The sequence below is a fragment of the Puntigrus tetrazona genome, chromosome 2 (assembly GCF_018831695.1).
Source record: "Puntigrus tetrazona isolate hp1 chromosome 2, ASM1883169v1, whole genome shotgun sequence".
Taxonomy (NCBI): Eukaryota; Metazoa; Chordata; class Actinopteri; order Cypriniformes; family Cyprinidae; genus Puntigrus; species Puntigrus tetrazona.
This window is the reverse complement of record NC_056700.1, coordinates 7351956-7496134: the sequence shown is the minus strand read 5'-3', so window position 1 is coordinate 7496134 and position 144179 is coordinate 7351956. Positions and strand designations below refer to the sequence as shown.

The following is a 144179-nucleotide window of genomic DNA, read 5'->3' as shown; positions in this document are numbered from 1 at the left end:
TTTCAGGACATTAACCCATGTCTCAAATTTTCCAAACGCTTATAAATCAGAATTGACTGTATTTAAAAAAGTTATAACAACCAAAAATATTGTTTACCTCTGCTCTGTGGTTATTGAAAGGCAGGGGTGACCAGTTTGGTCCTGGAGGGCGTGAATTAGGGGCTGTTGTGGCAGAATAAAACACAAATGGCCTTCTCACTCAACTGAACAGAATAATCAGCAAAGTACTTCAAATCCCGCTTTTGTGCATCTAGTGCCTAACCATTAAGAGACATTAAAACTTCACATTTTAAGCGTAATATAAAAATATGTGCTTTGTGCATAAGCAGTGCTCCAAATAAAGTTAAATTGTTATATCAGTAAGTCTCAAGCAATATGTCACACTTAGTATGAAATAAAAGTATTTTACATATATATCTTTTTATCAATAATAGTAGTCAGGTGGCTACACAGCATTCGACCACATTTATTATTTTCACAATGAAGTTTCAAATTGACAGTGGCTGTGATCACGTGACATAAAGGTAAACAAATGGATAATTTATTTTAAGTGTTTTATTTTGATTCATTTTATAAATGTTGATTGACTCTGCTATAAACCTCTCTGCATTTCCTTCACAAACCCATTTTGGGAAACCTTGATGTAATATGATGATTAATATGGTAACAACAACATTTTGTTTTATAGCAACATGTTACAGTATTATCTCATTAAAAATGTATCTAAAAAACAAGATAAAATGAGTCTAAAAGTAGTGTTTTTAAATGACTAATCCGTTGGATTATGTAAAAAATTTTGTCATGCAATTTAAAATCATTAATAGATTACAATTTGTAGACAATATACCCAGCTGTCACAAATAAGGCCCTGATTACCCGAATAGCAACTTTCCCTTGTGGACTTAATTTTCCATCACCCTGTACCTGAGCTGATTACAAGCACACCTGATGCTCATCCCAACGTTTAATCCACATAGGCTACACACGCATTCACATCACGAATCTTGTTTTGCTGGTTCGCTATCCTGGCTGACATTTCTCAGTGGTCCCCTGTATTTCTGGATTCCCGTATTTGACCCTGGACTGTTTCTCTCAATTCTAGATTGTTTTCTGTCTGCCCCATTGCTTTGCTGTTTGTACTCTTTTTTGTCTTATTTGCTTTCTGCCATGACCCTCAGCCTGTGATTTGAGTCTGGCTTTGCATCGACTCTGATGACCCTGTCTGCTGGTGATTTACCCGGCCTGGATTGCTTTGAAACCTTTTAATAAAACTGCATATGGATCCTTATTCTGTTGACCCTTCATTACAGTGTGTGTGTGTGTGTGTCCATAACCTTTACAGCCTCTACTTTACTATATCTACTGATTTAAAAAAAATAACACTTAAATAGAGGTATGATAGAATTACTTATTGCACAACTAAAGATTTTTAAAATGAAAATAAACGTTACATTTATTATAAAGTTTAACAGATTTGCAAAATAGCAATGCTTACCTATGTTATTAACATAGTTCCAAAAAAGTTATAATAGCACTAACTAAAGCAGAGGTGGTCAAAGTTTAAAGCAACAGCTTAACTCAGCACTCTGACTCCAGACCTGTTATTCTAAACAGGAGGGCCTCAAGATTAAATTATTTCAAATTATTTCCATTTAGTTAGTTTAGTATTTAGTAGTTAGTTTAGTTAAATAATTTATAACAATAAAAATGCTAAAATAGAGTAGTAGAGTAGTAGTACTGTTGCACACTTACAACAACCTATGCACCTCTCACCTCTCTTATCTAAACGATAACACCTTAAAGGAATAATCTTAAAATAAATAAAATTAATCTGAATAAATGTATTCAAATTTATTAAAAAAAAAAAAAAAAAAAAAATATATATATATATATATATATATATATATATATATATATATATATATATATATATATATATATATATATATATACTATAGAGAAGGTTAATTTAAGATAATTTAAACTAAGACAAACGTAAGGTTTTTTAGTTCCCGCTTTATTTCAGGTTTTCGGGGATTATAATGAATTGGTCACGGTATTGCGATTAAACGAAGAATATTTGTAAATGCCAAACTCGTATGTCTTAAAAAGGCAGCATTTAAACTAAAAATGAAAGTTTGCATTGATCGTATTGCTGTTATTAACCGAACAACATAAGATAATAAACTGTATGGCAGATGGCAGACAGGCTACTGTAAACGTGACAGTGTTTTGATTGGTTATGGTGACTCTGGCGTGGGTGGACCAATAATAGTAAACAAATCCTGTGCGCGCATGCGTGGTGCGCGATAGCTGATGGAGGTTTGTCAGGAGAAGCATCTGCTGTTAGCTAAACATCTCTTCTAAGGTTGAGGGCAGTTACTGGGGTTTTGTTCGACAGGGTCAGTAAGTATTTATATATTACTTTCTTGTTGTTTTCTACATTTATGCAATTTCTATTATTTACGGTTTAAAATCATTGATAATAGTGGTAAAGTTGCTAGCTACGAAGAGCTAACGGTTACACTTTCACTACTGCAACCAACAGCTAGTTTCCTCAATTGTGCACGTTTTAAATGATATTTGTCATTTGTACTTAATACATTTTGTATACCATATCGTGCACTTTGTATTGTTTGAAACTTTTAACTTATCTGATGTTTTTATACATGATAGTGTTTACGTTTGGCCTAACTCGTTAGCTTAGCCACACGACTTTTAAAGAGACGCAGGTTTTAGCCAATCAGCATCAAACCTCTGAATACGAGGCGGGGCGTTCAAGTGGGCGTGGCGTGCATTGTGTACACGCTGTACAGGCTGCACTTGTCGAAAATAAGGTTTTATCTCACTGTCACAGCGAAACGGAAATACTTGTCAGCTACACGTGGTTTGATGTTTTTCACAGAGTTATGTGAAATAGTCTAAAGCGTCTGCAGTTTACCAATACCAGAAGTTAATGAAATGTAGCAACCCAGCATGTAAAAAAAAAAAAAGTGATGTCTGTGGTTTAAATTATATCACAGTGACTTTTCATCTGGGTGTTTATATAATATTGTTCTTAAGTCATGCCACATATTATATAGCAAGGGCTTTCAAACTGAGATCCTGGGCCTGCTAAGTTAATAGAAGGTGCTTGTAAAAATTAAGAGTTGTTATTAAAGATGTGAAAGATAATATATATGTGCAAATAAAAATGCAAGCAGTGCATTAATGAGTAGGAAAAATAATTCTAAAATATTTTATATTTGTATTTTTTATTATAATTGAGTATAATTAATTTCTTTTATGCAAGATACCATGTAGATGCTTTTTAAATTTATGATTTGTTGTTTCTTGCACTAGAATACCTCAAGTGGCATCTAAAAGATTGCAAACTCATCTGAATTAAAATTTCTATTTTTAAATGTCAAATAAGATATTTATATTCAAGAAATTTAATTATTTGCTAATTTAGTCAGTTTTATATTAGATGCACATTGAGATATTACAGTCCAGTCAATTTGTCACACAGGTGCTGAGGATTCGGACAGCCAAAATGGCGTCTGACACGCCGGTTTGTAGGGGTATAATGACCTTTTACCCCTCGATTGAAGAGTTCCAGAACTTCAGCTGCTACATTGCGTACATGGAGTCCCAAGGTGCACACAAGGCAGGCTTGGCCAAGGTTAGAGAAAAACGCTTCTCTTTACCCTTTAGGTTTATCTACTGCTGTAAAAAAAAAATGCATAAAATGCTTTTGCTTTACTGCAGATCGTTCCGCCCAAAAACTGGAAGCCTCGACGTTCATACGATGACATTGATGACCTGCTAATACCTGCACCGATTCAGCAGGTTGTGACTGGTCAGTCAGGGCTGTTCACCCAGTACAACATCCAGAAAAAAGCCATGACTGTAAAAGAGTTCCGTGAAAGCGGCCAACAGTGACAAGTAAGTCTTATTAACCTTGTTGCTCATTTTCAGTGTAAAAATGATTATACGATTATAATCTCATCTGCCCTCCTTGTAAGGTTTGCAGCCCTCGCTATGATGATTTTTGAAGAGCTTGAAAGGAAATACTGGAAAAATTTAACCTTTAACCCTCCTATCTACGGAGCTGATGTGAATGGGACCCTTTATGACCCAGTGAGTAAAAGCTTCTGAATGAGTTGTGTATGGTTTTACGTTTGGTTTGAGTACTCTCTGTTGTGAATGGAGTCATTGTTTTCCTTTTTTTCCCCATGTCTTACACAGGACATCAAAGAGTGGAATGTAGGGCACTTGAATACCATCCTTGACACTGTGGAACACGACAGTGGAATAACTATAGAGGGAGTTAACACACCCTACCTCTACTTTGGAATGTGGAAAACCACTTTTGCTTGGCACACCGAGGATATGGATCTCTATAGCATTAATTACTTACATTTCGGGGAACCAAAGTCTTGGTAAGTTTGCTTGTCAGACTTTCACTAGAATGCAGGTTAACTTTATTTTGCTAGAAAAAATCATTTGTAGATACCTGGGTATAAAACAGGTTGCTGTAATTGGCTGTCCGTATGCCAAGTGCTAAATATGTCTGGAATGATCTTGCAGGTACTGCGTGCCTCCCGAACATGGAAAAAGACTAGAGCGCTTAGCCAAAGGTGAGCAGTCTTTTGTCTTCTCAATTGTGTACAAGAAAATATTTAGCTCATTTACATGTGCTCATATATATATTGTGTCCGATTGTTTTCCTAAGGCTTTTTCCCTGGAAGTTCACAAAACTGTGAAGCGTTTCTGAGGCACAAGATGACTCTGATCTCACCCTCAATTCTAAAGAAGTATGGCATTCCTTTTGAAAAGGTATGCTGTGAGTGCATTTTGCCACACTGATGACTTGATGTTTGTCTTTAGTACTTGTCTTTCACACTAGACGAGTAATCAGACACAGACACTGTGAAAGCAGCATAGTATATGCATATTATGTGTGGATCGGAGTATGCTACCTAACACAAATCAAAGCACGTGGCATACAGTTGTCAGAAGAGAACACCTAGAAAAGGTGGCACAATAGAAAATTCTTATCTGTATTTGCAGTACATAAGTCGAGTGTCGTCTGCACTCACGAACACTGCCATTGTAAAAGTACAAAAGCTCTTTGCTGCTTCCATTCTGCTTATGCATCCATTATAAAGCTTCCTAAAGTTTCCTAAATGTACATTTGTTTGTAACTCAATGTAAGAAAGTTGTGCGACATTGATGTCGGTTCATGCTTTGCAGATCACTCAGGAGGCTGGAGAGTTCATGATAACATTTCCATACGGCTATCATGCTGGATTTAACCATGGTTTCAACTGTGCTGAATCTACCAACTTTGCCACAAGAAGATGGATTGATTATGGAAAGCAAGCCATACTGGTAAAAATAAATAATTAACCATTCAAAACGTAGGGTCACGCAGTCATTCAGAAATCTTTCTAATATGTTGACTAAAAGCTAACGGGGATCAGGAAAAATGTAATTAAAACTTTTCACAATATGTATTATCTTTGTCAATGGCATGAAATGCCTATACACTACACAGTGCGTCAATGGTGTTTTTCTTCCCCTTAGTGTTCTTGTAGAAAAGACATGGTGAAGATATCCATGGACGTGTTTGTAAGGAAATTTCAGCCTGAACGGTACGAGCTGTGGTTGGCGGGGAAGGACAATGCTCCCATTGACCACTCCAAGCCTACGCCTGAAGCAGCTGAGTTTTTAGGTGGAGAGGCTGGGAAAAGTGGTGCTCAAGAACTCTGCTTCGAGAACCAAAGTATTGAAGGACAAAAAAAGAGGTGATTAACACTCACTAAATGAACTACTTGTATGTGAATATAAATCATTTTCTATTTTCTAATTTAAATGTTGCTCTTTCCAATTAAATTAGCTTGGCTAAGCAAAGGATAGGAACCAAAAGGCACAGAGTATGTCTGGATTTACCAGAGGAAGTTCTTCCAAAGAGTGAAACAAACGATGGGGAGGCTGAATATGGGAAGAAGAGCCGCTTGACTGCATACACAGAACAATGCAGAGAGTATCCAGGTGCGTCATGTCGTAATGGCATAAATCAAGAAAAAAAGGTTTTCAGTGACAGTCGCAAGAAGATTTTTTTTTTTTTTTTCAGAAGTGACAAATTAAGTCAGCTTTAAGTGATAGCATATTTATATGAAATTTAATGAAAGCCAAATCTATTTTTTAGAACTGAAAGATGAAGATGACCTGCTGATGGGTTCAACCAGTGTAAAGATGCTTCCAGGTTCCAGAAGCACTGCATCCGGGGAGCATATTAGAGACACAGGTTTAAGTGCCGCAAGCCCGTCTTCAGATTGTACACAGTCCTTCCCAAAGCGTCACCTCTCTATAGCATCTGTCCCTACTGTTCCTCACTGCCTGTCAGCTGTGCCACGGATTTCCACCAAACCAGGGGTGGCAAGCCTTCTCTTTCATCGTACCCTGAGCCCTTCAGATGCCCTGCAGGTCCACAGCTATGCAGCCAGATCAGTGATCCATAAACCTCAACAACTCAGTCCAGAGAATCCCAGAGAAGACCTCAGTGAGCCAGACATCAGTCCAGATGTGAGGCCAAATATGCCACAGCCAGACACAGAGGTTTGCACATATGTTGACTCGTGCGTTGATATTACATAGGGTCAATTAAAATGATTTTATAGTACTACAACATATAAAAAATCAAGGACAACTAAATACTGTGCAATTAAAATGGCAGTTTATTGGAATTATATAACATTAAAATAGAATTCTGAACATGAAAATCAACCGCTATAAATTAAGTGAATTTAGTCATCACAACATTATAATCTACAGTATGAAAATAGTTATATTTGCTAAAGACATTTAACAGTGTTGTTGAATTTAATCTAAACAATAAACTATTGTTTTAAAGTTTTTTGTAAGTTTGATGCCATCAAGTGTTGTTGTTTTGTTTTTTTACATTTAAAAAAATGTTAAAATTAATTATAAATGCTGTTTTGAACTCTCTCTTCTTCTTTTAAACACCCCAGCAACATGAATTGAAGTGAAATTAACTCCTCTCTTGCTTTTTTCAGCTTGAAATCGAGGGAGAGAAAGAGAATAAGAGCATGAAGAGGAAACTGCAGCCACTCAGTAAATTGCCGCGCTTGCATCCCCTGCTCAGAGAGAGCTCCAGTGATGACGGTTAGGATCTGCTTCACATCGTTCTTTGATTGTCACATCACTGTTTGTTCTCTTTCTAATTAGCTCCTTCATTCCGCAGAGATTCAAGAGCCAGCAGCTGAGCCAGAGGAGACAGATCCCTGGGCCAGGCTCCTGGCTCCCATGTGGCAAAGCAAGCCACGCGACTTCAGAGTTGAGAAGGATTTTAACTTCCGCATGGGCCAGCAACCTCCATACTGTGCAGTGTGTTCTCTCTTTCACATGTACACAGAGGTAACGCATGCTATGACTGTCACAAAAATCTCTTATTGCTTTTTTTTGTTTGAGTCAGCAAATGCAGCAACTTTAACATTAACTGTTGATACTGCAGGTGGCTCAGATATTACTACCTGAAGTATGACTAGATATGAAAACAAGTGGTAGTAGTATACTGGATACAGTCAGAAGTAATTATCCTTGTGTTTCTGAGCTGATCATTGGAAAATGATTTATGGAACCACTCTGTTTCTCTCATACAGAGTGATGTAATCAGCCTGAGCCAGAGCAGTTCTGCAGCTGAAAGAGACAAACGGAGGACCAAGCCCTGATTCCAGAGATGTGCTTCACCAGCAGCTCTGAAGGACACCTGTCCACCCCGAACGTGGAGGAAGATGGCACTAGCCAACTCGTCAGCTGCTCTGTGTGTAGCGTGCGCGTACATGCAAGTAAGCCGTTTTCACTCTCTGTCGTCACTGAAATATCTGCACTATATTTGTCAACTTTTTATTATTATTATTATTATTCTATTGAAAAAATTAAAAATCCCCATATTTTAACCATACATAATAAGTAGAGTTTGTGCACTATAGTTGTTTAAGACTTTGAAATGAACGTGGTAAGAATGTAGAAAAAAGGTAACATTTATGTGAAGTCTCAAAAAATAAAAATTTGGGGTACTATTTAAAGTTAAAAAACATAACTGAATCTGTTTACTTTCTCAATACATGTTCTTTGGTTGTTCGCTATTATATTTCCCCCCTCATTTATTTGAAAGCATTAAACGTTTATGTCTAATGTCATCATTAAACAGTGTATGAAGATAAATCACGGTAACCAGTTAGATCATATAAAAATATTCACTCCCCTTATAGATTGGTATAAATGATATGCTAGTTTTAATGTTCCAGAAGAAATATTCATGTAATTTGTCTGCTTTCCATATCGTTTTGAAAATGTAATAATGTAAATTTGATGAATTGTGAATGTTTTGTGTACAGGTTGTTACGGTGTGTCTCAGGATGCTAATCTGGATGAGTGGAGATGTTCCCGCTGTGAAGATAACGCCATTACTCAGGTCAGTTGGATCAGATGGGGTTTTTTTTTTTATTTTTTTACCAAAACCACTGCTATGCATTTTTCTAGCTGCTAGGGGGCACTATTATGTCTGACCGTCATGCACGACAAGGTTTTTTTTCCAGTTGAACCTACTTTCACTCATGTTTATTATTCCCATCGGTGTTACGTGTTTGTGTCTTTCCCTCAGGACTGCTGTTTATGCTCTCTGAGAGGAGGAGCTCTGCAGAAAGCCAACAATGACAAGTAGGTTACCAAGGGCCTCTCGGTGGAGCCCCTTACAGTGAACAGCTATTTTAAATTATACACACATTCCTTTGAGCTTAATGAGTTTTGTTAGTCTCTCTCAGCTGCTGACAGCTCTTCATGTTAAGGGTTATACCTGAGGCTCCGATGAAACCTGTTTAGGCTGAAAACGTGGTTTTGTTGCAGGTGGGTTCATGTATTGTGTGCCGTAGCAGTGCTGGAGGCCCGCTTCTTGAACATTGCGGAGCGCAGTCCCGTCGATCTCAGTAGTATCCCGCTTCAGAGATTTAAGTTGGTAAGTTAATGCTTTGCACAGAAGAGTGAAATGCCAATCTAAATGTAGCGCTGACTGAAATACAGAGGAAAGTAAATTTATAATTGGCCAGAGCAGTGAGGTTCTTCATTTAGAGTATCTGCATCAGTTGTGAACTTACAACTTCACACCAAATATTATTAATAAGATTTTATAAATATAATTTTATTCAGCAAAGAGACATTTGCATATTTCCATATTAATGTTACAAAAATATTTAGAAATAAATGCTTTTCTGTTGAACTTTCCATTCATTAAAGAATCTTCAAGAAAAGTAAGTTTCAGAAATTATTAAGCAGCACAGCATGTGCAAGAAGACAGACAGACGGCTATTTGTTACTGTAAAAAAAAATCACAATATATTTTTTACTGCATTTTTTAACTAATTATTAAGTTATGCTTGGTGAGCATGATGTACTTTTTTTCTGAAAAAAAAAAGATTTTAATATAACCTCAAACATTTGAGTAACGGATGTGCATTCAATACCGCAAAAGATGGCAGTGCTGCATTTTATCAGGTTATTTTTTGGAAAACTACCTCATTGTAAAAGTTTTGCTATTCTGAGAATAGACATTTTCATATTACTGAAAAAGTACAATAGGTTGGTTTTTGGTCATGTCATTTTTTCATTAAACCTTTAAAGAATCTTTTAGACATTACTAACAAAGTGTTTCTTTTTAGAAATGCCAGTTTTGCCGTAAGTGGGTGAAGAAGAGCACGGGTTGCTGCGTGCAGTGCTCACATGGCCGCTGTTCCACTTCCTTTCATCCGACCTGTGCACAGGCAGCTGGAGTTCAAATGCATCCGGACGATTGGCCATTTGTGGTCTACTTTACCTGCTGGAGACATAAGGGTGGCATCCAAATAGAGGTATAGACAAAACACAGGATTAAGTCTAGATATGGAAGCTAAACAATGGAAATGCTAATAGAAGCAAATTCATTGTTTTTGTTAAATACAATAAGTGCATGAGAACAGGTTATCCTTCCTTTCCTGGTATTCAACCTCTGCTCTGCACTGGTGGGGGGGGGCGTGCTAATGGCAAATACTAAAATGCAACTGTAATTTTTTTTTTTTTTTTTTTAAGGAAAAGAAATGTGTTGTTGACATTAAACATCTCATGTTTTAATGAAAACTGTGCCTGCCAAAATACAAAGGACATGCTATAATTTACTGCAGACCCTCAGATTTCACACAAAGGCCGAAATGTCTGAACCAAAAGTTCTGTCATAATTTACAACCAGGCTATTTTGGGTCACCATTGACATCCACAGTATTTTTTTTTGCCAGTGGTGATAGCTGGGTTACAAACTTTCAAAATATCTTCTTGTGTGTTCGGTAGAACAAAGAAATTCATACAGATTTGGAACTACTCGACGGTGAATGACAGTATTTTCATTTTTGGGTGAATGATTCATTTACGTGTGATCCAATATTGAGTCAGAAGCGTGCAGTTGAGTCTGGAGATAGTTTGGTCCTTGAAGGGACCTTTTGTTGCACCCTTCATAGCCAGGGAAATGAAGGATGCTTTGAAAGGAATGGCCTTCAACGCCTTACTGTAACACATTTGGCCTTCGAAGGATACACCTTTTGAATTAGGACACAGCTTGTGTGTCAAGATCAGTAAATCAAATATCGGAGAGTTTGTCCTTTTTATAACAAGACAAAGTTAGTTCAAGTTGTAAAATGACTTACTCCTCAAGAACATAATAATATATAAAAAAATGAATTGTGTGTTTATGTAAATTGACATATAGTCTTTTATTGTTTTTTTTTTCAAAAAGCTTATGAAACGGTCTGACACAAGTAGTGGAACCACTTTTAAAAAAAAAAGAAAGAAAAGTAAATTACTGTAACTCTGTCTGGGTGGGTTATCGGGTTGTAATTCTGTTCTTTAAACCAGTATGTATTTACTGTCTGCTTCCACCAACACCTGTTATTATTATTTTGTTGTGCAAGTTGGAGACTACTGTATGTAATGTCATAAACATAAGCCTACCTTGGTTGTTAACAATGCAGAAGATGCGTGTTGTCTGAAAAGTCTAATATCTGATGTTATCTTTAGCAACGCAACAAGGCATCTATGCGGGAGTTGGAGAATGGACAGAGAGTAATCTGCAAGCACAGAAATGGCAGATACTACCATTGTGAGGTGGTTGAGCTGACAAAGGCCACCTTTTATGAAGTTATCTTTGATGATGGCTCATTCAGTGACAACTTGTTCCCTGAGGATATAGTGGTACGTAAGGAGTTACACAGCTCAAAACTATGTTCGATGGTTAAAAGCAGTGTACTAAAGCCCTGCTGGTGTTTATCTTTTAGAACAGAGATTGCAGAAGCTCGGTCCACCGTCAGAGGAGATGTAGTTCAAGTGCGCTGGACGGATGGCCTGATCTATGGAGCCAAATTTGTGTCTGACCATATCATCCCAATGTACCAGGTCAGAGGATAGCAAACACACTTGTGTACACTATTTGGGTTAGAGATCAGATTGAGACACTGTAATGTAGATGCGTCACAGTATGATGACCGTTTGCGGTGGATTCTGAGAATCATTGTCATTTAGGATAGACGCGACAGACAACTAATCATTACTGTGTCATGTTAAGGTTTAATGTAACATTCAATACCATACATATTCACATAATAAAGTACAGTCGTGATGGTCTTTTACGTGACATTGCAGGCCTTCATTGTTGCTGCTTTTGTTGCTCTTTTTTTGCTGTGAGGTCACACAATAAGCTTAAATTTCAGCAGTAGGCCCCATCGCTGTAACCCACAGGCTTTTACAAAACGGCAACATGATATACACCAGAGAGCAAATAATAATATATTTTTGCTACATTTAATAATAATAATTATAATGGTTCATACTCTACTGTATGAATAAATTATATACTGACAAATGTAAAATATTTGTCTGTAAGATTTTATTGGAAAGAAATTAATGCTTGACAGTGACACGAAATATTTTTATATATTATATATTGGAAAGAAATTAATGCTTGACAGTGACACAAAATAATATATATATATATATATATATATATATATATATATATATATATATATATATATATATATATATTATATATATATATTATATATATGTATATTTTTTAAAAACTTCAATCAAAGATTCTTTTAAAAAGTAGAAAATAATAATAAAAATAAAGAAATGTTTCTTTAGCAAAAAATAATCATATTATAATTATTTCTGAAGGATCATGTGACATTAAAGACTAGTGTAACGGTTGCTGAAGATTCAGCTTTGCACCACAGGAATATTAAATATTTTCTCTGAATGTGATTACTTTTTTTTTTTGTAAATGTACAGACATTTCAAATATTCAGTTTGAACTTTTCATGAGGTACAGAGTTTAAATTTAATAGGAAAAAATATATAGTTATATTATCAAACTACAACATAATATAACAAAACTGAAGAAAGGGAAAAAAAAGGGTCTGAATACATTCTGAATGCACTGTATCTCTTCACATTTTAGCATTGTGTCTGTTACTTACTGTTACGTAATTACCCAACTAAGTGAGATTTTCTGGCAGACATTATGACTGTGCATTGTTGATGAAAGACAAAGTGAATACAAATTAGTTTTACAGTCACACTCGAAAATAAAAGTGTTCTTGAAGGTACCTGAAGGCCAAACTGAACTGTAGACCAAAGCCATTTATATACCTTTTCACTGTGTCTTTATTTTTCAGCCTGCCTGAGCAGAGATAATACATTAAATACATGTAATTCCATTTTAATATTAAAATGACCCTGAATTATTTTCCAGGTGGAATTTGAAGATGACTCTCAGCTTACTGTAAAGAGGGAAGACGTGTACAGTTTGGACGAAGAGCTGCCCAAACGTGTCAAAGCCCGTTTGGTGAGTGATTTCCTGCCAGTGCTGCTTCGTTAAATGATAACATGAAGAAACTTTATCAAAGCTACTTTCCTTCATCTGTCTTACCACTTGTCCCACTGAACAGCAAGTGGCTTAACAGACATTAAATGCCCTAAATCTATTTCTATCCCTAGTCTGTGGCGTCGGATATGCGCTTCAAAGGAGTGTTTGTGGAGAAGGAGGTGAAAGAAGACTCGAAAAGGCAGCGTGTGATCAACTCCGCTATAGAGAGGACTACATCGAACCCGTCATATACAGAGCCATCATGGAGTAACTTACTCCACACAGACTTGGTCTTCAACAAACAGATCAATTCGCCAGCTCTGACAACAACATAAACAGCCTGGACTAGATGGTCTCTATGTTTAAAGTGGACAAACGTCATCACTTGATCAGACAACCGCAAATACAGTACAGAGCCTTTTCTGGGGGTTTTTTTCAGGTTTTTTTTATACCCAAGATAAAATTTAGACCTTCAGGCTAAGTGTGAATTCTCATTGAAGTTATTTTACTGTGAATGGCCTTCAGCCGGCACAGATAAGAGTCTCAGAGATTGAATACTAGGAATGTCTTGTGTAAGAGTGTTTGTTTGTTCGGACAGCACACACCGGCTCAGGCTCAGCGGGGGCGTTGAACTGCTCTCGGACTCCTACTGTCTTCAATCAGGTGACGGTAATGTTTCAACTGTTATTTTTAATCACCTCCCTGCAGACCCACCGGCTGATCGCCCATGAACAGACCTTTATCCCGTCAGACAAATCTTTAGTCAGCGTGGATGCGTTATCCCGCTGACCTTTTTTTATTGGTCTTAAAGTGCTTGGCAATATTTGAATCTCATGGATGAACCTAGTCTTTATTAGTACGAGCAGCTCTCATGTGTGATCTACTGTAAACATGGGACATTATAGAAGAACTAGCTTTATACTCTTACATTTAGGTGGATACAGCAGCTTTGGATTTTGTTTTATTTAAATTATTTTTTTTGTTGACGTGAAAGGAATGCCAGTTTCTTTATTGCATATTAGTTCCGGGTTAACTTTGTTTGTAAAAAGATGTATTTATATGTGTTAAAGCCAGATTTTTCTCTACTTTTTCTACTCTTAGTTGCATTACTATGCCAACACAGGTAAGAGTGACTTGTCATGGTCGAACTGGTGCACTTATCCACATTTTTTCCCCCCTCTTCAGTTGTGAGTTTCATAGTACTTAAGGCAGGGAAGGCAACATTTTGAAGCACTCCATTTAGAGAGTGCCAAAGAAATGCCTCATTTAAATAACCTACATTATTTAAAAAAAAATTGTTTTGTGGAGATTTCCTTTAGCTGTATAGCATTACAGATGTTTGTCTTCAGTTGTTTTGTGCGGTAGACATTACACTCCTTTGAATTGGAATAGAGATCCATTGTTAATTTAAGGCTAAACACTTTATTTTTAAATTAAAAGCTATGTCTCCTACCCCCCTTGAACATTTGTCGTTTGTTTCATTTTAAACTGCATACACAGCCAAAGTCAAAATGAATAGTGCTGCAAGAATTATTTTTGTCAGGGGAAAACCCAGAAATAAGCTGGCATTTTAACACTTACTCATCTAGATATCTATCTATCTGTATAGATATATCCACAACCACTGTGGTTAAATTTAACCATTTAAATAGTGATGCATGGTTATATATACATACAGTCATGTGAAAAATTAGGACACCCTTTGAAAGCATGTGGTTTTATTGTAACATTTTTAATAAATGGTTATTTCATCTCAGTTTCAACAATACAGAGAGATTAAAGTAATCAAACTAAATAAACTGAAGAAAAGTCTTTTCAAGATCTTCTGTACATGTCATTCTACAAAAATGCCTATTCTAACTGAGGAAAAGATAGGACACCCTTGCCCCTAATAGCGAGAGTGTTACCTCCTTTGGCTGAAATAACGGCAGTGAGACGGTTCTTGTAGCCATCTACCAGTCTCCGACATCGGTCTGAGGAAATTTTACCCCACTCCTCAATGCAGAACTTTTTCAGCTGTGAGATGTTTGAGGGTTTCTTGCACAGACAGCCCTTTTCAAGTCACCCCACAGCATCTCAATGGGATTCAAATCTGGACTTTGACTTGGCCATTCCAGGACTCTCCATTTCTTCTTTTTCAGCCAATCTTTGGTTGATTTACTAGTATGTTTTGGGTCATTGTCATGTTGCATGGTCCAGTTCCGCTTCAGCTTTAATTTTCTAACTGATGGTCTCACATGTTCTTCAAGCACCTTCTGATACACAGTAGAATTCATGGGGGATTCTATGATGGTGAGCTGACCAGGTCCTGCTGCAGCAAAGCAGCCCCAAACCATGACACTTCCACCTCCATGCTTCACAGTTGGTATGAGGTTCTTTTCTTGGAATGCTGTGTTTGGTTTACGCCAAACATGTCCTCTGCTCTTGTGTCCAAATAATTCAATTTTGGACTCATCTGTCCAAAGAACATTATTCCAGAAGTCCTGGTCTTTGTCAACTTTATCTCTGGCAAATGTCAGTCTGGCCTTGATGTTTCTGTTGGAAAGCAAAGGTTTCCTCCTTGCACACCTCCCATGCAAGTTAAACTTGTACAGTCTCTTTCTGATTGTAGAGGCATGTACTTCTACATCAACAGTAACCAGAGCCTGCTGTAGTTCTCGAGATGACACTTTAGGGTTTTGGAGACCTCTTTTAGCATCTTGCGGTCTGCTCTTGGGGTGAACTTGCTGGGGCGACCAGTCCTGGGCATGTTGGCAGTTGTTTTGAAAGCCCTCCACTTGTAGACTATCTTCCGGACAGTGGAATGGCTGATTTCAAAATCTTTTGAGATCTTTTTAAATCCCTTCCCAGACTCATAGGCTGCTACAATCTTTTTTCTGAAGTCCTCTGACAACTCTTTTGCTCTCACCATGGTGCTCACTCTTACTTCAACAGTCAGGAGCACACCAAACTAAATGTCTGAGGTTTAAATAGGGCAAGCCTCATTCAACATGCAGAGTAACGATCTACTAATTATGTGCACCTGGTGTGATGTACCTGTGTGAGATCTGAGCCAATTTAAGAGGGAATACATGTGAGGGTGTCCTATCTTTTTCCTCAGTTAGAATAGGCATTTTTGTAGAATGACATGTACAGAAGATCTTGAAAAGACTTTTCTTCAGTTTTCATTGTTTAGTTTGATTACTTTAATCTCTCTGTATTGTTGAAACTGAGATGAAATAACCATTTATTCAAAATGTTACAATAAAACCACATGCTTTCAAAGGGTGTCCTAATTTTTTCACATGATATATATATATATATATATATATATATATATATATATATATAACCATGCATCACTGTGGTTAAATGGTTAAAACAAAAAAATCTAAGAACTTGAAGTAAAATGGGGTTCTTGATGGGTAGGATTAGGGATGTGGCGTATCGTATGTTTTAGTTTATGCATTTGCACTCATAACGTTAAAATGTTTTGAAATATTAACTCAAAATACACTTAGAATCTGCCACCTGCTGTCAACCAGTTCTTTTTATTTATTTATATAGCGTGAAATCCGCAAGGAAATCATCCTTCACCAAGTGTTTTTGTGTTACCAGGCTCCGAGAACAAGAAAAGCTGTTCCCAGGAAGCTTGTGAGAGTGTGAAGGAGCTAATGAGGTGAATGTGTTATTCCGGGGCAGCTCTTCTACTTGACTAGTCTTGGAATATTCTTGGGAGTGATTCCTGAGGGACGGGTGACAGTTACCAGGTTATGCCAATTATGTTGGATAATTATGCAAAGTAATAATAGAATTCGTGACTGGGTCAAGTTCACATGCTCGTAGTCCTGTCAAGAAGCTGACTTTTATTCTCTTGTTTCTCTGCATTATTTACATTTGTGTGAATAATCCAACTACAGCGCAAGCGGAGATTTTTACATCTGAAGGGTGTTAAAGCCACATCCTGCTTATGGTGATTATCTTGTGGTGCACACGGTTATTTATTTTTTTCTATTTCAAGTAGTAAAATTACAATATAAATTTTACTAACATCTATCACTATCATCCATGTCTTCAGCTCTTCACACTGTAGCTTTGATTAGCTTTTTAAAGCAGAATGGATTCTGATTGGCTCATCAGCTGGAGAGGGAAAAAAAAAAAGTTCTGCGGTATCTTTTCTATTTGCCTTTATTGTTGGGTTTGTGAGGCGTATGTAGATTTATTTAAAATGATCTTTATCGCTGTACTTGCTGTGCTTGGGCCTAGCACCATAAAACTGAAATAATAAGTCTCAGAAGAATTTATTTTCCAGCTGATGAGCAAAAGAAACATTGACTGCCAGTCTATCCTGCTTTAAAGAGCTCAATCATTTAAAACATCAGACAATAAACAGAATGTTATCATACGTTGGTTGTGGAATGTCGCTCATTTCATATTTGATGCTTGACACGAGGGCAACAAAGAGCAATATTGTATCATATTTACCCTGATTCTTACGTAAGCATTACTTAAGCATTTGCTTTTCTTTTGTAAAGGTCAGGAAGAGAATACTGAGGCGGTGTCATCTACTCAAGTAGTAATCAGACGCTTTGCATTAAGAGACGGACTAGAGCGGGGAAGAGCTGTAATGAAATAGAGGTATGTGGTTAGAACACGTATATAGGAAAATATAATCAGTTTTGCACGATAGACAGATGCTTTGATGTCCATCGGATGCAATGCAATAAACTATGGTATTGACATGCAGTATTTTATAACTCGCACAAAGCACTCTGGAACTACACTACCTTAAATGACCAAAGGTTTTGAGCCAGTTGGACCTAAAAATGGTCACGCTAGTCCATGAAGAGAGGAGTTGTATGCTAAATAAAGCACGTTATGATCTATAACCAGAATGTTCGCCTGCTGAGTGAGCGGTGGGTGAATGCTGACTGCAGAAATATTTCTGGCACACACTCTTTTTTTTTTTTGAGCGTTACATACACGCTGTGAATTGTCAGCACCGTAAAATTAAAGGAGAATGTTAAATTACATTGATAGGATTCTAAGATCTACAATATATTTTACAAATACAGACATGCATCATGATAAATGAGGTTAAAGGCTTTAGTCAGAGTAAATTACATTTAAAGCACTCTGATCAAGGAACTTTTCTTTTTGGATTTGTGACATTGATCGCGAACATTTTGTTTGCTCAGATGCTTTCATTGTAGCGCAATGTTTAGCAGCAGGTGTTAACACACTGCTTTTAAAAAGAGCAAAAGGTAAAACACGTGTTATTTATTTTTATTAAATGACAATGACATACAATTATTTTCTATTAAAGCTACAGTATAACTGAGGTTTTTTTTCCTCAGAACTGTGAGATATAAACTCACATGATTTTTTTTTTTTTTTTTTTACCCTGTGGCAGAAACAAGCTTCCACAGAAAATTCTACTTGGTCATAATTATACATTTTTAAAAATTCAGCGGTGCGTCTAGTAACGTGGCCAGGCAAGTAACTTATTTGTTTAAGCTTTCCACACCAGTGATAGGGTAAGCATTATTCAAAAGAACTTATCTTTTATTGATTTCAACATTTGACTGTCCCGACTAGATTTTATTGCCTCAACATAAAAGCATAAAGAACGCTGGCATATCATAATATACTGAATATACAGTTTGAAGTGGATCAAGTTCATCCGAGTTGTCCTAAGACAAGAACGGGTATTGTTTTGGTTTTACAACGACTTTGATGAACTTTTCTGATCCACTTGGACTGAGAAGAAAGCAGGTCTTTGTATTTGATCTGTTTGTATTACATGCTAAGTCTGGAAACTTAGTTTATGAGGTAATGTTACGTTTTAACCCTCATGTGAAAAGTAAAACATCGAATGGCATTTGGCTCAAACTATTTAAACTATGCATTTCTTGACAGGCCCCTTTTTTTTACGATACAACCAATCTGCTCCCATTGTTAATCTGCAGGGACATAAGTAGCTCAAAAGCCTTGTGGCGATCACATGGGGGTCAGATGGTTGACTTTGAAGACTTAAACTGCTCTCTTGGTATGCCCCAGTAAGTGCGCGTCCAAGATTCAACACAAAAGTAAATCAAACCAGTATAAGAATAATCCCTAGGGTATAAGTCACACGCAGAAACTATTTAGGCAAACTTTTTTTTTTTTTTTACATTTGAAATGTACATTCATTTCTTCATCGTGTCAATTAAAATGTGTGTGATCATAGTTAAAAAGTGGGTAGCTGTGGAAAAAGCATTTTTATTTAGCGAAAATGTAGCGAAATGAAATTAGGAACACGGAGTGATTAAAGATGAATCTGTTTCATAAAAGAGACATGGATTAAAGTCCAAAATCAAGACTAATCTCACTAATTTGAACCAGGTTCAATGATCAAAAACAGCTCAAATATTTGTGGTGTTGATGTATGTGACATACATTTGTGTGTGTATTTTCCTCGAGGAATAACCGACATGTCACAGGTATGTTTACTGTAAATGTACTTGGTTTCCTTTTTATAGAAAAGGAAATTAAAGTGTAATTAATGTCATTTGTTTTGAAATTTAGGTTCATTCAGAAGGTAAACCTTATCAGTGGAAAGAAATATTACCCCAACAAGCCAATGTAAAAAGCATGTCTCAAAAGCATAGTCTGTGAATTTGCAGCAAACAAATGTACTCAGGTACTTTTTAGCAGCGGCCAATAGAACAACTTAAGAGCACTGTTAAAAGTGCTTATTTGAGAAAAAAAAAAAAAAAAAAAAAGTTATTCCAAAGTACAATATACCTAGTACTTGTAACAATTTTAGAGACCCAAATTTCTAATTTAGACTTTTTTTTTTTTTTTTTTTACCATTTAAAAATTTGAATGTAAATTTAACTGAAGACGGTTTTAAGGACAGGCGCAGACCACTTCGTTCAATTCGAACATGTGTGTCACGCGTTTGTCAAATTTATTCCTGATTTCAGAGCTGAAGTTTCAGCTTCTTTACTCCAGTCTTCAGTGTCACACGATCAGAAATCATTCTAATATAAATATTAAAAACAGTTGTTTTAAGATGCATTGATAAATAGAACGATCCAAAGATCAACATCTATCTGAAATAAAACGCTTTTGTAACATTATACGCTACACCATTTAAAGTTATTATAGTATTTTGGGGGAAATAAATTATAGAAATTACTTTTATTTAGCAAGGATGTAAAATCAGCATGTTAGAATGATTTGTAAGGACACTGAAGACTGGAGCAACGGTGCTTAAGATTTTAGCTTTGATCACAAGAATAAATGGCACTATATTCAAATACAAAACTGCTTGCATTGTAAAATTGTATTTTGTGATGCACTTTGGATCAAATAATGTTCCATAACTTCTGACAGGCAGGGTTTATAAAATCCATTAAATATGAACTTGTGGTTTGGTTACATTTCAGTAATTTTGACAGTCAAAGTTGACAAGCTTTCTATATAAATAGTTTATTACAGAAATCTTACCCGTTTCATTTCTATGCGAGTAACAAACAATCCGGTTTCCCTGGCTAGGGATTAGATTAAGCCTAGGCCTCTGTTAAATAAGGACAGTTAAATAGTTTTTACAAACATGCCTTACGAAAAAAAAAAAAAAAAAAAAAGCATTACTTGTGTGCATTTTAGGACCAAACAATGGCACTAATGTATTTTAAGAGGTCAGCGCAAACATCTCTGTTTTTTTCAGATTACAGCACCAGCATTTATTTTAATCTAGGGCTAGTCTTAAACTCTGTTCAAGAAACCGCCCCTAAAATATATCCAATCGTTTTAAAACTGTGAGATGCGATTCAAATTCAAACATTTTATATTAAGCCTAATTATTTTGAGTGCCTGTTTCTCAGACAAGCGTATCATTTTAAGTAATTGTTCAATTTCTTTTTCAGCTGTTTAAATGATTTATAAAAGATACTTCTAAAACTGTTCTAATTATGTAATTGGTGTAATCTGTACCATATGTAGACTGATCTTATATGCATCTCATCACGCATCTTATATTTAGCTTGATAGCATGTGATTAAGTTTTCTGTTAACTGGTGGACAGAGTTATAATCTAAATGCATGCTTGAGCCGTCTCAACTGAAAATCTCCATCTTAAAATATGTTAGTTTCAAGGTGCACACCTGTAATGTTTTCTTTTAAGGCATTTTCGTAAAAGTTGCTTAAATATCTTAATTTATCTAATGTCAAGTCCTGGCTTAAGCTAAACCCCGTTTGTGAACCCGGGCCTGTGTGTTTATTAAATACACTCAAAAATAACTCTATGGCTGAACATGAATCTTTAACTTCTATTCAAATGAGTCACGTAGCATTTAAGAGAACCGAGAAAATCAATCAAAACGTATTTAAAATGGAGTCCCCTCTGTCCATGATTGAATCATGTTCAGCTAAAGTAAGGGTTTTTTCCAAGTCATGTGAGTGTTGCCGAAATTCTTTATCAATGAGCTCTAGAGATTTCTAATGATATATTGTGATTGTGGTAGAAAAGTTGAAAGTTTGTCCTGAAGTGGTTATCTGTATTTGCTCATTATTGTGAAATCACGAATGCCGTTTCTGCGCCCAGGACTTTACTCCATTTCAAGAGAGAATACATGGCTCACGGCAGGACGCCAATTTTTGGTTACACTTTAAGGTGTCCCTTTTACGGTGTAATTATACATTTAAAATAGCGAGTAATATTACATAACTAAAGTAAATGGTTAGGATCAAGTTACGTGCATGTACTTGTAACACATTTAACAAGATGACTAGCTGTCCGGCCAACTTAGATTTCAACTACTCAGTCTGCTCACCCTGTAGGTCATTCAAGATTTAAAAGGAGTTTTGTTTCTTCATCAGAAAAGCATTACATCACTTACCAATAGAGTGAATGGGTGCCATCGAATGAGAGTCCAACAGCTGATAAAACTCACAAGCAGTCCACACTGAGCCTAGGCCATCAAATGCCTTCTTGAAGTGCATGTTAGTAATTAACTAAATCCATCATTTGGACATCGGTGAATAAATGAGTCGGCTACCAATAATATAGCTTTCTCTGGTAAAAAAGTCATCTCAGGAGAGAGAGAAAGACACACAGTCTGAATTTATTACAAACATGCAGCCTTCAAAATTGATGTACTGGAATTTAAAAAGGATTATTTTTGGATGTTTTCTATCAGCTGTTTGATGGCACCCATTCACTGCAGAGGATCCTTACGCTCACTTAAGTCACGTAGTGCAATATTACATTTCACCAAAAATTTGCTGCATATAAAATGTGAATCTCGTCACAACATACACTCACCAGACACTTTATTAGGTACTCCTTACTAGTACTTCGTGGCATAGAGTCAACAAGGTACTGGAAACATTCCTCAGATTTTGGTCCATATTGACATGCACATCCATGATATGAATCGCTCGTTCCACCACATCCCAAAGATGCTCTATTGGATTGAGATCTTGTGACTGTGGAGGCCCTTTGAGTACAGTGAACTCATTGTCATGTTCAAGAAACCAGTCTTAGATGATTCACGCTTTATGACATGGCACGTTATCCTGCTGGAAGTAGCCATCAGAAGACGGGTACACTGTGGTCATAAAGGGAAGGACACGATCAGCAACAATACAATTGGTACTACTGGACCCAAAGTGTGCCAAGAAAATATCCCCCACACCATTACACCACCACCAGCCTGAACCGTTGATGCAAGACTGGATGGAACCATACTTTCATGTTGTTGGCGCCAAATTCTGACCCTGCCATACAAACGTCGCAGCAGAAAAAGACTTCAGATCAGGCAACATTTTTTCAATCTTCTATTGTCCAATTTTGGTGAGCCTGTGCAAACTGTAGCCTCAGTTTCCTGTTCCAGGATTGGCACCCCGTGTGGTCTTCTGCTCAAGGTTTGGCGTGTTGTGCATTCAGAGATGTTCTTCTGCATACCTCGGTTGTAACGGGTGGTTATTTGAGTTACTGTTGCCTTTCTATCAGTTCGAACCAATCTGGCAATTCTCCTGTAACTTCTGGCATCAACAAGGCATTTGCGCCCACAGAACTGCCGCTCACTGGATAGTTTCTCTTTTTCGGACCATTCTCTGTAAACCCTAGAGATGGTTGTGCATAAAAATCCCTGTAGATCAGCAGTTTCTGAAACACGCAGACCAGCCTGTCTGGCACCAACAACCATACCACATTCAAAATCACTTAAATCACTGTTCTTCCCCATTCTGATGCTCGGTTTGAACTGCAGCAGGTCATCTTGACCATGTCTACAGGCCTAAATGCATTGAGTTGCTGCCATGTGATTGGCTGATTAGAAATTTGCGTTAACGAGCAGTTGGACAGGTGTACCTAATAAAGTGGCCGGTGAGTGTATAACAAAAGGTAAAATAAGTATACTTTAAAAAAAGAAAAGAAAAGAGAGGGTTCATTGTCTTGTCAAATATCAAAAGATAACGTTAACGTGATGAACTTGAGTGGAACTGACTAAATTGCATTGGCATCATTTAGTTTTACGATTTAAGTAGTTTTATGAGAAGCTCTAGCTACATTTGCTTGCAGATGCCGCTTTGTCTGATGCTCTGTAGAAATCTATACAAGCAGTGAAATATGCATAGTTTAAGGTTTTCTAAAGGCTTGCCAGTGCTGGTATGCCAAGGTAGCTTTTTTAACACCTTCACGTCACGTATACCAGTCCCTAACAAAACTTTAAATGAAGATCATATTTAGATGTTTCAAGAGATCCGCATCTTTAGTGCTTTCTACTGTGTTTTATAACTGTGATATTCGAAGCACTGTCACCGTGTTTATACATACACACACACACACAGACATCTACATGATAGATGAGATGAAAATAAGGGACTGCTGCAGGGAAGGGTGGCTCATATTCCATATATGGCTGAAAACGTACTCTGAACTATGAAGCATTAGTCCAAGACAGAAAATATATCACTGTAACCAACCCCTACCCACCCTACATTTACATTTTGAATTCATAATAGTATTTAAAAAAAATATTAAAAGCAGCAAACTAGACCGTACTTCGTAGGCTGGCATTGGCAGGGCCTGCAGAACATTCTTAAGATCAGTCCAAGAGTGAAGGAGTTATTTCCTGGCAGTGTGGAAACTATGTGCTTCTCAAAACTCATTCAGCAAAGCTGGACTGACCATGTTCCTGCGTATTTCATGTGAATTTCATAATTGTAGGGTCTGCAAGAATGATAATTCAATAAAATCCCTTTGAAATTACCTTCAAGAAGTTCTCACACGAAATCACCACATTACGTAATAACTTGACAGGAGTTTAGTCACATTGTTTGCTATGCTAATTTAAGTTTGTTTATCTGTGTGATTTGGAGGCATTTTATTTATTATTTTGCATTCTTTTTACTCTTTGTCACAAACTCGCATTAATATGCAAATTATAAAACGTAAACGGGTCTAAGAATAACATTAGCTGCTGACTTTGTGTGAACATGAATGCTCAAAAATCCAGTTTGCGTTTTCGTTTGTCCATTATATACTGTAAAAAACAATAGTTTATTTATTTTAAACTTAAAATAACTTAAGATATTTTAGTCGTCATTAACATTAAGTAACATGTTACCCAATTCTGAATTTAAATTACTATTTCAGTTGAGTCTACAACAACAACAAAAAAGTGATCTTTTCACAATATGGTTTTGTACAATAAATAGAAATTTGATATCGTGTGTCATATGAAGTTGTAAGTAAAAATAGATTATTGGAATATTTCAGTATTTTTATTTCAGTTTTACAGCATCCAATGTGTTGCTTGCTTTTCTTCATAACAGTGTGAAATCTAGTAGCAATTTCTGAGTGAAGATTGTTTTAAAGTAAATCATACCAAAACAGGCGATGGAGACGAAAATAATCCAATAACTAAATATGTTTATTGCCAATAAGGTGTTAACACATGTACATTCGATATTGGAAAAAAGAAGACCTGAACGGGCTGCAACTTCAGTAAAGCAGATAATGAGGGACTGACAGGTGCTGGGGTTTACCTCATGATAGACTAATGAGAGCAGGAACAAAACCAAATATGGGCAAACAGGAACTAAACTAAGGCGGATGACAGAAACTGAATAAAATATAGCCGAATAGTTTAGGGGTGTGACACATAAAAAAATATTGTTTTAATTAATCAAAATGTAGTAGTTGTTTTTTTACTTCATGGTTATTGAATTGTAACTTTTAGATCAAATTTGGGCAGTCAGTTTGTATATTTCTTCTGTGGCAACTTAATTCTATGAAGGAACGAATCTGCAGTTTATTCTCCTTTGCACAAAATGGATAAAATGGTAATTTTAGATTCTAGAAACTCTACTCCAATCATTTCTGAATTGATAAAAAAAACATTACGTGACTCTTTTTTTGTACTTCTTTTAAACAAGGGCTGATTTCAAGAAATGTTCATTAAGTGAAAACAAGCACTTGTTTTGCCAGATATATTTACATGAGGGAAAACTCATATAAATGTGTACAGTTTATGGACAGAGGAAATTCAAGAAGTCTTTCTAAAATGACAATACAAGCAAGAGATATCATATTCAGGAGGTCAGAACCATCGGCCTTTGTTAAGACTCTACTGACACATCCTTTATCGTGACTAGAGTCAGTCAGCGTAGCCTAAACTCACTAAACACGCTTCGGTGAGGGACAATACTTTCTGTATTCTAATAATACATTTGACAAGAGTGTAATATGACTTTCGTGTCTAAAATCATACGTTTATAAACACGTACACCCACAGAATCTACAATACATTTATATTAAGCATGCCCAATATTAGTTAGAGCGCTGGATGACTGCTCTACCGGGACGTGAAGTATTAAGTCACTGCTGCTTTGTTGTAGAAGGTAAAGTTCTACATTTAAAGTCCGACACATTTAGGGTTACCAGTAACATAAATGTTCTTATTGTCATTTCCATGAATAGCATATATCAAATGTCCTTGTTATTCATACTTCCGTTTAAACAAAATGGTAACAGATTGCATCTCGCCCCAACGCAACAAGTCAAAAGGCCTCAAGGGAATCCTCCCACCCCCCAGGTCTCTTGTGAACCTCGCGTACGTGCTATCAGGCACAAATGCACAAATCACTTAACAGCTCTGGGTTGACATACAGGTCTGGGGCCAGGGCCGGTGCTTTAACTACTTTCAAATATTTTAATGGCGTTAAAAAATGTTTTAACACCAATGTTTTAACTTAAATTGAAAGCTCTAATGCATATAACCCTAATACTAACCTGACTAATTAATTAACCTGACTAGGGCTGTCAGTTTAAAGCGTTAACGTAATTAATTGGTTAAGTTAGGGTTAGGGTTAAAACTCAATTAACTGTCATGGGACTCCGTCACCAACCAATCACAACGGACGCCGTCTCCTGAGTTCTGAGCACCTGCACCTGTCACTCATCCAATCACGCGATCAAGCCCAAGTATAAAAGCACACACCTCACCCTCAGCACTTTTCTGATCTAGTTCCAATGAGTTGGACTTGCTGTCATTGCTCTGCTTGTGCTAATGTTGTTTATCTGTGTTCCTTCAAGTGAGGCGTGTGCTAGCTGGTTTACCCAGTGCAAGGTCTCCTCCTGTGTGTTATTGAACTCTAAACTTCGAACTCGAAACACCGCTGGCTTGATTCGCATCTGCTCGTGCTGTAAACAAGTGTATTTTCTTACCTGTTGTCTGAGCCCCTTCTGTTACATTAACTGTCTAAACAAAATTAAAGTCCATGAATCGATATGGAGTTTTTGATTTTTTTGTTTTTTTTTAACCAGCACTGAGCATGTTCGAAGCAGTCTTGCTCTCAGAATGTAAAAGGAACATCATAAATGTTACCTGCTGCACAACTGATCACACAGAATCCTGCAGGAAAAACTGCTGTTATAGTATGCCATGTATAAAAATCCGTTTCATCCAGTTACATTTTGTATTTTTAAGGTTTTGGGTTTTTTTTCCCAGTTTGAAATGAAGAGCTAGCCAAATCTATGCTACCTGGTCTCATGGCACAACTGTACCTTTGTGCACTTTTTAGCGAGACATGAAATCTGTAACAACAATTACATATCACTGGAGTATCCAAAAGAAATGAACGCTAGAGGCCGTAGAACACCTTTTACCGCTTTTCACACTAATTTGCAGATTAATAAAGCATGGTTTTTGCACAATTACAATATCATTTTATGACTCGAAGCTATATTAATATGCTGGGATATTTGAAAACTGGTTTTCGTAGATGGGAGGTTTGTTCGGTACCTGATGGAGTATAGAGACGTACTTGAAAGTTGAGGAGCACAAGTTGGAATCCTGTGTAACTACGGTTTGACAAAACGTAAAAGGAAGTTCAAATGACACTGTAAAGCTCCATATTTTTATTAGTCCAGGTTGCATGTATTGGTTAATTTCCATGAAAACTGTCAACACTGACACACTATTTAAACTGTATTATGTTTGTTTGAGCATCCTGGCAAGCCTAACAAAAACAATATGGACTCAGTCAATTAAGTAAATCTAGATGTAGTTTCTGTTTGTATAAGCTTGTATAAGGTGCAACACTGATAAACCGCAGATGCATTATGCAAAATTATTAACAGGCTGATTTGGAAAATCGACCATTTTTGTGTCTCTGGCCTTGGCGGTCCAATTCACTGCACTTAACACACTGTGGCTGGTCCATGTAATGTTTATACTCTAAACCTGTATTTAATGCAGTCTATGTCATGTTTACACAGTTTTGTTTCTTTGTTCAGTTCGACAGCAATGGGAATGTTCTCCTCTCTTTTAAAAAGCGGATGCACTCGTATTGTTTGGATTTTTGTGTCGTTTTCCGAGCATAATAATTTTTAAAAATATAAATGGTTGTACATTTGCTGTCTCTGTTAAACACACAAAATGTTTGGTGTTAAACATGCTATAGAGGAATTCAGGTGTGACACCTCCTTTTTCTAAATGCCACCCCTCCCTTAATGCAAGTTCTTTGGCTCACTCCCACAAAGCTAATATCCAGCAAGACATGATTCATGGCTAGGTTTCTGATCATTGTGGTAATTGCTATTCTCATGCTATGAGACAGAGGTTGGATTATTAGTGGTCCCTTACTAGCAAGTATAGATAATGCATTTATGCTAACTAAAAAGCCATTAATCATAAAGCAATACCTGGCATTTACAACAGCCTACGACAAAGTATCACATGTGGTTACAAACCATGTTTATACTCACAACAATAAACCAATATTCAGTTTAGCCTAGGTTTTATTTTTCTTACCTCGTAATGTTTTTCCTCATCATTTTAGAAGATGAGGGCATGTCACATAACATGTCCATGCTGGCATCTGACTATCTTCTTATTAACTTCTTAATATTCAGATGTGATGTTTTTAAGGCTGGCATACACTACATTACTAAAATATTCATTGTAAACTGATTTAAAAACAGCAATCATACACTTTATATAACTTTATATATGTCTGCTGTGCTAAAACTGGGCAATGTACATGCACCCTGTGTTTAGAAGTATGACAAATAAAAAGAATATTCTAAAAGACGAACAACTCTGAAACTGGCTCAAAATATGCTACATTTAATATCCTTCCAATTAAAAAGAAAACACTGTCTAAAGATAAGAAAGTAAAGTCTGTGCTGATCATAGATAACAATATTTATTGTGAAGTCTGTCAACTCCTACTGGCAATTCCTGCAGACAGTCCATGATAATCAGCATGATAATCAGTGTTGTCTCTTCCAGACTGCTAACGTTGTGTGTATTCCAGTCTGTAAATTTGTTTCAAAGCCCTTTAGATCTCATAGATCCTTTAGAGTGACAAAAAATGAATTACTAATTACTGAATCTTCAACATATAGCATGGGTTGTGTGTACATAATGCAATATGATTAGACTAAGCACATTGGCAGAACCTGATTTTACCAAGTACAATATTAAGTAGAAAAATATCAGCATATCAGATATTGTTAAAAATCCAATATTGTGCATCCTTAAATCTGGTTGTAATGACTGCAGCAATTGATACCTAAATGCAACTCCACAAATAATTTATTGAAATAAATATAATCTGGAAGATGATTGCATCTTTCACAATACATACCGCCAAAAATCAGTTTCAAAGTGAAATTAAGAATTTGATTTATGAGAATCATGTGCACAGTACATTAGGTTATTGGTTTGATCGGATTGCTTAATTTACGATGTTGTTGCAGGGTCAACAAAGATGGGTCAGTCTTCCGATTTAAAAAACAGTTTATATGGTTTATATGTTATTTTTGTGAAGTTTTGGCTTACGGTCAGTGTTTGGCGCTCGTACATCAGTGTCATTCATCTATCATTTCCTCTGATTTTAGGAATTATTCATAGGTAAAGGTTGGTTTAGCTGTAGATATATGATTAAGGCTAAATTTTTGGATTAAAATATTGTTCCAGAATTGAGGTAGGAACACATCTAACTCAGCAGTGTGCAACGTACATTGACCTAAAACACAAAATATCGCATTACATTTGTTTGTTTATTCTTGTAAGTAGTCATTTAGCAGACAGTTTTATCTAGAGGGACATGTAGTATATCCTTTCCAGGGGATAATTCCCCTGGGGCCAGTCTGGTGTCATGTGGCATCATCAAGGCCACAGTGGTGATATTCCATGCCTCACCTGGGGATCAAACCTACAACCTAATTGCTGCAGTCATTACAACCAAATTTAGGGATGCGCAATATTGGATTTTTAACAATATCTGATATGCTGATATTTTGCTACTTTTTTAATTTTGGCCGATAGCCAGTGCAGATACTGACATTTCCTTCCAAGTCTCTTCTGTCCAGAAATTATAAGATAATATATATTTTTTATTTTTTAACAATAAAGTATTTGTTACAGTTAATTAAACAACGATAATAATAATTATTTTATAGTGAGAGTACATTGAAAATTCAAATTAAAAAATTTAACTGTAAAGAAACTTTATTCAATCGCTGCATTGTTAAAACATTTTATATATTACGCATTAATGAATAAATAAGTAAATATACTATGTTATGTATTATTTTATTTAATTGTCATGTTTGTGATTTTTTTCATGTAAGTTATAGCTTCTACTAACCTTTAAATCAAAACCCATGATTTTATGCCATCGACTTAAATGCCCAAACTTAAAAACGCTCTGGATTTGTTTGCCCAGGTCACATGAATTAAATTTAAAGTATAGTTAAGTGGATAGCAGCCTCACCAGCTAAAGTGCCCATGAACTCCTCCAGTGAGTACTCCATCCTGTTCCTTAGCCATCCACTCTGGACTCCATTTCCCAAAATAATATTCCTGGACTCACCAGAGCTCATCATCAGTTCACGGCTATCATACTAGGAGGACTATAAGGTTGCATTCACACTCACACACACTGCTGATTATTGTTAGCATGTTTGTTTAATCACTTTCCTGTTTCCTGTGTTTCTAGTTTTCCTGTCTTTTTCCTTGCCTTGCCTGTAGTTTTGATCCCTGGACTGTTTTTATTGTAGACTGTTTGATCATTTGCTGCCTGCCCTAACCTTAATCCTGTTTATGGATTATGCCTTGCCTCTTTTGTTGCGCTTGCTGATGATTAATCCTGCCTGTACAACCAATATCTTAATAATTCCTGCAAGTGGAACCTACTCCTAACCGAGATAATCTCAAAAGGGGACAGTCGACAGATCGTTCACGCCACTCTTTTCCATATACAATGTAAGTGGATGTTGACCAGGAGTTGCCAAGAGGTACCCCTGAACTATTTTCCAAATCTTCTGATTCAAAACAAATGCGTGAAGAACAGACAAAAACAAATGAGAAGTAAATTCTCAGAAAATATTTCCCTTCTGTCATATTTGAATGTGTACACTAATGCAAATGACATTTGAGAGCTGTCCCTCACACAAAGCTATCGTGCGGATTCAAAATGTAACTTGAGTCGTATGGACTCATTTTATGGCGCATTTTAAAAGCACCTGGACACCATTCGCTTTCATTATTTGGAAGAAAGACCCATGAACATTCTGCTAACCTTCTTCATAGAAGAGTTAAGGTTTAGAACGACATTTGACATTTGACGGCAGAATTTACATTTTTGGGTGAGCTGCCTGTTTAATGTAATAGAAGTTTACAGTTAAGATCTGAAAAATAGGCTACTTGCAGATCTCATGACCCCCACTCCAAAGTCATTAATCCAGAGTTATTACCCTTGTTATGATCAGTGGATGTTTTTTTATAACTCTTTTGTGGTATAGGGGTAATCTGGTGAGCTGGTAAGTCATGTTGTTTTCTTTCTGTCAAATATTAGACTATTAATTAGAGCACTGCCTTGAGAAGAAAACACACGTTTTAACTGTTACATATGTAATTTATAAGGGTTAAGAATGTTTAAACAACCAGTGGCCTATAATAGTCATTATAAATTATTTACACACTGAAAATACCTCACAAGGGCACTATCTTTTCTAATACATTAGACGCTGTTGCCCCCATCAAATTGAAAAAGGTCAGTGAAAAACATAATGCTCCATGGTACAACAGTAATACCCATTCTCTCAAGAAAAAAACTCATAATCTTGAACGCAAATGGAGAAAAACCAACTCGGATGGTTTTTAGAATTGCGTGGAAAAACAGTATTTCCACTTTAAAAGCTGCTAGAGTAGAACATAGCCATAAACATAAACAGAAAATAACCAAAACAATTCAACGTTTGTTTTTATAAACTATTTCCTTACAGTTTAATAGTAAGGACTTTATGAAATACAGTAACAAATTAAGATTCTACTGCCCTAGTACTTCATTCTTCACACTACAGCACTTCACAACTATAGGACAGGAAGAGCTAAGTAAATTTATCACTGCATTTAAACCAACAACATGCCTGTTAGACCCTGTACCCACTAAATTACTGAAAGAGTAGTTAACTGTAGCAGAAGAACTTGTAACGGTGGCGGCCCCCAAAATTAGATTCCGTTTAACACTTAAGTTGAAATTTATATATATTTTGTTCGGGCGCCAGTTTCAGTATTGCTCTTTTTTTTGTAAAATTCCAAAGTCCAATTTCAGTTCAAGAGAAAAATATATATATATATATATTACAGTCCCAAATGAACATGTTTGTGTGTGTCGGGCTTCGTACATGCGTGTGTTCGTTGCGTATTGAAGCACTTGGCTTGAGGGATGGCCAAACAACTGCTGCAGGTAACTCGTCTAAGATTCTGTTGCAACCGGCAAATCATGTGGAACCAATTCTCTCGTGGTTTCTTTGGCAATCGCACTGGTCTATGCATACGGAAAAGCCCAGTACATAAACTGCAGCAGTAAATAAGTGAACCAAACTCCTTTCAACACACGCGCTCACTTCCACTTTATTCCTCGCCTTTTATATAATTTGCTTACATCATCCTCTGCCTAATTGAGGGCAAGGTGAAAGATCAGGTACGGATTTTTTCTGTATTACCACACTCCCCCCCCCCGGAGAAGACAACCCACGGTTGTAGAAACCAGAAAGGTGAGTAAATTAAAATCCAAGGAATTCTTCTTCAGAAGATTTCAAGAATTTTCCTCTTTCCTTGTCCTTCCAGCTCCACAGAAGTGGGAAAACATGGCTTTAGGTTGGATACGTGTATTGTGCGAACCTGTGGATTCTAGTGAAATGCGATAGTTCACCAGGCCAACCTGTTTCAGAATTCGGTAAGGACCTTTCCATTTTTGAGCCAGTTTAGCTGTAAAGTGGTGTTGAGCACTAGACTGTGGAAAGGTTCTCATCCACAGACAATCCTTTTCTTTATAGGTAACATCTCGCTTATTTTTATTATAATTCCTGAGTTGTCTCTTTTGTGCTTTCTTGCAGCATTCCATGGCTTTAGTCTGGAGCTCAGCAAAATGATGAACTGTCTCGTAAGATGGACAGTCTGGGGTTAGATTTTTTCCATGCAGCTTTGCAGTTTTCTTCCCAAGTGAAGTTCTGGGTCATTCCAATAGTTTCCTGAACAGACGAATTAATAGCGAATCGAAGTTCTGGTAAGTATTGGTCCCATTTTCTGTGATTATTGTCCACATAGGCAGAAATCCTACATTTGAGTGTGCGATTAATCCTTTCAGTCATTCAGTCACCTTTCACACAGTTCTCAAAACAGTGATGACACAAACTGAACTCCTCGGTCTGAGAGGATAAAATCTGGCACTCCCCATTGAGTAAAAATTTATTTCCAAAAAAGTAATGCAACAGTTTGTGCATTCACCTTTCGCAGAGGGAAAAATTTTACCCAGTGGGAGAAATAGTCTACAACGACCAAAAAGTATTCATTTTGTTGTGGGCTTCGGGGCAATGGCCCGATGATGTCTACACCAATCATTTAATTGGGATAGGTGGTGCTGGTTTGTTTCTCCTTTCAATGTCTGACATTAAACGCACCTTTTGACATAACATTTGATGTCAGTCCACATGCCAGGCCAAAATGCAACATCATGGATTCGCTTGTAGGTCTTGTAAATGCCTACATGGCCACACCATGGATTTGAGTGGTAGTGATGCAAAATGGTGGACACCAGGCTATCTGGAATGTACACTCGATAGTCAACTTGAGTGATTGACCGGTGAGTTTTATGATAGAGTGTATCCTCCAGTATTTCATACTGGTTTGTTTAAAGTCAAGACACCGTCTGCTGATGCTTGAAGGATCTTTGTGCTGCTCTTCCCAGATGACAACTGGAGATATTGGAAGTTCCAACTTCTCTTCTTGACTGGTGTAGAGGGGACAACTGGGGTAAATGCGAGACAGAGCATCAGGTGCCATATTTAACTTCCCTTTTCGATATTCAACAATGCAATCAAATCTTTGAAGCCGTAAGGCCCTTCTGATTAGACGACTCATAGTTTTTGTTGAAGACATTACCCACTGTAGGGCTGAGTGATCTGTGATTACTGTGAACAGTTTGTATTCTAAATAGAGCTGCCATTTTTCCAGAGCCCAGATTACAGCCAAACATTCCTTCTCAGTGGTGGAATAATTGACTTCAGCACTGTTCTACTGGCGTATGCAGTCACCTTCTCAATATTATTAACTCGTCGCTATCTTTAGGTCATGTCCATAAACCATTCAAGCTGGCAGTTATTAAGCCTCTTATTAAGAAACCATAACTAGATCCTAGTAAACTGATAAATAAGACCCATTTCAAATGTACAAGTTGATTTTAAAAATTATAGAAAAAGTCTGCTCAATTGTGCTCCTTCTTGCAAAAAAAATATCTTTATGAAGAATTTCACTCAGGTTTCAGGCCCTATCATAACACAGAAACGGCACTTGTTAAAAATGACTTGCTTCTTGTGTCAGACCAAGGCTGCATCTCATTGCTATTTTACTTGATCTTAGTGCTGCGTTCAACACTATACATCATGACATACTTATAGATAAATTACAAAATACAGGTATTTAAAGACATGTTTTAAGAGGGTTTAGATCCTACCTAAGTGATCGCTACCGTTTTGTTTATTTATATAGGGTGTCATCTTAATTATCACCAGTAAAATATGGAGGACCACAAGGATCTGCCCTGGGTTCTCTGCTATTTTTAATATACATGTTGCCCCTGGGTAATATTATTAGAAAACACAGGATTAATGTCTTTTGCTATGTGGATGATACTCAACTACATATCTCAACAAGAGCAGATGAAATTATATAGTTTAAATATGAATTATCTAAACTAACAGAGTGTGTTAAAAATATAAAAGATAAAATTTTGAAGAATTTTGAAATTTAGAAAAGACAGAGATATTACTTATCGGATCAAATAAGAGTACACAGAATCTCTTGGATTACAATCTGCTACTAAACGGATGTACTGTTACTTCCTCCACAGTCAAAATCTGAAAATCATATTTCCCATGTTACAAAAATAGCATTCTTCCATCTTAGAAACATCGCCAAGCTACGAAACATGTTACTGTCTCTGCTGCAGAAAAGTTAATTCATTCATTTATGACCTCTAGACAAGTCTGTTGTAACACACTTCTAGCTGGAAGTCCTGCATCTTCAATTAACAAGCTACAAATAGTTCAAAGCACTGCTGCTAGAGTCCTTTCCAGGTCCAGAAAATATGATAATATAACCCCAATTTTACAGCCTCTGCACTGGCTACCTATTAAGTTCTGTATCAGTTACAAAATATTATTACTCACTTATAAGGCCCTTAAAGGTTTAGCTCCTGCATACCTAACTAGTCTGCTGCCACACTACAATCCAACCCTGTCATTAGGGTCACAAAACTCTGGACTTTTGGTAGTACCTAGGATAGCAAAACCCACTAAAAGAGGTAGGGCCTTTTCACATTTTGCCCCCAAACCCTGGAATAGACTTCATGATAGCAATCGCACTCTCTCTATTTAAATGTAGACTAAAGACACATCTCTTTAGCCAAGCATTAACATAATTAATCTCATAATATTTGCAATGCAGTTATATCGAATTAAACGCACATTATTATTATTAAGCTTGGGTTGAACAAATTTTTATTTTTTTTGCTTGGATGGAACAGCTACACCAATTATGTCTTTGTTTGTGTCTCTGTTTCAGCCACGAGGTTAACATCCTGTGGTATCTAGGAATTTTACAAGCTTCAGGCTGAATCTACCCATTAAATGATCTTAGATGACCGAACACCTGAGAAGAGATGCTGTCAACCCCTCAGGCAACAATACAAAATTACCAAATTTTGCCATTAGTTAAATACATTAAGTTTCTACAATATATCTACAAATACAGTAGAAACTACATTTCCCGTAAAGCTGCTTTGCAATGATTTGTATCATAAAAAGTGCTATATAAATAAACTTGAATTGAATTAAACAAGATTTAAACACTATTTATTGTCTTCTTTTAGCCTATCCAGGTGAAATATATTTAAAAGTAAATAGATATGTTTTTGTTGTTTTATTCCAACAGTCTACAATATCTGCAGAGCAGCTCCAAACAATGATAAAACTCCAAACAATGATATAGGCTGTTCACAGCCTATAAAACGCCAGCCCATCTACCCATCATGTGCAAAGATATAATGCAATAGCTGACGACGAGATACTATCACGTGAGAAGGACAAAACGCCTGTGAAAAGATGCATTCATTGTCACGACACTGCCAGATAACACCGCATATATTCAAAGCACTCGACATGTGACCTTTAGTGGAAGCACAAAATAAGGTATTTCGGTCAGGCGATCCGACTAACTAGCTCATGAAAAGTCATTTCTGCGAATCGGTTCTTCTGAACAGTTGCCTTTACGGTTCAAAGTTTCTAGTTTCTAAGGTGTTTATTGTAACTTGATGCAGGCTGTTGCAGCGTATAGATACAATTAAACAAGTAATTTAGAAACGAATTGTTCAATCGTATCCAACAAGTTACTTTTCCTATATCTGTCTATCCTTCATTCGGGACTGCGTTTCTTTCGGGGACGGGAGTCAGTCAGTTCGCGTCGGATGATGTCCCAAAACTGCGCGTATGTAACTCGTTTACAGTGCCGTCTACATAGTCGACTCGCTAGAATTTGAGACACGGCCGTGCTGAAATCTTTCTGTAGACCTCCCACTTACTAACGTTGGAGGAGAGAGAGAGAGAGAGGAGAGGGTGATTCCCAAATAAACCAACACGCAGCTTCTCTCTCGTTGCTTTGAGGAGGTAATAAAGTACCCACGTATTTTTTTTTTCATTTTGGTAGTGAAAAAGGATGGCGCATAACAGCGGAGGAGAAGAAAAATGTGGTCGATAACATTTTAACCCGAGGGTTTTGACGACTGGTGGGGACAGGTAATGTGAAACCGATGCAACCGTGGGATTTATATGGACATTTATCTGCGTTATACTGGACGTTTGTTTTACCACAGAGCTGCTGTTCAATCCGCGCGCGACAGACTAACTCGGCGCTGTGTGAAACGTTGAATGAATGAATTTGTGGATTCTTTTAAAAGAGTATCGTATGTTGCTTTCTTGTGAATGAGTTTTAGCCCGTCTGGACTGTATGTGTGTGTGTGTGTGTGTGTGTGTGTGTGTGGCTGGCTAGCTGAATGAGCGCAAGTAGGCAGGCTGCTTTGCTTTAGGCCCCTAAGCGCGTATAATCCGTGCCGTTTTCTGCATATTTTCCATTGTGTGTATTTCAGTCTGGTTGTCTAACTCCGTTCTCCTTCGACACTCGAATTTGTATGGTCTGACGTGTCGAAATGTATCGGTAATGCTGTGTTTATCTTGAGAGCTACCCGCTGGTTTGCGCGTGAAGCGAAGAGGAGGGTAAACCGTTAGCCTGCCTGCGTTCTGAGAAAAGCAAACATACAGTATCGGGACATCACAGTGCCGTTATCACACAACAGCCTGCATACTTTTAGATAGATAAGGCATTAGTAAAATGCTGGAGTGAGTAACTTGTGCATCGAAGAACAGAATGGAGCGTCCACCATATGGATCTAGATTTTCGCGTCTCTCAGTTTTTAAAACGCCACGTTACATTAGACTAATGGAGTGATTTTTTTTTTTTTTTAGATACATTGTCCACACACACAGTGCACATAGACAGTTTTTTGATGCCACTGTTTTGGCAAAGTATGTAACCAAGTGGTATTTAGACTATACTTTTAATGCAGAGCCTAACGTAACGGAGATTAAATGTATTGCCACAGTTTTTGGTTAACATGTAGTGGAACATATTCACAGTTCACGTGTTGAACCTCACCTGCAGTTACTCTGCTGGGACTGTGTGACCTTGACTAGAAAGGCATGCACTTTTTGTTTACTTTGGTTTCTTTCAGGAGAACGATCTCTGTGGCACACATTGGTTTAAATGCTTGTTATTCTCAAGATCATTTAAATTTGATTTGATCGTTTTGTTCGTAACAGATTGTGATCAGTGGTAAGGCACTAAAAAAATGTTCTTGTTGTTTCCATTCTCTTTGATATGTTGCCATGGATGAACTTTATAGTGGTTAAGCGAATAATCATCATTCATGCACCCTTGTGTTGCATGAATATTCTTACATGCAGTAAAACAAATATTGTGTAAAATGGTTGGGTGATGACCGAGAATAGTCAAGCTTCAAAAATGTGATAATAAAAGATAGTCTTGTGCACTATTTTCTAAGTGTTACGATACGATGTGAATGTCCCCCCCCCCTCTAGCCAATTTGAATGTGTAAACAGACGTTTTGATGTTTGAGAACTGTTCCTTACGCAAAGATATTGTATGGCTTCAGATGTCAAACATAACTTGAGTCACGTGAACTGTGCATAATGCTTTTATAATCAGCAGGGAATCATGCATTTTCACTATTTAGACCAAAGCAGTGTAAATGTTGTGCTAAACGGCTAAAGGTCTGAAACAACGTGAATAAATGACTAATAAACGACTGAAGTCTACTATCAAACCCTAGCTGACAAAATACTTACACAGACTAGAGTTACTAATCCTTGAGTGCACGGTTACCCCGTGCTTTAGGAAGAAATGATGGAATGAACTCTAATGATGGATGGATTAATAACTGTTTTGTGGTAGTTTTTCTTTTCGAACTAATTGTTTTGGCTGGTGTTTTAAGATACCTTTTTGTATGATGTTGTATCGTTGTGTGTGGGTGGGGGTGCTTGGGGGGGTGTTAGGGTTTAGGAATGCAGTCACATGTCAGATTATGAATAACCAGGATTATTTGTCAACTCGGCTCAACAATGAGTATGAGTAATGTGAAACATTAGATATGATATTCCAGGATCGCATTGGCAGGGTTTATACACAGTGTTAACTATTTTAAGTGCGAGAGACCTTAAATACAAATAAATAAAAGTTTGAGGAACCGCTATTGGTGATTTCTGCCAAATATGCCTTTTAACGGTGGATACGTCTTGATCCGCGACTATGCTTTACCTGTTGTAACAAAAGGATGTTAAAACTTACTGATGTGATTACAGCGTGTGAGGAAAGCAACTAGCCCGCGCTTAAAATGTGGCGTGATGTTAGTTTCAAACGAGGCCTAGTTAACAATATTACACATTTGTACTCTTTGGAAGCTGTTAAAACAAATCCCTGTTCTTTCAAATATCCTTGAAACTGATTAAAGTATATAGAAATGACCATTTCAGTGTTGTTTTTTAGCACACAGACAGGCATTGTTTGCAATTGTTTTGATTGTGGGGAAACAAGCTACATTTCAAGCCTTTTTTTTGTTTCCGCTTTAAATACAGTAAGCATCAGTTGTACGCAAAGTGGCCAGAAATATTTTTTCTTTTTTTGTCTAACTGAAAATGAGTAGTATTTAGCAATCTCGACATGGGTCACAATGGGATCTTCTTATAGCTGAGACTGAATACGGAGCCTTAAAATGAAGAAACAGAATGTAAAATCATAATTGATATTTTTTTACCTATATCATATTTCATATGTAGGCATTTAATAGACTACTAGGCATGCGAACTTTGGGTTTAAAAAAAATAGCACTCATGTATGTTCAATGCAATTTCTTTTCAGAGAACATGCTTATTTTACAATTAATTAAATGTCAATATGGATGGACTAGTGTCTTTGAATATTAAACTGTGTAAGGATAAATTTGTGTGCTTATTTGATGAGCATTTCATCATGTTCTGTGATAAAACTATCGTGAGATCCATACAGAAACTCCAAGCTCTTCACTATAGCCTGCAAAAATCAAATAAATAATAACATCAATGATATACAGTGCAAAAAATAACGCATTTCATAATTATCGTTAACATTTTAATTCAATTGTTTTGTTTTTTCATAGGACCGTACATATGTTATGTGATGTTAATGTACTAAGACACCTGTGTGAACTCTAAAGGAACTGTCTTCATACATTCAAACATCAGTTAATTTCCCCAAAGGAAGGTTGTTCCCTTTGGAGATGTTCACTTATGGTGTTGATGGTTTCCTGGAGTGTTTGTAGTAATAATAATTATTATTTCATTATTTATTTTAAGTAGCTTATGTCTGCGTAATATTCTGTAATTTTAATGTAATTAGAATGGCATTACATGTATTCAAACTGTGTACTAATTAGATAAATCTAACTAAGGTGCCGGTAGATGAGGTGTCCAGTATGTGAAAAAAATACAAGTACAGTCTTTGTACAATTTTAAGTAGCCTATGTCTGTGTAATATTCTGTAATTCTAATGTAACAGAAGCAGACTATTACAGCTACATAATTACAAACTGTAAGTACAAATTGTTCCATAGCTTAGTTACATGGCAAGTACATTTTGTTTTATGTAAGTGCCAAGAGAACCCATGTTACACCTCTCTTTATCTCCTTACATTGGCTACCGATTGCAGCTCGCATCAAGTTCAAGGCACTGATGCTTGCATATAGAACAACCACAGACTCGGCACCGGTCTACTTCCACTCACTATTACAAATCTACACGCCCTCTAGAAGTCTGAGATCTGCTAGCGAGCGATGCCTCGTGGTACCATCTCAAAGAGGCTCGAAATCACTCTCCAGAACTTTCTCGTTCTCTGTTCCTGGCTGGTAGAACGATCTTCCCGTACATATCCGAATGCTGGATCTCTGTCAATCTTTAAGAAACTGCTGAAAACTCACATCTTTCAGCAATACCTGACCTCATCATAAAAAAAAAAAAAAAATATATATATATATATATATATATATATATATATATATATATATATATATATATATATATATATATATATATATATATATATATACTCTCACTGTCTCTGTCTCACTTCTCCTCCCCCTTGTTTATTCCTTCCCTTCTGGCATGTACTAATTTGAACACTGCCTGTGACTGGGTGTTATAAGCACTTACTCTGTCTGTTTGTCTCTCAAAAAAATGAATCGCTGTTGTACTCTCAATTGTAAGTCGCTTTGGATAAAAGCGTCTGCAAAATGACTAAATGTAAATGTAAATGTAAGTACAATGGCTACCAAGTAGGAAATTATTCTAAAATAAAGTGTTACCTATTTATGTATTTAGTTTTCTTGTTACATAGTTACAAGCACTAACTACAAGAAACTTACCACAACTGTTTTCAGATGCATTCTGATATTATTACTTGATCAAAAGTCGGTTAATTTTTGACTTTGAAAGAAGTCCTGTATGATCAGTAAGGCCGCATTTATTTGTTAGGAAGCACAATAAAAGAATAATATTGTGAAATATTATTAAAGTTAAAAATAACTAACTGTAATGTTATAAAAAAATTAAATATATTCTTATATATATATTATATATTCTTTAATAATATTTCACAATATTATTATTTTTAAATAATCTTTTTAAATAATACAGGCCTAATGCATTTTTGCTGAATCAAAACTCAGTTTATTTAAAAATAGAACATAACCATCATCATTTTATCTGTATGAAATGGAATGACACTATAAAAACAGAAACATAATAACACTAGTACACAGATCTGTTCATCCACTAGTAGTTAACCTTTTAAAAAGTTGTGCTAACATATTCATAATAGGACTAAACAAAAATCGTATAGCAAGGCTTACCAATGAAAACTATTACAGTAACCAGTACCATTGCATAAAAAAGTGATCCACCCCTAACCTATAGTAAATGAACACATTTTGATCATTAAAAAACACCCATCCAAAACAGTGTTATCGTAGCACAGTTCTTAACCACTCCAGATCCTATTATTTTCCAAACCCTTGTTAAAGCACGCCTGCTCACCCTAAAGAAAATGTGATACAGCACAACACCGCATGAACTTGCAAAAACGCACGCTTGGACCGCCCTGAGCTGCCAGCATCGAGAACCAGACTATCCTCACACTCACTCGACATCGATTTAATCACACGCTGCCATTGTATTCCTTGTGTTTTACATTCAGTTAAGTAATATCAGAGAAAGAGGAGAGCTGTTTTCCCAAATATCAGATTGCAGGTGTTACATTTATTTTGTACAGTTTAGAAACAAGAAGTTAATATTACGTTTCAGACACATTACCGTCTGTATTCGCTCTATATCAAAAACCAAAAATAGATTAGTACGAATCGACAGAAGAAGTGACGCACATCTTTGAGCAACGGGAAGCTCATCACTCTTCAGCCTTTGGATTGTACTTTGTAACTGCAACAGATGCTTCTCGTTCTCAAACAGCAACGTTATTGAGAGTCTGTCTGCTTATTTGCATGCTGTGAAAGTGTTATTCAGCTTCCATGGGTTTTTCTGTCTCGTTTTTAGGTGATCTAAAAACACGGTACCATGTGAATGGATGAGGAACATGAAGCCCGCACACAAACTACTGTTCGTCCTGTGTCCCATGCTGGTCTTGGGGTTCATCTATTACTCTTCTGGGAAGCTCCATTTGCACGTATGGGGCCAGAAGCCACGTGAGTATCGTCCGCTTCTGCCATCTGTCTGTTAATGTGCGTCAGGTTGTGACCTCTCCGTACGTGGGTGCCTTTTGCTCTGTCAATATGTATGTTTCCCACAGTTTGTTTGTTAGACCCTTTCAGTTAAATTATTAATCTTAACAGTCCGATCGCATGCTTTTCCTACAACAGGTTGTTTAGGACAGATCGGTCTCGCGCCGGATCACAAGTTTTGCATTACAGTTTTCAAAGAGTTCACATTTTGTCGTAACGGATAAGCCGGTAATTCAGCTTTTATTCTGCTGTTGAACAAGAACTCGGAAAACCGCTATTGGCACGATTTTTCAAATATCCTCCCCGTGTAGATGGTTTGGAGGCACGGTGGAGATTTGTGGGGATAAATATTTGTTGTTTAAGTGTTTGTGGACTTCTGGAACCACACACGTTTTATTGACTGGTGATTGATTGAAGTTCTGAAATTCCGGCTTCTCTTCGAGATGGTTTAGGTGGGAGATGCTGTAATGGTTGACTTATTGGCAGGAGAACAGATGCGTGCATCTGCATTTGCATGTCGTTTTAGAGTGTCCTTGGGTGACTTTATTCCTCACTCCTTCACCAAACACATTTCCATTGTTCGGGAATGGCTGCAGACACGGTCATTGAGAATGCTGCACCGATATCACCAGCCTTACGTGTAAGCAGTATATGGGTAACTGACAGGACAAAGATAAGTAGGTTAGGTAAAAAAAAAACTAACACAGCAGGAAAAGCTGTTCTTGTGTAGCAGTCGGTCAAAAAGATTCACAGCCAGTGGTCTCAGACTCACTCAGATATTAAACACTGAATAAACGCAATTTTCTGCCATATTGTGTTATTTAATATCAAATCAAGAATTTTTATATATGAAAACAAACCATGATTTTTTTTTTTTTTTAAAGATAAAACTCTTTCGCACCATCATTAAACAGTGTAATTGCTGCGAATTAGTTATGAGAAAAGTACATTTAAAAGTAAGTTAATAACTGGGTAAATCAAAACACTAAAAGCCTTTGAACTCTGATGTCAGAAGTACTTTTCAGCAACTTTTTTGTTTTGGTTTTAACCTCATAATAGTGTTTTTGTGGTGTATTGCATGTGGTGCGCGTACACTAATAAATGACGTAGAGCAAATGCACTTTTAAAGTATTTATATTATTATTTTCTTTCCTTTTTATTAGTTTTTTTTTGTTTAGCATGTTTTAAACTAATGCTCGGTCTGGTAAAATACAATAAAAATAAATAATTGTAATGTTGTAGGTGTTGTACCAAGGGACCATTTTAAAAAACAACTGTTTAAATTTTAGACAGAAAGGGATAGTTCACCCAAAAATGAAAATTCTGTCATGAATGACCTTTGTTCTTCTTTGGAACACAAATGACGATATTTAGGATAAAATCCAAGAGATTTCTAACTCTTCATAGACAGCAAGGGTCCCACCATGTTCAAGGTCTAGGAAGGTAGAAAAAACATTGACAAAATAGGCTAGTGACATCAGTGGTTCAACTGTAATTTTCCGAAGCTGTAAGAATACTTTTAGTGTGCAAAAAGAAAAAGAAAAAAACATTTCTCTGTGCCACCCTAGTGCCGGTATGGAAAGTACCGCATACAACGTTGCCATTCAGAAGAAAAGGCCCGCACATGCATCGTGGTGCTTGCCATAATGAAAGCAAAGAGTTGAATTTTAGGGCTTTTTTAGCACAAGAAGTATTTTTTTAGCTTCTTAATATTACAAGTTGAACCACTGATTTCACACGGAGTATTTTATTGATGGTCTTGGTACCTTTTTGTGCTTTGAATGTGGTAGGACCCTTGATGTATATCATTTTTCAGATGGTATAATAAATGCTCTGTGGGATATTTTGAACTGAACTTTGTGGCTACTTGCTGAATCAAATCCAATTTTGGAGTGTAAACTTTTAGTAGGGTGTTGTTTTTATTAGATCTTTAATGTCGGCAAAAACTTTTAAATCTAAAGACTGGACCATGTGACCATATAGATGGACATAGATAGTTCGGGGTGAGGGTTTCGCTCCAAACCTAATCAATCCGAACAAGCTAATCAAGGCCTAAAGGGTTACTAAAATGCTGTAGGCAGGTGAGGATTTATCAGGGTTGAATGTTTGCCACCTCTGGTTCCACTTGCATAGACTAGTTAAAAAAATCTGATTAGATTCTATTTACATTCTAGTTACGAATATGTTGTAGACTGACCCAATTTTAATCAGAAAACCTCTTGACTAAATGGTCGGTCAAACTAGTTCTTAAGACACCGTGGCTCGACAATCACGTCTATGTTTATGCAACCGGCCCCTGTGGACCAGACAAAGCTTTACATAAGACAAGTATGCCTTATGAAATGAGGTTCAGGAGTAAATCCAATTCGGTTATCTAGAAAATCCTTGATTGTGCCAAATAATTGTTTCGTCTTATCAGATAAGCCGAGGAGGAGGACATGTTACTGTGTCTGAAAAAGTAATAAAATGTGATAAAGTGCGTACTGCTTGTTGTGTTATTGCTTTGAAGATTTACATTTTAATCCCCAATATATCTTAACATTTCTACTACTCGTGGGCATATTTTATTTTTTGTTTTGTTTCACATTTTTGTTTACCTATTTACCTTATATACTGTGGGACTTTGTATTCGACTAATGAATTAGGTGGATCCCAAAACAAAATACTCCTACTCTAAGATACTATTTGTGTTAACTTTACTACAACCTTTTTTTTTTAGCCACCAGAGGGAGGGAGAGCACCAGAGGACAGGGCCAGATTCACAATGTGGCATGCCTCACTCGAAAAGGAAGCAAAACCCTCTTTTTTTTCAGTCCTAAACAGCATAAAAGTATTTTCCAGTAAAGATTTAAAACCAAAAATGTCTTTTTGGAGAGTTATAAGCCATGAATCAAACCAACCAACTATGAAATTGATGACAACACTACCTATCTATAATGTTTCATATTATGCATAGTAATATTTAAGTAGTTTGAAGTAGTCATAAAATTAGTGAAGAAGTGAGATGGCCATTTTTTTCCACGAAAAAAAGTTATTCTTCATTACTATTCGTGTTTATTGTTTATTTTGCCGGAGAGCTGCTTCATTACCAATTTGAAAGTTTCACGACACCGCCACTAGGGGGCGTACAAGTACTTCAGCGTGCTGTTGGAAAACGGAGAAAAAGTCAGTCGGTCCCTAAGTTCCTGATACGCAAAGAAATGTGTAAATAGTGGAAATATGATTGATGTTCTGCTTGATAAAACATAAGAACACGTTTTCGTTCCTTGTGGAAAAGAGTCCGACCAATGATGAAACGAGTAACTGTTTGGTCGCTGCAATTATTTTGAAGTTTTATTGATTAATGATTTCTTATTGGCCCTCAAAAAACGCAGCTGAGGAAACGGATTTGGCAGGTTTCTTCATTTTATTCCCCTCCCCGTGTACGTTCTCTGAGATTATTCAGTGTTCACCAGGCGAGTTATTCTCGGCCTGTTCAATTCATGTTTGCATTCGCTGACTTCGGTATCTTGAACCTCTGTGGAAAAAGTTAGATTAATTATAAACGGCACATTTCGACAGCTGCGCCCAGTTTATTTTGGAAAAATTTTTGTGAACCTGGGATGGGTTTCTTTGAACCTAGCCCCTGTTATGAAAGGCACTTTAGGACACATTGTAAAGACAGATCACAATAAATGGCTCTGAAAAGGGTATGAGGGAAGGAAACGCAACCCTATTTTGATGATAAATGGCAAAGAGTGGGCCAGAACCCAGCGCTCTGTTGGTTTGATTGCTGTAGAGTCGCCTAAACACATAACTGCCACGCATAGCAGTATGATAACGTTTGTAAATTTAGAAACTGTATTAAAAATAAGGCGCCACGACACCGTGTATAAAGCTTCACTATTGGTATTAGGCTTTTAGAAAGGTGCGTGCCGGAGGGTCTGACTTGACTTCAGTTAATGTATTCAGAAAGTTAAAGTAATTTTTATTTAAACAAATGCTATATTAAAGATTTCGCTACAAACCATTACGTGAAAGCTTGCTCAATCTTTGCTTCGAGCTGTAAGTTATAGCAATACAAAAAATGTGTAAAATTGCTATTAGAAATGAATCCAGGCCGCTAAAAAAGTTTAATTAAGCAGATGTTAATGAATATCGTGAGATTACACGCTGCTTTGGAGCAACGGAGATGTAAATGTTGAAGACCCTTTTAAAGTTCGTCTCACAAATGGCAAACAACGTGTCTGGAATCTGTTTTTGTTCATTTTGAAAGCGGCATGAAAACTGAAAACGTTCTGAAAGGATTATATGCTGATGTGTGTTTCTACATGTTTCTGCACACTCATTAACATGCTGTTTGACTTCCATATACAGTATTTTAGCAGGCCTGCTAATTTATAACTCTTTTGTTTCACAGATAAAGATGTGGAGCCCACAGTTAGTAAAGTCACTAGTGTTTCTGTCACATCCACTGTGACCAAAGGTAGAAACTCTCCATCGCTCCTTCTTTTGTGGCAATTATTGGGGACTGGTGAAATAATCAATGGGCTCGCCGGAGGGCACTAACATCTTTAACGCTCAATCCATCTGGGCTTCTTGTTAATGAATTTATTTTTTTTTTGGGATAATCACATTTTTACTGCGCAGGCAGCCTGTGGTATCAGCTGGAAATTACGGTGATGGGCGTCCTAATACTTCTTCATGTAATTCCTGGAACTAATGCAGCTTTCTAGTTCGCACTGTTTGAATAGGTTGGGCTTTGAGGGTTTGGCCTGAGGGTCATTGAGTTTGACCTCGAAGTTTCCAAAAACAAAAAAAAATTGTCAAGCACAGAACCACCGGGCCTAACTGATGGTCTTGTGTTTCAGAGCCGGTGGTGGAGGGCCCTGTCTCCGTGGGACGAATAGTAGGCTCAGGTACAGCCTCACTGCAAAGAGTGCACTCTGGTCAACATGAGAACCCCAGCAGGCCTGGTAGTCCTGAGATAATGTCCTTTAATACATTACACACCAAAGACCCTTTCACACCAAATGCAACACCAAAATGAACAAAAAACAAGCCAGTGAAGTCTTTTTACACCGACAGTGTCAGGAGAATAAAGCAGATAGTGCCAGAACGACAGGTGGAGCTGAATGACAGCAAAGCTCACACTGTCCAGGATGGTATGCCTGACAGCTTTCTAGTTATTGTTTCTAAGCACAATAACTGCAGTTTTTGCTTTTGTTTGTTTTCCACACACACAAGCATACATTTCTTTAAAAAACCACAAACTTTTAAATGGTAGCGCTAACTCAGTCGATATTACTTACACTACAGTGTGCTTTCTGCATATGCCAGTATAAAATTTTCATGTTGCCATTAGTTACTATCAAGGTGTGTGGTATTATCGCCATTTTTGACATTGATATTAAAAAATGTCAATTGTTGCAAACAAAGTTGTCACAATGCAGTATAGCAGGTTTAATAGCTTTTTTCGTGTAACAAAAATATATGAACATTTAAATAAAATGAAGCAATGCACAACATATTTTACACAGATTAAAATAGGTAAGAAATAAGCATCATTAACATAAGTTAATGCATTAACCTTATTAATGAACAAGCTACATTTGCTACGGAAGTTATGCATTTTTGTTAAAAATAATGCAACTCTTAGTTTACGTTACCTCGAGTTTAATAATAAAGCAGGTTTATAACGCAAAGTTTACGATCACTTTGATTTTAACTTTTTATTACTGAATGTTTAGGAGAATTTTTAATTGGGAGCTTAACTAATTAATGAACTAATGTTAAATGACGAAGCCTTAATGTAAAGTGTGAGCGAATAATAAAGAATTTTAGAATAAATAGCCTATTGGGACTAAATATGAAATTATTACTGCAAACAGAGATATATGTCTATGGCTGCAAATGCAAAAAATCTAAATGGATTGTTGAATAGTTTCAGTTAGAAGGTAGCGCGGCTGCGTTGTTTACAGCGTTTCCGGGGTAACGGCTGCGTTTCGGCTGTTCAGCGCCCTCTGCTGTCAGAGAGGGATTAGTGCGCGCTTTCATTCGGCGCCATGTTCTTCTCAGCCGCGCTCGTCTACATCAGACTGAACACGTGTTTTCGACGTAGCTTACAGCAGTGTTGTGCATTTAACCAGTTAATGGGAAACGTGTTGTTAAAATACATTCAAAATTCAGAATAATTTTAATAAATAATTATTTTCTATATTTTGTAGTGCCCACGATAACAATAGCACGCGTATTCATGATCACGATACATCGCATTAGCCTAGCGAGCACGTGTCTAATGTGCTTTCATCACTAGGTGGAACAAAACATCTTCAACACACTTACAAGAGCATACGTTCTGTATAATCTCATGGATTCAGTTGTTTCTGTTCAAAATTTTGTATGTCACACTTGGTGTGAAAAGGTTTAAAGATACTGCACATGCGTAATTTGTTTTTCCTCATCTTATTTGAAAAGGTTACAACTGACCTTTCAATAAATTACATTTGCAGGCCCAAAGCATCAGGGACATAATCAACCATTTACCATCAATATTCATGTGATTTTTACCAACATAATTTTTTCCCACCCATAACTGAGATGAAGCATAAACGATATAATGCTGATAAAATCTCCATGAGAAACTTATTTAAAACATGGTAATTTAAAGACAAAACTGAATGCAAAGTAAAACAGATGGCAAAATAACTTTAAAATACTGCAGAATTCATTTTATTTTAAGTAAATCCATTAAAATCTAACCATGATTAATAGGGATCAGTAGGGATGAATTCCCTCCATATTCCTATGAAAAAATTAATATTTTAACTTGGTAAGTATATACAGTCATGGAGACACATATGGTACCAGTAACCCCATCTTAGCCTTCAGAACTCAGAATGAATGTCTTTATGCCTAAGGCATAATGTGTTACTTGTAAATGTGTAATGAGTTTTCATCTTTGGTTTTACAAAGATTTGTACAACATATAAATCACAGTGATTTGCAGGCTGTCAGTGTCATAACCGTATTAGACCTACCAGACCTCACAGAGACATTGGGCCTCATTCATGAAACTTTAAATGAAACTCGTCCATATTCATAGACATCTTCATCTTCATCTCAGATTAGTTAAACGTGGATACTACTGATGCATTCATTCATTAAATGAAATAAAAAGCATACTGTGCTGCTTTATTATTTTCTATTATTATTTATTTAATTATTTTTTGCATATAACTAATTAATTTTACTGTTTTGGAATGCGTGACATCATGCTTTTCACCTGGCTCATCAACAGTTTGAACTCTACCAGCATAATTTAAGTATATTCATAATTATTTCCCATGCACTAGCAGACCGTGGGGGGTTATCTGCAGATAGCAGGCCAAATTTAAGTTTAACCCCAGTATACCATATTTTAATCTTAACATCTTAAAAGATTAACTATATGGCAAATTTGTGAAATCTTAATGCATGTAGTGTTAATAGTGTTATCGAAATCCATTGTCATCAGTTTGCCTATAAAAACAAAACAAATAGCTTTACATGTGGTTGGGAGAAAGTGTACTTTTTGGTGTGAAAAAGTGACAGCTAAAACTTCCATGAATCTAAAAAGTTCTGCTCATGTTTAATGAATGAGGCCCTTTGTGAGTCCCCCCCCTGCAAAATCCCACTTTACACACAACAAAGACTTGGGCCACCATCTTATAAAGGGTTTAGGTCTGACCTCAGCGGGTATCTAGGTTTTTTTGTTTTTTTTGCTGGTCCTGGGTTATTGAGATTTTACTTCTCTACCGCTACAGTGCCCATCGGCAAGACAGTTAAGACACACTCGGAGGGTCTGTCATACAGCGAACGGCCAACTGCAAGTTGCTGTGAAGAATAGCATCTGCTAAACGTTCCTTTTGGTTTCAGCAGTGGTCACTTTCTAACCAGTTCCTCCTCTCCATCCTGCAGCATCTGATTGGAGACTTGAGCATCAATGGAGCTCTCAAACTCTCCCTTTCCATGCCTTAGTGCCATATGATAAGCAAACGCTGATGCTAATGAGAATGTAGCAGCTGAATTAATGTCATGTTTTGATCTACATTTACCTGTTCATCTGTCTTTTTACTGAGCCCATTGTTTCAGTCTGCTTGGTAAATCGTTGGTCTTCTGTTAAACGTCTGTTTGTTTTTAGCTGCACTGCTCTGGCTATCACTGTAAGCATGCTAAAAAGCAAACCTGTTGAAGAAATGAAGTAGGCATACTTAAGTATGCATAGCAGTCTGTTTTGGTTTTCAAAGCTTTTTTCCCCCCCACTCACACTTTATTTTTTTTTCTCTTAGCTTCATTGACACCTCATAGACACCTATGGTCTAATGAAGCCTGCATAGGTGGATAGCTGCTTTTTAACACATCTTCCCAGCTGACCTCTGGAATGTTTTGGCTGCTTTGATCTAATATCACCGCAGCTTCTACATACACTAAAATCCGTTAGATTGCTGACGTAACTATCTGTATAAGTGTTAACAGATTAACATCTTTTAGTTGTTTCAAAATGCAATAGACATGCATTTTGACAGGAAGAAGGCATAACAAGAGAGGATTTACTTTTTTTATTTTAAGTTTTTTTGAATAATGTTATGAGTTTTTTGCTAATTGTCATATTTTTTTTGCAGTGTTTGATAAGCAAGGGTTCTTGCTGAATCTGGAGACAAAGCTGTAAGTATTCCGTATTATACAATTTTTTGCTTTTACATTTCACAGTATATATCAAATTTACTTATAGTGCCATTTCATTTTTTTAAATTATTATTATTATTATTATTATTATTATTATTATTATGATAAATTGATTATATATATATATATATATATATATATATATATATATATATATATATATATATACATAATGTGTGTGTGTGTATATATATATATATATATATATATATATATGTATGTATATATATGTGTGTGTGTGTGTGTACATGTATGTATATACGTATAATCATAATTTAATGGTTTAATGATTTCTTTTTCACCATGTTATTTATGCTCTAGTTTAGTTGTTTGTAAAGATACAGTTATTATTGCTGTTCCAGAGTAAATTGCCTTTATGCAAATGTTACATGCGCTACTGTTTAAATTTTAGATTTTTATTTTATTTTTTTCTTTTTTTGTAACAATTACTCCAGGCTTCAGTGTCACACGATCCTTCAGATATGCCGATTTTGTGCTTAAGAAAAATATTTTTTCATCAGTGATAAAAACACTAATGCTACTTTACTTTGGTGGACACTTTGTTCTTTTTTTTTTTTTTTCTTCAGGATTCTTTGATGAAAAGACATATCCAAAGAATATCATTTTTGTTACGTTAAAAACATTTGTAATGGTATAAATATGTTTACTGTCACTTTTTTTGTTTACATTTACATTGACTTAATGAAAAAATACATTTCTTAAAGGAAGTTCTTAGCGTGACACACATCAAGTGATTGTAACAATAATGAAATATAAATAAAAAGAAAATCTAGGATACTGAGTGGCCTTAAAAAGTCTTAAAGGCAATAAAGGCTTTTCATTCAGTACCATCAGTGTCTTTGTGCAATCTATTCCATTGACCTCGTGCGAGGTGTTAAGGTGTGATGTATTATAGGTCTGTGTGTGGTAGGTATATGTTTACATTTCATCTTTGAAGCAGCCAAACTCTCAGACTCTCACCTCGCCCTAATTTCTCAGTGTTAAGTATCAGAGAAGACATGTCTGTCCACACCACGCACACATACAATAAGCAAAGCCTTCGACAGGTTTAGATTTTATTGACGCTGTGAGCAAAAACTGTCTGTGTGGTGCACTTCATCATTCAGCTGGCCTCAATCCACCATCCTCTCTGCTGCTTAAAGACTCAGAGCTGTCACGACAACAAAATACAACACTGTCCCATTGGGCCAACCACTTCATCAAAATGAAGGCTTCTGCAAATAAGTGTCTTGTGGCTTTTATTTTAACCGTTGAAAAGGCAGTCTGATTTGGTGTTAAAAGCATTTCTTAATGTTTTGGTGTAGCTTTGGAGTACAAAGTACTTATTGTGTTCAAGTTTTGCAAAACACTTTTACTGATATTGAGGTAGATTAATATATATTGATAGGTTAGGGACAGGTTTGGTGGTATGGATGGGTTTTAAGGGATTGATCAACAGGGTAACTATAAATGTAATTACAGAAATTAATTACAGATTTAATTACATGTAGGTATTTTGGTCACACTTTAGAATTGGTAACACTTGTTAATTATTAACAGCAATTTTTCACTCAATAAATTCCTAAATTAATAATTAGTTTTGGGTAGGATTAGGAATGTAGAATAAGGCATTATTATGAGCTTAATTATAGCACTAATAAATGGCTAATATTCTAGTAATATGCATGCAAGTAAGCAACTAATAGGTGTAACCGTAAAATAAAGTGTTAACCTATTTTTTAAAAATATAAGTACAATGTAAAAACATGTATGTGCACAATAAGTGCATTGTATCAAATTATTAATTTACATAGTATAAGACCACCTAATATAAAGTGGGACCAAATAAATTATTACAGTACAATGTACAAAATTACTACCTACAATGGAAACATTAAAATACAGTTTTCTAAACATTACTCTATTTATACGGCATAACTCTTTCTAAGCATTGTTTGCATGGAGCAGACTTCTGTCACGCATAACCAGATGTTTATTCATCTAGAAAAGTAGGCAATTTCATAGCTTCATAGAAAAATAAACAGTTTTTATGGAATAATTCGTCTAAGTACTTCACATTTCTGCTTATAGCAACCCAGAACACTGGCCCTGTTTAGTTCCATTGTGAGTGTGTAACCAGTTTTTGCTCTTTTCCCTTAAAAAAAAAAAAAAAGAATGGCAAGTGAAAATTGTTTTCTGTGCTGTTAACATCATGTCAAAAATGCTGTCCTTTAAAGTGCTTTTTGAGCTTGCAGCATTCTTTCAGAACAAAAGTATGAAATAAACACACTCACTGTTTGTGCAGCCGGCAAAATGTGTTGCATTCCTATTGTTTGACTGTTTCATTTATTTAACACATCAGCCATAAACTGAGTTTCTCAAAAGTAATCCATCACATCCTGCTCTAGCTGTCATCCATCATGTGCCAGGCTAGATAAAAACAATATACCTCAGATTCAGCATTACCTTTTAGTGTACTTATGCTGCGTGGTATTCCTGTCAGGTTTAACATTAACAAACCTGTCTAATTAAAACAAATGCCTTCTCTTTCTTCTCCTCTCTAAATGTCTACAGGCCTCTGGAGTTGGTGTACAAGTACGGAAACCTCAGCGAAGGAGCCTGCAAACCCGGCTATGCAGCTGCCAAAATGAGTGCTATCTATCCAAAGTATGAACAGAATTCTTTATTAACATAATACACTAACATGGAACATTTTGGTTTTACTAAGTTATTTTACTAAATTATTAAAATGAACTTGATGATGGTTGTCTTGCATTAAGGTCTGTTGCTTCTGCATAGCATAAATTGGTTCGCCGCTAGATTTGGTTGTATTTTGAGAAAAGGTATTTCATATTTCAAAGGAAGGGAGGCTTTGGCGGAATCTCGTATGATGCGTTCAGCTTTTTTTAAACCTGCTTTTGTTCTGCAAGGCTTTGCGATATTGAGCCTACAGAATGAAGTACAAATCTGTCAATTGACGACCGCTTTGTTAAAGATTTACTGCTTTAGCTCCGATTTACCAACTTCCCCGTGTGTTCAACTCTCCCTGGTCACCATTCAAGAGACACTATGTCACTTCTCAGCTACGAAGCCCCCGAGGCCAGTCTCATAATATCTATGACTGAACAGAAAGCTGCTCCTCTGATCCTTTAAGTCCTTGTTAATTTGTGACCTACCACAACAAACAACCACTTCCGCGTGCTCTCCGGCTCCACAAAGAGCCTGTTGTAACTCCGTTTGGATGTGGACAGTGATTCTGTCTTTGCGGGCTGAGAGGAGAAAGCCCTGTCAAGCGGCCACTGTGGAGGGCCGAATGAGTCAACTTCTTCAGTTTGACTAAATCCTCAGAGCGCTCCGCGACCCTCAATGATGTCACGCGGCACTCAGCGACCCTCGGTGACGTCACAGGCCTTTTGAAGGAACTTTCCATCTTTGCTGGCATCCGTAATCCATTGTTCCCCCGTCTTTAGGCTGGCTATTGTTAGCATAAGTAATTTTTCCACTACAGCATGCCCAGCGATGATAAACATTAAGCATCACGGTTTGGTTTGTTCATGGATATTTCTTTCATCGCTATACGATTGTTTGGAAATAGCTTTTCCACCAATCAAGCAAGATTATTTTGGAAAGGATTTGAGCAGCTATCACAAAACGGCAACTATCACACAATAGCAACAGCAATATTTAGTCCGAGTCAGATGGTTGCGCCGGATCGGTTTAAACAAGAACTGACTAAACAAAAATATTAATATCGTGAACCAGCTTTTTAAAGAAAAGAGAATTTTGCAGAAGATGTAGCTTTGGTGTGTCCTTATGTCTCTAGAGTCAGCGCGAGCATCGAAAAACCCATAAAACAGAGCAGTGACTGAAATGGTGCCTGAAACTTTTTAACAAGCCTCCAATTAACGGCATATGTGTTAACAGTGTCTACAATGTGCCTTTAATTAACACGTGTGATGGATCAAGCTTCTCAGGGTCTTTGTTTATCTTTCGGGGTCAAAAGGCACTTCTGCCACATCATTACAACACAAATATTTGAGCGTTTTTATTGTGTGATAAATTATTTATAATGATGTTTAGGATACATTGATTCAGTTTAGATATTTCCAGAATCCTGAACTAAATAGCAGTTGAAATGTTTCATGTAATTTTTGGAATGCATAAAACAGGTAGGTATTCCAAGTATGGTAGGAAATTGAAAATTGTGGTCAGAAACTTTTTGCAATAAGTTTGTTTGCTTACATTAGGTTCAATGTACAGCATTTAATTATTCATTATAACGTAATTATGCATTTTAATTGATAATGCAGTAATGCTATGAAAGTATATGTAGGAATTAACATGAGATTAATAAATGCTGAAAAAAAGATGTTAGCGCATGATTCTTAATGCATTAACTAATTTTTTTTGTATGAAGATGCATTTTCAAAGCAAATAATTTCATTGAATATACAAATATAGATTTGAACCATCTTCTCAACCTCAAAATTGGTATGTTAGATAAAGTAGACATGATCCTTTTAGTTAATACCCACTTGACATAGTCATTGGGGCAATCGTTTTATTAGGGATCCCTGCGTGAGTAGGAAACCACCTGAAGCCATGTGATCCCACCCTCTTTTAGTTCACCCCTGGAATCCACTTTATTTTCAACACCTCCACTCCTTTCCCAAAATTGTTTGTATTGGACTCTTAAATCAAATGTCTTGGTTGAACTTGAGAGGGCGGTTATGAAAATACAGCCCCCAGTGAGAGATAGCCATGAGGAAATGAGCACAATGTGCACAGACCTCCTGTTCGGGACCCTTTATGACAAGCAGACGCCTGTCTGTCTTTAGGCCTGAAGCTCTCACCCAGTTATTAATAATGCGAGTTAGGCCGCACCCCACAAGCCACAAGTTAATTAATTACAGTTTGTTTTGGCAAGGTCTTGCTTCGTCTGCCTTTATCAGGTGATATCAGAGAGGATCAGATGCAATGCTTTTTTCCCTTTCTTCTCGACACTGTCGGACATCCTCTGGCCTTAAGCAATTAGCACATTAAATAGACACACTTTTATCACAGTCTGTTAAGCAGTTGCCAATTATAATCCCATTCATTTTCTAAACTTATTTCCTGTCGATGCTCTTTGACATTTTCTTCAATTGACATCTTCTTTGTCATCATTATCTCCACATATCGGGCATGGTGGTTTAAAAAGGCTGTGGCACTCTACACTGGAAAGAATTGTTGGAAAAGCGGTTCTGCTGCTTTTGTTTTTTCCCAAAAAAGCAGGACCTGTATCTTAAATGACCCGTGTGTTCTGTTTACTGACCCATGATTAGTCTTTTGAGTTTTCTTAAGGGGGTCTAATTTTTTTTCAAACCTTCTGTACCTCTCGACAAGCTCTCCTTGTTAGACCCTCGACCCCAAACACTCACACACACACACACACACACTCCAGACCAATCTACTGCAATTTTCTAGCTTAATCACTAAAAACTTGAGAAAGAAGGAAAAAAAAACTGAAAAATGATCCAATATCCTCATGTTTGTAAATGAATAATGAGCCTACTCGGTGGGGAGGGTCATAAAAACAGGCATCCATCGTGTGGCCACGCTTACGGAAGCAGGAAAGAGGAATGTTTGTGGAAAATGCATCTGCTTGTCTGAGGCTTACTCAGTTCTTATTAAATTAAATCTTGGATCTAGTTTGTGAAAAAAATTGCTGTTGCTTGATGGTTTCTGGAAGTTCACGCTGCCTACCGGCACCTTCATGCGGCTCAGTGTTCCACTTCCTCGAGATTTCTCATTTGGATTGCTTTAAATGGTGTAAAAATGCCCTTTGGTAGCAGGCGGTGTAGATAAGAAATGACAGTGAGGATCTGCGGGTCAGAGGCGCAGGCATTCATCGTTGCCTTTGCACATCTAGCCTTAAGAAAGGAGTGAGCTGGGAAATGGCCTCCGGGTAGGGTATCCCCTGACTCCTCTTGAGAAGCCTGGGTTTGTGATTGATTGGTTCTGGTTCAGCCACACTGTTTTAAACTTTAACCACAGGTCAAAGTGAGACGAAGTGAGACCTCTCACAGACAAAAGCCCCTTTTGACTCCTCACCTACTGATGTCCGGGAAGTGAATGTGTTGTTTGGCTTTACGTTATTAGCCCTTTTGATATGGAATTGACATGTTGCTATGGAGACATTTTTGGTACTGTGCAAAATGTGCTAATTGAATAATATAATTTAACATAAACTTTTGGTGAAAATTATAATCATTAATCTGAATGTCACTTGTCCTTGGTAGTATTCATTATGTTATGTTTGTTATGCCTCTGCAGGTTTAGTAAGCCAGCTTCCATGTTTCTGGATCGAAACTTCAAGCGACTTGCAAAAGTTACAAACTATTTACCTCCATTTGGATTCAAAACACAAGGTATGTATCCATTATAAAATTAATTTATCACAAGCTTTGTTCCAGGTTTACTGAACGGGGTGAATTAGCAATACATAAAAACACAGCTGTTATTAAATATGGCCTTCTGCAAAATGTTGTTCAAAAGCTTTCTTGTTTCCAGAAACAAATTATACTGTTCCTTTAATGAATCAAATGAATCAGTCTTGTAGACGAGGCAGGAATAAATTTTTTTTGTGCTTTTTTTTTGTTTGTTTTTTTTTTAAATCTAAAATTTAGTCTTGCTTCAGTGTCTCAGGTTATTTCCACCTGCAGTGGGAATTTTTTTTTTTTTTTTTTTTTTTTTTTAAAGGGTGGACAATTTAGGCAGGCTAGATGCGTCACATTGGCATAGACTGTACTAATTAAATTAGATTTCTTTTTTTAAATGTGTTTCCTTGAACCATTTCAGAGCCCTGGTTTGATAGACAATAATGCACTGATCCAAAAAAAAACATTCTTATGATAAATTCCAAATGATTTAATCTGCTGGCATGCATGTTTCTTTGTAGCTTTAGGATGCCAAACTCTCGTTATCTTTAAGCATTGCACCACAGGTTCAGAAGTGACGCTGATTTTGCAGTAGTGTAGGGGCAAACCTCCGTAGTGTGTACGTGGCCAGATGCATTGCAGAGTATCGCAGACATTTATGTACTTCAGTAATGTGGGGGTTTATTCCATTCAACGGAGAACAAGAACTTCATTCTACTGAGCTTTGTGAATCAAAGAGAATGAGACCTTTGGAAAAGACCTGTAGATAAGGCAACGGTTTCTTGAAACCAATTGGTTGTTAATGTAATCCACCGTTGTCTGCTTGAAGCATTTTTTTTCCCTCCATCTGAAAAGATGATTACATCTTAAGATTTCAGCACATTGTCAAATGTTCCAGCACTTGAGGGCAGCGGGCACATAAGGGTACCTTGAATGTAACCTTTGTGTTGAGTTAAGGCCTGCCGTGTCCACACACATGAAGACTTTCAAAAGAGCAGGTCCCATGTTTACATTACACCTGGTTTTTGTTTGCTGCATGGATCGTGAGCCTAGCGTGACTTCACTTTCAACTTTATTCATTTGGAAAGGTTGATACGTGTGGTTCTTGAATAGAGCTTGACAAAGGTTCTCAAGTTGTGGACCCAGAAAGGCATAAAAATAGATGCCTTATTTCTACACTACCAATTCCAATATAAGCGATCCCCGTGGCCACCTACGACTTTGTGATTTCTGCTCTTGATTACGTCGCCCTCAGTGGAAAACATCCAGTCAAAGCGTTGCAGATGGTCTGTAGGGTAATCCCAACATCCTTCACAGACGGGAGAACCAAATACCTCAAAGGAGAATAAACCATTAGGGCTGTTTTGACTGTAAGTTTGGCCTTTTAAGTGCCTTACAGTATTAAGTAGCCTCTTAAATGTCTCCAGTGACTCAAGATGAAGTGTCACTCTCGGCTACTTTAGTGAAATTCCTCTAATACTCGCAATGAATTATACTGAAATAGTTTAGTTTACGAGCGTGTTTGATCAGTTTTTAAACAAAAAAAAATCTTTTTGACAAACATTGCATGAAAGGAATGTGTCATGATGTGACTCAAGCTCTCAGAAGTCACGCTCCAGATGGTTTTGCGATATAGCTCCTAAAAATATTTGCATCATCCCAACCGTTTCTACTTTATTTCAGAGCATGTTTTTTTTTTCCCTTGCCAAAACAGTGCATGTTAAAGATGAGGGGCTTGTTTGTTTAAACTGCCAAGAGTGATACTTGGCTGAAATGTTTATGCCGTTTATCTTAAAATAATTCGAACCTATTGCTCTTCCTATTTCTTTGCGAAACAGGGATATATATTTTTTTTCATTTCTTATTCCAGTGTGGTCCCGCCACTGTTTATGCAATCCGTGGTGATGCTTGATGTGAGCCGTCAGCGCTTTGTCCAAACAATGACGGCTACTCCCTGATGCTTTTTAATCATTAAGGTTACGGTTTAGGGTCAATACAAATTTTAAGCTCTTACGTTATCTTTTGCACTACACCGACTGTTGTGTTTACAGAGGGCAAATCAATTTACAGAAGGTTCTCACATGCGGTACTGTTGAAATCACAACCATTCGCTTCAAACCATCGGTACATCCTATTATGTTTGCCTCCCAATAACATAGCGTCTATGCCAATAAAAAAGATAATCTCACATGTGAGCTCTTTGTTGTCAGAAACAGTAATGGCAGTCATTAGGGTAGATGCTTTTAAACCACCGGACGAAGCAAAAAAAGAAAGAATTATGTACAGATGTAGATTTGGCGCCTTACACGTATTGCGAAGTGCCTAGCAGACCTCCCAATGTGTTTCCCTCCGTGTTATGCCTCCTTGACTTTTGTTCATTGGATTATAGTTGGGGTCAAAAAGGCATGATGGGAAAATGGGCAAGGCTATGCACATTTCTCCTCATTGAATTAGCTCCTTTTCCTGTCTTTGGAATTGAATCGTATGCATACTGATGCTTTTAGGCAACTCGATGGGTAACGCTAATGCACCCTTACTAGGAAATCCGGTGTCTTCACTGAAATCATGTGACATAATGTGTGGCAGCCATGAATGCCTGCGAGGATATCGGAGGAATGATCGCTATGACCAAACAGCTCTGTGAATTTTCTGAAAGCGTTGGACAGCATTAATTGAAGTCTTTGGCACAGGAATTTTATTTGTTTGCAAATGACATTCCACTTCAACAGACTGTTTTTTTCAAAGTGTCAGTAACCTATTTTCAGTTGCTAATACAACTTCCAGAAGTGAATAACACAATCGTGCTCCTCCATCAGACCACCAGGAGTGTGCATGATTGATGAAGACAATCATTCGAATCAGATCAGAGCTATAACCATCTAGAGGTGTTTTTGTTTCATTTCTTTGTTCTTTCTTGTTATCTCTCTCTCTCTACAGAAAGAATCATAGATCTTATATTAACTGCCACAAAGAATTATGGACTGGGTCCAGATATAGATAGGTAAGACTTTTGAAATGTATCACTTTCAATCCTTTTGCCGAAAAGGTCTTTGTCCAAGAGTTCTGCTGATTTTTATATACCCAAATTTTTTTTTTTTTTTTTGTAAAGTATCTTATGCTCATTAAGGCTAAATGTATTTGATCAGAAATACAGTAACAACAGTAATACTATTACAATGTGTATTACCACTTTTACAACTATTCTTAAGAATTTCTTCTTTTAAATTAGAAGTTTTGTTGTTTCATATTTTTGTGGAAACTGATGTCAAATAGCAATATAACTGCCCCCTTTGATCAATTTAATGCATTTTTGCTTAAAAAACTGACCCCAAACTTTTGAGAAGCAGTGTATAATTTAATGTGATTGTCATTGTTTGCATAATGCATGTATATAGGGTTTGTTTGTTTTTGTTTTGTTTTGTTTTTAAATTTTTAATAGACCTAACTATGCAATGTAGACTATATCATCTTAAGATTGTCTTTTTTCATTCTAAATATGGTTGTAAAGATGTATGAAATTTTGAATTAATGCTGTTTGCTTATGTTCTCCTTGCAGTTTGGGTTGTAAAAGATGTATAGTAGTAGGTAATGGCGGTATCCTTAGCAACAAGTCTTTAGGATCCCGCATTGATGAACATGATGTTGTTATAAGGTGAGTGTCCTCAAAGTCACCTTGTTCTGCCAAATCAATGAACTGAGTAAACGGAATGGCTTTAGAGACAAATGCTGCTGATTTGCACTGATTCTCAGTATATTTATTCTTTAGACTCAACGAGGCCCCAGTGAGTGGTTACACCAGGGATGTAGGTACTAAGACCACCCTGAGGATAACCTATCCTGAAGGGGCTATCCAGAAGCCTGAGCGCTATGAGGAAGATTCCCTCTTTGTCTTCTCTGCTTTCAAACCTCTTGACTTTAAATGGTTGAGGCAGATGGTCTTCAAAGAGAAACTGGTAAGACCAAATGCAACAATATGTGACTATACTGTCTTGTTTCTTGTCATCTGTTCTTTTTTTATGGTAGTTTACTCTAGTTTTGAAGCAGAATGACGGCAGTTGTTTTCATAGGCCCATTTCTATTTCAGCCTGCTCCTGTGCTGAGTTTTTAGAACTTAAACTTGAATTCAGAGTAATGTTAATATTGCCCTCCAACAAAATGCATTGTATTGGTATTTCTGTGGTTAAAGGATTTTGATTAAGAATTGTAACTGAAGAAAAGGCTTTTATTGTTCAAGGACTTTGTCTCGTTTTTAGCGAGTGGTAAAACAGGTTTGACTGACATCTTGTGAATTAGCCTCTTAATCAGAAGGGTCAGCCCGTCTGAATGAGCTTCCTCTTATCTCACACAGTTTTAATGACTCTGCCTCCATCCCATTTCTTATCACAAAAAGAGCAAGCATAAGCACTCTGTTCTCCTCAGAAGTCGGTTGACTCGTCTACTCAAGGACGTGTTTAGTTTTTTCTAGTCGTCTGTCATGTAATCATGGTCAAGGCATTTGGTCGGCTTGTGGGGTTTCTCTCATAATCTCCCTTGTTCCAATATACTTGTCTTCCTCAGCTGCACACCTGCTCGTTCTCCCTAGTTGTTAAGTGGGAATCGGGTGGCAGCATTGCTTAGGAGTTCCCGTCCAGCACAGCTGCTGGGCTTTCAGGGGACCAGTGCTGGATTTTTTTTTTTTTTTTTTTTTTTACAGGGTGACATTTGTCAATGTGCAAGGGACTCGGCAGAGGAAGAAAAATAGAGAGCTATTTGATTGCTCCCCTCCCCTCTGGCCCCCGAAAAGAGCCAGTTTTGTCTGAACATCTGATCATAACAAGCTGGACAGTGGAAAGTGCTCAGATAATTGATCTGCCCTCTGGCTTCTGATACATTGGCTTTGATCTCATGGAAGGAAAAATTTCCTTCACCAAATGAGGGGTCAAGAAAGCTCCAATGTGCCTGCCATAATGTTCGAAACCACCAGAGGATGATGACTGATGAAAACCGCTGTATTAGGTAAAAAAATAGCTTTTTTTAATTAAAAATTAGGGAAACTGGACGTTCATGCTATACTGGATTCTAATAGGTAGGTTCTTGTTTGTAAATGAGCAATGTTTAGACAGCAAAGTTAATGCAGGAATATTCCAGATACCTGACATAGGTAAATACTAATATAAAAAGATAGCTATTCTATTGGTCGAAGACATTTTTGGTACACAACACTGTTTACATTTACATTCACACCAGAGATGTTAATTGCACGTATACATCACTGCTTTTCTGCATTTTTTTAAGTGTCGAAACATTCGAAGTCCCTGTTCGATACACAGTTGAAAAACTACATTCACACTGTGCTTTGTGTTTCTGGAAAATAGAAGTGCAATTGCTGGAGAGCCTTTTGTGTGAATCCAAGCTGGAATACTGGAAGGTTTGATCCTCTTATCAGGACATAGTAGTGATTAATCGTAGAATTTTCAGAATTAGTCCAGATTTCTGTAATCTCTGTATGTGGCATATTATACCTCCCAAAACCGCGTGGCTTTTTGGTAGAAAGAGCGATCACACTATATTTTTTCTTGATGGACTACAAAAGAGGCAAAACCAAAAAAAAGCCTCTTAGTTTTACAATGAAAAGGGACTCGAGCCATATCTAGAAACTGAATATCACAGAGACCACCCAGAATACCTTAGCGACTACATAGCAATTCATATAAACCACTAAGAACACCTTAGCAACCGCGTAAAAACCCCTGGCAGCGATTTTTGTTCAGACAAGAAAATGTAAAAATGCAGTTCCTGATTGTTTTTGTTCCTCCAGCAGACAGCCACAGCTGTAAAAGATGTTTATATCTAGCTAGTCTACGTGACCTCCCGTGTATGTATTAAGTTGTAAGAGTATCATGTTTAAAGTGGCTTTTAACCGATTGTCACTTGACAAATGAAGCCTATCACTATTGTGAATTCTTACGGATGAAAAACGACTGACTTCTATTCTTCTCTCTTGATCAACGTCAGGCACCGAGAGCCCCTCGCTCCCTTCTCAAACAGTTTAACTTTGGCTTTGTTTATTTTTAACTGGCAAGTCAAAGGGATGGTATTTTAGGGCCCGATGAAAATCTGACTAAGCGTTTATCTAGTCAGCGTGCTCTATACGTACCACAGATGTTTCTTTGAGTAATCTCTAAACAATAACAGGCATTCATCGCCATGCTTAATCACACATAATCTTATCAAACACCGTGTCCCTAACAACAGTATACAGTTCATCTCATGTTTGAAAACAAATACATTCCCGGCGGTTCGCTTCCAAGACTTATTTAGATCTTGCGACATATCTTTGAAAATATCATTGATGCAATGAAAATTCTGTTGAGTGACTTGTGGTGGAGTCGCTGCCGCTTTGCCAAAATATAAATGCTTCCCTTTAATGGCAAAAACCTGGTGGCGAAATGGAAAACACTTTGTTTCTGCAAGCGGTGACAGCGATTGAGATCCATTGTGTGGTGACGTCTTTCATTTGGAGATGAACGCATGAAAGCATGTTCGACTGTGTGGACAGTTAGAAAGGCACGTAGCTTTAGACTTCAGTGTAATCCTCAACTAGCAATGACTCCTCACTCTCTTCATCTCAAACAGTCACACTGATGTAACTTTGAACAGGGGCCGTTTGCCGCTTTGAAGTATTTTTCTCGCCGCTTCTCTTTTGTATGCTGTGAACGCTCATGGGTGGAAGGAATGCCAGCCTTTTCAGTTTGTATTGACAGAACAGTAAACGGATGCGTTCCCAGCGTTGAAGAACCTTTGCAAAGTCCACCTGAATATCCAGCTATGAGGCTTGAGCGCTCTTTACAGATATGCATGGGAAAGCAGCCAAATATCAGTCAAATTAGTACAATTAATTAAATTTTATAAAAGACTAAATAACTTGCATGTGACGGCTCTTTCACAGTAAATCGAGAGTTCATTAAAGTTGACATCAAAATTGGCACCATTTATTTTCCTAATGGTCTTACAGAGGTACAGAGGTCTTACAATTTCAGATATTTTGGAGAAAAAAGAGGAGGGTTGTGACTGTCCCAAATACTGCCAAGTAAATAACACTGTCACGGCCTAGAAAAGTATGAAAGACATCATCAGAATAGTGTATCAGCCATCAGTGTTTTAACTGTAAGGTTATGACGCTACTTTTTGTATGCAAAGAAAACAAAAAACAATTTAGCATCGTAGCATCACCGTAGCACCATTCTAGAGAATATCGTCTCAACTCAAACTGTGTACGTTGTTCTGTGTCAGCCTCAACACCAGATGTGCTGTTTTAGTTTGAATCAATGCATAAATGTAAAAATATAAATGTAGAAGATGTATACATGTGGCGCAGCTGATACATAACCATGTACGCAGTTTGCTTCCAGCCGCTACTCTCCAAAATAACCCTACAGTGCTAAGTTGTTGTTTTTTTTTCTTGTTATTTACTTGGCAGTTAAAGGGATAGTCACAAACCTCCCGATTTTCATCCAAAATATCTCAAATTGTGGGCTGAAGACAAATTAAGCTTTTATGGGTTCGGAACAACATTGGGATGAATGATTAATGATAAAATGTTCATTTTGGGGTGGAGTAATCTTTTAACGGGACATTGAACGGGACACTTCTGCCATTTGGGGTTTGACTTGAAAATTCATAAATTGTGTTAATTTGTGCAGCTTATCAAGATAAATACATTTTTGTTGGTCAAAGCTTTTTTTTTTCTTTGCAAATAATCCAGAAGCCATGGTAAAAATCCTATTGGGGTTTTTGTTGGAGAAAATAAGTTGTTGTTACCTTCCAGGTTGGCCTACAAAAATATGCACAAATATCTTGATTTTTACAACAAGTTGACATTTTGTGTGGTTATTGAGTTGAGCTTTTTTTTTAATCTGGAACATTCCTTTTACATGAAATGCTCAACTCAACTCTTTTGTAAAAACCTCAGGTTTCTTCAGAAACATGTCACACGTTTCTCTTGGTTTCACCTATTTTAGTCATTCAAAGTGGATTAATGCCTCAGAGGTCACTCATGTAAAAACATATGCCGGAGCCTTATTTGAAAATAGGCAGTGGGCCAGCCGTCATGTGCGATAAGAACGCACTTAATTAACGAGTCCTGGAGGTCGCTGAAGAGCATGTGGCTCCCACGATAATTATTTTCATTCAGAATACCATTGACTAGGTAATCCGCTGGCTTCTGTCTGAATGTATTTACCCATCACTTCCTTCTCCCATATGTCTTAATCCCTTATTATTTCAGCCTTACATGGTAAGAGTGAGGCAAGAGTGTGTCACTTATCAGACGCTCCTTCAGGCTCCTGCTGTTGGTGTTTTATTGAAGGTACTTTCCACGTGTTAGCGTGTTGCACAGCATTGCCTGTTGTATAACAGTTGCCTGTTATATTTTGTGGTTTAGTCTGTAGTAGGTTTATTTGTATGCTAAAATGCAACTCCTGCATGACTTTATCTCTGTGGGTGCCTGTGGAGAGCGTGCCTTTGTTTACTCAAGATGACTTCAGGAAAGGTGACTCATGGTACATTTGCGGAACCTTAAAGGTATAGTTTCCCCTGAAGTGTTCGTTTGTCATTTACTCATCCTGGGGAATTCAAAAACAGTTGAGCTGATGAATATAATGAAATGAAAGATGGCCATCAAAAAGCAACTAGGAGTATAATAGTAGTATTTGTCTGCTATATTCCAACTCTTCTGAAGCCATATGATAGCTTTGTTTAAGAAACAGATGTTTTTTTTTATTTGCCCTACCTGGAATTCTTGAAAAAATAGCAGTGACTGATTCATCAAGGAGTCATTCTTTGCAATGAATCAGTCATTCTAGTTTACAAAACTGATCTAATGATTCATTCACAGCCCACTAGAGGGGAAGATTATGAAAGGAATAATAATGCATAATGAATAATAATCAGGGAAATAATAATACCTTTTTGAAGCCTTAAACAGGTTTTGTGACAGGTTTCATTATTTGTCAGTTTTCTTTTTTGACGTTTGATTATTGAGAGGCAGCACTTTAGATCTCTTTGTGGTTTGATTGAGAGTCGGCATTTTCAAGCCCTTTGTAGTGGTGTTTCTGTAGAAACCTGTCTGTTTTTAGAGTTTGATGCAGGTGTCTTCTCTCCCTTTGACCCAGTGGGGCAGCAAGCCAGAGGCTGACAAGGGGACATGTGGATGTTTGCCTCTGAACATGCCAACAGTCAGACTTTCATCCTCCAAATCTGCTTAACAGTCACTTCTGTTAAACATATGAGGTATAAGCTAAAACTAAAAATTATAGGTCAATCCTTTAACCAGTCCATAGATGGTTTACAACAAACCAATTTAAGGCGGAAAAAATACTGAATGAGCCAAACTGCCAGGTTATCATCAAAAATGCCTTATAAATAAATAGATGCCTCCAAACGCAATGGATTTATGTGTGTTGTGTTTCTTTTTTTATGTTAAACTGTGCTATTTGGGGGCTTACTTAAGTTTGTGAATGGCACAAAATGATAAAATAAAATTTGATTGTTTGGTTTACATGTCAGTTATACAGTCTGACGAGGCCATGATTTCCATGAGGTGTTATTTTCTTATGCTCTGGCAACATGAGACTTAGGACAACATTTTCCCTTTAAGCGCGGTGTTTGCTTTTTGGTTGTCTTCTATTAACAAACTTTTTCCAAAGCCTGAGTGATTGAGTCAGTTGATCCAATTGTCCTGTTTGCTGCTTTATGAAGTGTGAAGATGCAGATCTCATACACTGGATGACTCAAGTCGGTCTAGAAAGCAGAAACTCACGGCTCAAGACATAACTTGACACAACAAAAATGAGCAAATAGCTCAGATTCCCGCTAACAAAAGAAGTGTCATCTGAGTATCCTATAGAGTTTGGATTCCTGACCCGGTCAAGAGCAACGGGATTTAGATTTCATGAACCTGACCCGCTCTGGATGACTGCTCTACGAAATGTGCACATTTCTGCTGGGGCGCTCATAAACCTTCAGTGCTTTATATACAAACTGAAGTTCATATGAATCACGCAGGGCCTGGGGTTTGAAATGGTTTGCCAGTGCAGGTTTACACTTCTTATCAGGCTCCAGCACTGACTGTGGTGGTATAAATTTGCATGTTGATATGTCACAGCCTGGTTGCAGTTGCAAATTTGTCATCTGGCCTGATATGTTTATAGGCATCCAGAGCATGGCAACTAGAGCAGCAGAAACAACATCTGTCTGACAGCGTGCCTGAGCCTCTAGAAGACGGGCTTTGATTGCAGCTCTGTCGGCTAGAGCACACACCATAAAAACAGATCATTTCACTTTAACAGTGTACCTCCCAAGTTTATTGACCTTTTAAATATAAACCTAAAGATAAACAGGAAACCTTTTCAAAATAGCCTGTGTTTTCCTCGGCTTGAACCGTGCGTGCAGTATCTTGAGAGATGCAGAGAAAAGGTTGTGATTATTTTGAGGAGAACAGCTGCATTTTTCGCGTAATACAAAGGAGCCCTTGGCTATTTTTTTGGCTATTCTTCTTGTGAGCACCTGTGAAATGGTCCATTGACAACCCATTGCCCCTCTGTGACCAGATACAATTTCCTTTAGCATCAATTTTTTAAAGGACTGCCCGTCGGAAGTTTCTCCTGACAGGTATAAAAGAGGAAGTAGCACAAAACAATTACAAAACATGCACAGGAGCCTTACCAAATGATTATTCAGGAATGATTTATTTAAATAAATGTCTATGAAAACGGGGGTAGGGAGATGGGTCAAGTGTCAAGTTATCTTGTCTTCTCCTGTCTCAGTACATTGCCTAAATGCGGATTTGTTATAAAAGATATAAAGGGTGACCAAATTTTCACAAAAGAACATATGTTATCTTTTCCATCGCTAAACAGAAGAACGTTACAAATACATCTTTTAGAAGTTGTTTGGAAGTATTTTTTCTTTTGCCTTTTGAAAATCCAATTATTAGGTTGTCTACCTTATATACTGTACAACCCAATCTAGATACTTTCCAAAAGTGTTTTTTTTTAATTGGGAAAAAATGTATTTAGCCTTGCCATGGCAACTTAATAGTTAATTCCTAAAATGACTACTACAACTACTATTTTTTTATTTAAATGTTTCTTATTATTTTTTATACTTTAGAACGTATAGACGTTTGCCTTTTATGTTTGTTGCCTTCCCTTGCTAAGCCATACATTTGCCTAACATATGGAAGAAATCAGAAGTGTTTACACCGATGTCAAAGGAGAACAAATCAAATACCTTTCACACTGCGCTTCACACTTCACTGCAAATGACATCAACTTTTACATATTCCTTCCTGAAACCTGAGCTCTAAAATGCTAATTTTTCAAGCACTAAATGTAATTTTGTGTTTTGATGAACATCAAATGCATTTTCTGTTCAATCAGGAAAAATGTTAAAACCTTAAACGTGAAACGTGAACTTTTTAGAAACCAAGATACAAAGTCTGTTGCTTAAATTATTGCTCTCATTGCTGTTGGTCTTATTGTGAATGTTTAGTCCATACACATTTCAGTTTTGATCTTGTAATTCCTAGTCTTCTGAAATGGTAATGTATGCCAGATTTCTCCAATCTTTTATTCAGTTTGAACCTGCTCCTTTCTTGAATTCAACGAGGAATAAATTATGTACCACTACTTCCATTTCATTTCTGCCTCATTTGCTAAACAAAAAAAAGCCAAACATGGTTTTTACACATCAAATATCTAAAAAGTTGAGTTTATGCTCTACGTTTCTGGTTTGTCAGTGATAGTATTTTTTTTCTTAATAAAGAATCCTCTCCTCAGTTGTTCTTGGAAAGGTTCTTCCCACCACACATCTGCAGTCAGAAGCAGGTTTTCCCAGCCACCGCTCAACGTTCACCCTGACCTCTCGTTTCCAGCGGCTGATGGAGAGAGAGGCCGGCGATGTGGCCTGTGATTTTTATGGAGTGATTTAACACTCGGCAGCCATGCTGGAAGCTTGTTAAGGGCGTGCTGGAGCTGCATTCGGGAATTGAGAGGCCTCTCTCACCTGCTGCTTTATTAGATGGATCAGTTTCAGGGGCTGTCCTGTTTGACAAAAGTGTGGCAGTTGTTAAAGTTCCTGCACTGCAGACGACTTGTGGTTTTGAGGGCTTGGAGAGGTGATCAGTCAGGGTATCTCTCACTCACTTTTTCTTTCCCGGCACTCCTGGCTGTGATTCCCTGGAATGCCGATGAGAGGTCTGGAGTAAAGCCAGGCGGAACCAATGTAGAAGATGTCAACAATAGAGCTATGTTTAGAATGACCTTGTCTAACTTTGGTGGGATTGTAATGCAAACCAGAATCAGGCTGGTGCAGTGCTCTGAAAACAGTTGTCAATAAGAAAATCTAGAAAGGCCAATTTTAATTTTTTTTTTTTTTTTTTTGTCACTTCAAAATAAAAAGTCTGACAAATTATACCTAAAAATTTTGTAAGATCATTTTTTTATTCTTTTCTTATTCTATTATAATTTTTTATCAAATAATTTGGCGGAATATGTCCTTGCTAAATATATAATATTGATTTCTTTCTCAAATAAAATAAAATGTATATGGAGTCAGCTTTGGACATTCACTTAAGTACTACTATTTAAAATTTTACTTGTTTAACTTGTTTAGTCTGTGGCTAGGCTAACTCTTGGGTTGGGCTTGTTCGGATACTTTGATATGTCACTGTGCTCTTTGTATTTTCTATTGACATTTTCCAGTACTGTTTCCAACTGTACAGATATATGTGAGTATGGAAAAATAAATAACTGTATTTTATATTTAGTTGTTTTTAGGCAAGCATTTTTGGGTTTTTTTTTCTTCTTATTCAACTATGTAACATGTTAAAATCTTGTGATTTGTGTTTAGAAAAAGATTTATTTGAATTTGAATTGATGGAAGCAGTCGTTTAATCAGCCAACCGGTGATCTTCTAGCCACTGTATGTTCAGTAAACATTTAGCGTTTTATTGTTCCAACTGAACGCAAGAGTGTTTGTCTGGGACATTTAATAACTGCTTATAAAAATCACAGCCCTCAATACACCTGTGCGAGAATATTAATGCTGGCAGCCTTTAGTGCTTAATACCTCATGAATATATGAATAATGAATGAACAGACAAACAAATCAATACAAAATTCAGTGTTGTTTGAAAGGATTTGGAGTAAGCTGAACCTAAGCTTCTGCCGACACTCAATGTTTTCGATGAAAGATTGAATTTTAATTTAATTATTTACAGTCTAGTCAGGAATGTTCTTGTTTTTTTCCCCCCATAGCAACTTGGTTATGTAAGTCACAAGAGTAACTCCTGTACAATATTAAACCTGTCTTTCGAGGAGGAAATGATCTTACCATCTCAGCCCGATGCACTGGAAGGAATGTCGAAGCTTACAGAGACATCCTTACTTGTGTTAAGTGATTTTAAAAGAATCAATCAGGGACTTCCTGTTTTATTTCTTCTTCAAACAACCTATCACTCTTATACCAAACACTACTGGCTTCGGATGCCAGCGCATTTCCCACGTGTTTACTCGCACTCTGTTTTAAATCCTGTTCTGCTCTGGAAAAAGGTATGTATCCAGCATATACTTCACTCTACACTGGATACTGTGTCTCTGTGGTTGGGTACATGTGCACCAGAATCCGGACTTTTATTGTTGTTGTCAAGTTTTTCCCTGTTTACACCTGCTTGTGGTCGCAGCATTCCACAGAATTTCTGCTTCTGTTCATGCAAAACCCTGCCGTTGACAGAAGAGATGATATTTTCTTGCCATGGCTTGTTGTGGGTGCGGGGGCCCTCCAAAACTGCTTCAAAGCCGTTCGCCTGACTCAATAGTCGCTCCTATTGTTGGGCTATATCAAAGGAACAGTCTGCTTATTTGAACAGGTGACTCCCATTAAGTCCGATGACCCGGCTGGCTGTTTGCCAGCAGTGCTGCCGTGGCTTCGCAGAGCTTGTCTAGTCGGGACGCTAATACCTGATGATCTCAGTGCCAGGTCGCAGATTGAATAATTGCTGAGCTATGGCACTCTGTAGGTCTCCGGAGTAATTGTTATGGGAGAAGCTGGGGGCCGCTGCTCCCCGAACGCTCGTGGAGGTCAGGATTTCATTTGTCCACTTCCTTTGGGCTTGTCCAACCTGGACGGCCTGCTTCACTTTTAATGAAAGCCGTCTACACTACCTCCATCAGTATGCAGTGATGGCACATTATATGTATTGGGTCTGAACTCATGATTATGGAAGAGATGATTTCTTCACGTCTGCTGTAAGATGATATAAAACTTTTCCATGCATTTTTCATGATGCAAACCTGGATGTGCGGAGTCCATTTGTCCGTATCATAATGCCTCCCTCTCATGATTTTTTTTTTTTTTTTTTTAACTTTCCTTAGCAAGGAACAGAGGGCTTCTGGAAGTCTGTAGCACACTCTGTCCCCCGGAAACCATCAGAGATACGGATCCTCAACCCCTACTTCATACAAGAGGCTGCCTTCCAGTTTATTGGCCTTCCACAGAACAATGGCCTCATGGGTAAAGGGGTAAGCAACATGCTTATTGAATTTTAGTACTTTACATAACATTGTTTACGGTACGTTATTGTGAACTTACTTGAATTGGTAGCTCCTCAAAAATAACTGTTCGACTGCGCGGTTTATTGAACCAAAATGGCAGGCAATGCCTTCAGTCAACCTTATGTTAATAGGGGTCACAGGAAGCCTTAGACACGTGTTTCCTCAATTAGTCTGTAATTACCATAAAGATCAACATAGGTCAAAGGTAGTTTGACTAATCCAATGGGTGGGGAGAGCTTATGGTGCATATTTTTGCCAAACCTGGACAGGGCTATGTTTTAAAACCTTGTTATCCAGTATATCAAATTAATGCACAAGTTGAAATTATAATAAATACTGCCTGCCAATAGGAATAAGAAAGGCCAATAAACGTAGGTTGTATTTTTCGGCATTCCATACATTTTTCAGATTGCCATTTCACTTTATGCAGCTGTAGGCAGGGAAATCCTTTGTTTGGCCATGAAAGTAATTTAATGTAATGTAAGGTAATGATATTTTACTTTATTGTATTGTTTTTTTATTATTATTAATTTATTCCCTTGTACGCTAAGGGTTGCTCAAGCTATAGTGATCAGGATTGTGTGGCATTCAGTATTAAATTAAGAACCTTTACCTTTTTAATTCATTTTTTTAATTTGATTTCTAAATTTATTTAACTGGATGCAGTATTGCTATTTAAAATGAATTGAACTTCTAAGAAATATTCTTTAATACTAACAGATCGTTATTCTCAACCAGGGTAGAAGGGCATATAATTTCCCACTACCTGTCTTAAACGTCATTGAATTTGAACTTTCCATCATTTAAATTAAAATTTCTCTTTCTTTTTTGAATACCAATTGATTAGTAAATTTGTCTGGAATTTGAATAAAATTCAAATAATAATCATTATCCTGTAATCACAAATGAATGGAAAGTTCATGTAAATTCAGTGAAAAAGCCTTGTTTATAATTTCACATACGAAATTCTACTATTATAATGTGTCAGAAATATTGTAGCCACACTCGGAAACCCCCCACCCCATTTGCAAACACATTTTATTCAGACATGGGTGTTGGGTGTGCCATAGCCTACGGGGCAGACTGTCATAAAAGAACTGTGTGGCATGCCTCAAACCTCAAACACAGGCTACAGCAGTACTCATTTACTTGGAGCTCAAAAAACAACAACACGCTTTACTTTCAGTCTCAGGAAAATGGACTTAAGTAGATAAATGCCGATAGCATCATGGCTTGATGAAGCTCTCAGCCATCCCATCATGGCACGAGTACAGACAAGGGTCTGTGTGTGAGCTTGGCCACCTCCTGATAACTCAGACCTCCTCTGAATGGTGGAACATGTGCAGTGCATGTGGGGCAGAGCTCAGGCCCCTAAGGTTTGTGTAGGTGGGGGGGGCGCAGGAGGGAAGCCTTCCCATGAGGTACTGATCAAGGTGGGATACATTTTGACAGCCTCCTCCTTTGAGCACTCCAAACACCCACCTGCTTAAGGCTACGTACACTGACACAGTCTCAGTACTAATCGTGTGTGTGTGTGTGTGTGTGTGTGTGTGTGTGTGTGTGTGTGTGTGTGTGCGTGTGAATCAGACCCCAGGCCCCTACAAGCTAATGATTTAGAATGGTTGACTACTCCAGGGAGATGAGGAAGTGAAGGTCTGCCTCCTGAAATTGGTGTGTCAGGGGTGGGGGTCTGTTTAAGCAAATTGTTAATCACACGCAGCTCAAGATGAGTTAACAATTGTAGAGTAGAACTAAGCCAGAACGGCTTCAGGCACAATGCCATATCAACCTTGAGGAAGAGCTGGACCAAAGCAAACCACAGACAGTGGTTTAATGTTAAATAGATTCAAATATACCACAGCAAGCATCCTTATCTGAGGTTTTACTCATGCCGATGTTAATGACATTTTAATTTTTACAGAATCATTTGTCACTCATTTGTCACTTATGTCATAATAAATATAATGTGTGTTTGTGTATATATATATATGTGTGTGTGTGTGTGTGTGTGTGTGTGTGTTTTATCAATATATGTTTTATTAATATATTATTTTTTATTCCCTTTTTGTGTGAAGGTATATATCATCTCACACGAGCCATTTATTTGTCAATCTAATTACATTGGTCAAAATGTATGTTTTTGCATGATAAAGCTTAAAGCAAATACGGCATAGGTTTGTAATAAGATTCTATTATTGGCTAAACAGTCCATTTAATTTAGAATGCAAATTTAGTTTGTTGTAACTGTATATTTGAATGTTAAATACAGTGCATGTTAGCATTATACGCACTGTTAAACAAGCAATAAACTGTATTTTCTTGTGTGTTATCAGGTCTAACATATGATTTGCATCAATATTTGGTCACCATGATTTACACATGAACTTGTAGCATGGTTTAGGTAAAGAATCTGTGGGTCAGTGTAGCTCAATGGACTTTAATATTCTCTTCACCGGAGAACAGCTTGCATGTTAAGAACCTGATGGTAAAATGTTACAATTCTGCTTTGTTTCATAATCTGACAATCTTATAGATTATAAATTTGTGCTTATTTTCATAGAACATTCCAACATTGGGCACCGTCGCCATAACGATGGCCCTTCATAACTGCGATGAAGTTGCCGTTGCTGGATTTGGCTATGACATGAACACCCCTCATGCACCCTTGCACTACTACGAAACAGTCAAAATGTCTGCCATTAAAGAGGTGAGAGATTTATGTCTCTATAATTGACTCATTTTTTAGTGTTGTTTGTTTTTTTAGGAGTAGGAGTAGACAAAACATTTTGTACTTTACGAAACACTACACTGATGTTGTTATTGACAGAATGTCCTGGGCTTTAGATCAGTCCATATGAAGATAACTTTGTTGTTGCGTTTTATAAATTCCCCTCTGCCCACATTTGCCATGGCTGTAAAAGCACAATCATAAAACGGAGCTGTTAACGCATAGTTAGCTCCTGACTGCTGTGGCACCCATCCTTGTCAAATTACAGTCAGGTACCATTCATCCCTCACTTCCTGCTGCTGGTGTTCTGTCAGTTTAAGACTTCTGCCCTGCACTGTGATTTAGTCTTGAATTAATGGGATTTAAGCTGTTGCCCTTGTATAGTGAGTACTTCATACATACTATAACAGTATAGGGCATTTGTGTTTCTAGGGATTTATCCCAACTCTAGATTGACTTCATAGCTTTCGGTGTTAATGCCAAGATTAGAGTAATAGCTTGTTTCACTACATTGTTTGGGGAAATGTAACATTTACAACTGTCAAATGATTAATTGCAACCAAAATAAAAGTTTATATATATATATATATATATATATATATATATATGTATATATATATATATGTATATATATATATATGCATATGCATATGTGAATACAACACACATATAGCATATATTTAAAAGAAATTACATGTATTTACTTAAATTTATATTCATATAATTACATATTATTACATTACTTGTATATATTTATATTCATATAATTTATATTATATATAAATGAATGTTGGCAAATTATTAATTGTGATGAATCGCTTCCAAATATTTTGTTTACATAATATATGGGGTATGCTCTGTATATTTAATATCTTTATATAAATGCAAACACATGCATGTATATAAAAATATGTATTATAGGTTAATATTATTATATATATATATATATATATATATATATATATATATATATATATATATATATATATATATATATATATATGCAATATGAGTTACAAATAACATGAGAGATTTATATATGCTATGTAAACACACTTTATTTTGGATGCAATTAATTATTTGACAGCACTAATTTTAAAATATAACTGTATATATAAAATTATATAAATTATATAAAATATAATTGTATAATAATTGTAATACTGCTGTTATATTAACAGTATATAATAGTAATAATAAAAACGTATATTAATTCACAATGTTACAATGTTAGAGACCTCTTTTAAATATATGAAACATCTTATGGAGAGAGCTCATTCTTTAGCTATAGAGGCATAAGGAAGAGATTGTTTCAGACCCTCTTTCCCTAAGGCAGTTTGGCCTAAGGAGGCTCTTAACCCAGCATTCATTTTGGCCTGTGCCCTTTTTTCTCTTCTGGAGAATGAAACTTTACTCTTGGATCTGCTGGGTTTTTTGTGAATGTAATCCTTCACAAGTGCTGACCAGGCTGAAGCAGACAGCCCAGAGACTCTGACGAGATGCTTTTGGCTTAGTATTGTGGCCCCAGAAGGCCCAGAACATCCTGTCAGGGGCAGTTGTGGGGTCCACCCATTCAGACTGAGAGCCTCTCACAGGAACCCAAAGCTCTGGTTTCATCCAGCAATACCAGGCCTGTAGGTCCTCCGCTGTGGCGTTCTGTTGCTATCATGTTGAAGAACAATAGGATATTAAAAGAAAACTGGAGAGGATGGTTTTCGCAGGAGTCAGTACAGCTCCAGTTCTTTGATTTCAAAACACACTCAATCCCTCTCCTGTGACTCAGAGATCTGTTATTGTTGTAATAAAAGACTGTATACATAGATGTAAGGTGCTGTGGATTTAATAATCGACTTAGCTTTTTGTTCGTGGTACACAATAAAAAAAAATTTAATTATTTTATTTTATTTTTGAATGGAATATCTCAATCATCCACAGATAAAATATTTACCAGTAATCTCTGTCTCATAGTCTCTGCCATTTTAACCATGTTCCAGCATTACGATAAACAAAAAACAAAGTTTATAATGTCTCAGTTTGTACCAGACTATATAAATATTAATATCCAGTTAATTGTACCACTTTAAGAGCACATTCAACACACTATATATACATTTTGGCGAATTAGTGGCTAATTTATACCTCGTAGCTTGTTTGAAGTCATGTGATTCTGATGACGCACAAAAATTCAGATGGAGGGCAGGAAGTGAAAAGCAGAATAAATGAGATGGAGGAAAGTCCATACTGTACTGCTTTAGACACTATTACAAGAGAAAGGTCTAAACAGAAAATCTCGACATTTGTTGGATTTGATCCTTATGTTATCTATTTATGTTACTTGCCTTCCATCGAGGCAGTGGATATAAGCAACTAACACTGATTGCGAACAAGTAGTTTTAAAAGTGAATCCTGCATTTATATGAGGTTTGTGGTTTGTCAGTTTGACCAATTTAAGCATCCATGAACAACTAATAGCATTCTGAATCTCTTGCCAGCGATTTCTCTATAGAAGAATTGCTTCCTGCTCTCCAGCTGCATTTCGCTCCACAGCAGTGACTTCATGTGCAAATAAATTATTTGTACCTTTTCGTGCAATCTGTTGATAAAAGATGATAAAAGATCAGTTATGTCTTTCAGGCTGACAATACACTGCAACTTTTTAAGCAATGTTGCCTTCAAAGGGCCAAAGGTTGAGACGGGGCCGGCCCATGGTCGATCTAAAGTATCCATATAGAATTTCGTTACCGATTCTCAGTGGGGAAGTGCGCAAGAAATATTGCTTCAAAAAAGTTGATCGGCAATACTTCTTCAAAAGTTGCCCCGTTTATCATCAGCCTGAGTCTCATTGGTTAACATTTTGACACCTAAATAAAAGCACCAGAACTTAAAAGTTAGTGAACTTGGGCTATAAACGAATTATTGCACCACAGTCTCTTGCCTTTAGTATCACCACCACCACTGACTTTTAATGTCTCAGACAGGTCCTGGAGTCCCATTTAAAAAATAAAAATAAAAACGTAACTCTTCACGGGTTTCCAGGGTTTTTGCCTAAAAAGTGACATCATAGTTCCACCACACTATTTCCAATATATCTCATATGCCCCTGCATATCTTAATGGATGCTGCTGGTCCAATTCTCACCTAATTTAATGCTGATAGGCAAGCATCATTGCTTCCAAAACTAACTTTCTTGGTCTAATGAGAATAAAAGGTAAATGCATGAAAGTTGGCCACATGAAGTAAGAAATGACAGTCATCTGTTTGTGTCTCCCCCACAGTCATGGACTCACAACATCTCAAAAGAAAAGGAGTTTCTCCGCAAGTTGGTGAAGGCCAACATTATCACAGACTTAACCAATGGGATCTGAACCTCCCAAAGTGGGTGCCTTTCTAGGAGGACTCCAAATTGCAGAGTCCTGGGAAACCCTGGACCAGACAACATGAAGGAGCGAGATTTCAAGACGTGGGAGCGATGGCTCAGTTAAGATGCACATGTGCCTTCTAACCGACAGGCTTCCTCTGAGCAGGACGTTGAAGGTTTCTTGAATGTCTCAGGAGACAATCCTTGTTCGAGTACAGATGGAAGGTATCAGAGACTTTGAGGTGACCAACACACACAGCGCTTGAGGAACGAGTCGCAGCGTTAACTGATTGTGCCAAATGTACCTCTTTCAGAGGAGATGCCTCTCCTCTCCTGCCTGAATGTATTAACGGTGTAAATATCAAAGATTTTTACAGTGCATTTTAATGAACTGCTACCACCCCTGTGGTGCTGCCTTCACACGTGATTCTCCGTCCAGGGCAATCAGTGCATATCCTGCTCTAGTGTGAGGAAGGGCAGAGGCAGGTCTTTGATTCAGCCCTTCTTCTGAGCACAGGAGGCTCTTTATCTCCTGAATGTGAGCTTATTATGTTACAACTTCTTTTGTCAAAGAAAGGGGCTCAATCTCTAAGTTATTTATTTTGGTGCACAGATGAAGGCCTTTGTTTTTTTTTTGTTTTTTTTTGGAAAGCTCCCTTTCCAAAATTGATTATTAATACCACAATTTGTTATAGGTGGGAAACTGAGTACCTATTAGGGGTGCACCAATACCGCTTTTTCTCAATTTTTCTGATACCTGCATTGTTGAAATTTCCTAAATACGTGCTACTTCCTTATAAATAAGAACAAAATCCAAATACACACAAAAATATATTCTGTGCTACTGTTCAAAAGTTTAGATTTATTAAAAAAAATTGAGAGCCTTAATTTTATAATTAGTAGTATAATTATTAGAATTTGCAGTAAAGACTTTTTTACATTGCCACGTTAACTATTCAAGTTTCTAATAAATGCCCCTTCCTCTCCTTTTTTTTTTAAATAAACAAAAATGCAAAATACAGTAATTTTAAACAAAAAAACATTTTACAGTATTACAGATTATGCATAATAATGTGATCATTGAGACATCTTGAACAGGGTTTTATCATTATGACTGTTGTAATCAGAAATGCTAAATGGATATTATCCATAGAAAACGTATATACATATTATATGCCAAAGCTTAGGGAGTACAACTTTTGTCTCAAACTACTAAATACATTTCTACTTATTAATAGCTAAAAGGTAGTTGTTAAGTTTAAGTATTGGGTAGGTTTGGGTGCGTAGAGTTTGGTCATGCAAATTATGTGCTTTATAAGTACTAATAAATGTGTTAATAATAGACATGCTAATAAGCAGCTAGTTAACAGTGAGAATTGTCCCTATCAACTGTTACTGATGTATTAAATTGATAAGTAATGACAGTAACAGATTTTACATTTTAAACCACAAAAACCCTCAACAAAATACAGTCCTTTTAAATGAAAACACAGACATTTTATGCACAGATTATGGTTTTTACAGTTTAAATGACTGTTTTTTGCATGCTGCAAATGATCGAGCCAAATGGAAACAAACTGTCTAATGCCCCACTTGGGATGAAGAGGAGCAAGTCTGACAGTTTACGTGAACTTAATTTTAAAGACTTTAAATACCCTTTTTTGTAGTTCAGCAGTAACAACCATAAGGAAAGCACAGATCCTGATTTAGATCGTTCCTATATCATCCACATCTTGTCTGACAAGAAAACTAAAATTGCATCGGTGACGTGATAGAATCCTGGTATTGCATTGGTGCATCCCTAGTAACTATTCAGGGAGCCGTTATAGTACACTGCCATCCTGAATTCCTAAATTCTGCGTCTTTACTTTCCAAAGGCAGCGGTTTGAGACCAATACACCAAGAAGGACTATTTTTAAGTTATGAGTTTTTGTATGTTTTTTTTTTTTTTTTTTTGGCAGTACACGCCATTTTAAGAAGTACTTGTTCCAGTGTGTTATAGTTTGAGCTGTGAGCTTTCAGAGAAAATCTGCAACGTGGGCAGAGTCCTGTTGCACTAACCGACAAGAGTTTATCAAATGAAACTACAAAACTGCACAGCGTAGATGTTCACTACATCTGGTACTCGGCTCATCAAGATCCCGCAGCAGGGAGCAGTCATCATCCTGACAGAGAGAAGCACATTTTGAAAGAGTTCTCGTAGAAGGTGCATTTATACTGTGCATTATACCACAGATAATCCAATTCTGATCATTTGGAGTTAGGAGGACAAAAGTATTATTTATATTTATATATATGTATGTAGATATACATACATATATGTATGTATAATGTGTTGGGCATTTTGGCCCTAAATTGAATTTTAAGACTGTGTCTAATCTTTATTTTTTTTCTGCCATTTTCCAAGACAGTGCAAAATATATTTCAATCAGAAATCGAAGGTACTGTATGTGGTTCATTCTCAATAAACACTTGATTATTTCAATATTACGTAAATCAAATCTAGCAGTATTTTATGGTTTTGTTGTGCCTTACAATAAATCACAATCATAATAAATCAAGAACAACTCATTGCATTTCTCTTTCAAAAACGACCCATTATCCGTTATAGCAAATATCGTTGACACAAAACATTATTCAGCAGTAAAATTGCCGGTCGATGTGTTTGTCTCTGTGTGTTTTCCCTGTGATGAACTGGCCATCCGTCCAGGGTGTTTCCCCAAGAGGCGCTGGGATGGGTTCCAGCATCCTTGTGACCCTACGTAGTGCAAGCCGTTTGGAAAATGGATGGATGACATTGTTCACAGATAATAGTTTTGAATTTGTGCCATGGGGAAAAAAAAAAAACCTCTTACACTGATTTTGTCTATAATGGAGTTTTCCAAAAATGCATGTAGGTATAGTACACTATCAGTAAAATCAATGAATAGATAGGTTTATTCAGCAAAGGCATCTTAAATTGATCAAAAGTTACAGTGAAGATATTTGTAATACAATAGATTTCTGTTTTAAGTAAGAACCTAGTTAATCAAAGAATCCTAATGCGGATGTAAGCAGCACAACCGTTTTAATCATTGATCATAAGATGAATGTTTCTTGATCGTTTTAAATCCTGATACTTCACAATATTAACCTTGAACAAGTGACCCTTTTTAGGGGCCGTTTGATTAGCTTTTTTCTGTTTGATTTATTTAAAATGTTAAAGACATTTATCATTATATAAACAAATGTTTTGATTTCATTTTTTTTTTTTTCCATTTTATTTAACTCGGCTTAGTGTGTAATGTAAAAATAATTATGCAAAAAAAATAGGGTTGAGTTTTGACAACTGCGTGACTAAATCATAGTAGCAGTACCGTAGTTTCACCATGAGTCTGTTCTGGAAAAAAAAAAACATCAGTCGAGGGTTTTTCACTTGTTTGCATGCTTTTTCGTTAATGACCTGCGAGGCATTTGAATATTTAAATAAATATCAACAGAATATTGTGACTATGCTGAATTGTAATTGTATACTGGTATATAATTGTTCTCTGCATATATTTATAGCCTACTGATTGATTGCTGCTGTGATGTAGAGCCTAAACAGGAGTGATTAATCACTGTATTATTTAGAGTAGACCTTCCTATGATGATGAATTGGGATTTTCCAGGGGGGGAAGTAGATGTCCAGGACTCAGCAGAGCATCCTGAAGCAACTGCACTTAGAATGACCTGCTGTCAAAACCGCAGCCAGATTACAAGTCAACCAGGACATATACAACGCTATCTAACCTACAGGCTTGTTTTTAAAGCTTAGTACTGAAAACAAAAAATAAGCTTCTGGAGAAAGTCCTTGCTCCATCTCAGTGTTGCGTAAGAGACCGGAGGACAAAAAAATGGGTTAAAATAGCAAGTCTTTTAACTATTATTTGGCTCAAGAATAGATGACATATAGAGTCATGTAGACTGCAGTTGGGGAGCTTTTATGGTAAATGATTTTGTTAGTGTTTGTTTTGTATTTTCACTGTAAAAGAAAATGAGGGTGAGTATTATTCGTAAAATACATCCCCTTTTGTATTCTACGAAAGAAATGCAGACATACAAGTTTGGTTGACATAAGTGTAAGTATAAAAGAAAATTCTGAACTAAAGCTTTAAAGACGAGGGAATTAGGAAAAACTTGTCAAATGCAGGGAGACTTTAAAGATTTACTCATTCCGTCATAAAGAGATTTTAAGCTTAAAAATTGCCTGTTTGTTTTAGAATGTCTACTGTGATCGGATTATAACAACATTTTGGTAGATGATCAAGAGTAAAAAATGAGAATAGTGAATCAATGTAAAGTCCAAGCAAGTCAGTATGCAACATGATATACACTGATTAGCCACAACGTTAAAACTGCCTGCCTAATAATTGTGTAGGCCACCTCTTGCTGCATGGACTCCACAAACCATCTGAATGTGTGCTGTGTTGCCTGGCGTCCAGACCTCAGCAGCAGGTCCTTTATGTCCTGGAAGTTGTAAGGTTGGTACAACGCATGCCATAGATGCTCAATCAGATCGAGAAGTCAGGAATTGGAGGCAAATGCAACACCTCGAACGTTCTTGAACATTGGTATGCTAGGCCCTCAAAAATTGGCATTTTGGCACATTGGCAAAATCACGGCCAATATTTTCGCTTGCCAATTTTTCTTGCTTCCAATGTGTGACATTCAAGAACCGACGGTTCACTTGCTCCCTGATTTATCCCTTCCTTTGACAAAGGCCACTGTAGAAATATTAGCAATGTTATTAATTTCACCTGGCAGTGCATTGTACACTAGACACTTATTAATAAACTAGACTTGGTTAATGAAATATGTGCTTATTTGCTTATATTTCTACAAACATCTGAACCTGTACGAACCATCTATTGACACTAGAAGATAAAAGAAACAGTGTCTTTTGGATGTTTTCTTCCCAGTAGTCTGAAAAACCAAAAAGCCAAAAATGTCAAACTTAAAAGGTGCGTTTTTGCCTGCGGCATCTCCCCTTAATAACATTTGCAATTGATATTTTATGGCGATTGGTAGTAAAATTGAAAAAAAAACCTTGTTCCATCCATCCATGCCCAAAGTCTGAAAAAGAGATGTGAAAATGAAGTGAAGGATAATATTGCTTTATTTGATTCTCTCCTTCTCTCTATTTATTTTAATGCTCAAGTGTATTTTGTACAAGGATCTGATTTCATCCGAGCTCTGGAAGATTGCTCCTAACAGTGGGACATGCTCTCAGCCGGGCCTGGGGCAGGAAGAGTGCAGCGGTGCAGCTGCTGGATGTTATAACTGTATTCTGATAGGCTGACACTCAGGCCCTTTAAAGTGACTGTGGTAATGCATGTCTTGCAGTAAATACAGGCCAGTAATATAACCTTCAACATTTTGGCACGAAAACACTCCTCTGTATTCTGGCCGTTTGTCTTGGAGGTGCCTGAACAGTCCCTTTGCAACCACAAAATCCTGACTACAATACAAGCTCTCACACATTACTGATGGAGTTCAATAAGGAGCCACCCTAGAAAACAAACTCCCATAATTTGACGCTTTTGCACTCCGATGTAAATTCAGCTGTGTTTCCTTTTAGATAAGCAATCCAATCCTTGATTCTCTGGCTCATACCTCATAAAAGGTGAGCGAAACAGCCTATAAATTGTCCATCAACCACAGAATTTCTCACCGTAGGGCAATCACGTTGACTGAGGGGTCTGTTCGCTTAACGTGACACATGAGATTGGTGCATATTGTACGTTAGTCTGGAAGCTTTCAGCCAGAACATGTTCAGAGTCAAGCGAATACTAGCTGGAGTTACAGTATCGTGACCTCTTTCTAAACGCCACCACATTTCGTTTTCGTGCAGTGGTTGAGGCCGCAGACCTTCCTTTAGACAAAGCTGGCCATCGCGAGCCATTCTAACGATCTTCTCATATGACTTTATTGGTTTTTTATTGAAAATCATTACATTTTCGGACGCTCTGTAATAATGTTTCCGAGTCACAGAAGGAGAATGTTTCTCTGTGTAATTGTGAATGTAAAACAAGCCGCTTGAGGAAGACTTTTAACTGACCTACACATCTGGAACCATGTTTCTTGTACCATGCTCATGAGAATTAGCTAAATAACTTTTGGGATAACTTGGCATAAGTTCATGCCGATGGAAGGTTTCACTGCCGGTATAATAACTTAAAGATACCCAGACGTGCACGTGACGATAAGCGTTTTGTTAACTGGCGGATTAACTGATCTTACGTGTCTCTCACTTTTTATGTGAAGCTTTAGAGAAAAAAATGGTCCTGATTTTACAGCATAATTAGAATAATCGTGTGTGGTTAAGAAAATAGATGGGTTTTATTGTAGTTTTATAGTAAAAAAATGTTAAAGGAAGGAATGGCCCTGTGTGCGCCACTGTTGTTTTGCTTTGTGAGAGCTTGTTCCTTTAGATGTGGCTGCAAACAGCTTCGTTTTCTAACCTCGCTCTCTTCGTGACATTTACTACCTCCAGTTGGGTACAGCATGTTCTTACAATGCTTTGAGGGCTTTACGCAAATATACATAAACAAACAACTGAAGACCAGGGCATTAACGGCCCATCCTGACAGTAACCGTAGTAGACATACATTATAAAAAATGTTTTATACTACAAGAGGTTTGCTGTTGTGACACTGCTGAATCTGGAGCTAACAACCTGAGCTGTGCTCTCAAGGCTAAGGGCATTGATGCCACTGGGAGGGGATGCAGGACATGTGTCAGTTGTGTTTGTCATAGCTCAGTCACCCTTGATGGTGTTTGAGCGGTTTGTTTACTGGGTGCCTGTATCTGTTGTTCGTGTGCTCATCGGCTTAGCCGTGAGTACACACAGGACGTGTTCTTCAACCCTACACAATAGTGCAGATTCGCATTCATTACTCAAGCAGACAGCCACATATTATATCAGAGAAGGCGTGCGCTCAGGCCTTTTCTTCTGAATTTTTTGCCTTATTTTTTTAGTAGTGAATTCGTTTTCATGCCCAGTTGACGTTCTCTTATTTTTACGCACTGAAGTCATCTGCGTATCTACTTTGTGTTTTCTTTCATCAAGATAAATTACAGATTTGATGTCCTCCAGCTGTTTAATGGCCAGTAATCAGCTATTAAAAACACTGTAAGTAATAAATCTTTGTACTATAAAGAGCGCAAACGAAACAGCGGCTGAGCACCACCGCCCCGGGACATCGAAAAAAACCTGAAATGTTCTAGCTTGGAAAATACCTAGAGCGCACCTGGTGAAACCCTGTGTGGGACATGCTGTGGTGCTCCTGAAAAGGAACTTCGGAAAATCGTGACGGCTACATACTCGGCGATGTTATCTGTTTAAATCGCATTGCCTTCCGTTGTGGCTCAAGCAGGGTCACCTGAGGAGAAACCCTGGTTACGATGAGAGGTTTCCCAATCAGTCTATTTAAACTTGAACTTTACGCTGGTTATGGATCGTCTGTAGGACCATCAGTGATTCACATTCCTCCATCTCTTACTCAGCTGTGTGCATTGTTGGTTTGGTCTATAAATAGAGCTCAGGAGAGCCTCCCAGAATATGTTATAGTGTTTAGTGAAAGCCTAAAGCGAACGAGGCCCTGTTTGACCAGTCTTTGTGCTTTGAGCCTGGTGTTTGTAGTGAAAGGAGTGCCAAAGTTAACGCACGTCTGTAGGTGGAGGGAACTCCGCTAAAGATTAGGTGGCTGTTTTGGGGGAAGAGAGGGCGGTTGAGAAGTTCCTTATATCTGCTGTCTGACATATCGCCTGTCAAACGCAGCAGTGTCTGCTCTTTGAACTATTTTTAAATGCTTGAGTTTAACTGTTTGAAATATATTGAAAATAATGACACAGATAGCCTATCTTACATTATGTAACAAAAAAGCAGGAATTAAAAATTAATCAGAAATAAAATCACCTTACCAAAAGAAAGAAAGAAAAGGCGCAGTATGTTAGGCAGCATGGCAGAGAACGGCAGTCTCAGTCACTATTCACTTGCGTTGCGTTTTTGCCATGCTGTGAAGCTGAATGGTGACTGAGGCTGTCTTTCTGACATACTCTTTGCTATTCCACGGAAGTATATGGGTCTGAACGAAACTATTTCCCATGTTTGTTTGTTTTTTAATTATGATTATATATTTACGTATTTTTTGTGTGTATGAACAGATCGATTTGTGGTCGCGACAGAGACGTAGGCTATATTAATGAAACGCTTGTGCCTGATTCCGTTTCGAGAATCACTGTGTTTGAAACGTTTTTCGATTATAGGATAGGGGAAAACGTGTTATTTTTAAATGTTTGTTTCGCATAAAATATATTTTGTGATGGCATTTCGCCGTTGTGAAACGTGAAAAATAACAGCAAACCCATATTTTATTTTACTAATCTGTATCAGTCTATATTAACACGTCCGCTCGGTATCAGTTTGTACTTGGTGGCATTTTATGACATTTCGTATGAGGTATTTACAGCAAGCTACTCACAATAACGATATAAACCTTTCCTTAGGAAATAGTTAGGCGGTGGCTATTTGTACTAAGTGTAACGTTAGCGAAAGAGGCTATTTACACTAAGTGCAAACAGCAATAGATGCTATTTACACAAAGTGTAAACAGCACAGGCTTGCACTAAGTGAAAATAGCATATTTTCTTAGCGATAGATGCTATTTTTGTTTTAGTAATATGCTATTTACACCTAGTACAAATAGCTATAGATTCTATTTACACTATTAAAATGGCAGAATTGCAAATAGTGGCAATTATCTGCACCTCGGTATTGTAATACATTATAAAACAGTATAATAACTCTGTATAATTTAATAGTTTTGATATAATTGTACAATTAAATTTTTTTGTTCAAATGATTAAATGGACGCCACCTTATTGGAACAAAAGCCCTTTCTACACATTGCCTTTTGATAATTCCCTTCATTTTTATTAAAAATGACTGCTTTTCTGACGTAAGAAGAAAATAGTTTGCCAAAAAGAAGGATTCGAACCCGGGTCGATCGCAAATCCACACGCTTGACCATCCACGCCGGTGGGGCTAACGAGTCGTAACCGTCTTTTGTGATGTTGACTATTCCAATTACACGCTGGTGGGCGGAGCTAGTGCAAATAGCCTCTGCCAATAAGGTGGGCTATTTGCGCTTACTGCATAAATAAACAGTCCTGAATAATTAGCTCATGAATCAGCATTAGCTACTTGTTTTTTTACACTATAAAATTAAAAGATAGCTAAAGTTATTAAATATGAAATGCATTATTATTTATTTATTTGATTTATTTTTATTATTATTATTATTATTATTATTATTTTAAAGGTATTAGGCAGTTAAACATAGCATATGGTAGACAAAGACGGTTAAACGTCATGCTTGGATCTTATGTCTAAATGTCCAGCAAGTTCGACAAAAGCCGAAAATATTAACATTTCCTAAACATGAACGTTATTAACATCTTTTCATGCCTAAGCATCGTTTGTTTGTAAAGTTGTGCATGTTGGAACTGATCAGGTTAATAAAAGAATGGATGCGTCCGCTCACAGCTCAAATTCATTCTCCAAGTTTCTCTGTGGGACCATGAATCGCACAGAGCCAGAACAACTGTGATTAAAATCACATTAAGTCTATTGATTCAAATCAAAGCGGCGAATGGAGTTGTTTTTATTAGCTACCATTATGATAACGCTTTTCAACTTCTGTGAACATGGTAAGTTGCAGTTGAATTTTGGATGGTATTCAATATATTAAAAAAAATATTTGGGGAAAGTTTTGACAGATTAATATCGAAGTAATAGCTGTTATTGGTACCAATACTAATTTCATAATTATCGTGATTATCGTTACTGTAACTGTTAAGCCGGTCACGGTCATTGGCTTTCCTCTCAGGATCATCTAATAGAGGGGAGAGAGGCTTGGCCACGGAGGGAGGCGCCTCTCCGTCTTTGAAGAGTTCGTTCTCTCGCTTTTAGAAGAGGACATACCCGTGAGAAAGTCAGTCGCTCCAGAAGGATGTCGCTTTGAAGAAGCGCGAGTGGATTTTACCCGAGAAGATACGCTCAGCTGAGGCTGTGAGGATTCGGCAAGCTCGAGCAGCCCATCGGGGGGAACGCACGGTAAAGCGCATGCTTTAAACTTCATATCGTGGCTTTTAATTGATAGGGTTATACATTGTCAGTGGTTTTGAATCTGATTCATACCTCTGTAATATGTCCCCCCCCCCGGGCAATAAACATTAGAGGGCTGGCGTGTAATTGAAACTTTTACTAGGCGGCTGTCATCAGGTGTGGTCTGAGAGGTAATTGTAACCTACCTGTCATTCTGTTCTCACCGCCTGCTGAGCGCATTCTCCCAGACGGTTCAGCTTTTATCGATTTCTTTCATTTAGAGATCAACCGAAGCAGCGACGGTTTTTTCAAATGTTTTGTTGGGGGAGAAATCGCATGTTTCCATCATCACCGTTATTGCGTAAATAGTGAAAGTTGGAGTTAAATCGTTCTTATTTTTTAATTCGACAAAAGGGGAAAAAACGTTCCGCTGTGTGCGCGCATTTAATTTCATTTGATCCTGCTCTGCACAACAATTTACTTATAACAAACGTACAGAACTGTCTGTCTTTTTTTTGCTGTTAGATTTTATAGATAAATAAATGAACTAGAATGAATGTCTTGTTTAGCATTTTAAAAAAGCATGGACAGGATGAGGTTCCCCCCATGAACTCCATTCATTCAAATTATTTCAAATGTAAGATTCCACCGAAGGCTTGAATTTCATTTCTTTTTGCACTGATTTCCATTTTCAGGGCTGTCATTCTGTAATCTTTGCTTTCAGACCAGACCTGGACTCCCGCCGCACCTACCTCAGTGACATGTCCATGTGTGTTTTTGCATAGCTTACATGCTTTGTATTTAATTTTGTAACTAGAGCAGTAGTTTTTAGTTGGGGTTCTGGTGGAGCCCGGCACGGCATGCGTTCGTTATCTGACACACCGAATTCAGGTACTGTAGCTTCAACTGATAAGCTGATGATAAAAATCAGGTGTTTTCAATAAAAGACATGTCTCAAATCGGCAGTGCCGGGGTCCTCCAGCAGCATGATTGAGAACCACTGACATAGCCAGGCAAAAAAAGCAACTTATTCTTGTGAATGTTTTTGTGAATGCTTCAATCACTCTTGTGTTAGTTGACCTGGGTCTTACCTCTTCGTGTCACGATCTCTCAGATCCCTGGCATGGATGTGTGCACATGTGTTTCCATGTGCACTTTCCTAAACCTCAGAGCAGGGGATGTTTAAATGATGACACATTGATGCACCGGACAATACTGTTGGGCTCTGAAGCAACAAGATGCATATATTTGGCATGCGTGATAAATAAGCTGGTTTCAGTACGTGTGTGACTGAAATATACAGTCTTGTATGAGAGGAAGAGATTACGCTAGTGCCTTGAGGAGAACGTTGAGATATCTCGCAGTGTCCTGCAACTCCACCGCAGGGTCCACATCCCTTGGCCTTAGCTGACCCGGGCTCGTTCTCTCTAAGGGTCAGTGCAACTGTCTGTGCTCAATCTGAATGGGCCCCTGTGTCAGTTACTAGAAAATTCATCATGGTGCCAAACACTGTGCAAATAATTCAGCGGCTTTTTGTGGGGCAGCTTTTGAAAAAGAATGTTAGGACATTTTGAGGCACGCAACCTTCATGTGAAACTACATGGCCTGATTAACTTGCTCAAATGATAGATATCAGACCCCTCAAACGCTCTATAATTGACAGCCTGGTGCTGCACTACTCTGCACTGAAGTGTCATTTATACGACTATGCCTACCTAACATTCAGATCATCCACAGTTTCCCTCTCACGAAATGGAATGAATGCCCTCCCCCTTGTGGTTACCAAAAACAATTATTAAAAACAATTCATTTTGATATATAGCTTCATTGTTGGTTTCCTCATACTCTTATACACTCTCTTCCTACACATATTGTTCATTTTTGCCCTGGCTGTGGCATGAACTATATCGGATCTTATAACTGTTTACGTCTTGATCCTCAAATTAGTCACTCAGATTATTGCTCATGAAGTCTTGCTAAGCCTGACCCCTCGCTTTTGCTTAATTGTTGGAGTTTTTGCCAGATGAAATGCATGTACACTCAAGACTTCATTCATGACACTGATGAGGGATATTACCTTTTTCTCTTTATCTGAACATCTCTTACCAAACTTTTGATAGCGAAGAATGTTAAGTGTACTTATTGTACACCCATGTTTGTGGCTGGAAGCAGTCTTTAATACAATAAGCTGTATTCTTCCAAAATTGCCAGGTCAGATGCATTAATCATGGTGGCGTCGGTGCCTTTGAAAGAGCGGGCCAGGTCATTACTCGAAGCCCGTCTGGGGCTGAACTGGGCGACATGGAAACGCTTTGGATGTCGTTAGTTCATCCAGACACACTAATAGCTGGTTTTCCCCCCTCCCTGAGCTTAATTTGAACAAATGAGATGTAAGCTACAGTATAAAGGCCTGTGAGGATGGGCTGGTCTCTGTGCCGGAGCGCTGCCTCGTTCAATTACCTGTGGATTCATTTAGGAACCAAGAGCCTGCAAGAGCAGGGTGTAGGTTGTCTTTTCCCCGGGTCAGTGGTTTAAGAGAGTTCACTGAGTGTGTAGGGTAGCTGAAGGCTAGCGTGCTATCTGCTTTTGTGTATGATATGTGATTTCAATGATGAAGCTTCTCTCTTTCCTGCCACCAACCCTTATCTCAAAGTAACTGTTCTGGCTTCCTTTTATAGAGTATTTAGTTGCTTAGTCTGTCTCGTTCTTTCTCTCTCCCTCTTTAGAGGTCGCTGTGACTGCTTGGGCTAAGCCTCAGGAGTGAAATACTATCTTCACCATTACCCTCTCTTCCCTAATTTATTCCCATTTAAGGACTTGTTCATCCAAGTGTTCTCGCTCTGTCGGTCCTTTTTAAATGTATTTAATCTGGCTGTATTTGGTTATCAAAGCAAAAGGCAAGACATTTTAATGAAGAGAAGCTAAAGCTGTTGTCCAGGATGAGGTTCAGACAGGAAAACACATCAGCTACTGCGTCCCGCCACAGAATTTATGAATCAGGATTGTAAAGTTTGTATTCTAATAATCTTACAGTTTAAAGGCATATCCTGATGCCACTGATAACTGTCATCTGAGATCACCTTCTCAAATTTGCTAATCCCAATGCTGCCCTATTTTATACTGGTTCTTTATACGTAATATATAGCCTGTTAACAATGTTTTGCCTGGTGAATGATAGCTAACTTAAAAGATTTTGCAGCTGAACATCAAACTAGAAATACTATGTTAATGGGGATACATTATATTATTACTGATTATTCAAGGAAAAGACATTTATTCATTGGATTTGTTGTTCAGATAGAATTGTAAAATCTGTGAAAATAGATATAGGATAGATGTACTGATTCTAGTAAAACATTCTTTAAATCTAACCATAATACAAAAACTGTCCCCCAAAATCTTGCCTCAGTAGCAACAAATGCATTTTACAATACAACATGAAGTATCAAATTGTATCTTAAGGTTTCACTGTATTAAATGTTTTTTCAATTTTTTTTTGTCCTATAGTAGTTTAAAATGCCTAATCATAAATAATGATGAAATAGGATTCTCTACTATTTTGTCTAAAATAAAATAACGGCGAAATAACCTTTAATGTAAAAATAGACAAAAGGAGCACAAGTGGATTTCCAATGCCAGCAAAGAATCTATACGCTATTGCTATTCTACTTCAGAAGATAAATGATTAATTAATGAATGCATTTGAAGAACAAATCTATCTGGAGTCATTTAAAATCCCTATCAAACTGTTTTGAAAGTGAGACATCTTAAATGGAATTAAATCATGATATTAATTGCAATAAAACGATGCTCTTAATTCGAGCTGTTTGTATTTTGATATATGTGTGCGTTCATAGATGTTTGTAAGTGCTTGAGTGATCTGTTTGTGTGGTCCACGCTGTGCCTCAGTGGAGGATCTGGTGGGGAAGGCGACGAGCTCGTGATGCAGCCGCGTGGTGTGGAATGCAAACAGTGGCCACTGCATTTGCGTAGCAAAAATAAAGCCTGCCATCCAACCTGCCTCTTTTGTCAAGCCTCACAGCCTCTAACTTGAACACTGCTGATTTCATTGCTGATGTACCGTGAATTCAGGAATTTAGTGCCGTAAGAAGTCAAAAAGGAACGACCCAGGACGTGCGCACATCGCTGATGTTGATTTGACTGCATCATTACCATGTTGACGAATTAAACTCATTAAAAGTTCTTTTCAGATGAAATATTACAAGAAATGCAATAGACACTATCTGACCTTCTGAATGAAAAGGAATGGGTCAACATAACGACTAAGACAGCTTTGTACGAATGTTTGCTTTACACACTACATAATAAGAACAAAGCAGGGGTAATATAGGCAATAATATTTTTGAGATGTTGATATATTTGATATATTCTGTATGATATTGCCATGTATCAGATACTGAACAATACAATACAAACCTGAATTACAACATATACTGTGTATTTGTATATATATAAATATACAGATGATAGATTGACATTGATATTGATACAGATATATAGTTTTTTAATTTAGTTTGTTAATTTATTATTTATTTATGTTTTATTAGTGTAAAGAACATTTTGCAAATGGAAGTTTGTAAGATGTGAAGGGCTCTTCACGGAAATGTTAATGTTTGGATTTTTTTTAGTTTTTTTGCATTTGACATTCAGGTTTTTACTTCCATTACGCACTACATCTGCTGCTAGAATACGTCTTTTTGGGAAGTCTAATTCAACATGGAAGTTTCTTCTAAGAGAGAAACTGAAAGCAGCAGAATTGTGAATGATGGATCTTTGCAATTAATGGAAGTTGTTTTTGCTATCATGTTCACTCAATGACATGAATGGTGGTCTAAAAACCACATGTGTTCACAATCCAATAATCAGCGTGTTTTTTTCCCCTTGGATCCTGGAACAAAAGAGGAAAGGGTTTCAAACAGGTAATGCTGGTTTTCTTGGCAGCGCACACTCTCTTCACCTCTCCAGTGGCTGGATTCTGACAGTAATGAGAACTTACCTTTTGCCAGAGAAGGATTATTGAATTATACGCTTGGATGTCACGCACTCAGACATGCAGCGATTGAACTGGGGTTCTGGAGCATGAGCACATTAAAATGTCATAAAACCAGTGTCTCGGATATCTGCAAATAGCCAAAATGCAGTCTGTTGTAACAGGTCCAATACATTAAATACACGGGGCGTATGTAATAAGTACTGTTTGAAGGTAAGACCTATGAACTTGAAAGGGCATGCACGCTGCTTGCTCTTCACATTTGCCAATACCGGATTGGAGATTGAGGCCTATGGAGTTTAGCGCGCCGGAGGGAACATGGATAGATATATTACACACACCTCATGGCTGAAGTTCACACCCCCAGATAAAAGTGTGTCTGGCAATGATCAAGCAGGCCGAGCTGGTGAAGTGTACTTTGCATCTCTGCTTTCACCAGGTGTCTTTTATTGGCTGGCTGATTTAGTGTGGCCTATACTACACCGCTGCGCCTCATCATTAATGACAGGTAGACCTGGCACATCAAACACCTATAATGGTTCTGTCCAAGGGGGGACAACCCAGGAGGAGCAGGCAGTGAAATAACACAGGGGTCTCTCTTGAGGCTTGCCTGTGTTCTAAGTTGGGTCCAGTCTAGACAGTTTACAGCCAAAGGTCTGGACTGGGTAGTGACACAGATTTTACATTTCTGTTTGATTGAGATTCACAAGCTTAGAGCTTAGAGTTTGTTGTTCTAGCTAAATATTGCTACGCTACATGGCATCTTGTTACAAGCACTGATTAAGCAGTTACATGAGATCTGATACATGTTGTACTTCACTGTTTCAGCATTCCTTCTGATGTTCATTATTATCTAGTAGAAAAGAGTTGGATCATGAAGGTTCTGCTGCTTGATCTGCCACGCCACATGACTAAATTTAACTACTAAGTTTTATTAAATTCACTTAACATGTCAACGTAACTGGTTCATAATAATTAATAATAACATCATAATTAAAAAATCATCTGTTTTAATCGTGTATATTTATGGTGTATATTCCCACCTCACATCACAATAGTCGACACACACCAACTCTAAAAGGACAGCCCCTCATTTGCATCTGCCGTCTGGACTGAGTAGTTTGCATCCATGTTAGTCACAATGACGCCACTGTGATCCTCTCATATTCTTTAACGGTGGCATGTATGTGCCTGAGGGCAGGTTGTTGTGCATTTGAAGCATGCCTTTAATCAATGAGTCCCAGCACAGAGGCCGTCAGCTCCGCTCTGCAGTTCCTCAAGAGTCCCGTCCCTCAGGCACCCTCAGTTTGCATGTTAACAGCCATGATGCAGGAGACAGAGAGTGACTGGCCAACAAAGACACTGCTCAGGGCACCTAAACGCAACCAGGTGCCCTTCTAAAGGTGGATGAGAGAGACTGTGGGAGAAGCTTCTTCCCATGTAAGATGGTTTGTACTGAATTTGGAGGGTTTGTGCCAGTGCCGGTTTTCAGTTCAACTGCACTTTCTTAAGTGCTTTCAGGAACAAGTTTCCCTAATCTGAACCAAATCTTAAATCAAATGAAGAAGGTTCTTGTGTCTTATTTGTATTAATGTAAATTAGTTGCCTTTAGGTAAATTTGATTGCCTGTTTAGAGCATTTCATATGGAAATTGCTGCTTAATTATATAGACTGATTTGCCATTCATGAAAGACCTTTGCACAAACTCAAGAAGCCATCATCTCCAGTGGCGCAGATGGTAAAGCACTGGCAGTAGTGACAAACTTTTTTTTCCTTCCTTTTCAAATCTTGTATCACATTGTAAAAAGTGAAGTGATCAAAAAGTTAAATAGGTAGGCTTTATTATACCAAAAGGTTTTCCTGCATTAACATTTTTTTAATATAATTCTACTTTACACTCAATACGTTATTATTGCATACTGTTTTAAGATTTACTACGATACTGAAGTGTAGATAATTGTCACTGTTGGCAACAATTAAGTGTAAATAGCAGAGAATCCTGCCATTTTAGCACAGTGTAAATAGAATCTGTAGCTGTCTAGAATCTAGAATCTCCATCGCTATTTGTGTAAATTTGTGCTTGTTCATTAGTGTTGGGATTAATTAAAAAACACTGCTACTGAATCTGTAGTGTAAAACAGCGCAAACAGTGTTGCACCTTGGGAGTTGAATCTTTTACTTGAATCAAAGGCGTGTGAGCTCAAAGTTTTTCAGTGGCATTTTTTATAAAGGTCTTGGTGATTGCCAGGGCGTTTCTAGGTGGATGCTTTCATTGCCTGAATCAAAAGAGCTCACTTCTAAGCAGTGCTGGGGTTAACGCATTACAAATAATACAAGTGAAATGAAAATGAAAGTAATATTTAATGAAAGCCTTACGCCATTCATTAAAGAATCTGCTGACGCACACCGAGTTGCGTTCGCTGTCAAGGGAACATCCCAGCTGAAGATAATGAGGAAATTACATCACTCCCTTTGCCAAGTGCGTTCCAAACGATTAAATAATTGCATGCACGTGCTCTGCTCACTCCAAATCCTCGCTAACAAGGGGATAAGGATGATCGCTTTGATCGGTACACCCCTACAGATGACTTCAGTAACTAGTAAAGTAACGCATTAGTTTTTTTATTTAGAAGTTAATGTGTGCACTGTGTGAACATGATGCTTACTAACAATATATTATTCTCACCTTATTCTAATGTATACCTCACCTGCACAAAACCAGATCGTGGTCAAAATGAATAAAAACTGTCAAATGCAAACTCAAAATATTATTATAAGTAGATATGTTAGAAAAGACAAATATTGTGTATTTAATTTCATTTTACTAACCAATTTATTTGCTGCTGACCTTCCAACTCCAATCCAATTCAACCACAGTAAATAAAAATGTCACATTTGTGTTTAATTTTTTTTATTGCGTAATTTGAAGTATTATTTGTGTCTGTAGCATAAATGGTGTAAGAGAAGTTATGCACTAAAGACAAATACTTGGGTCAAATACTGATTAAACCCCCAAAGCAAGAGCCTAATCAATTTCCAAAGCATAACATTTGCATAACAGGTGTGAATTTGTTATGTCATGAACCATTTTCATCGCTTATCTGGCTATAACTGCCTGCTGTGTTTTTGAGGGGCAGGTAGTGCTCTTATCATAACCTCTGGCCTGCGCCCCCAGCATGCCATCTCAGCTTACAGGAAACAGTGCGGTGGGGGGTCGTCAGGGAATGAGAGGCCAAGGGGCTTATTCAAAAACTGACAGCATGAAATGAGGCGCACAGACCCCAAATGCTAGCCAACCTATTAGCCAGATTGCACTTCTATAGTCTACAATGGACAGATTTCCGAATTTTTGTGGTGGAGTCGGTCTTGTTTCTCTGTAGGTGTCTGATATTGATTTGCTTGTTACGGTCAGCCTGGTTTTTCTGCATTAGGTTTATACATTCAGCTGGATAGAAGCTGAAGAGTGAAGGAGGGAAGCCAGCCAGACTGTAAGAGTGATTGTTGTGGTCAGGAACACAGATGTGTACTCTCACAGAGTCACAGCCATAACACTCATACACACGCACGCAAACCATTTATAAACAAACAATCACATATGCAGTTCAGGGCGTATGCTTTTATGTCGCTTATGATCAAAGCAATTATGGCAGTTTAGATGAAGTGCCACATATTTAAGGAGATTCGGATATGTATACAATTACAATTAGAAAATCATCAGAATACAATAAATCTTAACGCATAAACAATGCTTCGATTTTAATGCAACACATGCAGGAGTTAGAATGAGGGTAGAAGTCATGCTGTGAAACTTCTTGACAGCATGTCCACATTCATCTCTGGTCATATGTGGTCTTTCTCAGCTGAAGCCGGCCTCTAGAGATGCCATAAATATGTCCTGAAGCTGTTGAAACCGGGTTCATATTTATTTGGCTGGATTTAGAAGACATAAATTCTACATTTGCCTTAAGCAGCCAATAAACCAAGATGACTAAAGATCTTAAGATACAGCATTAGACATCTTTAATGCTCCTGAGGAGCACATGAGATAATACTTTATTTTTCATCTTTAAAGATTTATTCAGTAAATCGTTCAAGAGAGTCCAAATGGCTTCCTACTGCATGAGAAAAGCTTAGCAAAAGATCCTCTGACCCTTAAAACTTTACGATGACCTTCCTTTGACATTATGGGAGTCATCAGAAAATGGTTCAGAATTAATAGAACAGGTACAATGCATGTCCAGCCCCCAGTAATGTGATCTGTAATTAGAGTGAGCCTTACACTGATGTAAAAGAAATGAAAAATCTGTCATCATATACCCCTATGTCATTCCCAACCCGCATGGCTGGTGTTATTCCATTTAACACCAAATGATATTCAGTGAAAGTGGACTGGGATCATTGATTTATTTGTCTAAATTGTGTGTATATTTGTCAACCAATACTGGATATTTAATTGTGATCTGTGATAAATGTATTCTTTGCGCATAATTTAATAATAGTTCAATTATTTAATAATCTTTATCAAATTCCAAAATGAATATCGTTTTTTTCAGCATTTCCACAAATAGTTAATTATGTGCAGTTATATATAAACTGGCTGTTCATCAGCAGTACTAACCACTTTACACCATCAGCATGAACATGTTGTGTCTAACTGTAACCATGCTAAAATTAAGGCACATCCTCTTGTGGCTAAATGCTTTATTGCTAGTTAATTCTTGTAAATTGGTCTTAAGTGTGCCATCAGATCAGTTCCTCCTGAAGCGGATCTCTAAGAAGTGAGAGAAAGGAATCCAACCTCAGTCAACTCTACACAACTGGAACTCTATAAAACTATGCCAAAATATAAGCACAGCACGCTCTGCTGTTTCGCCTGCCATCCCTTTTCCTCTAACAAATAATTGGTCTGTCCTCATCAATCATTTTTTGGGTTGCCGTGTTTGACTGAATCCTGCTGTTTGAATGGTGTTAACTGAGACACTGTGCCCTGTTTCTGACCCTGATATAAATCAGAGCCCCCAGCACAGGTTACACAGTCACACACTGCAATGAGTCAATAAACATCTGCATTGCTCAGAGCTCTTATCAACCTCTCTGTATCTCTGTGGCTTCTAGGACCCCCTGAGAGCATGAGGCTCCTTCTACACACTGCAATCTAACCACGTCAAGAATGCTTTTGACAGCATTTGCTTCAAGGCTGTTTATTTGACGGACAACAGCTCTTTTTAACACTGTAGCTTTGTCCGCAGGCAAGTCAGCACTGGCCGTGCTCAGAGATCGCACCAGTCTCTCTCTATAACAACAATGCGCATGATTTCTAAAGCCATTATGACCGTGATGAATGGGACACCTTTGAATATACATTTGTATGTATGTGTGTATGTGTCACCCGCATGTCGCTCTCTCGAGTTTACATTACCTGACTTGGTATGTACATGTACAACTGTAGGTTGCTGTATAATAAGGCCGTTCCTTGTTCTTTTCATGCAGGTGGGAGTTTGGTGGTGGCCGAGGAGTCAGCTCAGAGCAATGCCTGCCATGCCATCAGTCATCGATGCACCTTGTCACAGGAAACGCTGGCAGGTGTGTATAAATGGGCGAATTCTTTGCTTGGACATCCATTGATTCAAGTATCCAAGAGATGCTCTAATTACTTTGAAAACTGTCCTTTCATTTTCCATCCACCTTTGCTTTGTTTGCTCAGGTGCTTGTATGGGTTGTCATGTCTCTGCTGCCCCTAGTGGCAGGAGGCAGGTCACGTTTTCAAGCAGAATCCGAAGCTGCGGTAGGATTTGCCGGGATGGAGGAGCTGCCGCTAGAGACTTTTCCAGACGCTGAGGAAGAGCTCGAGGAGGGCAGTGACTCCCCATGGCATGGTTTGTTTGGTGAGTTGGATGTCTGGGAATGATTTCCACAATGAATGAATCAACAGTGAACTGTATAGTCCTGAACAGGTGATAAACTTCTCTTTTCTTTCGTCTCCATCCATTTCCGTCTCTCCCACAGAGCCATCTGTGCTCGTCGAGGATGACCAACAGCCAGCGAAATGGGAGCGCTCCCCCCGCTCACCGGACTCTTCTGACATACAGACCAAAGGTGCGCGCAAGAAAAAGAAGAAAAAAGAGAAAGATGAAAGGAAAAAGAAAGAGAAGAGCAGCAGGGGTAGGCATAGCAGCCGGGACTGTCGTGTAGAGAAACGTGAGATGCGCGTACGGGACTTGGGCATGGGCTTTGACTCAGACGAGATTGTCCTTTTTAAGTTCTGCGTCGGTTCCTGCCAGAGGTCTCGTGGGAACTATGACTTGGCTCTGCGCGCTCTGCTGGCCAACGGTAGTCTGCCCAAGCGCACCGCCAGGAAGGTTAGCGTGCACCCCTGCTGCCGGCCCACGGGCTATGAACCCGTCTCCTTTATGGATGCTACCACAACCTGGAGAACCATCAAGTCCCTCTCCGCAGCAGATTGTGAGTGCGTGGGATGAGGAGAGCTGAATGAGGGGGAAGGGGAGCGTGACCAGAAGAAACGGTGCAAAGAGAGGAAAGGAGGAATCGGGAAGCCTCCTAGACCATGGCTACAGAACGAGTTGGCCATGGTGAAGCGCTGTGAGGGAATTTGGTTTGGCTGTAAGTGATTCACAACAGCAGCCAATGCATGCAAAGTTTCATCACACCAAACCTCGACAGAAAAGCTTGAATGAGGTTAGAATACGATTTGACCAAGTCCGAGACCAAGAGATGATGAGAGACTCGTTGGGCTCTATATGGAGAGAGTTTGAGGATGGAAGAACAGCAACTTTGGATCGTTCATCTGAATGGCTCTATAAACAAAAACTACATGTTATAACTCGACGAGCATTTGCTTACCAGGAGTTTCATCAGACTTGGATACAGCACGAAACCCTGTTTCATTTGTCAGACTCATTTGTTGATCCTGGATGTCAGTGCCCATTTTCCTGGCCTTCAGTCTGGCATGTAATATTTCAGCCAGATTAGCAACATTTGGATCATTCATTATTAACAGCACATTATTGTTGTAATTACAATGTAATTGCACAAACATATGTGGAGTATTATTAAAAGTTTAGCCCGATAGAAAACACGCAGGCCAGTTAGTATTACTCTTTCAGCTGGAAGCGCTGACGGTTGATTGTATTTGCAGTCGGTTTTTCATTTCTCAGGATTTTTACAGGAATGATAAGAGCTATTTTTCTATCTTACATTTTAATCCTTTTTAATACCATAAATAAAGTAGGAGGTATTAAAGGGTTCACGTTTCACGAAGCCAGTTTTTTATATAGTAAGTTGATGAAAGACATAGTAAAGTCAATAAAACCTATAAAGATGAATATCTGATACTTAAACACAGGGGCTGTATAGCCCAATAGTACAATAAAACAATTTTTGGGTTTTTTTATGCTGGTACAAAGTATATAATATATAAAATATTATCATAAACATACATTAGGTAAGCATGACATTGGTCTAAATTGCCAAACCAGTTGAAATGGATTTAGCTACATACCAAACTAAAGGCCAGTCTTTAACTCATCTTGCTTGACATTTTAGCATTTATATATTGATTTAGTTGCACCGTAGTTATTTGGCCCATTCTAGATATCAACAACAGGAAATTAGCATAATGTGATGTCTACCAGACTGTGTTTTAGCAGAGCTATTAGCGTTCTCTCTTCTCAACACAGATGATGACCACAATGCATTTGCCATTGTTTATTTTACTGTTACCAAATGGATGCCATGCATCCCTTAACATTTACTGTACACTTAACAGATATCATATTTATTTTTTCATTTAAGTTATTTATTTATTACCGTGTCTACACATGTGTCTTGTGGATGTTTATATTTATTGTTTATACCTTGGCCTGTGTTCTTCAATCTTCAATCCACGATGTACCAGCGTGGATAACAACAAGGCTTTGAAGAAGGTCAGCTGCAAAATATCACAGTTACAGAAAAACTCAGCTATTTAACCCAAAGGTTTTCAGGAAGTAAGAAGGACTTGTAGATAACTTTGTCGTGATCCGACAAGAGATTTCATTGGGTGCTTTTCTGAGTCATTCAAGGGATATAAAACTCTCAGAGCACTTACTGGGAAGTCTCAGATTCAATTTATGAAAAGGAAATTAAAATAGTTTTCTTCCAAAACACTAAGGATGAGGGGGAGACGGATTGTGCTCTGGCTAGTCCATCTGTCTGGCCAATCTGCTGACCTTAAGACTCCTGACGTTTCGATATTAAAAGCTGCTCCGAAATGACATCTAAAAATATTGTTTTATAAAGCTGACAACAATAAATTGCTTTGCTTCAGTATTTTACGTTTTATTTATCAGTTATAATTGTTGTTGTTGTTGGCAAAGTTACTCTTTATTTTTGTACCTCATATTTTCTGTATAGGAATAAAGCTGTTTATACATAATGTGAATTAAAATTCTCATCCTTTCGTTCAGTGGTTCATCTTTCTACAAGCACTTTAAAGAGAGATTAAAAAGATTTGATTTATTAGATTTTTTTTTTTTTAGCAATGCGGCTACTACTGATGAAGGATAACTAAATGCACATTAAATGCCATTAAAGAAATCTTCAAAAAGGTCATCTGCGCCGCAGAGCTTTTCCCTCCGTTGACCTCTTGTCTCAGTTCAGCTAATGGCAATCATCAGGTAGTCAGGTAGACTGCTTGGAGACATGTATGTACATTATAGCACCATTAGGCCCTAGGTGAACCTCTCATCTGCTAAAGTGCAAAGAACGTTTCCATCTGTTGTCGGGCTGCTAATGAGCGCACCCCTCACAGACCAGCCTGGTTGTGGCTCAGGGGCCTCTGTGCGGTGAGTCTGCACCTCTCACACCGTGGGTGAACTTAATTAACTGGAGATTGGAGCCTCTTCTGCATTTTTAAGTGATAACTGCACTACTAGGACCAGATGCCTGCAACAGCGTGATCACAATGGGTTAGTACTCTTCAGGGAACCTGTAGTTGAAAGTTCGGTTCAAGACAGGAGGGGGAAAAAAAACCTTATGTTTACCCCTATGTCATTCTAAATGCATACTACTTTCTTGAATGGACCACATAGATATTTTCCATACCGTCTCGGCAGCTTAAGTTAACAATGCAAGGGGTTTGTAAATTATATTGTTACGGTCTAAAAAGTCAGAAGATGCTCCATAAAAAGTAGCCTACACATCTATATTCCAAATATTTTGTGAGAACAAAAAACACATGCATAATTACTCACAGAAGCATGAATTAGCAAACAGGCAAGATCATGATATTGAAAGAATAGTTTGTTACCTCCATGTTGTTCTAAGACTATATAGCTTTTTTTGACGCTCCAAAATGACGCTAAGGCATCATAAAAGTCATTCATATTCCAGTTATTCATATTCTAGTGACATCATGCAATATGTAATATCTTTAGCGCTAATACAGTCGCTCAAGGATCCAGTCACTGTTCAGTGCAATACAGATAATGAATGAATACAAGAAAGAAATATGGTCTCAAAAGACCTGAAATTAAAGCGCACAGTTTGAAAAGCACAATCTGGAAAAGAGTAGCCAGGTTATTGTTCAAAATTTTACGAAAAGAGTTAATAGTAAAGAGTTAATACTGCCGAGAGTTAATTCTACAGATTACATGAAGTAACTGAATTTGTCTCCCACTTCAGAACTGTTCAGTATTGACATCTGCTGGTCAGTATAAGCTACAGCAATGCTTAATGCTCAACAGTTTGTGTCTATTTTGTGGTCTGCATCACAGGATTTTTAAGATAGAATTAACTACAAATAATAAGGCTAGGCCTATATGGTCTACACATATATTTTCCTCTGCTAGGCATTTCGTTCCTCATAAACTATATCACCCAGTAGAGTATTAACTTGTATTATGGTAATCGGCTTTATTTACAGGTGGCTGCAGAGCTCTACGTATCAGAAAACACCTCAAAAGAAAATGTATCAGTGAACTCTGACATTCAACGGTGAGTATTCTTCATGTCTCGTTCAATGAGACAGACATCCTGTCAGATAGTTACCATGACAGACATGTTTGACCACACTGCATTGCTGAAATCAATAGACATATTGAGTAGAAGGCCTCCATTTGTGTTCATAAAGGGGCATAAAATATAGTCAAGCTCCAAACACACACACACACACACACAGACGCACACACCTACTCACCTCCGTGTTAAACCCCTGTGACTTTCGTCTTTGGCAAACGAAACTTGAGAATCTTTAAGTGAATATCCTGGCAACGCCAGCTAGTAAAGGTGAGTGGAGTTGCCATGAGAGACGTGTCTGACCACAAAGCCACACTGAAATCAATAGATGTTTTGTGTCAAGGCCTCCGTTTGTGTGTTAATATAGGACTGCATTTTCTGGGGTTCTTCCCATGCCATGTGAATTCTAGAGTTTCACACACTTTATTGGCCTCATTGTTACATGGATATCAAGAAAAGCGGCAAAAAATGCCATGATAAATTTGCTTTACACTGCCACCTGCTGGCACGTGGCACAACCTCGTTGTAAAGTGTTCAAACTTTAAGGTAGTGTGCCATTTTTTAAAACGGTCTCCTGTTCTATTAGTATGCATACAAATCCAGTTTTTAGTGGTCTACAAACCACTGTTGGTAGATACTGTAACAACATCTTATTTCTTATTTCAAAGGCATTTTGTATGTAAAATGTATGATGTAAAACACTATAGTTTGAAATTCATTACTGTACTTAAGTGCAATTTAAAACAACTTACTCGATTACATTCATGAAGAAAAACAGCACACCTTAAACACGGTAAATGGAAACTGAGACGTGCATATTTTGACATGGCAGTAATGTTTGCTTTCGCGCGTCAAACAAGCTTCATTTATTACTTTCATCAAGAAAATTCCTGGCATTAAACGTTTCACACAAATATCCAAATAGTGTTTAAATCAGGGGTGTCGAACTCAGTTTCGGAGTTTTGATGCCACCCTAATTAAACACACCTGATCCAGCTAATCAATTCAGATTTAATTGCATAAACTGCACAGCAAATATGCTGCAGCAGGGATGTAACTAAACCCTGCAGGGCTTCAGCCTCCAGGACACCCTTGGTTTAAATGAACATTGTATTTTTAAATATTTGTCAATAGTGTTTTCTCATGTTGTGGATCAGCGGTATTGTAATAGTGTAGTAACTACAAAAAATAAATAATTACAATTATTGTGAATAATTACATTACATTACATTACATTACAAAATGTAAACCAGCACAAAAAACTGGCTATAGTCAATTTTAATTAAAAACTATAGTCTGTCTGAAATATGTCTCAGGCCCTGCATAACACTGTAAAAATACTGTAAATTTTATCACCGTTTATTCACCCTCATGCCGTCCCAGATGTAAGATATGTTCATTTGAACACGAACAAATTTTAGTCCATATAGTGCAAATGTATAGGAACTCTTCAAAAACCATATAAAGTAAGCGTGAGACATTGATGCATCTCTGCTCTTGTATGGTCTTTTTTTACGTTCCCTTTCATACCTTTTCATATTCATGTATGTCTGCAGTTTATTTCACTTTGCTCAAGATCATAGAATGTGAAACCTCTTTTTTTAAGCCTAGTGCAATTACATTTTTGGACTTATATGCTTTTTCCCGTTTTACCCGCTATTGCCCAGGTGTAATGCATTCAGGTTCATCCGGACTTTTCCAAAATGATTACATTTAACGGTGTGATGAAAATAAATTGCACTTTAATAAATTATTCACAGTTTTACGAGTCACAGTCAAGTACGACCCAGCATGCAGCATGGTAAGGAAGCAACATGTCCACACGTTAAACACAAACATGTTATCTGACAAAACATAGACGTACAAGTGTCTCCTCTCATGGTTTAATCCTAAAATTGGATCATTCTAGATCTAAATAAAGCGAATTCACAGAATTATTTGTGAATGTGAAATAAGACAAGAGAAAAAGTCTTTTTCTTTTTGTCACAGTGCATTAATCAGTTAATCTGGACTGGCAGCGGGGTCATTGTCTCAAGCACTTTTCTGATACGCATGAACTTGGTGTACTAAAAGTGCAGGTTACTATTTCAGCCTTATTTTCTATTATCTGAGCGACCGGTAGCACCACAACAGTCTTAGCGAGGAGTTTGGGACTTGATGCCGCTTCATCTTCATCAAACCCCATGACGCCGTTCTGGTCGACGCTGAAGGGATGAAACTCAGCCAGAGCCGTATCAAAGTCCCATGCCTGGCGAAGGGTTAAGTCCACGTAAGACTTAGTGTTCATACAGCTCTGTTTTCCCACGTCGTTTCTACAGATGGCCGTGCGCAATGACGCGTAACTTGTGCAATTGCTTTGAGCAAACGACGGAGGCGAGTGCTGACCGTCCATCCAACCCAAAACACGACTACGATCCCCTTTCCTCAGTCTGATGGTGCGTTTCAGTTGTGTGCAGCTTTTGGTTAGTAGGTTTTTCCTGCACAGAATATACACCCATGGATCCAGGATAGGGTTGAAGGAGGCAAATCTAATGGCCAAGAGATCACTGCGATAATCTGGACTTTTGCCTGATGATATATAAGCTGGATCGTACAGCTGGTTGACAAAGATGCGCACCTGTTAAGTAAAAAAAATAAATATATAAACTTCATGCTCATTACAATTAGAAAAGATCAGAATAGAGTCCATATACTGAATACGTACAACCCAGAGTGACCATATGTGCCTTTTTACCCAGACACATCCTGGCCGGTATTTCTATATTGCCAAAAAATTCCAAGCTTTGTTTGCATGTTTCCAAGCGCTCTTGAGGTGCTTTGAATGAAAGCGATATAGAAATCCTGGCCAGGATGGGTCTCAGAAAAATGGCCTGTATGGTCACCCTAGTATAACCTACATCTGACAATGAAATGATAAGCACTGAACTATTCGCCTTGGAACTTGAACACGCATTATTTCCCACAACTACATGTTCACTATTACTTTTAGATATGTTTTTACGATAAATGTATGATCAAATTTGATTTGCTTCATTGGTGCTCTAACTAATGAATTAATAATAACCAATTAAGTAATTCATTTATAGATATAAAAGTGGAGCTTATTTAGTGGTTTGACGCTAAAATGATTTACACTTCATTTTGCGCTATGACTATCAAGATCAGATAAACAAGCTCCTTTGTATCCATATACGATATAAATAGCATTACAACAGATAAAATGAACACTGTGAACTATAGGTCAGAACAGCTTACCACTAAAGGGATGGAGCATATCAGGAACACAATGGTCATGAAAATCAACAGCCAGAACATCTGGATCTCCGCTGCAGATGTTAATCTGAACCTGCGCTTGGAGCCTGTGTGTCCGGGTACCTCTGCCCTCACCATGCGACTCATCTTGCTCATCCCGACCAGTGAACGGCACACGGCGAAATTACACAGGACGGTAACGGCGATCAACAGCAGCATGAACCCTCCGTACAGAAACGTGTACGAGGCGCCGATGGAGTCCATGGCGCGCCAGTCCAAGAAGCACCAAGTTCCGGGAAAGTGTCTCGTGTGCTTTCCGAAACCAAAACTGGGCAAGATGCACAGCACGATATTGGCCAGGTACGTCGCCATCAGCGCTAACCGAGCCATAGCCCGGTCCACGTGCTGCGAGTAGAAGTACGCGTGGTTTATGGCCAGGTACCTCTCCACCGACATTGCGCACAGAATAGACATGCCGGCCGATCCGAAGAACAGCATGGAGAAGGAGAAGAAATGGCACAGCAGCGCACCGCCCGGCCACCTGCCCGCGATGTATGTGGCGATGACCACCGGACTGGTGAAACAGGTGCCCAGCAGGTCCGTGATAGCCATCCCGCACACCAGAGTGTAGAAGGTGGTCTCCTTCTGCTCCTTTTTGGAGATGCAAAGCACCACGATCGCCACGAGGTTTCCGAGGACCCCGACGCCAAACATACTGGCCGAAGTGATGAGAGAGCGGTAGTCTAGACTCAAGGCACGAGAGGAGTTGTTGGCTTCTGACACGTTCAGCAGCGAATTATTCATGTCTGACAAGTATACTTCTCTACTTCTCTATACTTCTCTTGTCCATAAGTGCTTGAGTTTACCAAATAAATAATAAACGGACGCGCGGTTTACGCGCATCGCTCTGTGGCCTCGGGTGGACTCATAGGTGTCACTGCTTTTATAGAAAGCCACAGCTCCTCTACCCACTGTGTGATGTCAGCTTCAAGAGTGACGTCACCTTCAATCCCATGCAGACAGAAATAGCTAATAGTAAACGCAGGTGTGTGGCTTATAGCAAGTTCCATTCGGTGCATGCCTAACTGCATTATTTTGCAAAAGAATATTTTTCTCCATTGCTCATTACGTCCAGTTGAAGGGCAAATAATAATGATAAATCTGTGATTTGTATTTCACTGTATTTGCTTCATGTGAACGCTCAGTAACTACGGTGAAAACTTTACCAATAAAATACAGTAACACGTTGTACGGTCTTAACTTAAACAGTTAAATACCGTAATTTCACTGATGTTATAATGTTTATCTGATATATTGTTAATATACCAACCTATTAAAGTACTTAAATCTTTTTTGTACCTTTTGTATGTTTTGAACGAGGTGGTGATGAAAAAGTCACATGGTGAGATTAATTACACTGAAATATGCAGCAAACGTTAATTTAACAACATTAGACGTAACATACAACCCTAATAAACATAACGAACAAGAAAAACTAAAAAGAAACAGTGTCAAGTTAAAACAAAATTTGAAATGCAGTGCTGGGAATTCTGGAAACATTTATGAGTTTTCCCATTTAAGATGTTTTCACTTTTTTAAAATCACAGTAATATATAACATTATGCTAAATATTCTCTTGTTTTTTGTTATATACAGTACTGTGCAAAAGTTTAAGGCAGGCGTGAAAAAATGCTGTAAACAAAGAATGCTTTCAAAAATGGAAGCGTTAAACATTTATTTTCATAAATGAACAAAAGAGAAATCTAAATCAAATCAATTTTTGGTGTAACCACCCTTTGCCTTCAAAACAGCAGCAATTCTTCTAGGTACACTTGCACACAGTTTTTGAAGGAACTCGGTTGGTAGGTTCTAACCACAGATCTTCTGTGGATGTAGGCTTTCTCACATCCTTCTGTCTCTTCATGTAATCTCAGACACACTCGATGATGTTGAGATCAGGGCTCTGTGCTTCTGGTTCTTCTTTACACTGAAAATAGTACCTAATGTTTTTGGCTCTATCTTTGGGGTCGTTGTCCTGCTGCAAAATTAATTTGGGGCCAATCATACGCCTCCCTGATGGTATTGCATGAAGATGGTATCTGCCTGTATTTCTGAGCATTGAGAACACCATTAATCCTGACCTAAATCTCCAACTCCATTTGCAGAAATGCAGCCCCACACGTTCAAGAAACCTCCTCCATGCTTCACTGTTGCCTGCAGACACTCATTATTGTAACCGCTCTCCAGCCGCTCAATGAACAAACTGCCTTTTGCTACAGCCAAATATTTCAAATTTTGACTCCTCAGTCCAGAGCACCTGCTGCCACCTGCTACCTGGGTCCCACTGGTTTCTGGCAGTTCTGAGCTGACGGTACTGCTGGGGTAATAAGCTTGATGTGTCTTTCATCTGCTGCACTAAGTTTCCTTGGCCGCCCACTGCGTCTACGATCCTCAACGTTAGCCGATTCTTTGTGTTTCTTCAGAAGAGCTTGAACAGCACATCTTGAAACCCCAGGCTGCTTTGAAATCTTTGTCTGGCTGCTCCTAACCCAGTTTTTAGCCTCCTACACAGCTGTTTCTGTTTCAGTTCTTGACTGGGTTTCAACCTACGTGTGACATTGATGATCATTTGGTTGATCATACATCTGACTATAATCCTACGATATCCCTGACTTTGTGTACCTATAAGAATTGATGCTGGTTTGAAGGCAACTGGAAGTAACACCAAATACTGATTTGATTTCAATTTCTCTTTTGTTCACTCACTTTGCGTTTTGTAAATTGATAAAAATAAACAATCATTATTTGTATTTCTGAAAGCATTCTTTGTTTACAGCATTTTTTCACACCTGTCTAAAACTTTTTCACAGTACTGCATAGGAGCAAGGGGGTTTTGTATAGTTTAAACATTTCCTTTTTTTACATGCAGGTGCAGCCTGACAAGAGAAAACAAAGGAAAGAGCAGGGAAAACAATACATTATTAACATATAGCATATTTTTCTCCCTTCTATTATTTTCCATTGTCTTTCCCTTGTTTTCTCTTGTCAAGCTGCACCTGCATGTAAAAAAAGGAAACGTTGAATGTATCAGATGTTAATGTTTGAGCACGATGTATCAAGGATTATTGTTAGCCTTTTTTATTGTAATTTTCTTTTTTGCAAATTTTTTGCATAAGATAAAAATGAAAAAGTATGGAGCAAGATTAGTCTCAATAATAATTCACGCAAAAGACACAATGCGCGCACGCGTATTCCAATTCACATGTAAAAAAGATTACATAAAAAATGTATGTATGAATATGTATGAATCTCCATGAGATGGAAGTCAGCTGGCCAGTCAGATTTGATCTTGTAAATCGACCAACCTGCCTACCTGAATGTTACGTCATCGACGCCAGACCACAGACGTAGTCTTGTGTTTTTGTTTACTGAGAATGCGATAGCTCTCATGGCAGAGCTTTTCTTGTCTATTTGTGGACGTGAATTAGGTGAGTTAGGTGAATTAGGTTCATATATGCATCATGTGTTTTGCGTGAATTTTTATTGAGACTAATCTCACTCCACACATTGAGTCCCTCTCTCTCACGCGCACACACTGCATATTCAGAGCTAAGCATAGAGAAGTATTGATCTCTGCGTTTGGACTGGGAAATCCTTGCATCCATCTGCTAATCCATGTGGGAGTATTTAGGTACAAGGACGGTTATGAATCTGCAGGAATCTATACGAAGCTATACTGCTGTACTTATGGGAGTGATTAAGATGACAGCAGAGCCTCTGTCAACACATGATCTCGTTAAAGCTCTTCCTCGGTCCACCACAGGTATCTGATAGCAAGCGTGACCCCAATGCCGGAGATCTAATTTGAGGTAATGAAAGAATTCGTCAAACCCCAGGGGGAATTTAAGAGTGATGTTACTATGTGTAAGTAGATTGCGCCCTGATGCAGGCAGTAGTCAGCGTGTGAGTGGCCGGCGCCGCAGGCAAGCATCTCAATCAGCCTTTCATATTTTCTCACAATGATAACCAACGCTCACACACCCACATCACACACAGAGGGAAGATGTGAGTGTGCATGGCAAGTATATATTAAGACATCTCACATACTGTAAATGTCTATTGAGGGTCATTTATAGAACAAATAGTGGCACGTGAATATTTCACATTTAATTTCCCCTTTAGTACAAATTCATCATTTATTTTTATGAAATGTAATTTATTCCAAAGGTTAGCAGACACTAAAGTTTTCAGTTTTCAGTGATAGTGATACTGATAGAGTGAAACATGTTCGTTTAAAAACAGATGGACACGTTTGGTGTGAGAACAAAAATAAATCTTTCATTCATTAGACAGTTCATGACAAGTGAATAATTATTGCTCCTAATCCTTTCAGTTGCTCTTTTGTTGTGATGAAGGTCCACTGGGAAAAAAACCCCGAAATGGGTAATTATATACTTAATCAATGAAATGTCAATAGAAAATCAGTTACATAAATGAAGCACGTTTTAGCAAATGACAAGATTAGCTGTTGCTATAGAAATATCACGCAGCTGAGCTTGGTTGCATCATGCCTTTGTCTACAGTTTTGACGTGCAGAGCAGCATGGTTGATATTATTGACCTCTGACGCTGAGTACTGTATAGCAATTTCCTTCTTCGGATGGAAAGGAAATTGACAAGAAGTTAAACTGAGTATTCCATATGGTTATTTGTGGTTTTCTTTGTTCTCCAAATAGCATAACAAATAGCAAATAATAAGCTATTTTGTAACCAAACCCTGCAAGTAATGTATAAATGTATAGGATTTACATGTACACTGTTTTGTTTTGGTTTTTTATTACATTTAGCTGCATATATTAGTATTAAAAGTTTTCATAGCTCAGGTTCTGGCTGCCAAATAGATAATACAGCACTTCAGCCATACTAAAATTCCATATAATAACAGCATAACATATATACACACACACACACATATATATATATATGTGTATGTGTGTATATATATATATATATATATATATATATATATATATATATATATATATATATATATATATATATATATATATATATATATATATATATATATATATATATATATATATATATATATACACACACACACACACACACACACACACACATATATATATATATATATACATACATACATATATATATATATATATATATATATATATATATATATAATAACATGAATTCCGTTGACAGGATCCTAACATGATCAAGGCTCAGAATGACATTGTGACATCAGTGGTTCAACCTTAATTTTATGAAGCAATGAGAATACTTTTTGTGCATAAAGAAAACAAAAATAGCGATTTTATTCAACAAGTTGTTTCCTCCGTGTCACCCTTGTCGGCATTTTGGAGAGTATCACGTACATCAATCAATCAATCACTTTTTAAACGACAAATGCAATGCATGCATGCAGATACATTGTTTACATTTAGATCAAACGTAACATACGTTGTTTACCGTTTTGAATTGGACGAGAGAAGTTTATATGGACAGACCCTCAGTCCCTCGATTTTGACAAAGGAAGCGAGTCTGCTTCATATGCACACTTCAGGCCGGTCTATAGACAACAATGCAACACAATTATGATGCCTTTGCAGATTTAATTTATCCCCACCCCAAACAACAACAATATGTAAATTATTTTTTTACTTTCATAACAACCTGACCATACCTATGATGCACCAAACAAATTCACGAAGGAGACAAATGCAACCAATAAACCAACTGTATAGCTGATTCCAAGTGATTAAGGGCTTAGGACGTTCCAGTTCTGCCAGTAGTGTGCACTCATGCGACATAATCAATGACGTACATCTGAGTAAACAAGATGGAGGGAAGTTTGCGAGTGAAGGGCATAAGAAACGCAAATTATGAATATGAATGTAATGTAAAGGTATTACAGGTTTTGAACAACATGAAGGTGATTTTAATTAAATATCCCTATCAACTATCCCTTTAAATAAATTTTGAATTTCTTTGCAAGAAAAGTCTGTTGAAGACCTCAGTAATGGTGTAGGTCCATAGCTGGGATTTGCAAAGCTGGTGAAGGTTGTGCCCATGGCCATGTTTGGAATCATTTTTAAAGTGTTCAGGTGGAACCTGAATAATCAAATGCAAATCATCATTAAAAAGCAGTGGGTGATTTTCACTCAGTGTTTTATTTTAGATCAAGGACACTGAGAGCATTAAGAGACTTTTAATCCAACATGATACGCTTTAGATGTTTTTCTCACCTGTTTATGTCCAATTAAGACATGGTCAACTTTTCTTTAAGAACACTCACCAAGACAAGTAGTTCAACATTATTTTTATGTATTGGTCCATTCACGTCCAAGAAGAGGCAAAACTCAGAGGCCCACAGTTAAGCTCTTGCACATCGTTTTGAGCATATTTAAATTGGCAAAATGTGCTTGCTCGTTCAAGCGCAAGACGACATGAAAGAGAATTTAATTATGTGTTTGTGTCTGAAAGAAGGCTCTTTGTGTGCACACCAGTACTTGTGCTCAAATTCTTCAAAACCCTTTGAAACATTTAAACTAGCAAGGCTTAAACCACATGCAAATGACAAGCTTTATTAATGGCGTGCAGCAGTGGCCCTGAGCGTCTTTTATGCTGACCTCTTGCCCCAGAGCCATGGGCCCCTATAATCATCTCCTCCTTTCACCCCCACTAGCGATGGCTTTGAATGGATGTATTACAATACACCACACTTGTTCACCTTCAACACTGCAGGTGATTGACTGATGATGTCTCTAGTGGTCAATAATCATAATGTATGTCCCTCATGATAGAGTCAATATCCTACATATGCCATTCCTTAAGTTTTTCCATCTCATTATTGGCTTGATTTTGTGTACTAGAGTAGTGCTGATCTTGTGATGAATATGTACACCAAATATCTTCTTATATATTATTTTAGACTAATTTGTTATAATAAAATAATAAATAATTGGTTGTCCCCATCAGTAGTAATAGTATAGTGGCACCCCTCCCACATCAGGTCCTTGGAATCTGGAATCGTCCCAAGCCCACCATACCATCTTACACAGCCACTGCATACTTAGGATTAGTGCTCTGCATTTAACTCATCCATGTGTGTGCGTACACACACAAACACACACACACACACACACACAGCCTCTGAACATACACCTAAAGCAGTCTGACTCTCTCACTTTCTATACTGTATATATAGATACATATATTACCCGGACCCCCTAGCAACCCCCTTGTAGCTCTGTGGCAGACCCTAGTTTGAACCAGCATATGATTCGGTGAGTATGAAAAGCTATCATACTTTAAAGCAGTACCTAAACAGCGTTTTTTGTTTAACAGGGTTAGAAAAACTAAAAGCTACAGCTTTGTCCACATCTAATTCCAATTGCAAACTGATGGCGTGTTGTTGGTGAGATCGTGACGTTATCTGTGTAGGAAGAGCATTTGCTCATCACGTCACATTTTGACGTAAAAGCGTTGCAATGATGTAATGGTCTGACAGAGTGCTTGGGCGAAATACAGTTTTCTCTTCCGTCATCTCCCTCCAGGCAGCTCATTAAACCCCTTTCTGTCTATTACCCTCACACGCTGTCTCGGTCTCTTATTCTCTCCAGTCTCTTGTGTTCAGGCATGGTTAAAGTAAACCATCTTTGTCTCTGAAATGTTATTAGTGAACAAGAGAGTGGGGGAGAGAATGAAAGATGCTTTAATGTTTCCCAGAAGAGTGCAGAATCTGAATCTTGTACTGTGAGAGATGTGACAGAGATGCTGTGACGCAGTCTCTCTCCTTCGGAGGTGAGAAACACGACTCACAGGTTTTTTTTTTCAGAAGCTCAGGAGAAGTTTTAATTTGAAATGGCTGGGAAAAAAAGGGCACAGGTGTTAATGCTTTTGAATGCTGTCATCGCATCCAGCCGCGTAATCTTTTCTTCTTTGTTGTGATGGGGAAAATAAACTTTCAAGCCACCAACACTAACCATCTGGGCAAATCTAAAAGATGCTAACTTCACTCACCCAATAAATAATAAATAAATCGGTTTCCATCCCCATCTCAAAGCCATCTGGTTGTAAAAAAAAAATTATAATAATAAAATGTTGCATATTTTATTGGTGCAGATATTTTGTAGAACATTTGCAACTGCTTTTTATCATGTGAAGCCAACAAATATAGCAGTATAAAGAGCACAAATCATAGTATTCAGTGCATAGCACAAAATTGTGTTGCGAAACAAGCCGACAGATTTTTGCATTACAGAAATAAATGTAGTGAAAACAAAGGTAATCATCTACATTTGACAGGGAACTGTTTATGGTTGAAGAGGTTTTTGTTAGAAGATGCATAGCATAGAAATGTGAATTGTTTAAAAATAAAGAAGGTACTAATAAATAAAAATAACATTACAGTGAACTGACTTGAATGTATGAAGTTGTAAAAACGAATACCATCTTGGATCGAAGCTTCACAGTGCACTTCTCATAGTAGGTTCCAATATACAACTTAGCATACATTAGCAATGGTCCTTTACATACGCTACGTCTCTATTGTTGTTGAACACCATTGTGCCTCAAGGACTGTTTAGAAATCTCTTCTCTCAAAATATAACACAAGGATGGCATGAATCATTTGAAGATGTGCTTAAACAATGGTGCTGTGGTGACTAACAGCCGCCTTGTAGCAATATTGCTTCTCTAAGGAATTTGTGGTTAAGTTAGCATCTTGTGAGGGAGATATTACTATTGTTTATCTTGTGACTCTTCAGCTGGCAAGATGCAAGAATAATACCCAGAATGGAATACATTTATTATTAAAAGGGATAGTTCACCCAAATATAAAAAATCCATCATTAATTACTCACTCATGTCGTTCTAAAATCCATGACCATTGTTCATTTTTGTAAAACAAATTTGGATGATGTCCAGGAACTTTCTGACCCTGCACAGACAGCAATGAGACTTCCATGTTCAAGGTCCAGAAACATAGTAAAAAAGCACCAGTGATTCAACCTTAATTTTATGAAGCTACAAAAATACTTTTTATGTGCAAAGAAAACGAACAAAAAAAATTAAGCTTGCTGCAGAAAATAAAACTTGTTCGTTACATAAAGTCATTGATTCTGTCTTATTTTTATGGCCATTGCTGTCAATCAGATTTAATTTAAAATACCTTAATTTGTGTTTTCCAAGATATGGGTATGAGGTTGTGTAATTAACGACAGAATTACATTTTTTAGGTGAACTACCCCTTTAAGGCCAGTGCAAAATTCATTCTCTGTAGAGATGCTAAATGCTGGTACTGAATGAGAAAGAATCTAAAAGGAAAAGCTCTTTGTCTCTTAGCTCTTGTTTTAGAAATAGCTTTATGTGAATGGAGAATAAAGAGAATTATTGTATTAACTCAGTAGTATATGTTAAATGCACGATTGGAAAATTAAATCATTCAGAGAATTTGAGCAGGTAGAAAGTATCACATATTGTTGTCTGTTTAACTCAATAATAGAATCCTGTTTGACTTTAATCTGAGTTTGTATAATGGCTTAAAATTCATTCCTAGCTGAAACTTGCAGATGCAGACTAAATGAGTGAATGGGTGAAGGTCTCAATGAAACAGGAGCTAGGCTAACAACATTACGATAGCTCTCAAAGCGGCACAAACCAAGGTATTATCAGGCTGCAGAGATTTATTGACACTAGGATGTGACTGTAGCCTGAATTAATTTCCTCTCAGGACATTAAGCAATTTTCCTCTTATTTCACTGTGGGATTCACAGGCTAAGCACAACCACATGCGTGGCACACTGACACTGTCCGTTTCTAATTAGAGATCCCCCATTTCCACTGGGACATAAACAACAGCACATTAGAAAGCGAGGTAATTACCACACAATGGAGCACAGAGAGATTAAATGACAAGGCCTTGATTCCTACATGTCGGTGTCAGGCATGAAAGCATGAGGCTGTCTGTACAATATTTATTTAGTACAGGCATGTTCAACTCTGCCTCAGTTAAAGGCAAACATTGGTGTGATGTGGCTGATAGCTTGCTCTGCTGTCACACGATACTTCCTCTCCATCTCGCTCATATTTTCTCTTACAAAGACTACACGAATAACACACATTGCTGGGATGATGACAGGCAAAATGCTAACCAGAATCATCATACACTCTAAAAGGAAGTCAGTTTATATGATTTTTTTTTTCATATACATTTCTCACAAATGTTTTCTCATTGTTTTAGTGTGAAAGTAATAACTATTGATATGGAATCTCTCCATAATATTGCTTTCTCTAGGAAACAGATCTGGAGAAGCCATTACATCAGGGGAGAAATACGCACAGATCAAGCATCGTTTACAAGTGAAAGCATTTGTAAATAAATAGGAGGTAGACTATTTAAATGGAGAAAGCAACACTGTGAATTTAATAAAGACATTTTCTGCATTGATTTTTTTTTTACATTTTTCACCTGCCTTTTGAATTTTGCATTCATTTGCATTGTGTTAAAGGATTAAAACTAAGTTTCCAGATGCCTTCAATGAAAAGCTGTCAGGATATTGCCCTGACTGTCTTCTCTTTGTTCAATTTTTCTTTGTTTGTTTTGTGTCTAAGCATATGGTTCTGCCACTGTGTCTGCAACGTGCTTCACTTGTCCTACCTCCTCGTTTCCCCTGGTCACACCCCTTTGTTTAGTCTGTAATTCAGGCTGTATTCACATCCTACTGGCAATAAAACCTGATCCTCGTGTATACTGATCCATATATTGGGTTCATTTTCTTTGTGTCTCCGTTGGTTTGTTCTTGAATCTATCCCTTGATCTTGACTTGAAGTTTGAGATCTAGCCAGAACCCAGAGTTTCTTGTCAGACAACATTAATACCATATGCAGCCATTTACAATAAGCTAGAAATGAAAAAATATCTGGCTTATTTTGTTTGTTATTCACAAAAAAAAAGGCAGAAAACCTTGAATTTTGCCAAAACTAAGCCATTTTGTTTGTTTGTTTTTTGCCTTTTGAAATTATAAATGTCCTGCTGTCAAAGTGTGACATGCACAAAAAAAGTATTATTTTGTGGGCTGAACTAAAAGAAATTAAGCATCTAATGATAGACATGTCATCTGTTCAGTCTACAACAAGGAGAAAGGAGACTGGTTGGGTTTTTGATCCTTTAGTACAACAACCTGTAGAGTTCCAACCCTAATAAAACACAGAACCATCTATTTAAGGTGATCAAAATTACTTACAGATGTGTGCTTGAAGTCTAAATGGACTTTATGCTGTTGGAGATAAGACATTTCAGCATTAAACCAAGCCATTTTTATTATTATATTGAAGTTTCATAAGTTACATGTGCAAATCCGGCTATCGGTCACTGATTTAAAAAAAAGTGCAAAGTAAAAATTATGTCAGTGCAGTTAAGACCATGACATGAAATTTCATGAAGCTTAGATTTTTTTAATGGCCCAGAAGGTGCGTTTGCTTGGCAAGACAGTTTGCTACCCTAACTTTAGCTTTATTATGCATGTACTTTTACACCCTGTCTTCCATGGATGTCTCTAAATTGGCCATTTTTTCCAAATAGAAGAAGAATAAAACTCCTGATTTTTCTTACCCAGTATTATATTCATTTTACAGCCAGCATGTTCCATGAGATCTCATTTGGATTTCATCACTGCATGCGCTGGTCATCCTCATCAAAATTTCCTTCCAAAAAGTAGAACAGCTAAGTTAATACATCAATCTCGAATCCTTTGATCTGCAGAGTTATGACTGCTTCAGCACATCAAAGGGCAGCAAACAGATAAACTAAACACCTGCACATTCAAACAACAGTTCCATATCAGCTTACAAGGAGTGCAGAATTATTAGGCAAATGAGTATTTTGACCACATCATCCTCTTTATGCATGTTGTCTTACTCCAAGCTGTATAGGCTCGAAAGTCTACTACCAATTAAGCATATTAGGTGATGTGCATCTCAGTAATGAGAAGGGGTGTGGTCTAATGACATCAACACCCTATATCAGGTGTGCATAATTATTAGGCAACTTCCTTTCCTTTGGCAAAATGGGTCAAAAGAAGGGCTCGACAGGCTCCGAAAAGTCAAAAATAGTGAGATATCTTGCAGAGGGATGCAGCACTCTTAAAATTGCCAAGCTTCTGAAGCGTGCTCATCGAACAATCAAGCGTTTTATTCAAAATAGTCAACAGGGTCGCGAGAAGCGTGTGAAAAAACCAAGGTGAAAAATAACTGCCCGTGAACTGAGAAAAGTCAAGCTTGCAGCTGCCAAGATGCCACTTGCCATCAGTTTTGCCATATTTCAGAGCTGCAACATCACTGGAGTGCCCAAAAGCACAAGTGTGCAATACTCAGAGACATGGCCAAGGTAAGAAAGGCTGAAAAACGACCACCACTGAACAAGACACACAAGCTGAAATGTCAAGACTGGGCCAAGAAATATCTCAAGACTGATTTTTCTAAGGTTTTATGGACTGATGAAATGAGAGTGAGTCTTGATGGGCCAGATACGGGCCCGTGGCTGGATCGGTAAAGGGCAGAGAGCTCCAGTCTGACTCAGACGCCAGCAAGGTGGAGGTGGAGTACTGGTTTGGGCTGGTATCATCAAAGATGAGCTTGTGGGGCCTTTTCGGGTTGAGGATGGAGTCAAGCTCAACTCCCAGTCCTACTGCCAGTTTCTGGAAGACCCCTTCTTCAAGCAGTGGTACAGGAAGAAGTCCGCATCCTTCAAGAAAAACATGATTTTCATGCAGGACAATGCTCCATCACACGCGTCCAAGTACTCCACAGCATGGCTGGCAAGAAAGGGTCTAAAAGAAAAACTATGCTGCACACAATGTTGATGGTGAACAGATCAAAACACTGACGGAATCCATGGATGGCAGGCTTTTGAGTGTCCTTGCAAAGAAAGGTGTCTATATTGGTCACTGAATTGTTTTGGTTTTATTTTTGAATGTCAGTAATGTATATTTGTGAATGTTGATGTTATATTGGTTTATAACAAATAATTGAAATGGGTATATGTTTAAGTTGCCTAATCCTTATGCACAGTAATAGCCACCTGCGCACAGATATCCTCCTAAAATAGCTAAAAGTAAAAACTACTTCCAAAAATATTCAGCTTTGATATTGAGTTTTTGGGTGCATTGAGAATATTGTTCAATAATAAAATTAATCCTCAAAAATACTACTTGCCTAATAATTCTGCACTCCCTGTATGTTCAGAAGTAACTGAGCAATGCAAGTACCATATGCTTTTGGATCATTTGAAGTTGGATACAGCAGCTTTGGCTTATGTAAGCTAAAATGTTAGTTTATCCAGAGATGTTCCAGGTGTGTGGAGAGTTCATATGATAGTTTCGCTAGAAATGATCTTGCAGGTAGATAGGTGTAGCACACATCTCAGTACCAGTGACAATCTAATAAGGAACAGCAATGGTAGAGAGTCCACTTTATATTATGATATTGGACAAAAGCTGTGGAGGAGGTCTGTGCTTTTATGCTGGGTGCTTGGTTGGCTGAATGATGAGTGACAGCTACAGGTGATCAGAACTCAGGGAAAGAGATCTTTGGTGGGTTTGGTGGTAGAGTCTGGCTGATCAGTGACACTCCTATTAAGTACTCCCATTTGCAGTATGAGTTCTTATGGGTATGATCCAATCCTAGTATCATGAAGAAAGAGCAAAGAAGATATCTTGTGCATCACACATCCATCAATTGCTTAGTAAGCTTCTAGCACAGCAAACTGACAATTTTGCAAGATATGCCAAAAACCCCAGTACATCATTTTGACTTCATAAGTGACAATGCTGTACCAGTTCTGAAACCATGGCAAAAGTCTGAGCAAAACATGCTTACTGTTCTTTGGGTGCACAAACACTATTTAGATTCCTAGCCTCAGAATAGGATATTTCCACTCAGGAAATTGTATATAAGAAGTTTATACTAATATGATTTCAGTGCGATGAAAAAAACAAAACCATGGGGACCTCTTGAGTCTTCTACAAAACCTTACTTTGATGCAGGATGAAACCAACTGCTGGTTTCATCTGGTTAAAGGAGAACTTGCCCCATGCTTTTATTAAATGTTGCCAGAAATCAGTGATTACAGTTATAATTTTAAAAATATAAATATTTTTGTTACAAAAAAACATTGATCTGCTTCAAAAGACATGTGTTAACTCCCCAGAGGCGTATAGATTAGTTTTACAACTGATATATATATATGATTTATGGAGCTTTAAAATAATGGCCACTATCCACCACCATTAAGAAGAGCCAGGATAAATAAAAAAAAACTCAGACTATGTTCGCCTGAAAGAAGAAAGCCACAATCTTTAGGGTTGTCTGAGCCTTTCCTGTATTTTATGTCGAAAATATAAGGTTGGATTCATTAGGCAGTATAAGCTTATAATTTTGATTAAGTTAGACTCATCAGTCAATTCTTTATGCAGATTATACTTTTTTATTATTTTTATCTGACCTTCTCTCTCTAATGCCCTTAAAATTAATTATTCTAAATTTAATGCCTCTCAATCCAGGTGGTTCTAAAATTCATTATATATTAAATAAGTATGGATTAAGCAAAGACCTACCTTCTCCATCATTTCAAAAGTTAATTATATGTCATTTTATAGAAATGTTGAATCTGACATTCAAGTGTAGATGTCACTACTTCAAAATCACCACCTTCCTGAATTTCAACAATAAAAACATATGCATCCCCCACCAGAAAATTATTAAAAAAGGTTTGGTTGTTTACTGATAAAATATAGCTAAATAAAGCTAATTGGAAAGCAGATGGGGCTACCTTAATTTTAATTGTTACCATTGGTCTTTATCATTTGTGAAAGTTGTGGTTTGGTACTTGTTCAGTCTTCAATGAAATTAATACAAAAATAATTCTTATCCAGTAGTGAAATGGATTCACAAAGAGCCAAACAAAAAAATTGATTCTTATTTTTACTTTTGTTTCACTTTTAATATAAAGCTGTCACATATCAGACCTCTATGGCTCTCTCTTATCTCAGTTGGTTATAGCCATAGACTTTCCCCAATGTCTTGTCCTGCCCTGGTGAACATTACTGTTTTTTCCTTGTATTTCTAAAATCCTATCATGTATGACCAAGGACTATTCTATGATCTTTGCTGCCTGCCTCTGTGATCTTGCTTCCACTGTTTGCTGCCTTCCCTGACTCCTGCCTGGTATTGTTTATTCTCTTTCTTGCCCCTGTATTTCCAGTCGCTGTTGATTGATTCTTGCCTGTCTGACTCTGAGATTATTGAAGAACTGGGCTACCGCTGTATGGGAAGGAGGTAGAATGTCTTTCCCCTCCTTTTGAAAGTTTCCTGTGACCGTTTTGGGAGATGTTTGAACACACTGCAAATGGAAAGGAGGCCAGCAAACAACTGCTTGCTTTAGGGCACTGAAGGAGCACGATGGTAGATTACTGAAGGCAAAACTCTGGAAAAAGTAATCGATCTAGCCATTCGTCATGACTTCCAATGATCCTGGGCTCATGCAGTTAGGTTGCACCCCTTTCAGCTCAGAGGAGAAGGAGGGAAGGGACGTAATCATCTTTGCTTATAATGTGGTTTGCCTGGACAGTTGAAGGCTGTCCACACGACCCCAAGCTAATAACTCCTTTACGGGGAGTCTTAACTCTTGTTCTTAAACTACATTAGAGTTACCCATTTCACAAATATTTGAAAATAGCAACACTGAGACATTGGCCCTGTTAGATTCTGGGACAGCTGTTAATTTTATTGATGTAAATTTGTGATTCCTGGGTGTCAGTGGCTGACGGACATACATTGGGCACTAGACACATCAGATTCATCACTAAGGATCTTACTCTCAGAACTAGCTCTATGTACAGTGAAACGATCAGATTGTTCACCATTGAATCCCCTCACAACCCAGTAAAACTGAGCTTACTCAAACTGGGGTTAACATCAACTGTGTATCAGTGCTTTGATGCAACCTGTGTTGTTAAAAGCGCTATGTAAATAAAAATGATTGATTGATTGTATCCCTTGGAACAACTCAGGAGTTTTTCTAGAAGTTAAATGCTGAGTCCAGTAGCAGAAGTATTAAGAGTTCAAAGAATTTTAATAAGAGTCTGCTCCTCAGTTGTTTTGCAAGCTGATTGGAGAGCAGACATTATCCGGGGATCACATAATAAGTCACGTCGCTTCAAATTTTACATGCACGTGAATGAGCCAAGAATAGGATGTGTCTGTATTGAACCATAAGAGAATATCTAACTGTTGGATGGTCACAATTCTTGTAGTTGAAGCAAAGAAGATTTGTTTATGGTATCACTTGGGATATTCACAGCAGCTCCTAAATCGAAAAATACAGGTATGTTTGACACAGTTTTTTTGTGGTAATTTGGCAGTATTGGTGTTTTTAATGACAAATACATGTGCATCATCACTTGTAGATGAGACAGGGCTTATGTGCTGAATGTCTGCACTGACCTGATGAACATGATATGAGAGAACAAGGCTCTGAAATGAGGACCATGATGGGGTGAATCTCTGGAAAGGCAGCCATGACAAGACCCTTGATTGGTGGCAATGACAGGACAATGAACTGATATAGCGGCCATGTCATGTACAGACTCTGGTGTGTGCCTATGTCATGACGAGACTCTGAAATAATTTAAAATAATAATAATAATAATGCAATGTTGCCAAGTCTGTGGAATGTTTTTCATGACTGTGAGTTGAAGAGACCTAATGTGATGCGCAACTTTTGTTGAAAATGCCTGTGGCTATATTGTTTATATAGTCTTAAAGGGGTGAATGATTGTGATTTAACATCTTTTAACTGTAGTTAATGGGTAATATTTCTGTTTGAACATAATATCATAATATCTTCTGTTTGATCATAATATAGTTCAATGCAAACTGAGATATTGTCTTTTAAAATTATGCTAGTTCAATGCAAAATCTATTCATATATGAATTTTGATTCTGTCTTCTAACGATTCCAATGGAATAGCGACTTTCAAAATCAGTGTTCTAAAGCAGCGGTTCTTAATCGTGTTCCTAGCATCCCTTGCTCTGCATCTTTCGCTCACATTCAGATCATCAGCTTGTCAGCTCCATCAATGAACTTTGTTCCACTTTGCAGACAGACAGATATTTTTCACATAGCTACAAGATGATCTAATCCTGGATGCGCACGTTTGCTGTAGTAGTGTGCAATACTTGCTTGCTTGCTTGTTTTTGCACTAAATGAATCACAACACATTGGGCCAGCTAACCAATCTGAGCCTATTGCATATAGGGAGGGGCTTCATAAAACCAGGAAATCATCACATCATTCATCTGTAAAGGGACAAAATATTAAAGGAATACTCCACCCAAAAGTGAAAATACTGCCATCATTTAGAATGTCTGTAAGCTGGCTGTTTTGGATCACCATTGACTTCCACAGTATTTTTTCCTACTATGGAAGTCAATGGTGACCCAAAACAGCCTGGTTACAAACTATCTAAATGATGACAGTATTTTAATTTTTTGGGTGAACTATTCAAAATATCTTTCTTTTTGTGTTCGGCAGAACAAAGAAATTCATACAGATTTGGAACTACTTTAGGTTGAGTAAATAATGAGTTTTCATTTTTGGGTGAACTATTTCTTTAAAACATGTTAGACTTCCCCCTTTAAACACAATAAAGCCTAGGGAAAAAAAGACCTTTAATAAGTATAGACCCACCTTTGACCTTTAGCACAATGATAATCTCCCCAAATGCAGAAATAACAGAAACCCTTTCAAGACTATTTTTTAAAAAAGACGTATTTTCAATATTTGGTACTAAAGTTTGTAATTGTAAGATTTTTGCTGTTAAAATCACCAATCTATCGTACATCAAGTCAGCTAAAAAGTGTTAGTAAGGATATTTGTTTGGTTATATATACCTCACTTTTGTCCCTCTGACAGTCATGCTGCAACAAATCGAAATTATAATTTGTTTGGACTTTGATAGCTAAATATATCTCTCATTCTCAACAGAAGTAAATAAGTTTTTTTTTTTACAATATAGATGCTAACAGATTTTTTATTCATATAATATATACAGTAGGATTTTACTGCCAGATGGCTATTACCTAATTGCCTTTGGAGGGCTTTCCTGATGTCTGAGAAAGGACATGCAGAGGCTATATTTCTTCTCATGTCACAGTATTCAAGCTTTAGCCAATTGTTCTCAGCCCTTAAGTGCCACCCATGCTGAGGATCATTGATCAAGTCCAATAATTTCATTTAGTCCTTATTGCTTTTGTGCTCTGAGATAGGTCCACCTGACATTTAGTGCAGTATTGAGTGAATGGCGATCTCTGAAGTTGTCGGAATCACAGAGCAAGTGACTCATGTGACATACTGTATATAAAATTTTCTCTCTGACACACTCGCAATTATATTCCACATAGGTGCAGATGTCGAAAGAAGCACACATCCAATCTGACAAGACCAAAAGGAGGAAACTTTGAGGCTATATAGCTTATAGATGTGTAGCGACTTGCAAGACAAATTTACAGAAAGATATCTTTACAGCACGATGCGGTTAAATTCTACTTACTTTTTATCCATATATCTGAGTCAACAATACAATTTTAAGTTATGAAACAGCAATTATGATCATCTTTTCTTTGTTCTTGTAACATATATTCCAGTGAAATAGCTTTTTGATCAGTAATTGACTACAGTAGATCAGTAGATCGTTTAGGTTTACTATTTTCTTTAGCCATTCATGTGAATGACAGGTTACTGGAGACAAAGGATCAAACTCATCTGGATAATGGACGGCCTTGTATTGACGTTAATGTTTTTTATTAACGATTTTAACATGAAATCATGAAATTTGAAATCTGAAATAATGACATATATTTAATGGCCTACAGATTAATAATTTAAATTGGATACTGCAATATGTTATAACAAAAAAAGAAATGTAAAATACATTTTATATTATGATGACTTTAATCTCATTTCATTTTAATAAATGTCATATTAGCAGTGTCGAAAAGGAACTTTAACAAACTCTCAAATTCCACACGATACTAATTATGGAAATTGCAAACACCATTCAATAAAAGCACTTTTGAAGCAAATTCATTAAGTGTCACTTATCCACTCAGTAAAATAACCCCTGGCAACTTGTTACCAACGATAACAATATTGTAAAGTATAACATAAAGTAAATATAATGTGTTGTAAGCAGAAGCTCTAATGGCCACATTACCTCGGTTCTGTCAACACTGTTTTGTCTCCTAATTGAACACTGCATAAGCTCTGAATGGTTTAGTTCCTCAAAACTGGAGAAAACTCCTAATGCATAAGTCCTACGCATATATTGAGGTCTCAAAATTATAGCCAGTGGATAATAGATAGAATATAAAAATTTCCTAATGGTGGTATATGCTTCCTTGCTCTGTCATGTCATTTTAAATTAAAGGATTGTTAGCCTACATAAATTAAGTCAGCCGAATCCAGGAACACTTCCATTAACACCCACTATACTTGTAGAATTGCATTCATATTAGTCTCTCTGTTTTATGCTTATTCTAAAATCAGTAGTCAGTTTGATACAGTCTGTTTCCAGATCAGACCTGCACCCAAAGACAAACTCAACTGAATATCAGAAACCATAACAGCAGGATAAACCCTAGAAACAGATCCCCTGTTATAAATGTGTCCCTCGCAGTCTTGTTATTTGAAAACTCAATATGGTGTCCATCGAATTGATCAGCAGATCAAGGGTTCAACTAGGCTGTACAACATTAACCTTTCCACATTTCCACTCCAATGTTTTTTTTGACCTTCGCTTTTTACTTCTTTATAGATGCTCGACTGCATGTGAGTCGAGTCAATATGTGGTGTGAAGCGAGTCATCGGTACATTTACTTTTGTGCATAAATACATCCAAGCAGGAATGATAACGAGCTCTAAAACATATTTTTATGCTGAGTGGCTGTCTACAGATGGGCCTTTTTGTGACAGCGTAACATGGTTTACTTTTCTAATTCAGAAATGAGGCATGAAAGCCCAAGTTAATGGGAAACAAGGTGTGAGAATCTGGAAACCAGATATGTGCGATCATTACACAAGATGTATGTGGCAGAAGGATGTCATTAGAGATGTCAGCGGAGTGCAAATAATCTACACAAACAGCAGTCATTTTGAAATAATGAGGAGTGTAATGAGTATGGTTGGCTGGTACACAGTCATGAAGGGGAATTCCTGTCATAGCAGGCTTAAGCTAGAAACACTGTTTTCTGAGGGCCATTTTTTCAACAATGAATTAGACTGCATGGGGAGTATTTCTTATTTCTACACCACAGATGCAGCGTATATCTACTGCAGATAACACACATATAAAACCCTGTCATGGCAGTTCCGCATTTTTAAAGGGACATTTATAAGGGGAAATTTTTTGCTTGGCAAAGATCTCTTGCGAAGGTTTAGCGAAGCGGTTCTGTTTGCTTGGGGGAGGAGTGGCAAGCAAGATTAGATATGAATTCCTAATATGATTGCTAATTACATTTTTGCAACCAAGTCTCTGTGAAGTTTCACTCATAACCTTATTTGCATATTAAAGATAAAGTTTAATTAAATAAAATTACAAAAATAAAAGTCCAAAGCTAACTTAAATTATTATCTTTCACTTTTGTTTATTATTCTTCCACCTAGGCAAAGGTAAAGGCTGTCCTTACTGTCAGCCTGGATTCTGTTGTCCACCTCTCCTGAGCATCATAACTCAGCCAGCTGTCCTTTTGCCAATGAATGTAAATTAAAGAAAAGCTTGCATGTACTGAACAGAGTTTAATGATGCGGGACAGTGACCCATTCCTGGAAATTTCCTCCTCAGCTTACGTAAAAGAGCACTTCTTGTTTACGCAAATACACCAACCCATGACTGATATTTTATACTGGAAAATGTAATTACCCACCACTAAATCAAAAGACGCTTGTTTTTTACTGCATCTTGACAGTAAATGCTAGCCTGTGTGAAAATGACCTAGATTAAGCAATCTTAATTGTAAATCACTATTTTATTGATTAATAATAATAAGACAATATATAGGAGACATGAGAACTGTTTCTGGATAGGCATATTTATTTAGATTTATGTATGCTATGGGGAGAGTAGTTGCAGAAAATTATTATTCAGAAAATGTAACAATTAACTACTATATATATATATATATATATATATATATATATATATATATATATATATATATATATATATATATATATATATATACACACACACACACACACACACACACACACACACACACACACACACACACACACACACATATATGATATTACTGATATTACTTTTTTAGTTTTGTTTGTAAAATATACTCTACCATAAATAATCTAAAAATGTTGGTTGGTAGCCAAAAAGAAAGAAACTTTAATTTGTTAATCGTAAATAAAACACATTTGTTTTTTAAAATCTATATAACTTTGTTTAAAACCAAGCAATTTTAGAAACAAAGAAAGAAAGACGTTTAACAAACTTTAATTTGTTAATCGTGAATAAGAAAAATAGTCCGTTAATTAATGTGTTTAACTGTATTTTAAAAAGAAGAAAAGCAACCAGGAAGAAAGAGACGTAATGAATACCAACGTCGTTTCATTGGTGGAGCGCAAGTAGGCGGTGCTTACTAAAGCGCAGTGATTGGATATTCGTTTAAATGCTTTTGGTCTGATTGGTCTGCAGTTTGTCACTATTGACCAATCTTTGCCAAGCGGAACTATTTGAAATTCGTGGCGTGCGTATCATAATGAATGTACAGCTGGTGTTTTGACTCGCTGTTTAAGCAGTGCAAGAAGAAGGTGAGTTACGCTTCTACGTTAAATAAACATGTATATTTGTGACTTTTAACGTCGATTTCAAACCGCAGTTGGGATCAGTGTCAGTTTTGTGTGAATGTTTAAAAAATATACATTTTGCAAATGATTTAAATGTTTAAACCAAGCCTTCTATAAACTTAGACTCGATAATATTAAATTATATTATGAATCAAGTCATGAGTTGAGTCAATCAAACGCCTTATGCTGTTCTTTTGTGTTGTCTCCAGGTGAAATGTTGGGACACATTGAGCCAGCTGAGCTTCAGTGCACCGTGGCAGTGGAGCGCTTGAATCCTGCAGGTCAAGCCATCAAACGGCAGCTCATCCGCAAAGCCACCGTCACATTAGGGAGGAATGAGTTTCAAGAGATGGTCCTGCGGGTGCACGATAGCAAAGCTCCTCAAAATTTCATGCTGCGGAATTTCCAGCTCTTTACGCGGTTTGCTAAGGACGGTAAATGTACTGTTAAATTCATCCCAGAAAGCACACAGGTTCTGGTATCTGATTGCCCGCCGGATCGTTTGAAGATGTTTCTGAAAACCCTCAGCATCAAACATCAGGCATCCCAAGGCACGAAGCCTATGAGTGATAGGGATAAATTACGAGCTGGCCTTCCTAGAGCGTTTGAGACCCTCAGTCCTCTCCAGCTTAGAGATGTGCAGAAGGCAAACGAGATGAGAAGTAGAGTAAATGCACCAATCCAACCCAAAGGTCCTTCAGAGAGATCTGTCAATAAGGTCTTGGGCGAAAGGAAGCAAGTAAAAAGACCCAGGCCTGATTGTGACTCTAGTCCGGTATGTTCAATTATATTTTTGTTTTGACGATTCAGAAGCATTATTATTATTATTATTATTATTATTATTATTATTATAGTGCTTTAACCTCCTTAATAAAAACTCTTGACCTGCACTGTGCTCAGTTTTTTTTTTTTTTTTTTTTTAAATCTTTGACAATAAGTGCATATTAATGTCTATTCAAAATATTGGCTGGATTTAGAAACAAATTAATTTTAGTAATCAATCATGTCTTACTATTTTTAAGAAATATTTTAGTTCTGATATTCAAATGTTTATGATAATTTCCTTCAAAGTGAGGGATAAGAAATTATTAATTATTAAGCTTGTGAAAGATTAATGTTCTTCAGTCATGTATTTATGAGAATTATTAACATTGGTTAGCTTTGGTACATTGCATTAAATTGCAATGCTTGTTTAATATTGTGCAAGGGTCGCTGCGAAATAATATAATTATTTGCCTGTTTAGGTTAAAGCACTCCATCCCAATAAGAAGCCCATATTGGTTCTGCCTGTGGCGCAAAAGCTCAGCAAAGAACAAATTGCCGTTCTTAATGCCGTCTTGAGTGGCAAGAATGTGTTTTTCACTGGCAGTGCAGGTAATTGAATTTTTTAAAAATTCATTGATTTATATAGAGCTCTTTTACTTTAAAGCATTTTCAACTTCTCTGTTCGTGATTTTATTTTAGGTACTGGAAAGTCCTTTTTGCTCAAAAGGATTATAGGCTCCCTGCCTCCAAAAAGCACATATGCAACAGCAAGCACAGGTGTTGCGGCTTGTCACATAGGAGGGACCACTCTGCACAGTTTTGCAGGTTAAAAACATTTATATGTCTGATTATGAATTATAGAGCAGTGTTTTTGTTTTGGTACTCTTGATGCATTTTCCTTAATCAGTCAAAAACGCTGCCAATGAATGCAAACTTTTTAAACGTTTTAAACTGTACCTAAGTGCACTAACCACCAAATGCAGGTGATGAGAAAATCCTAATACGAAAGCCTATCACAAGAATCTTTTAAATATGAACATGTATAGAAACTGCTCCATATCATTCACAAACACTAAACGCTGACTGAAACTGCTTAAACCGAAATATGCAATGAACATTAATTTATCAATGTTAGATTTAACATTAAACCCTAATAACAGGTTTTCATTTTTTTTTCCTGTTAAAATCAGTCCTTTTTTACAGTATAGAAAAGCTCTTCCTATACAATTAATTAGGGCTGGGCGATATGGCAAAAAAATTATCACGATAATTTTTTCCTTATCAGTCGATATCGATAATTATCACGATAAATGTCAAATCTTTATATCTAGCGATTTTAAAGGCAGGTTTTTTCTCCTGAATAAAAGAAAACCAGACAATTAATTATTATTTATAGTTTATTGTCAGAACATGACAAATAATTTTCAAACAATGATCAATTGAGGTAGATACAGATTTGAATATTACTAGTTACATCAACATCAATAGAATAATATTATTAATATTAATAGAATATATAAAACGTTTTTATAAAAAAATAAGAACTGTAAAATTATACAACATTTGTAACATGGCTCTGACTGTAAATGTAGAGTTAAAGTGATTAAGTATATTTATCTTCCAACAAAAAATGAGAATAGACAAATCTTTTCAGCATGCCAATCCCTTTGTGCAGCTGATTTAACACATTTTGTAAAATGTTTGAGCTGTCTGACAATATAAATAAAAAAATAATAAACAAAAGAACAATCTTAACCATTTTTCAGCATTTACTGCTCAAGTTTTCAACAGCCAAAGACATTTCCCTACAAGTTACGTGCAAGAAAGACAAGTCTGTCTACAGTCTCAGGTTTTAAAGCTGCTCTATGACAGGTCACAATGTTTCCTCCAGTACTAAAAAGCCTCTCGGAAGGGAGCTGGTAGCAGGGATACACAAGTAACGCCTTGCTAGTTGGCTTACTTTTGGAAATTTTTTGTCATACATCTTCCACCAATCCAGGGTTCTGTTTCACTGTCTGCATCTGGAGCCATGAGGTAGTGCTCCAGCTCCATCTCCACTACCTGCATGTCAGTGAGTCCTGTGTTGCTGGGGATGGCCTCTTAAAAAACTGCCAAGTGACTTCCTCTGCTTCTTGGCAGGAACAGCTGCAGCAGCTCCCCCCTCTGCCTCCATTTCTTCTGTTCTGTATGAAGCCTGTGAAGTGGATGGACCTTGGTCTCCTTCCATATTCAGAATCTCAGAAACTGCTCTTTGTTTGATTCCCTCAATTTTTCTGGCCTGATATATTGAGTCTTGGTGGATCAACCAAGGATGCCATATCAAGCAGTTCATCTGTTATCTCCTCATCATACTTCTCACTGAGATAGTCTATGACTACTGTCTTTATGTCCTTTGTGAGCTGTGTGTCATCATCAGAATGTTTCAGGACCTCTGTTTTGAAGAGGTGCAGCACAGGCTTAAGGTAGGACACACTCACATAAGATTCACCAGACAGTGAATCTGTGAACTCAAGAAGTGGTTTCAAGCCCTCATTTATTGACTCCAAAACGTCAATGTCCTGCCAGGTAGGCACCAAGTGTCTGGTTTTCTTGTCAGCAGTGAGTACCTGACTGATAGCCTTGTGCTGTTCAATCACCCTGGCCACCATCTTTTGACGTGAGCCCCACCTGGTAGGTGATTCTGTCACCATCTTGTGTCTGGGCAGTTTAAGTTCTTCCTGAGCAGTCACAAGGTCTCTTTTCTTTTCCAAGAGAAAGAGAAGGCAGCCACTACTTTTTTACACAGCCCGACAGCCTGTTCCACCCTCTTGTCCTTCCCCGCTTTCTCTGAGGAAGGAATGAAATAGATACTTTGTCTTTTTCAACACAATATTTTTTCAAATGTATCCACAATATGTAAAGAAAAATATATATAATATACTGTAGCAACAATTGAGCAGCACAAGGCCATCAGCACTATATAAATTAGCTTTTATATCAGCATCATTACTACTACTACTCCACATTAAATATTTAGGCTAAATTATGCATTTCAGTTTTAAATATGGCTTCTTTCTTGTAATCATTAACATTTAAGAACACATCAATAATACAACTGGGGCTGCAACTAACAATTATTCTAATAATCGATTAGTCAGTCGATTATTTTTTGTTAATCGATCAATTGGATAAAAACAAAAAAACAATTAAAGCATTAATTTTTTATTCAAACAGAACTAAAATCTTTAGAAAGTGCACTCCAAAAAAAGAATTTAAAGCATCTCAAACAGAAGTTTTAAGCATCTCTTAATTTTCTCATGCCATTTTTTCTTGTCTAGTAATCTTGATTTAAGATTTTTTTTAATATATTTGGACTGGAAACGAGACAAAATTACTAAGTAAAAAAGCTTTTTGCAGTGTAGGAGTGAATTTTTAGGCGAACCGTAATTTTAGAACGTTCACCTTTAATGTTTCCATGGCTACGCGTCATGTTTGTCACGTGACACACGCAGCCACAATAACGCTGTATGACAGATGTATCCCTTTTATTTTATTTTTCCGTTTTAATTCAAAATTTTAACACACAACGCAAGATTCAGCACGTAAATTCATAAGTTAACGTTACTCCCAAAAAGTTACTACTTTTAGTAATCAATTTTAATCGATTTAATCGATTCGTTGTTGCAGCCCTAAATACAATATTGATTTAAAATTCATCATCATTATTATTATTTCTATAACTTTTTGTTATTAGATGGAATACGGAGACTAATGCTTACCAATAGCCAAGTGTAGTCGATGTCCAAAACACTGAAGTCGTGTCCATTTATTGAGCGATGCAGCTTTTTACCATGTTTGCACCACTATCAGTTGTGATACATACTTGTCTGGTTTCACTCAGCCCCAGGAGGTGAGTGCTTCAGTCATTCCTTGGGCAATAACTTCACCTGTATGATCTTCAGGACAATAAGCTGTTTGAAGGCATTTGCTCTGAAGATTCCAGTCTTCGTCTATAAAATGAACTGTAAGGCTCAGATAAGGCTCCGATGTGCGACTGGACCATATATCCGAAGTAGTAGCGAAGAATTGTACATTTTGCAGATGCCGCTCTACCGTCTCCCTACACTCAGTATATAGCCGTGGAAGCGCTGTCTGCGAGAAATGTTTTCGGGTCAAGAACGTGGATAAGATTCTTAAATCCTTCATTTTCGACAAGACTAATGGGAAGCATGTCTTTTGCAATGCAATATGCAACTGCTTTTGTGATGTCTCCATGTCTTTTTTTTTTTCTCATAAGGCACGGCTTTCGAAAATGACGACATGAGACTCTGCTGGGTAGTTGCGCTGATGCTTGTAGATGGTCCACGACGTTTACCAACACTTGTTTGGGTCTGTAATTTCTTTGCATCTTCGTATTCTGAAGGGTGACGTTGTTTTAAATGATGAAAGAGGTTTGTGGTGTTGCCTGTTTTTGATGGCACGAGTCGTCTGCACAGTTTGCAGTGCACGTCGCTCTGTTTTGTGTCGGATTGCAAAAAAAACAAAATAGCTCCAGACTACTGAAGTTGAGTGACCTTTCTTGTCAACTAAGTCTGTGACCTGCGAGCTAGTCGTGGACGGTGCATTTTCTTCACTGTCGCTCATTTTTCTTACTCCTCCAACACGTGCAACTGACACTGTATGGCTGTATAGTACTAACACTGCGTGTGGCATCCAGAAGCGCAGGCTGCAAAATGCGTGCGCAGCGTTACGTATAGTGCGTAAACATTATCGAGCGCTTATCGAACTGTCATTATCGTGTTATCGAGAAAATTTATATCGTGAAAATTATCGTTATCGAATTATCGCCCAGCCCTACAATTAATGATGTTTTTATGAAGCGGGTATTGGTCATTCATCCTAAACTAAGTAGTAATCATGGATGCCAGGTTCATTTCACTGTGTACACACTGCAGCATAGAGTCACTTTCTTGAAGTATCATCATGACTGACACAATTCTCATATCTATAAAAAGTGCTCTTGCGTACAAGTTATTTTTAGTTTTTCTTGTTATCAGGTATCGGTTCTGGCTCTGCTCCCCTTGAACAATGTGTTGAGCTTGCGCAGCGTCCTGGAGTGCTGCAGCACTGGACGTCTTGCAAACACCTTGTTATAGATGAGATTTCAATGGTGGAAGCAGAGTTCTTTGACAAACTGGAAGCTGTAGCCAGGTGAACACACACACAAAACGGTTCATGATAACAATTTATTCCAGTGCACTTCATTTTCCACATGGGTAAAATTCAATTTAACATCAATTAATGCAATGATAAGGGTTATTTTTGTTGTTTTAACAGTTCAGTAATTTTATTTAACATGATTAGTCGCGTCTGATTTTATCACTCTAAATTTTCTTCTGGTAAACGGCAGAAGGCAGATTAATATTTGAATGTGTTTTGGATCAGAATAGCAATTGAATACATTCAGTTCTCAAAATTAATACTAGGCCAGAGTTGCATTATTAAACAAGTATCATCTGTATGGCTGGTGGGGTTTTTTTTTAATATAGATCCATCAGAAGATCCACTGAGCCGTTTGGAGGGATTCAACTGATAGTGTGTGGAGATTTTCTTCAACTTCCACCTGTAGCAAAAGGAAAGGACAAGGCACACTTTTGTTTTCAGGTACTGCTTTCCTCATTCACACCAAGAATAAGTGTTTGTTTCAACAGCAGCGAATGATCATTTAGTTTGTTATAAGCATATGCTGCAGTTACTATATAGCTGCCACTTCAGATGCTGGCACTCTTTGGCTCTCAATGTCTTTTATTGTTCATCATCTTCTAAAGCCGATGATATTGTTCCTCTGTGTCAGCGTAATAGTTTCTTTTCTTATAGAATTATAATTAGTTAACTTCATTGATTAAGCTTTTAGGCATCATTACTTGTCCGCTTCAGCCTTGATATGTGTTTGCTCTAAAAGGAAAGTTCAATTTAAAAAAAAAAAATTAAAACTCTACATATACATACTGAACTTTGTCCCATTTGTGGCTAGCTATTGACATTTCATAAATCATAAAAAGAATCCATTTGAATTGAATGTTTTATGAATCTTTGCCTTTATGAAACTTCCTAAAGCAAGTTTTGGTGAAACCGACTTTAAATGGTGGAACTTTTTGAGGCGTTTGCAATGTAAGTCAAGAACCTTTTTGTTTTTAAAATGACTTCAAATTCAGCGAAATAGAACATGCCAGTTTTGTTCATTTCTTTGTGTATTATTACAGTTTTGAGTTTCCCCTGTCGACGTTTTTAGGAATAAGATAAGTGCATTTTTGCCTGCAGTCGAGAAGCTGGCGGAAGTGTATCCATATGAACATGGAGCTGACGGAGGTGCGCAGGCAAACAGACAAGGCCTTCATCTCTCTCCTCCAGGCTGTGAGAGTGGGCAGGTACTTCTCATTACATCCACAGTTCAGTGCAGTGAGTCACTGGCTCTTAGTGTTATTGGGATAAAGTCTGTGTGGTTCAGGGTCTTCTTTTCTCCCACAGCCTAAGGTGATTCTTGTAGGAGGGAATTGAATTGCAGTGGGCAACTTTCGAGTTCCATCTTGTAATCAATTAAGCTGTCAGTTAATCATCTGATCCACTTGATTGGTCCCATTCTGTAGAGTCACAGAGGACGTTACTGCACAGCTACTGAGAAGCGCCTATCATAGCATCGAGAGGGATGGTATCCTAGCAACCAGGCTGTGCACACACAAGGATGATGTGGAGCTCACTAATGAGAATAAACTCAAACAGTTGCCAGGTTAGTCATATATAAATATAATTTGAAGCTGAAGATGTTTTTTTTTTTTTTTTTTTTTTTTTGGTTGAATCAGCTGGTAGTCGTTCTGGTACTGCTGTGAAGTGAATAGAAGTGAGATTTCAGAAATAGAAATATTAGAAATCTGCAACCAAAGTGACGACAAAACACTAGAAACAATTACAATAGGAGAAGTACATTTTATTTAGATTTTTTTTTTTTTTTCACAAAAGATGTCCAAACAAACGTAAATTTACGTTTTGCTTTACGTGGTCTCTTATGTGTTTCTCTTGCAGGGGTCATGCGAGTGTTCGAGGCCGTGGATAGTGACCCTCTGCTGTATCAAACAATTGATGCACAGAGTCCAGTGAGTCGGCTGTTACAGCTCAAAGTGGGAGCTCAGGTAGGTGTTACCCAACACCCTCACAGGCAAACATTTTTACTCTTGATTTGTAGTTTCAAATGTTTTAAGAAACTTCTATTTCAGGTCATGCTCACTAAAAACCTGGATGTCCAGAGAGGTCTAGTGAATGGGGCCAGAGGAGTAGTGGTTGACTTTCAGCCAGGCAATCAAGGTATTAGTGACTGTAAAATGGTGACTGCCGCTTTTCCTAACGCATCTTATTAATTTGTCACTTTTGCACTATCTTCATAATAATAAGTAAATAAATAGGTCCTAAAATACAACCTGGACATATTATTTTCTTTTAGCACAAAAGCATGACTTCATGATATTAGCTAAACATCACTTGTTAATTTCTATATCTGGCTGGTTCTGGAACACTAGTATATTTCAGAGGGTATGTAATAAACATTGTGTGAGATGTTGTGACACTCATAATTCGTGACCACCCCTCCTCTTTCAGGTCTCCCTCGGGTGCGGTTTCTTTGCGGGGCTGTTGAAGTACTAAAGAGAGAGCGTTGGATGTTTAAAGCGTCAGGGGGGCTGTACCTGAGCCGACAACAGCTGCCACTCAAGCTGGCCTGGGCCATTTCAATCCACAAGAGTCAGGTGAGCTCTGCTGTCATGTCCCACCGGGAGTCAAACCTGTATCAACTGATCGCATGGAATGAAATCTTATTTTACACAATTGTGCTGTTGATCTCATACTGCTTTGAGCCCCAGAGTAAATTATCACGTGATATAACTGAAAATGCTATTAAAATGAAATGACTTGGCTCAGGGAAAGGTGTTTTTATGTCTTCGTGAGCAGATGCTCAGGGCTATGGCTCTGGTTTGTTTTGTTTCTTTAACTAGGGATACGTTTAGCCATCTTTTCTTACTATGTGCCTTCTGCACTGAACTGTTATTGCTGTCTGGCAAAACCTTGCATGTGTCCCTATGCAGAGGAAAATATTAAATCGATTCCTCATAACCATATGGGTTTAACACTCTCCAGTGTTACATCCCAACAATGACTTGATTTGGTTTTAGTACTATAATTATAGGGAGGAGAATAACACACTAATTTCGGCAACTATAATAATTTGACAAGCTTACTCACTTCTGCCGTTTCATAATATTGTAAAATGTATTTTAGAACCGTTTTAATGGCTTATCTTTTGAACTACAGGTTTGTTTGGGTGTTTTGTTTAGTCACCCAATATTTCTTTTAGTACTAAGTGCTAAATTACATACTCCCTATAGTATAGTGCCCTCCTGGCGGGCCACTGTCCTGCAACCCCAATTAAACGCCTGGCTAATCAATGTCTTACTAGGTTTACTAGAAACTTCCAGGCAGGTAGTGCAAGATACTGGCCTTCTAGTACCTTTTTTTTGACACCCCTGCTTCAATAGCGTCATGGCTTGAATTAACAATTTGCCAGCTTGACCAACCTGCCTATTTGTTTTGTGTCATGGTTGTATAATCCAATACTATATGATAATATCCAATGATGGCGGGTATCTTGATTCGTGTTTAGGGCATGACTCTGGATTGTGTGGAGATCTCTTTGGCACGTGTGTTTGAGAGCGGCCAGGCCTATGTTGCTTTGTCACGTGCCCGGAGTCTGGAAGGACTACGTGTTATGGACTTTGATCCGCGAGTAGTGCAGGCCAACCACGACGTGCTGCTCTTTTATAAGAGACTGAGAAAAGAGAAGCTCCTCATGCAGGTCAGTTCACCCTTCCTCGGTTGAATACCCTTTTCTGTGTTTAGACCAGACTGGCTCAATTTAAAAGATATAAATCTAAATCATTTTAGATTGGCTAATAAAAGTCCCCCAGGAAGCTCAAATTACTGGATGATTTTTTACAGTGGTTGTCAGAATTGAAATGGCCTAATTTGAACACGGCATCATTTGAATTTTATGTCGGAAGTTTCTTGCAGGTCTCTGATTTGTAATATCACTTTCTTCCCCCAGTCCTCAATGAATGACTTTGTTGGACAGAGCAATAAGGAGAATTCCCGTTGGTGAGGTGGTGATGTGAAGCTCTCATCTTCATATGCACTGTGTGCATGAATGCATCAGGAACATGAGTCATTGTAATTCAGTTTGCACTTTTTGAGTAAATTATTCTACCCTGCATTCCAGCTGAGCGATTATTTATTTTTTTATGAATATTGCCTAAACCCTGCTTTATGTAACCATGTATTTCTTTTTAATAAAATTTCTGCTTTTTATACATGTCTAAAGTGTCAGGTTGGCATGCATTGTATTTTGCTTGTGGCAGTGGACTCACTCTCACTCACACTCTTAATGAATCAGTGTCTTGTGTAAGTTTAGAAATACTAATATTTTAGTAGTTTTTTCAGCAACTGTTGCTACAGTCATTTGCAACTAATTATGAATTGAGAAAATCATGTAATTAAGATTTAAAAAGTCTAAATTTCTACTGTCAAAATTCTATTATTAACTTCTGTTACCTCATATGAGCATCACTAAACATGAATTACAGTTAAGCAAACATACAATGTTCATTTAAACACCTTTTAATAACATTTAATTTAAAAAATATATTTAAATTTTCATTATTTGCATTTAAGCTTGTGTATTCAGACAATATATTACACAGCTAATGCCTATATCAAAACAGAAAGAAGAATAATCTATTTGGAGAGAAAATACAACTTTGCTACCTCAACATGCTTTCTCGGATAAAAATGTAATGTACGTTTTAAGTTTAAATAAAATTGTAATGAGTAAAAAAAAAAATTTCTTCAGAAATCTAATCTATTAAAATTAGTAGTCTTGAATAAAGTCGAAATTACCCCGAAATAATACTTGAGTAATATTACTCAAGTATTTTACACCTCTGCAAGTAAGAGACAAAACACGCAAATTACATGATACTATTAAAAAAAAAAAAAAAAAAAACATTACTAATACACTATTTTGGGTACCACAATGTCATTATTGAGTCTTAATGATTTATATAACCATTTTAATGTTTTAACCGTTATACAACACAGTATTGAACAGAACCATCTGTTCTTTATTAAGCAAGAGGTCCTTAATATAACAAGTATATAATTCTAGGATTTCTAATATGGCAAAGGTTTGACTTATGAGTATTACATACGAACGTTATTGGATATTTCAATCAACGTCAGTATGAGCTCATTAATTCCCATGAGTTAAACCTTCACTGACAACCTTTCTGGAACGTTCTTACATTATAATAGCTTTATAAAGACCCGCATTACATAGTTGGTAACAATTTGCTGATTTTTTTGTTTTCTTTTTATCTATTTTGTCATATGTACGAGAATTGTATGTATTAATGTTATGAAACCGAGCTAATAATTGAAACCAGTTTAAGAATTCAAGAATGGGCATAGGTCATTTCTGTGGGAAATTAAATAAAATACCTTTATTATCCTATTATAGAAGATAAATATAAATATGAAAGTGGAACCAATGAGCACAATAACAGCGGACGCTTTTTGATGATACACAAACATGGCAGCGTACGTATGCACGAGATTTTGTATAAGCAAATCTAGAGACTCGATTAGATTTTTTCAGCGACGCTACCGAGTTAAAACCAAATGGGTAAGTACTTAGTTTCATTTCGGTTTCATTCATTTTTAACATAAAAACAAAGTGCCACAAATACATAAGATAATACCGCATTCCTCTGTATTAGGCAGCAACAAGGCCCAAGTTTCCAGCTACTGAACTTGCTCTGCACAACTTTGACACAAGCTACAGTATACTGTTAAGGGAACAATGGCCCTCTGTTAGAGTTGCCATGCTGTGTGAACAAAAGTATGGAGCGCTGATAAACGGTTTCTCTTCAGCACCCAATGTAATAACCGAATTAGAAGCTCAAGGATGTGAAGACTTCATCACTATTGACTGCACCAGAAATGAAGTCCATCAGTCTTCATTGGACTCCACAAACTCACACAGGGATTCAGTGGAGATGGAACCAGCTGCTCTTCAACCCAGTATAAGTTCTGATATAAAATGTCTTGTTTTTCCCAAAGGAGACATATCTAGATTTAAGCCAGCTGGGTGAGGATTATTAAAAATTCTCATTTGCTTTGGTGTGTCCTAAATTATGTTTAATATATGTGTCTTGTTAACTTAGACCTGACAGCAGTGGCATATTGGGATATTATCTTCTGGATGCTGCCTCAGTGCTGCCCGTTTTAGCGTTGGACGTCCAGGCAGGACACACAGTATTGGATCTATGTGCAGCTCCAGGAGGGAAGACTCTCGCTCTCCTGCAGACACATTCAGTCAGTATGTGAACTATCATATTGCCAACACTCAAAAAGGTTTGAATGCAGGAGATGCAGATGAGACATGGCGTGTTTCTTTTTCAGGTTGTCTGTGGGCGAACGACTTGTCAGGTTCCCGCACAGCGCGATTACGCAGAACTCTTCAGAGCTACCTGCCTAAAGAGTTCCTAGACGAAAACAAAATCCACGTTACTTCCATGGATGGTCGGCAGTTAGGCATGACAGAGGAGAAAAGCTTTGACAGAGTTAGTATTGGGCAAAATGTCTGCAAAAGAATGGCATGTTTTGTGACGTAAAAGACAATTCCATGTTATACTAACACACAGATGTCAGGATGTGAATTGAATCGCAATATTATTACAATAAGTCAACAAAAAAGACTGAACAAGAGATGCAGTTATATACAGTATTGTGTAGTTTAATTTTAAAAATAAAACAAAATGACGGGTGAAGTAAAATATAGTTAGTCCTTTTAATTTTATTACCTCCTTTTTGATATAGTGCACTCAACTGCCTTACACTATATAGGCATTAAAGAACCAGTTAGCGATTTTAATCACAGCAAATATAAGTCATCTAAGACTGAAGTAAACAATGTGACAACAGATTTCTATTTAAAATAGTCAAATTTCTTCCAAATGAACATTAGAGTGATTTCTAAAGGATCAGAAGAGTAGTAACTGCTGAAAATTTGACTTTGTCATCACATGAATAATACAACATTTATTTTAAGTTGTAAAAATATTCCCAATATTATGTTTTTACTGCATTTTTGATCGAATAAAATGTGATGTTATGTCACTAACACTTTAAAAATATCTAACATCTCTTAATTTTATGGTTACAGCATCTTTCTCTGCCAAGCATATGATAGCAGTACAAATTTGGGTGTTGTTACCTTCAGTTCATCTTTTCACAGGTGCTTGTAGATGTCCCTTGCACTACAGACAGACACTCTGCAATGGTGGAAGAGAATAATATATTCAAGAGGTCCAGGACCAAAGAGAGACAGAAGCTTCCCCTCTTGCAAACACAGCTGCTTCTGTAAGTAATTGTTTTAGCAAATCTGTGCACTGTTTATTAACCAAAAATCTGCACTGATCAAGAATCAAGGAAAACCGTTTATAGCAGTTATAAATAAAGACATCAGTGGATTTTGGTGTGAGGGGACAACATGGGAAGGACTATGTCACTGGAGGATGCAGAATTATGGATTATGGCCAGTTCAAGTTTAAAGTTGAACATTTGAAATTGAATTTATTTATTAGGATTAACCCCTTGAAAGGTACCGTCTCGTATTTGAGGGGGTCTCACAATGTAACACGATCACAGCATAGCAACAAAAAACAACAAACAAAGAAAAAAAAACACCACAAATTAACATTACATCCATAAACAACACCAAACGACAAAACATAAGCATTAACTAAAGAAAGAGGAAAAAAACATTAAAATAACTAGTAACACATAAAAAACTATATATGATACAAAATATAATGATCAGTGTATCCAATCATAATATCAATACATATCAATACCATCTTTAAAAATACCACACATGCGCAATCCAAAGTAAAGTATGAAATTACAGTTTGCTTAAAAATTTGCTTAAACAGTCTATTAAACAAAAAAGACCTTTTACCAATATTTTTTTTTTTGACATAAGGAACAAAAAAATTACTAATTCATCTAATGTCTAATTCATGATTTAAAGAAAAAGGTAAAAGATATTGTTGCAAATAACAAGGATATATAAAAGTAATACATTTGAATAAAACAATTAAATTAGCGAATATGTCATATTGTTGGCAAAGATGGCCACTGGAGCGCATCATACATTGTACAATGATTAGTATAAAAAGAACACCCCAAAACAAATCTACAAAGTATATGTTTTCCAAAAATCGAATCCCGTAAAATATTAAAATCATACTGAAGAGACTTGAATTTTTAAAATATCAGAATCCGATACATACATAACTATGCCATCAGCATGAACACTACACCTGTTGAAAATTAAAGGTAAATCATTTACATAAATAGAGAAAAGAAGTCCTAGTATTGAACCTTGGGGCACACTTCTTTGTTGAACCAAAAAAATTATTTAATAATACACATTGTTTTCTCTTATGCAAATATAAATTAAACCACATAATTGCGTTTTCATACAGACCAATAGCACAAAGCTTATCTAAAAGTGAATATTAATCAACTAAATCAAAAGCTTATCAAGAAAAATAACACCTGTGGCTTTAGCTTCAACAGCAGCTGCAAACACATCGTTAGTAAACTTAAGTAATGCAGTAGTTGTTGAATAATCAGACATAAAACCAGATTGACAAGGTGATCAAATATTATTGCTACTTAAATTATTTAAAAGTTGACGGTATATAATTTTTGAAAAAACTAGCAATAGAAGATGGATATAGGTTTCCCTTGTAAAAGGAAGTAATACATGCATACATGTGGATAAAGGCATTTCTCAACAGTGGATTTATTACCGTACAAATATTATTTTTGCGGGGTCAACTGTTACTTTTAAAAATGTCTCAATCATATTATTAATTCACTGTGTTTTGTTTTGTGACGATGTGTGCATGTGTCCATGAAGACTGCGAACTTGACTTCTAAATCAATGCAATGTTTGATATTTGTTCAGGGCAGGGATCCAGGCCACGCGGCAAGGTGGAAACATAGTGTACTCTACTTGTTCTCTGTCCCAGCTGCAGAATGAGTGTGTGGTACAACAGGCCATAAATCTCGCCCAGCAGGAGCTGGGAATCACCGTGCAGGTTCAGGACCTCAGATGGTTTGCGCAACGCTTTTCTGGCACTTTCCACTTTGCACCGCAGTTAAGTGTCGGGGAGTTGGCTTTACCACACTTGTGCGCTAACTTTGGACCAATTTATATGTGTAAATTGGAACGAATGAACTAGGTGGGCAGTCGGATATTAGCCCAACTAACATTATCATACATTTTTTGCTTCGGTAGTGCCCCCTAGTGGCCATGCTTGAGACTTTTTCAGCCTATGATGCTGACATAAATCCACTGAAAATGTATTGTACAGGAAAATCATGCCATTGTTGTTATTTTTATTAAATTGTTAATAAAGTCCAGTGTTGTGCAAAAAGACCAAAACAGTCTTGTTGTTCCAGCTGACTCTATCCTCCTGGCTATAGCATTGAAATTTTTTGCTATGATACAAATGATCTGATTCAGGGGTGGAGCATGCAGCAATTTTAAAAACGTTCTTGAAAACCGATTCCCCCTTTAGTTATTCACGTGATTCCAGGTTTGGTCAGTAGGGGGCGTCCACATACCATTATAGAACTGACTATTAGCTGAGAAATTTAGAAAAAAAAATGAGAATAACATTGTCTTTCAGCATGTTTAAAACGGCAC

General features: G+C 37.4%; 5 protein-coding genes and 1 pseudogene across 12 annotated transcripts; 5 read left to right on the top strand and 1 right to left on the bottom strand.

Moving 5' to 3' along the window:
* Positions 1-2297: 2297 nt before the first annotated feature.
* Positions 2298-14421, top strand: LOC122324237 (annotated as a pseudogene).
* A 22121-nt stretch (positions 14422-36542) lies between these two features.
* st3gal3b (ST3 beta-galactoside alpha-2,3-sialyltransferase 3b) lies at positions 36543-80693 on the top strand. Of its 7 annotated transcripts, none has more exons than XM_043255673.1 (13): positions 36543-36668; positions 42214-42362; positions 46798-46863; positions 47249-47353; positions 51041-51083; positions 53679-53771; positions 57420-57514; positions 60461-60524; positions 61080-61175; positions 61290-61476; positions 71938-72084; positions 74678-74824; positions 78121-80693. In XM_043255673.1, exons 2-13 carry the CDS (start codon positions 42245-42247, stop codon positions 78208-78210), a joined length of 1251 nt encoding a protein of 416 aa, XP_043111608.1. In that variant the 5' UTR covers positions 36543-36668; positions 42214-42244; the 3' UTR covers positions 78211-80693. The 7 variants fall into 7 exon arrangements, with proteins under 7 accessions (XP_043111608.1, XP_043111601.1, XP_043111627.1 ...); XM_043255666.1 differs by having other exon boundaries at positions 36604-36797; XM_043255683.1 differs by having other exon boundaries at positions 36606-36797; positions 47249-47296.
* A 7524-nt stretch (positions 80694-88217) lies between these two features.
* Positions 88218-101783, top strand: LOC122357527 (artemin). The gene is made up of 4 exons (XM_043256932.1): positions 88218-88341; positions 98834-98926; positions 99048-99228; positions 99350-101783. Exons 2-4 carry the CDS (start codon positions 98873-98875, stop codon positions 99820-99822), a joined length of 708 nt encoding a protein of 235 aa, XP_043112867.1. The 5' UTR covers positions 88218-88341; positions 98834-98872; the 3' UTR covers positions 99823-101783.
* A 3316-nt stretch (positions 101784-105099) lies between these two features.
* ptger4c (prostaglandin E receptor 4 (subtype EP4) c) lies at positions 105100-107717 on the bottom strand. The gene is made up of 2 exons (XM_043256906.1): positions 106613-107717; positions 105100-105974 (listed from the first exon to the last, which is right to left on the bottom strand). Exons 1-2 carry the CDS (start codon positions 107411-107413, stop codon positions 105381-105383), a joined length of 1395 nt encoding a protein of 464 aa, XP_043112841.1. The 5' UTR covers positions 107414-107717; the 3' UTR covers positions 105100-105380.
* A 20697-nt stretch (positions 107718-128414) lies between these two features.
* On the top strand, positions 128415-138713 carry pif1 (PIF1 5'-to-3' DNA helicase homolog (S. cerevisiae)). The gene is made up of 13 exons (XM_043224218.1): positions 128415-128521; positions 128767-129332; positions 129802-129931; positions 130022-130147; positions 134359-134512; positions 134851-134965; positions 135623-135729; positions 135949-136088; positions 136382-136488; positions 136573-136660; positions 136952-137097; positions 138009-138200; positions 138450-138713. Exons 2-13 carry the CDS (start codon positions 128772-128774, stop codon positions 138501-138503), a joined length of 1920 nt encoding a protein of 639 aa, XP_043080153.1. The 5' UTR covers positions 128415-128521; positions 128767-128771; the 3' UTR covers positions 138504-138713.
* A 1254-nt stretch (positions 138714-139967) lies between these two features.
* nsun4 (NOP2/Sun RNA methyltransferase 4) lies at positions 139968-143909 on the top strand. 2 transcript variants are annotated; one of them, XM_043254488.1, is made up of 6 exons: positions 139968-140081; positions 140176-140546; positions 140632-140777; positions 140861-141021; positions 141696-141820; positions 143436-143909. In XM_043254488.1, exons 1-6 carry the CDS (start codon positions 139989-139991, stop codon positions 143710-143712), a joined length of 1173 nt encoding a protein of 390 aa, XP_043110423.1. In that variant the 5' UTR covers positions 139968-139988; the 3' UTR covers positions 143713-143909. The 2 variants fall into 2 exon arrangements, with proteins under 2 accessions (XP_043110423.1, XP_043110422.1); XM_043254487.1 differs by having other exon boundaries at positions 140623-140777.
* Positions 143910-144179: the final 270 nt, after the last annotated feature.

Coding starts and splice junctions, on each gene's coding strand:
- pif1 (XM_043224218.1), top strand. CDS start 128,772: ATGTTGGGACACATTGAGCCAGCTGAGCTTCAGTGCACCGTGGCAGTG. Junction 129,932..130,021: donor GTTTTTCACTGGCAGTGCAG/GTAATTGAATTT, acceptor ATTTTATTTTAG/GTACTGGAAAGTCCTTTTTG. Junction 136,089..136,381: donor TAAACTCAAACAGTTGCCAG/GTTAGTCATATA, acceptor TTTCTCTTGCAG/GGGTCATGCGAGTGTTCGAG.
- ptger4c (XM_043256906.1), bottom strand. CDS start 107,413: ATGAATAATTCGCTGCTGAACGTGTCAGAAGCCAACAACTCCTCTCGT. Junction 105,975..106,612: donor TATGCTCCATCCCTTTAGTG/GTAAGCTGTTCT, acceptor TTTACTTAACAG/GTGCGCATCTTTGTCAACCA.
- st3gal3b (XM_043255673.1), top strand. CDS start 42,245: ATGAGGAACATGAAGCCCGCACACAAACTACTGTTCGTCCTGTGTCCC. Junction 47,354..51,040: donor TGAGAACCCCAGCAGGCCTG/GTAGTCCTGAGA, acceptor TTTTTTTTGCAG/TGTTTGATAAGCAAGGGTTC. Junction 51,084..53,678: donor CTGAATCTGGAGACAAAGCT/GTAAGTATTCCG, acceptor AAATGTCTACAG/GCCTCTGGAGTTGGTGTACA.
- LOC122357527 (XM_043256932.1), top strand. CDS start 98,873: ATGCCTGCCATGCCATCAGTCATCGATGCACCTTGTCACAGGAAACGC. Junction 98,927..99,047: donor GTCACAGGAAACGCTGGCAG/GTGTGTATAAAT, acceptor TTGTTTGCTCAG/GTGCTTGTATGGGTTGTCAT. Junction 99,229..99,349: donor CCCATGGCATGGTTTGTTTG/GTGAGTTGGATG, acceptor TCTCTCCCACAG/AGCCATCTGTGCTCGTCGAG.
- nsun4 (XM_043254487.1), top strand. CDS start 139,989: ATGGCAGCGTACGTATGCACGAGATTTTGTATAAGCAAATCTAGAGAC. Junction 140,547..140,622: donor TCTAGATTTAAGCCAGCTGG/GTGAGGATTATT, acceptor TTGTTAACTTAG/ACCTGACAGCAGTGGCATAT. Junction 140,778..140,860: donor CCTGCAGACACATTCAGTCA/GTATGTGAACTA, acceptor TTTCTTTTTCAG/GTTGTCTGTGGGCGAACGAC.